Source organism: Chenopodium quinoa, unplaced genomic scaffold (genome assembly GCF_001683475.1).
Source record: "Chenopodium quinoa cultivar QQ74 unplaced genomic scaffold, ASM168347v1, whole genome shotgun sequence".
NCBI classification, from domain to species: Eukaryota; Viridiplantae; Streptophyta; class Magnoliopsida; order Caryophyllales; family Amaranthaceae; genus Chenopodium; species Chenopodium quinoa.
In genome coordinates, this window is record NW_018742418.1 from 8,131,262 (window position 1) to 8,275,440 (window position 144,179).

Below are 144,179 nucleotides of genomic sequence, written 5' to 3' on the forward strand. Positions count from 1 at the left end.
TCTTGTCTAAACTATATGTTTCACTTAATCATCCTTGACTTGAATTTCTGATTTGTGAAGCAGAAGTGTAGGCCTGTCAACCCTTTTACAACTTGGAATATGTAGTAAGCAACTTGAAGTCTTAGATCCATTTGGTCTGCCTAGGCTAGAGTCGTGTTGGGAGCCATTCATGTTTGGGAGCATTTACTGTAATGGCTTTTTTTTATATAACAGTAGAATGCACCCTCTGAACTCCAAATTTTAACCGAGAATGATATACATATACTTACTTCAAGACTCGAAAATTTTTGGTTTACAGGAAACGAGAAAGGAAAGAGGTGATTTCCTAGCCACTATGTATACCCTCCCTAAGAAAAGAAAAAAGAAGACATGATTTTATTTAAACCCTTTTCTCTTTTAGATGGAGTGAAGGCGGTCATGAAATGAAACTAGTGCATTTCTTTTTTTTTACATATGCTTTGTAGGTTTATCCTATATGCTTTGTATTTCTTAGTAGAGGTTCACAATAACAGCATCATGAAGATGTACATGCCTACAGGATTAAGGGTGTATGAGTGAATTAGTGAGCTTCACAGTTTTTGCTTTTATCTTTCTCACTTGCTTCTCATTTATGTAAATCAATGACAGCACAGATAGGCGAAAGATAAAACTTTTAATGTTCAGTATGCCTGGAGGTGAGAACATTAGAATTCTGTTTATTAAAAGTTAAACAAGTTTAGTATCATGAAGAGAAATGCCTAGGAAGCTTTATTAGGTGTTGTACGTAAAGGACGAGTCACATTTTACGTAGCTCCAATAGTCCAATCTCAAATTTTGCTGACCCATTCACAAGTTCACAGAAAAGTCCTCTGCTTGTGTTCCTATATAGTACTTTCCAACATACATTATTTGATTCGTAAGTGCCCCATTCCAAAGAGTAAGGACCCTAGTAAGTAGTAACCTTCTTGCTGACTTTTTCTAGGAACATAACCCTGTTTTGTGAAAATGATAGTTTTAGCCAATTTCATTATATTTGATGGTGCAAGGCTTCTCCAAGCCTTTTTCTATTACCTATAGCTCCTCTGTCTATATCCTGCCCCAATTCAATATCTACTTTCTATAGATATGCTTTGGGATTGGTAAAGGATTATCTTATACTTTCCCAGTTTCCTAATTCCTACTTCTTCTAGTCGCGTCATCTAATCATTACTGAGTCAGTTTACTGATGCTTTCCTAGACGTTGGAACTTGTGCAGATATCTTTTATACACCCAAAACCCTGTCTTCGAACACACTATGCTGTGTAGAGTGTAGACATCCTAATAGAAAGAGCTCGTACGTGATCAATACTGATATCCTTGCCTATACTATACACCCGCTTACAATGCTTGTTGTCGAATGAAACTATTGTGTGAAGCTTTGCATCTGTTTAAAGGTTTGTCCTTTATACAGAATTGATATATTCGTGTATTCCCCTAAGGCATCAAATTTACTATGGAACTAAATTGAAAATCTTACTGAAACATGCACCAATTTATCTTAATCAGGGTTAATGGGATGAAATAATGACAGTTGATATGACGTATTATTCCAACTACTAAAAAATAGAATGGGCTGATTGAGAAGTTAGGAGTTAGATGCTCTCTTGAGGATAGGTGTCAATTTTACTGGAACCATCAAAGATGCTTCAACCATTTGGCTGTGCATATGTCCAGAAAAGATGCAAAGCTTGTTGAAGAGCTCTGCTGGTCCTCTCATGTTAGCATCTTTTCCTGGTCCAATTTCTTGCACCGATTCTTCATAGAAAGGATGGAAATTTTAATATTTCTTACCTCCACTCCCCCCCAATCCCTCTCTCGATCATTAAGAACATGATCGTGGGAAATCTGATTTGAGAATTAGGAATTGGAGAAGAAATTAGGAAAAAATTTAACCTGACGTATTGACAGTCAGGACTATGCAAATGTCTTTGACACTGATGATCACAAACAAGTTGTCTTTCGATCAGAGAATTTAAGAAACAAATGGCATTGATTAGATTGCCGGAACACCAAAAGAAAGAATCAAATTTAAACCTTGAGAAGCTTCCTGATGCAAACAAAACTAAACTTCCAACAAAAAAGAATCAAGATGTATAAAAAAGCACTATATATTGTCCTTTGTGAGAGCCGATAACATCATAATAGCTGTACTCCTTGTTTTTTTTAATAAGATATCAACTGCAAAACAAGAGATATCATTTGCTCACTTCATGCATTGCCGCCGTCTGCTCTCTGGTTTGTGTTTCACTTGCTACAACTGTACATATTTTGCTGACAGAACCTCCAAAAAGACCAAAAATTCAACAATCAAGCCGCATAGAATCCCTTGAAGTGTTAATCACTCACCACAGACCTTTAACTTATCTCTGGTTTGCTTCATCTTGCTTTGTCTGTCTCTTTGAACTTGCTCAGCTCCTCCCTTCTAAGCCCTATTGTGGATGGGATCAGATCCTCTTCGAACCCTCCGTTCACTTGACTGAGTTGGATCATATTTCTTGTTTTTTGGAGTTGATCTTCTGCTAGCATTGAGTTCCTGCCTTGAGACTCCCTGCAGGACTCGATTGCTTGGCGCATGCTGTAAATCTCCTTTGTTCGGAGCCAGGATCATTTCTGCCCGCCTTAGACTACAGCCTCTCTCTGGTTTTAATGCTAATAAACTAATACACAATAGAAGAATGAATGTTTTATTAGCACTTAGGTTCATATTGCTCTACTAACACTGGAAAAGAACTGAGATCGGGAAGAATCCTAGTATTTCTCTAGAGAGTAATGAGAGAATGAGCAAAGTCTGAGATTGTATGTAATCCTTCTATTGTTGTGACACCATTCCTGTAGAAACAGGAGTGTAATATATCTGTTATAAGATTTAGAGAGTGCTTTAAAGCATAAAGCAGAGGGACCCAAAACTGGCAGAAGAAGTTTTAGATTGACCCTAAATTTAGACTAGTGTGAGATATGCAAATTTAAGGCTGTTATGGAAGAATCTAAATAGGATGAATAAAGGGGGTTGGAACAATACCCTAGGGAAGCCAAGTATCTTTTTCATTTGTATCCTACATCCCTATCATTTGCTTAGCTTTTTTTGTCTTGGTGACCAGACATAAAGTTCTCTTGGTGTCCCCCCCTGCCTTGTTGCCATTTCACCTGGCCATGCTTACTCGTTATTTGAATTTGAGACTGATGGATTATTTTTAGTTATTGGCCATTCTTAGCCTGAATTATCGTTAAATCGTAACTAAACTACGTCATCTATAAACAGTAGTGTCATATAGTACTAATTTTGGATGTCCGGAAAAACTGTCATTTATCTTAAATAGAAATTTGTTGCAATTGGTTTCCAAACAAATCTGCACCCCTGTGAAGTTGTAAGGAGAAGATGGAAAGGAGACCTATGTAGAGTGTATTTTAGTGAAATCATAGTAAACCATGAATTATGAAGGGTTAGGATGATGTAACGTGTGATTATTAATTCCAGATAGAGGGAGCCGCGCCTTGAACGGCTTGGAGAGGGTTACTTAGGTCACTTTGTGATTTCTTTGTTGTAAGAAAAGGAAATATATAAGTTAAGTGAGTGAGGGACATGCCATGAGCCACCCAGCAATATAACTAAACTGGTACAGTAGTCTGGCATATAAAGCATGAAATGGAAGGGAAAAGATTGGGGGAATGTAACAGCCCCCCCCCCCCCCCCCCCCCCCCCCCCCCCCCCCCCCCCCTAAAAAACACCAAACTGCTGCTTTATGCCACTAAGATCTGCTTCTTGTCACTTTAGAATTCCAAGCTCTTTTCTCTGTGCACCAAATATTATGGTTTCTTGTGCTAAATGTGTTTCTTTTATGCTTTTCTTCTTCTTTCTTTCTGTTTCCAAATCCTACATTCTTCATCTTATGTTTGACAGACCCACTTCCCGCTCTTTTTTCATTTATATTGATTTCCAATTATCATCCATTTAGATTGTAGACCAACTTTATCTTTTAAAATCCTATTTATCAGTTCAAATTGTTGAAGAAAATGATATACGCAGCCCTAAGGAGCAAGTTCTAACTACAAGAATCTATAACTGGAATACACTATTAAGTATTAGTCTAACATTTATAACCACGATCAATGCACGGTTTATTAAAGAATCCTAAAGTAATACAAGCACTAAAGGTAGCTCGCTCTTAGGGTTGCATATATCAATGCCGAAATCCTAATTACTAGTAAATGACATCTAATTTAAAAACATTCTAAAGTACAAGTTGTGATGCTTTATGAAAATGAGGTGATTATATTCTATTGTGCCGTAAAATTAAAGGGAGACTGGTCATAAACTCTTGCTGAGATGTAGTTATGATGTGCTGATTCTCTGCTTTTCTTTATCTACCAAATCAAAGTGAAAATAAAGAGGGCCATTGGATGGGATGCTTTGTTACATTGATTATTTCATGTAATCTTCAGCACAAACTTTTAAAAGCTTGGAGCACTTAAACATGCTTCTATCATTCTGGTTGGTGGTCCTCTTGTAACTAAGGTAACTGTTTGTTACCCAAGCATTGAACGATCACCTCAATTTCAACCCATAATTTTTGCATAAATACGAGAAATTCTTATGTCAAACTTTTCAAAAGAACTTGTGCATTGTGCCTAGATTGATATATTGAATTGGCCGTAAATAATGCCAACTTTATTTTCAATTTTGTTTTGAAAAAATTGATGCTAATAATCTCAAGTTTCACCCGTCTTGTTAGACTAATTTCAGGTTTTGACTATGGCCGTGAGAAATGCAAAAAATTACCTAATTTCATTAGACGAGATTTGCTCTAATTTGGATAGATAACCTCACAATAGTCACAGTTAAGCAATTTTCCTTGGTTATTCCCATTGAACAGATACTTAAAATGGGTGGTGTTTATGAGATTTTTGTACGGGCATTTAGTACTATTTTAAGGGTTGCATTAAGTACTTATTAGATACCCTTTTTGCTTTAATTAAAGTTTCTGTGTTCTTGGGATAAGAGTTACCCATCCATCAATCTCTGTACTTCATCAAAAATGAAAATTTTGGGTTAAGGAAATTATAAATTTTGGACTGTCTTTATCTTTTTTGATTCTCAAGATTGGTCTTAAAGGTTAGTTTTTTTGCTACTTTAGTTTGAATGTAAAGAGCTTCGTTTGCCAGCCGCCTTTGATGACAGGATGGACTCTCATAATCATTAACTTCATGGTAAATTTGTTGCATAAAAACCATATATTAACAAATGAATCAGTGTATAATGTTAAGAAGTTGCTTTTGTTACATATGAAAATAAATTGCGCAGTTTAGCTGTAACGATGTCCTCAAAGGATTAGATTAGTAAGTTAATCATGATGAAATGAACCTGATTCACAGCGGATTAGATTAGTAAGTTAATCGAGATGAAATGAACCTGATTCACGGCTTTTACAAAGGTTAATATCCACCACAATCATTTAGAATATATTCTTTACCTGCTTTAACTTTTTATTAGCATAATTGGATTAATCTTGGAAACACTACCCCTAAACCAAAAATATTAAACAATTCAGTTTTGAGGATTGTACTATAGTGAGATTTATGTGTACAATCTGAACAAAGTACAGAGTTATAACCTATTTCATCAATATGTAGCACAGCTCTATTATTTTTCAAGCTACTGAGTCCTAAACATTTCGGAAAATTACCAGAATTTGCAGCCACCGTAGTAGTTAGATTACAGACACTTTGGTTTAAAAAAGGATAAAAAAAAATGGTTTCTGGTGCAATTCTACATATTCCTAAATTACATATATTTGCCTGGAGAAAGCCAAGGACTAAACTGGGAAATGCCCACGATTTTTTTACCAACTCAAGATAAGACCTTATAGACAGCATCAAGCCGATGAACACAAATGCTTGCAAAGAATAGACGGCTTCTGGACTCTTAAGACTAACAGATAATCACAGACGATGGTGAAATTTAGGTTAGAGTAATAACAATTAAAAACAAATAGAACATGACTTGAATAGGGGTGATGTAGTCACCATTTTCCCCCACGGATGGCAGGTGTTGCTATTAACAGAGCACTAAACAGCTTCTTGAGCCACAGCTGAAGGAGAACGTGGAGCTATCATAAACTGCAAGCCCCTGTGTTGCCCTGATTGGAGCACAAAAGCAACTTGAGTTGCTGCCAACGCTGCAGCTTCCTGAATACAAAAAAACTTTTCTGGTCAAGCAAACCAAAGTAATAATTACAGCTCATTTACTATGCTGCCAGTCACTATATATGAAACAATAAAACAGGCTTTGTAGTTGATAACTAATAAGTATATCTTGCTCATATAAAGATATGAAATCATGTCTACCTTGGATGTCAAATTGTCAATATGGCTTGTAAGCAAGATAAGTTAGTTTTTTTAATGCTATTTAGGAAAGAGTTTGTGTCGTGCCTTTGGCCAAGCCTACATGTCTTGAGTCTGGCTAGCTCGGCCATCCCACTAGCTATCTGCTGACCCGAAATTTTCAAAAGGACGGACTAGGCATAACTAAGGCCTACATAACCTAAGCCAAATTTCACTTATGTTAGCGGGCTTTGTCATATCAGGTCGTATTGTGTCTTTCCTTGTGCTTTTCCAAAAAACAAAGTGGACCAGGCCCGACAGGCACAGTTTTGTGCCGTGTCATGCCTTTTTTTTTTTTTTTTTTTTTTTTTTTTACAATAAAGTAGACAAATCAATTAATACTATCTTTAAAATAAATTGCATATGTAGTTCCACTTGTAAGCAGTTGCACTACAGGGAATTCAGAACCAATGGGCCTTATTCTAGAACTAAACACCAAATCAAGGATACAACTATACAAGAGTACAAGACCATCCAACCAAAAATATTAACCACCAAAACAAAGAGGGATGTAATCTCATATAAGCCTTGAACCAAAAGATAAAAATGATTAATTAGTACTTCCTTTGTCCCTTAAAGATATCCCCATCCCAATGTTCACTGTATAAAGGGTTGTATTGAGTGGGTAGGTAGATTTGAATTTTAGTGTGGGGTAGTGAGAATAGCGGAGAGGAATTGTGGAGCAATGTATAAAAAAGCTCAAGGCGTGCTGAAGAGAAGGGTTATGCAGCGCCTAGGTGCGCCTCTTTGAAGTAAGGCGCATTATATAAACAGTTAAAAAAATTGGCAGAAATTTGCTTCAGGTGAGCCTGGTGCGCTTTTGGTGCGCCTAACCTGCGCCTAACCAAAAACACCTCGCTGAGATTAAGTTAAGCGCCTACCCGATATCGCCTTGCGCCTCAGCACCTAGGCGCGCTTTTTCAAACACTGTCGTGGACTATGTTACTTGGACTCGGGTACCCGTGTCTGGGTACATGTCCAAGTGTCCGACTCGGCTATTTTGTGAAAAAATTCCATGATTTTGTACTAAAAGTGAAGTGTCTGGGTGTCATACCCATGTCCGAGTATCGAGGGTCCGACACGGGTACGTGAGGTGAAATGAAGAGTCTGAGTAACATAGGTCGTGGAGACAAGGTAACTAAAATGGGAACGGAGCACTCTTTAAGGGACGGAGAGCGTATTGAATAAAGAGAAAGGGAACCTTATTGTCTGCCTACCTGTTGTTGTCTTCTACGCTGCAAGATACTGATGGCCCACGCCATAATGTAACAAGGCAAAAGAAATCCAGCAGCCCTAAGCAAGAAAAGCTGCAAAGGAAAACAGTGAACACAAAGTATTACAAGACTTTGCGCAGCTAAGTAATAATTATGGACAGAAAATAGTATCCAATCTACATCTTACTCACCGAGAAAAAGGCTGACATATCATCTTCACTATCAGCATCTGGTGAACTCCAAGCATGCCTTAAGAGCAGAAGAGCCATCAGCTGCCAGAAAAAATAAGAGTCAGCATGTTGTGAGCATGTTCAGTTTTAAACTGCTGACAAGAAACCTTAAAAATGTGCATAATGCCACGTTTTAGCATTTTTGTTATAGACACAGATGACAAGTATAGATATTGTTTATGGAGTCTGCATATATTTCTATATCTGATAGCTCTATTTCAGATTTTTCACACATTGGCTTTTGAAGCTTACAATGAGCGCAGCTGAACGACAAAATGCAGCTCCACTAGCACTAGTAGCAGCATAGTCATCATACTCAGCTTCCAGAAACTGTCGCTCTGCCTCAGCAATTGCCAGAAGACGAGGATCATGCAAATCCAAAGGAGTGCCAGATATTGTCCAGCCTCCACTGCAAATGACAATTACCAAGCAGCATTAGATGGTACATAGGAAATAAATAAATAAATAAAAGAGTTTGGTATGAATTATGAAATATAAAAAATGATGTAGTCGATGGACATATGAATATTGTACTGCTCTACTCAATAGAGTGGGAGCCACAACAAGAATTGCTCAAGAAAAACTACATACCCAATATCAATTGCAGTGTCTTCAGGATGGGGTGGTGGTGGTGGAGCAGTGTAATTGGGTTGGTAAGGCTGAAATTGTGCAGAAATCCATCATCAGAATAATAACATAAACAAATAAATACATTCATACAGACAGAAAGCAGTTAACTAGTGATCACAGATACATCAGTTGATCAGAGTCTCAGCTAAAACATTAAAAGAAAAAAGAGAGTGACAGACAATGGCCTATTCAATAACAAAAACTAACATGAGTAGCACAAAGATAGTAGGGTATCAGATGTAGGAGGTGATTAAGAAATTTGGCTTCTATCAGGTCCCAAGATTTAACATGCTAACCCTTTGAATTACCCCCAGTCTGTATTTGCAGCTTCCTTCATGGAAAACATGGGGTATAGCAACTTCTCAAGTACTATGGAGGAAACCAGTGCAACTTTGATTAAGCAGTTTAAGGGACCTGACATCAGTGCTTGGCTGCTCAGTCCCAGCTCTAAAATATTAACAAAATGGGAGAAAGTTCCCATATTTCATACCTCACAAGCAAAAACCTTCAAACAAATTCTCCTTCGTCTTAAAACAAGCTTTGTACTTCATATGGCAGAGTTTGAAATGAGAGAAGGGGGAAGGCATGAAAGATTACAAAAGAGATGGAAGCTATACATAATGGCACAGGACAAAAAGGAAAAGTGAGACCAATTCTTCATAAAGTACTTTAATAATCAAATAGCCTTTTCCCAGAAGTTAGATATTGTAAAATGCCACTCTGTCTCAGCTAGTAAACATTCTTTTATTTTCCAAAAGCTATCAGAACCTTGAATATGTGCTTTGAAGCATACACTCAGTCACATAGTGAACCACTGGACAATCTATGGACCACAACAAATAGCAAATTCCAGTGAGCTCTACACACCTCATGTAGTTTAGACCCTTGTAAGAAATTTAACTTTATAATCTTATTTCAGTATAACCTGATAATTCAAATGTTGAGACTATTCTCAAGAAACAAACAGTCAATAAACATACACCACAAAAGCAAACCACAAATTGAAAATCAAAATCCTATAACTGACATGGACGACCTAAAAACACATTCAAGAAATCGCACTTGACAATTAAAAGGGGCTATGCAAAATCTTGACATATTGATTATTACTTAATCCAAAAGATCTCCTAAACATAGTACTCTGTACTTTTACTCTTAAGGTTAAAGGTTATTGGAGCAATTACCACAGCCAAAACAATCAGCATGACTTACGGAATACTCCAATTCACAGCCATCTGTCAGATGAAATGTATAAAGAATACTTTTAGCATACCTGGTGGCATATCTCACATGTTATGTCCCCTTTCTCATTGCACCAGCGCTGAACACATTTTCTATGTGCATACTGTACATAAGAAACCAGGAAAGGTCAATTCTGTGTAGTGTAAGAATATAAGAAACTGAGAACTGAGAGCTGCTTAAAGATGAGCTAACAAGTCAACAACACTAATATCCAAATCTTAATATCTGATAGCAGAACAAAGAGACATACAAATAATAATTTATACACCTTCAATGAAATACTGTAGTTTCAAGCCAGAGTAGTAATCTGTCATTGACTGGCATCAACACAATAATACTATTTTTTTTTTTTTTCAGGCAAGTAATCAATTAAGACTACTGATACAACCAGCAAGCATGTCCAGCTTGCTTCTCTACATAGATTCTACTTCTTTCATACAACCTCATTCAAAAATGTATCCCACAATCATGAAGGATATCAAAACATTAAGTATCTGTCATCAGTCTACTTCCACATATCTCCTCCTTGTGACTAGCTCTTAACACTTTATTACAGTATCTAATTACATATCCTGGCATACCTTAACCAATATAACATATCACATATATAAGAATAACACAACAACCTAATACACAGCAAGCATCTGCCACTGAAGAAAAGTACAAAAATTAAAAACATCCTGCATAAGGCTTTACAAAACTTACATCTCTGGAGGGTGTTTTTTTCTTTTTTCCCCCTTTTGTTACATGTAATATTTGTTAATGACCATCTTTTGCATTCACGCAACCAAACAAATGATACTTACAAAACAGTGGGAAAAAACGCAGCCTATTCAAACAATATACAATCATTAATGATACCGATACATGGGGCAAGCGTGATATGGTAACAAACAATCTTGGCTAATAGACCAAATCTTATTGGGTCTTGATTTTTTTGTAACTTTATGCTATATTTGTTATAAAACCACAGTTAGTACTCCGTAGTATAGATGTTATGTTGTACATATTTGGGGGTGTAATTTTATGTTCAAATCAACATGATAATGTAACATAGCTACTGCGCTAGTTTCCAAACGTTTAATCAATGTTTATTCCGGAGTAAGAAGTATACTGTAAGGTCACCAACCAATGGCTTATAGTCTGATACCAAGTGTCTCTCCAAGCAAGTATAATCGCTCACATTGGATTAGAGTCATGAGATTAAGAAATAAATAATAAAATTTCACTTCCTTAGTTTGTTGATGGTAGTTAATAACAAAAAAGGTTTGACCAAACTTGTTAAAGCTTTATGTGAATTACTATGCAAAATAAAAGGTGTTTATCTTAAATGATTTGACTTCAATATAGTTTTGTGTTCCTGATGTTGCTAACGTGCTTAGAATCAAGGGCGCCTCCTAATTCCGGAATTCCCCTAAAGCAGCATAACTAAACCGTAAAACATAATTATCGATAATCTATTACCCACCAACATAATTAAAAACATTGAATACCAATTAGTATTCTCAAAATTCCCTAAAATTTTATTCTTTTTAGCGAATTTGTCAACTTCTAATTATTTGCATGATCAGGATTAGCCATTCAAACACATCAGAATCATGTCAAACCATATTACAAATTACCAATGACAAACCCAAAATTGAATGTTGGCCACCAATACTCATAAAAACTCTACAGAACCCCAAAAGTTAATTGCAAAAACCAAGCTTCGCCCAATCAATCAACGTCAATCAAGCTATAACAACATTCGTCGCAAATGGTGAATTACGGTTAGTTTATAATCTTTATAATGTATACAGGAAAAGGGGGGCTGAAAGAAAAAAGTTCATGATGGAATAGAATACCTTCAAGCTGCCACTACAACGACAGGGAACTTCCAAGCTAGCAATGCAATCTTCTTCCTGGCAAATACGACATTCGGCGAGCTGAATTAGGGGTTCATCTTCCCCTCCAGCTGAATCATCGTCAACCCTCTCCTCAATTTTCTCCTCCAACCCCGAATTCGACGAAGACGACGCCGCTGATGTCGACGCCCCCTCCGCCTCTGTAGGATTCACCAAGCGGTCCACATACAACACCAAATGCTCTCCCATTTATACAATTAATCTGATTATCCAAATCCCTAAAATTTACCCCAAATAGTGATAAATCAATCAATTCAACCCCAAAAAAGAATTAAATGCAATCACATCACCAACATTATAAAAAAAATTGAATTGAATCGAAAAATGGGGGGGGGGGTTTAAGGAAATCCAAGATCACGCTGAAGAAAAACCAGCGGATCGGAGGATTCCAAAATACAGGAAAATAAATTGGAAGAAAAAAATTAAAATTGGGGAAAAAATTGGAAGAATGCAGAGAATAAGAGAGAGAGAGAAAGGGGAGAGAGAAGATACCTGAATCACGGAGAAGTTGACAATGGCGAAAGAAAGAGAAAGGCTAAAAATGGAGGAGAGAGAAAATGGAGTACAATGAATTTACAGATACGAAGGAGAAAGAGAAAGAAAGTGTCTTGGATAACAGCAGATCACCGCGTTTTGGTGATAAATCTCATTACTATATCTACAACATCCTTTCGTTACTTATTACGGCTATTTTCCTTTTGTTTTTTGTCAAGTGTACGTTATTCAACATTTCAACTTGTAATTGATTTGTCATTTGTGTCATTTCATCAACGGTCTATTTTAATAGTCATGCACTCATGCTCATGCTAGCTACGTGCCCAGTCGTGTAGGTGGTAACCAAATTATGGGAGGGGGTGTCGTTTCGCGTGCTTGGATAGTCTTTGCTCATTGGTTAACTATTCGCGTTCATCATTTTCTTTAATATGTTGTGATTGCATATAATATTTCTTTGTTGTTTTTTATACTTTATATTCCTTGTTAGATCTTCTTGTCGGAAAAAAAAATATGGGAGGATATCATATGACGTTATTTAGAGCTATCATAATTTAATTATATTGTGGCAATGGATCGCCCCTGAACTTGCATTCGTCTGACCGTCCTGATATAACGAAAAATTGATTTAACTCTATTCGACAAAGATCCAAACCCAAACTAACACCTTACCCAATTGAAACTCGAAACTGATTATAACTCAACCCAACATGTTATTGACCTAACCCATGGTGACCCATTACTCGATTTTATTAGACTCATCATCGTTAATCCGACTCAAGCTATATTTTACCCAACTCGATTCAACCAAAAAATTAATATTAAATTGACTTAAACTAGACCCAAAAACAAGAAAGACACGACTTAGTCTGAAGATCACCCGACCCCGAATAACCCTAAACTTGACTATATACAACTATTCTAAACTCAAAATTAAATCTTACTTGAATTTGACTTTAATCGAACTTGCCTTGCATCAATCGATAAGAGTAAATAACTTGAATCAGACTTGACTTGATTCGATCTTGAATGCAATTTGGAGACTAGATTAACATTATCTAAGTTTAATATGCGACTTGATTTGACCTGACCCAAATCTGACCTAAATACCCAAATTGACATCTTTTATCAATATTCATGCTAATGCCAATTCGTTCTAATTATTTCGTTTTCTCCTTAACTTGTATGTAGTAAAAGAAATTCAGTGGCAAAATGGTCGTACTCTTTTGACTATTAGTGATGTCATGACGATATCAAGAAGCATGTTTCGCCAACATGAAAACCCTAGTAAAACAATAGTACAATACTATTTTATGACTAGAACAAATTAATTAGCATACAGATAAATAGTGCATATGATAATCCGACTAACTCATAATGACAAGATTGAACAACATTTTTGAAAACTGGAATGAAACTAACTTGAAACTTACCTATTGTCACCATCAAGATTTCAATAAGCAATCCACAAGTATGACCAATATTTCCATTGTTATCCCTCTATTGCTTAAGGATGTACGGGGTGTTTGGTATGAGGGATAGGAATAAGGAGGATAAAAGGGTGGGATAAGATTTGAGGATTAGTACGTGGGATAAGGATAAAAAAGAGGTTGTCCCTTATTTGGTAGGAATTGACAATTATATTGGGATAAGTAAGAAAGTTACTTAATTACTCTTACCCAAATTTTTCCTCTTTCATCGTTCTTTCTTTCATTAAGGGTAAAAATGTATTTTACCTCCTTTGTTTTGTCCCTAACCCTTATACCATCTCACCCTAGTTATTATTTTGGAGGGATAACTTGTATTTTTATCCTTATCCCCCTCTCCTATGTTATCCCTATCCCCATAAACAAACAAGAGAATATTTGAATCCCTTTCCTTTTATCCCTATCCACCTCTTTTTATCCCTCCAAACAAACACCTTCTTCAAGTATATACTACGGAGCATATATGAATTAGAGACGTAGCACGTGACTAAGCTATTTTTTTTCATAAGGTAAGGTTAATTGGGCTCCAACCATAATCCTATCACATGATACTTGTTGTGATTGCCTGTAAAGCTTGACCTCATATTTCAAGGATGCGAGACAACCTCTAACCACTGCACCACGAAGTGTTCCTCATCTATATATATATATATATATTTTTTTTTTCTAACGCCGACCACACAAATATGATTAATCATCCTAACCCAACTGCGAAAAGTTGGGTAGCCATTACCATTCTTGAATCATGATTAACCATACTAGTCCTTGATGGCATTCTGGGGACTACAGTCAGAAGTTTTCTATGCGAACGAATCCAAAAATGAAACTTTGATTTTGAAAAACACAAACAAAACCATCTTTTTTGCAAAACGTCGGCACTCAGAAATCACACCAGAAAATCAAGAGAGAGAGAGTGAGCGCGCGTTAACGCCGTGGGAAGGAAGAAACGCTGAGAAGACACACAAAAATCTTCTCGATTTTCCTCCTTCCCTCATTTTCAATTCTTAATCTTCTCTGCTCTTTTACACTAAAAAATCCCTAATTCATCTGCCTCTTTCGAAATTCCTGAAAAGGGGGGGAATTCCATGATTTTTTCAATTGATCATCATCTTCTTTGATGCGCCGACCTAATGCCCGATCTCCAAAGCCCAATTCCGAGATAAAATCCGACCCAGATCCTATAATGGAGCCCCTTTCTATCAAATCGTTTCAATTTAAGCAAAACCCTAATTCCAGATCCAGTTCCTTTTCTAGAATCCCAAAAGCACAACCTAAATTTAATTGGGTTACTGTTTTTTTCTTTCCTGTTGCATTTGTTATTGTTTTTTACTTATCATTTGTGTTTTTGGGGCAAAGAACCCCGGAAAATGGCCGGAAATTTGGGATTATTATTGATGGTGGTAGTACTGGGTCGCGCATTCATGTTTTTGAGTATAAGGTTGAAGGTGGGGTGCCAAGGTTTGATTTTGGGCCGGATGGGCATTCGTCGATGAGGGTTAATCCGGGGTTGTCAGCGTTTGAGGACAATCCGGAGCGAGCTGGCGAGTCGTTGCTGGAGCTGTTGGATTTTGGGAAGAGGATTGTGCCCAGGGAGTTGTGGGGAGATACTGAGGTTAGGTTAATGGCTACTGCTGGGCTTCGGTTACTTGATTTGGAAGTTCAAAATCGGATTCTGGAGTCTTGTCGCAGACTTATGAGGTCGTCGGGATTGAAGTTTCGTGATGATTGGGCGTCGGTGATTACAGGTATAAGTAATGTGAGCTGAGTTGCAATTATGATATTTATTTACTAGCTTTATATTTTGGTGGATTGATTAGCCTTGGCTTGTTTTCTCAATTATGGACTATCTATAATCATTTTGTTCACTGATGCAATTGTATATGTTGTAAGGTCAAGATTTAGAAGATGAACATGATAGAGGACCTTGGTAACCTTAAGAACAAAGGGGATGATGTAGCTGTAGTCTAATGTAGAATCTATAAATTTGATAAGGGAAATTATTGAGTATTATAGGGAGAGGAAAATGGATCTCCACATGAATTAGGACAAGGACCTTGTGGAGAGATGTGATTTGATGGGTAATGATTATGAGGAGTATCTCATAATTATATTGATTTTGATTCTATATCGAGACGTAAAAGCTAATGTTTGGACTTGTGGTGGCTAGATGGAATAACAAAAGATTTTCTTGTTATGATTAGACTACGACACTACACCAAGGTTTTACATTTAGTTCTTTCCTCTTTGTAGCAGCATAAGATGAACTAACAAGGTTTACTCATGATGAGATACTAGGGTGTATGTTGTAAATTATATTGGTTGACGAGACGAAAGTTTGGGTTGATGCTAAATTGGAGCAATGGAAGCAACCATTCAAATCTATAGGGTTTAGATTAATTTTAAGCAAAATTAAGTAGATGGAGTATTGTTTTAGAACTAGGAGAGAGTCAAGCAAGGATGTAATGACATTAAATGATAGAGTTGCCTAAGAGTGACTATTTTTACTTTTTAGCACCTTAGGTGTCCTTAGGTCAAATCCATAGAGGAATGGTGGAATTGACCAAGATGTTACCCAAGTATTCCTTTGAAGTTAAAAGTGAAAATTCTATTAAATGATTATTAGACAAGCATTGTTGTATGGGTTGGAATGTTCAGGTTTATGCTAATTTTGAGCAATGGAGGCCATTGTTAAGAGTCTAGTGGGTCTAGATTAAGTTGAAGCAAAATTGAGTATGTGGAATATTGGTTTATCACTAGAAGGGAGTCCAAGAGAGGATATAGTAGCATTATTTGATGAAGAGTTGCCTAAGAGTGAATATTTAACCATAGTTATCCTCATGTCTACTTCGTTGAGAAATTGACCAAGATGTTCCCCACATTGACAATATGACTGAGATAGAAAGAGTTAAGGTGTATATATCATTTGATAGAAGGGAGTGGAGAGAAGGGATCACTGATGAAGACCATTGGAAATTAAATCTAGCTTCATGCAAATGACTCCATCATTTAGACTATGCTTTGGACATTGTTGTTGGTATGTTACGAGATAGGTTGTATACAATATGGTATAATGTGAAATACATAGTAAACCTAGTGTAAACTGCTGTACCAACTATTGTCTTTTAATAGTGTATATTTGTGTTTTTTTTTTAATTATTATAAATTTTTTTCAATAGTAAACATTTTTTTTTAATTTTAGAATTACATAAACTGTAGCACTATTGCTGTATTTTCTTTCAATGAGTTGCAAGCCATATAGTTTCATACTGCATTGTTTGAACAAATTTTGGTTAAATTGGTGAGTTGTAAGTCAATTGATGTATAATTTTGAGTTTTGAGACTGAGTAGGTAGATGTTTTTCACTTAGCTAAAATTTGGCTTATATACCTAGCTTTCTAGCTGGTAGGTTTCTATAGATTTGGACTTTTGAGGAGGTTTCTTTATTTCAATTTATGAAGATGGGTGTATTGTGCTTTAATTCTGTTGGAGAGAGGAAATATCACATAATTGGGAGTGAGTGAAAGTGCAAAATTTTTAATGGGTAAGACATCTTGGAGGTTTATCTTGGGCCCATAATCCATGAGGAGTTAGCGCTGGTGATAATGTGTTGTTAGGAAGCATTATATATATATATTCAAGTGAGTCACGTTGAGGCTCTTTTAAGTTGCAAGGAACTCCGAATCACCTTGGTGCGCCTTTAGTTTTTTTTTCCTTCTAATTTTTTATGTTTATTTTTTTAATTTGATGATACATCAGTGGGAAATGTTTTTACTTATTGGCAATGATCACTAATTGATAATTGTTGCTATATTAGGCTCAGATGAAGGTTTGTATGCTTGGGTTGTGGCTAATTATGCCCTTGGTACTCTTGGAGGCGATCCTCACTTAACAACTGGTATCATTGAGCTTGGTGGGGCTTCTGCTCAGGTATGATAGTTGTTCTTTACCTTCCATAATTAATTCATTCAATGCTAATCAAATTTTAATTGTTTTTTTTTTCATTACTACTTTTTTTTTTTTTTTGGTTGGTGGGTTGGTGTGTGTGTGTGTTGTGTTTTTGTATTGTGTTCTAGTGAAGTATTTGTCATTAGTTGAAAGGAGATAAGGTTATAGTATCTTCATATATAATATGTTAATTCGCTATATGTTTGTAAAATAGGTGGTTGTTTGGTTGATGATCTAGTAAATTTGGATTATTTGGCAATTTACTCTATCAGAGTCTTTAAAAGGATCCTTTGGTGGGGTTTAATTATAACCATACTAGCTCTCTATGTATGTAATGCATGAGTAGAATTTCACACTTGTAACATCTTTTATGCAATGTTTGCGGTAATTATATATTTGTAAGGGTTTGTGTGGATTTTTCAAGTTTGCATTGATAAGTTGAAGTGATATTTTAGGAGAATAAAGGAAACATGATTAATTGTAAGAAGATATTGAGGGGGCTTTTGGTTGGGTGGGGGAATAGGGAAAGACATTAGGAAAGGGAATAAGAGAGGAAGGAAAGCAACGCCTTTATTTACCATTGGTTGTTTATTTTATCAAAAAAAGAAAGGGAATCAAGTCTACTCTTCCATCCACAACCACCACCATTAGTCTCCACCACCTCCATTGCAAGTGTCATTCTTATGCCTTCAACACTTCGCCCCTCCCTCCGCCCAAATCCCAACACTGTCGCTACTGTCGTCTCTCTTCTCTTTTTTGTTTCTTTTTATTTTTTTATTTTTTTTATTTTAGTGAACTTTTAGTAGATCTGGTTGCTTGGTTGTTTTAGAGTGTTAAGGGTTGATTTTTGGGTTTTGGGGGTTGTTTAAGGGGTGTTTATATAGATGGTTTGGGTTTTTTTGGGTGGTTTTCGTGGTGGGTATGGTTTTTTAGGGTAATGGTGACCGTGGTGGGTGGTGTTTTTTTTTTTTTTTTTGGTGAGTTTTGGTGGTTTTCGGTAGGAAAGGGTGGTTTGGGGGTGGGTGGGGTTTTCTGGGTGGATTTAGGGTGAATTTGGATGGGCGGAGGTTCTCATCGCGGCTGGGGAATGGATTCTGTGGGTGGTCGGTGTTGGTGTTTCTGGTGGCTAGGCGGTGGTTTCAGTGGCTGGCGGTAATTTGGGTGGTCGGTTGGTGTTTTCAAAGGTGGTTAAGGTAGTTATGAAAGTGGTCAAGGTAGTTGGGTGAAGAGGAGCTTGAGGGTTAGCGACTTATAGTGATTTCCTTGGGGGTGGGGGTGAGGAATGAGAGTAGAGGAAAGTGGGGTAATGGGAGGGGGGGTAAAGGGAATGATTGAAATTGTCTAACAAACATCATCAAAGGGATTAATGGTAGTTGATTGCCTTTCCATTTGTTGAATACCCCCAACCAAACGCACCTAAGATATTATTTACGTACTTTAGAAGCGTAGTGGGCCCCTGAACATGTTTATCCATACACACCTCTTTTATATGTACAATATGTTTTACTATCATAGCAGTAGCTTTTCAAATGACTGAGGCTAATTATTATCGTCAATTTTTTGGAATAAATTGGGTGCACACGTGCAATAGATCTGTGCCATTTTTCAGATCTTACCTTTCCGAAGGAACTGAATTTCCATCTCTACTGATAGTTATTTTCGTTTGGTAATATTTTTGATCATCTCTCACTGTATTTAGCTTTAAGTTGTTTTTTGTTTTCTTGTCTTCCTTGTAGAATAGCTGTTATATTTGTTAAACTCCTTTGAAACACCTCTGCTGACGGTTTGTCTCAGAGAATCCTAAATTGTCTTGTGGGGCTTAGAAACTCCTCAATATCTTTTAAAATCAATGAAGGTGAATGACATTAAGATATAACCTGAACCAACCTTTAGCATTGTTTTTAATATTGAGCCTTGGTAGTTCTGGAATATGTAATGGTCAACGAAATATTTGGGAACTTTATCTCGCTTACGTGTTTGGGGTAAGCTGTGTACTCTTGGACCTCCCCAGACCTATCCTTGGTATTGGGTGGTGGTGATAGTTGCAATGGTCAATGGCTTAGTGCTTATGGATGTTTAATTGCAGTGGCAGGACATATCTTTTGAGTTCATCTGTATACATAGATGTTACAGTTAATTCCGTGTCTTAGAAGCTTGTAATGTCTGTTACATGCTTACATGTGAATGGTTATTATATCATTGGTTTGATGTTCTGACTAATCTTCATGCCGATGCTCTTACTTAGGTCACTTTTGCCTCAAGAGAGTCAGTGCCTTCAGAGTTCTCTCGTTCGCTTAATTATGGAAATGTGACCTATCATCTCTACAGTAATAGCTTGCTTCACTTTGGTCAGGTATCTTTAACACCAATGGAGTTTGGTAATTGTGTTTGAATTATTCTTCCATATCGTTTTTATTGGTCTTCTAAATGAAAGTATTTAAGATAGAGCAAGATAACAAGATTTGTATCAATGCGAAGTCAGTGAACATCTCTTCCCTACAATGAGCGTCTATGCTGAGTTTTTGTCGTGCAACATCAGAACTTATTAATGTTGTTTTATGAGCTTAGTAATGGTTTCCCTTAGCTAAAGACCTAATAATTCTTGTGTTGGAGCTTTATTTGGTTTCACTGTTACATGTGAAGTAGTTAACTTCTAATAGTGGCCACTAGCTTGTATAGGTTTTCAATATGTATTTTTATTTTTAAATCTCTAACAATTTTGTAAAGAAAAATCTTTTGTTTTCTTAGTAAGTTTACGTTCTCTTTCGTAGAGACATCTCGCCCGTAACAGTAGATCTGGTAAAAAAGGCTACTTGAATTGTGAGAAACTCAGGATTGTGGCCAATCCCACCACCCGCGCAGGGGCGGGGGGGGGGGGATCCTCTCCTTTCACGGCAGAAAAACCCCTCATCCCTCCTGCTTCTGATTTGTCTCTTGATTTTTTCCTTTCAAAATATTTAATTATGCAGTAACAACCCTATATGCCCTTTTTATATATATATATATATATATATATATATATATATATATATATATATATATATATATATATATATATATATATATATATTTAATTCATTTATTACTTTTATTTTATTTTATTTTATTTTATTTTTTACCTTCTCTCTTTCTGGCCGCTGGCAGCGATTAAATTTGTGGATTCCTCTCTTGTTTTTGAGGACCTTAAAATTTTCAACATTATTTATTAGGAAGATTTTGTGTAAAAGGACCTTTTAAGTGAAAAGTTGTGAAAAAGAACCTTTTAAGGTGTATTATGTTGTGAGAGGGTACTAGGCTGGGTTTTCCGGATGGTCAACAATGGAGCTCTGGCGTTGACTCTCACGTGGGAGTTACGTGACTTCTAAAAAAAAGTTCACACGTTTTTTTCTCCCTTTCCCCCAAATTTCCCTCCTTTTCGAACTATCCCTTTCATTTTTCCCCCTTTCATACTTCTTAAAAAAAACGTGTGGGCTTTTTTTTTAAATTCACGTGACTCCCACGTGAGAGTCAACGCTAGAGCTAGCCGGAAAACTCAGCCTAGTACCCTCTCACAACATAATACAACTTAAAAGGTCCCTTTTTACAAATTTTCACTTAAAAGGTCCTTTTAAACAAAACCGACCACTGAAAAGGTCCTTTTACACAAATTTTCCTATTTATAACGAAACCAGAATATTCTTTGGAGGGATTGGAACAGTGAAATATTTTCCCTCATTTTAGGAAGGGGAAATCCTCTTTAGAGGTTGATTTTTTGTTAATTGTATGGCTCCTCTTAGGGATTTTTTTTTCCCCAACCTTGGACTTCGACTGTTACCAAGTTGCCATTGTGCTTTTAAATCCCTGTTCTATTGTTAGCTGAATTGTTTCTTAGGATCAACACTCCTTTGACCTTGATTAAAATGGCATTGTGCCACGTATTTGATGTGTGGAACTTAAGTGTCTGTTAGCTGCTCATCACTTAAATTTTCTACACATCTCTAAAAGCTCTAAGATAGTATGAATGTATTTGTAGCCATATGTTTAACATCCTTTGCTTTTTATATTTTATCTTTTTCAGAATGTAGCTTTTGATACACTGAAGGATTTACTTGTTTCAAGTGACATAACCTTGGGTAAGTGACTACATTCCTTACTATATAGATGCCCAAACATGGATACTAAAAAAGTTTAAAGGTCTCATTATAGCTGGTTTTAAATTGTATATTGTATGAACAAAGCTGTGAAGTGATTTGGACATTACGTTTGAAACAAACCCATGTTACAAAGTAAGGTCAGTGAAACTGATAGAGCACACTATTTTTACGCCTTTTCTTGGTGGTAAACAGTGTTGTGTTGGTACTATATGATGAGCTAAGTGATAAATGCCTTGTGCAACTTTTTGTGAATGGTGCTCTCCTGTGACTAAATATGTCAATTGAATATTGCGTTTGAATTCAGAGTAGGTTATTTATTAGCTGTTGGATTGATAATATATAACCCAGAGCTTCATTTATGTGATTTTTAGGAATTAGGATACAGAAGTGCATCTTATATGTACTTAATGCCGTTGTAAAAGGCCTTGCAGATTCATGGCTGTGGTTTGTTATTATGAATTTATGGTATTAATGTAATGTCAGAAGTTCTTTATAAATTTCCTTGTGCAGCTACTAAATCATCTGAAGAGGAACTAACTATGGACCCTTGTACTCCTAAGGGATATGCTGAGAGCATTAATTCATTTAATCTTGCTCCTGATTCTTCGGCCAAAAAATATTTATCCACTTTCCATGCAGCCGGGAACTTCTCAGAGTGCAGAGCTGCTGCCTTGAAGCTGTTACAGAGGGGCAAAGGTTGTCATTTGTTCCTTTCTGTCTGAAATGATACTACGTTTGATCTGTTCTGCATGCATTGACCATGATTTTCTTTATTTTTTTTTGCTTAGCGACTTTGACTACCTATTCTTATCAGTTATCACCTTTTACACTTTAAAATTATAAAGAAAAAGTTTAAAGGTAAGTTACTAAGTTCAATAAAATATTTTTTTTTTCCGAGGATGATTTTGAAAATTATAAAGAAAAACTAATTGACCGTGATTTTCTTTATATTTTCAATAAAATAATTTTGATATAGTTAAATGTTATACTTTTGGTAAGATTTTTAAATGTGTTTATCAATTTTGATAGGAAAATTTACCAATTACAACCGATAAAAGTACCCATTTTGCGGGTTACAATTATCAAAGTTTATTTTTGCAAATTACAACCAAAAAAGTCACCAAGCATTTTAAATTACAACCAAATTCCAATTTTCGGCCACTTTTACTGGAATATGATGTTAATCATTTATTGATATAAAAAATAACCCCCAACCTATGGAATCATTTAATGATATAATGACGTCATATTTTTGTGAAAGTGGTCGAAAATCGAATTTTGGTTGTAGTTTAAAATGTTGGGTGGCTTTTTTGGTTGTAATTTGCAAAAATAAACTTTTAAATTATAACCAATATCCAAATTTCGGCCACTTTTACTGGAATATGATGTTAATCATTTATTGATATAAAATATAACCCCCAAGCAATACTAGTTTGGAATCATCTAATGATATAATGACATCATATTTTTGTGAAAGTGGTCAAAAATCGAATTTTGGTTGTAGTTTAAAATGTTGGGTGACTTTTTTTGTTGTAATTTGCAAAAATAAATTTTGATGGTTGTAAGTTGTAACCCGCAAAATGGGTATTTTTGCTGGATGTAATTGTCAAAATTTTCCATTTTGATATGATTATACCTTTTTTTTTTATTTTTATTTTTAAATTTTAAATTTTTTATTTTATTTATTTTTGGTAATTAAACACTTACACCAAGTTTATTTTCTAGAGGGTTGTGCCTATGATCATTGCAGTTTGGGAGCCACATTTATGCCTAAGCTGCATGGCAGATTCTTGGCTACTGAGAATTTCTTTCATACATCACAGGTTTGTAATTCTTTCTTTTGATGGAGCTGTGGGAATATATGCTAAAAACTTGTTGCTCTCCATTTGAATGGATATTACATTCACAACGATTTCTTTTCAATTTCTGTTTAGTTCTTTGGCTTGGCTTCAAAGGCAGTTCTCTCTGATCTAATGGAAGCTGGTCAAGAATTTTGTGAAGAGAATTGGCCAAATATTCGAAAGAAATATTCTTCACTTGCTGAGGAAGATCTCTTACACTACTGCTTCTCATCTGCCTACATTGTGGCCCTTTTACATGACAGCCTTAACATTGCATTGGATGACACAAGGTAATTTTCTATATAACAATAGTTTATATTCTGGTTCTAACTAGCTTGTCAATACCCTGAACCCCTGCCCTAATCCTAATTTGAGGTTAAATTAGTGAAGTCTTGTTATTCTGGATCAAAATTTTGTATTCCTATTCTAAGCTGTTTCAGGCAGTCTTGCTCACTAATGATTGTTGGTTCCCCGCGTTCCAGTGACCTGATATCTTGAATGCTTTTCTTATAAGTCTATTTTATGATGACGTTTTATTTTTGAGTTGGATTAGTGAAGAAGGAAATGTTGTGATTTCTCATGTAGTTTAATCCATTTTTCCCTTGTTTTATTATGCTTTGGTTCCCCTATTCTGCTAATTGCTGATTGACGGAAATACTTATTTTACAGCATTGGATACACCAATCAGGTGGAGAATGTACCTCTCGATTGGGCATTAGGTGCTTTCATCTTACAGACTACAGCTATAAATGAAGCAAACTATGGGTGGATTTCTTTGATTAGTGACAACTTCCCTAACTCTTTCTTGATTATGGGTGCAACAATCTTGTTAACCTTTGCAGCCTGTTATGTTTCCCAATGGAGGAAACCATACTTCAAAACTATTTATGATTTGGAGAAAGGACGTTACATAATAACTCGAATCAATAGGTAAAGTTAACAATTCTTACCAACATAAAATCAAATACCTTGCCTGGTTGGCTGCTCAACAAAGGAATGGGTCTATGTTCCTTTTTGGTGCCCTATATAATTCTTTCGTAAAGGTATCTGGGATGCCTTAGAGTATTTTCTCATGAAGTTGATCAAGAGTACCATTTTTTAAAGGGGCAAATTGTTGGAGCCAGATTTTCCGCCATAGCATTCAGTACATCCACACGTTTTGTCTGTAAATCATTAGTCCTTTATGTAAAGTTGGGCGAGGTGAAGCCCTCGTCCTGGTGCAGATATAAAATACATACTGTCTAGTTGAGTTGTATGAAGTTCTGGCACTAAGTTTAGCTTTGGACTGTTAGGAATTATACTCATACAATCTACTGTAAGAAGCATGTTGTGTTAAGAGCTCAGTGATGCAATTCTTAACGAAGTTTTTAAATGCTTTCGATCTATATTCATTTTTTCCCCGTCTATTCTGTATTCAAATTGCATTTAATAGTAGGGATGGGACATGAGCTAAACGCTTTCAGTTTGAACGAAGGAGGGACTAATATGATAACAATATAAATTAGTCCGACATTAGGAACTGTGCGTGTGTCTGCATACACCTCGTGCAGGTGGTCATGTAGCACAAGGACACCCTTCATAGAGTCCTAGACTGACCTTTCGAAGCAGATATGACCTTCATTCAGAGACCTGCTTTCGAACAAAATGCATGCAAATACTTCTACTGGTTCTACAGTGAGTATTCAACCAACGATTATTGATCAGATGACAACTAAATTCACAATCGAGGAAGAGTTTCATGGTTAGCTAAGTTATATAACTATCTTATTCATGGTTAGCTTATTTTATTCATTCTCAATTTCTGAGTAACCTCACTGTAATGCTCGCTAAGATATAAAAATATCTTAAACTACGCTCATATTTCACAAGCCACAATGACAATGTATATTATATATAAACTCTCCTTAAATTGCTTAATCAAAGTAAACTGTTTTATATTTTTTTACTATTCACCTTTCAAAAAACATGTATAAAAGACATATAAGACTTTTATTTGGGAACGGAGGGATTACAAAAACACAGGTAACCTAACCTATCCACAACAATAAGAGGATTTTTAAAGTCATCTCGCACAATCATTTTAAACCCAACTTTTATTTAGGAAACTTTCATCTTGTACACCGTACATGTTAAACATTAACGGCACAAGAGCTTACAATAACATGAAACGATCATAACGATGAAAAGGCGACAAACATAGGTGATTAAGAGTTCAAAATTACCAATAAAATGAGTCATCAAGAGACAATAATCCTCTAATTACTTAGCATAAAATATAGTTTTTGACTTAATTGGGATCAGAAGTTGGAGAGTCATCAGAGTTAGCAGCATAATGTTTCAGAGCTATCTCCAAAAGACAGTAACAAAGCTGTTTTGGCATGCAGAACATGGGCATGTGATCTGCGTGTTTAAGCATCCTCACTTCTTTCACCTCATCATTCTTAATCACCCATGATTGGAACGCTGGTGGTATTGCTTCATCTTCGTCGCACATCACATAAACACGCCGAACTGATCCATATTTCTCCTCGGAAAGCTTACTCTCTGGCCTCGACAGATCCTCAAGGAACATCGATGATGGCCTTTTCAATGTCATAGCAAGCTCCTAATCCTTGTAACATTTCCACAAAATAATACTTAGTTAAGTATGTATGTCAATAAAATAATAAATTTAGAATTGCTTTAGACTATACTATTTAATATTTTTGTTAGTTATTATCATATAGGAGATAATGTAATACGGAGTAACTAATAACATTTTCATATAATTACATGTTGTCTTGCATACAATAATATGTATATGATTAAACATTTCGTACATTAACACGACTACATCTTAGTTTAATTTATATTGTGAATTTAATTAAAAATGGAGTAAGAAAACAAGTTACCTCAGGGGGGGACAACTTATAAAGCTTAGACATGAAACGAGGACCAAATAAAAACGATGTAATTGTGTCATTTGGGTCATCGGAGCTCTTGAATTCTGCGTCCAACCAATATTCTTCTGCTGATGGCATACTTGCCATAAACTTTTCCAACATAAAAATAAAAACAAAACATGAAGCATTTATTAATTATTTTGGATGATTTTATTGATTCAAAACAATATGACATCTACAATTGTTAAATAAATACCAATCAGAAAATTTCTCAAGAATAAATATGACTTCGTATAATGACTCATACATATGTTACTTAACAACTTTTAAAAAAAAAACATTTTCTTGAGGATGAACGAAGTTCATCTTGGGATTCTATATGAATCGAATCCATTTCTACTTGCATGCCCCCGTTAGAGCTATTATTAAAGGGTGCGTTTAATTCAAATGGTTTTTGGCGTTTTCGCTTATTTGAATTTACTCAAACTTAGAACTTAATTTAAATTAGCTAACCTTTAATAAACCTTGTTAAATTTATTACATAACCTTTTTTCCCTTGAAATAAGCGTAAAAGAAGTTGGACAAAACATGACTTAGCTATTTGGAAAAAAAAAAAAAAAGAGTATTCATACTAGATCAGAATGTATGGAGTTAGCTTTTAATTCAAAAAAGAATTTGAAAAAAAAAAAAGTATTTAGTTTAAAATATGTTTAAGAAAAGAGCATAATGAAACAATTATGTGTCTAATCATGGATGGTTAGGTATTTTTCCAGGGTAGTTTCAATGTTTCATATACTTTAATGTATTCTTTTGTTTAATTACAGTAACATTTAGCTAACCAAAACTTTCATTTATTCAATAAGCTACAAGGGCCAAAATTTGTATTATATTACTTAATTATTTGTAACAAAATTAAGACCTACTTTTTGCAGGTTAAAGAAATTAAAGTAACACCAATGTGCATTAGTGGAGGTTTATTATATCACGATCATATTAGAGTATACGGAATCAGTTTTTACAAAAATGAAAACTTAACGTTTTGGAGTATTGTAATTAAGTAAAGGACATTTCATTTTTTTTAAATTATAGAATTATTTTGACAGAAAGTAACATTAATTTTATATATTGTAAAGAAGAATTAGACTTTTTTAAATTTTTTTTTTAATTTCTGCAATTAATTTAGAAAATGACATTTTTATTAGGCCCTATTCACTTCAACTTAAAAAATAATATTAAGTAAAAATAATTTCATTTCAGTAAAATTAATTTCAGTCTAATAAAAATAATTTCATTTCAGTAAAATTAATTTCATACTAGATTAGAATGTATGGAGTTAGCTTTTAATTCAAAAAAGAATTTGAAAAAAAAAAGTATTTAATTTAAAATATGTTTAAGAAAAGAGCATAATGAAACAATTATGTGTCTAATCATGGATGGTTAGGTATTTTTCCAGGGTAGTTTCAATGTTTCAGATACTTTAATGTATTCTTTTGTTTAATTACAGTAACATTTAGCTAACCAAAACTTTCATTTATTCAATAAGCTACAAGGGCCAAAATTTGTATTATATTACTTAATTATTTGTAACAAAATTAAGACCTACTTTTTTGCAGGTTAAAGAAATTAAAGTAACACCAATGTGCATTAGTGGAGGTTAATTATATCACCATCATATTAGAGTATACGGAATCAGTTTTTACAAAAATGAGAACTTAACGTTTTGGAGTATTGTGATTAAGAAAAGGACATTTCATTTTTTTATATTATAGAATTATTTTGAGAAAATTACATTAATTTTATATATTGTAAAGAAGAATTAGACTTTTTTTAAATTTTTTTTTTATTTCTGTGATTAATTTAGAAAATGACATTTTTATTAGGCCCTATTCACTTCAACTTAAAAAATAATATTAAGTAAAAATAATTTCAGTTCAGTAAAATTAATTTCAGTCCAGTAAAAATAATTTCAGTTCAGTAAAATTCAGTAACTATAAAGAAGAAATATAATAGAAAATCAGTAAAAATAATTTTAGTTCAGCAAAAATAATTTCAATTCAGTAAAATTAATTTCAGTTCAGTAAAAATAATTAAAGTTCAGTAAAAATAATTTCAGTTCAATAAAAATAAGGTGAGGTGAACAGTAGTATATATGATGATTTTACAAAAAGTTACATTAAATAATATAATCAAGAAAAATTAGACTATTTTTATTTTATAGCGCATAATACTCCCTTATATATTTCCTTTAATGTGAAGATAATTATAACTTTTTTAACAAATTGAACGACTCCCCTTTTGTTAGTATTCTACTACATACATTCCATATCTTGAGTGTCACTCACAATTAATTTGATCTAGTAAATTTAACTAATACCTATAACCAAACTATATAAAGTTTATTTTTTTGAATATATAATTAAATTAAAATGTATCCAAAAATATTTTACATCATAACATGTACTCGTACAACAAATCGACATAACGAAGTAATTTAGTAATCAATAGGATATAAAAATTGAGAGACGTATGAAAACCTGATCAAAAATAAAAGAAGGGGTGTGACGAGAATCAGGCATAAAAGCAGTGAGAAAAACAGCAACATCAATTTTTTGAGGGAACATTTCCGTAACCAAAGCAATGCTAAGACCTCCAAGGCTATGCCCAACAAGAACAACTTTCTCATCATCAGGAATAGATGTCATCAACTGAATTAATGAATCGGTGTAATCGCGAAGAGAATGAAGTTCAAAGATCTTCGTCGGGTTAATCCCTGCGGCCGCCAAGTCGAGCACCGTTACACGTTGCCCGGCGTGCTCTATTAGAGGTTTAAGCTTGTACCAGCACCATGCACCATGACATGCACCATGTACAAAATGTTTTTTGCCAAAGTTAGTTTCTTCCATTTTTCTACTTTTTTATTCTTCTTTTGGGTGTGGGGGTAATCGAACATTTAAAGGAATGTGTGGGCTCATAAAGAATTTTAGATCTGTGTATTTTGAATGTGTGGCTCATATGTAAGGGAATGTGTGGCTCATATATATTGGATTTTTGGGCATGTAATTTTTTTTTGTTTTTGTTTTATTTTTCCTCTTTTAGGCAGTTAAAGCAGAGCAAGGCCTTAGGTGACCATTTTGGCCATCTAGTTATTTATTACTCCTTTCGTTTTTCTGTAACACTTTCTTTAAATCCACGGTTTTTTTTTTTAATGACACTCTCATTCTTAAGACTTTCTTTATCGGCCGTTTATGTTAAGTGTATTACTTCCGTTTGTTTTAAATGGATCATTTTTCTAAATCGGGTACTTAATTTATTTGATTGATTTTTACCGGATCAATTTTGCATAAAGAGAACAAATTTATGTGTGTATATATTAGATTACGTTTATTATATATCGAGATAACGGTTGATTATTCTAGCATAAGTTTACTTTTAATTTACAAATTTATGTGTATATATTAGATTACCTTTATTATACTCCGTATATCGAGATAACGGTTGATTATTCTAGCATAAGTTTACTTTTAATTTACGATATATAATGTATATATCCGATTAATTTATTTAAAGGTTTGTGTAATTTCTTTTCCACTTTATCCATCGATGACCAAAACTCATAACCAACCTCATTTTAATATCCCAAATCCCAATGGGTGTAACCTTAAAAACTTCGTATAATAAATGCAACGTCAATACCAATGAAGCAAGTAAGGCCATGAAAACATGAAGGTGTTGGCCGTTATATTTTGATAAGTCAGAGAAAATCAGAGAAAGACTTTTTTTGATTCTTGCCTTCGTTTGATTGAATTAAGAAGATATTAATACAACTTGTTAGGATCAATCTAGAATAATTTTCTAAACAAAAATATCCTAACAATCCTATAATCAAGGGATAAATATTCTCAATTATCTCCTTGAATATATTCCTCCTAAAATTAATCCACAAAATATTCTTAACATATTCCTAACACCCCCCCTCAAGTTGGAGCAGGTGGAGTAAACATGCCCAACTTGCTTAGTAAGTAGTCAAACTGAGGTTTTCAAGTGCCTTAGTAAAAATATCAGCAAGTTGTGTATGCGTTGAAACATATGCTGGATCAATGAGGCCTTCAGTAATTGCATCACGAACGAAATGACAGTCAACTTCAATGTGTTTCGTTCGCTCATAAAAACAGGGTTCTTGGCAATGTGTAAAGCAGATTGACTATCACAAAATAATTTGATAGCCTTAGGATGATGAACTCCCAAAGCTCAAAAGGAGACCTTTCAACCATTTTAATTCACAAGTAATGGCTGCCATTGAACGATACTCCGCCTCTGCCGAGCTACGAGAAACTGTGTTCTGCTTCTTAGTCTTCCATGAAATAGGAGAATGCCCTAGAAAAACGAGCCAACCTGTGAGAGAGCGGCGAGTGACCGAACATGCCGCCCAATCCGAATCACACCACCCTTGCAAACTTAATTCACTGTCTGATCTCAATAAAATTCCTTGACCCGGCGTCCCTTTCAAATATCGTACAACTCGCATGGTTGCATCCCAGTGCTCAGTCCTGGGTTCCTGCATGAACTGGGATAATACATGAACTGAATAGGCTAAATCTGGTCTAGTGACTGCTAAATAAATCAATCGTCCAACAAGACGCCTGTATTTTTCCGGATCAGAAAGATGTTCCCCAGTGGCCAACCCCAGGCGATGATTTTGTTCCATTGGAACACCAACAGGTTTAGAGCCTAACAAACCTGCTTCAGAAATTATATCAAGGGTATACTTTCTCTGACAAAGAAATAATCCAGACTTACTACGAGCAACTTCAATGCCTAAAAAATATTTCAATGGTCCTAGATCCTTCATATGAAAGCAGTCACTGAGATAGGCTTTAAAAGCCTGTAAAGTAGTAGAATTGTTCCCAGAAATAATGAGATCATCCACATAAACAAGGACATTAATTTGCATTGTCCCTTTGGTATAAGTGAATAAAGAATAATCAAAGTACGATTGAAGAAATCCATAGTTTTTCAATGCAGAAACAAGTTTAGCAAACCAACATCTAGGCGCTTGCTTCAAACCGTACAAAGATTTTCGAAGACGGCATACCTTGGTTGGATGAGATGATTCAAATCCGGGGGGAAGTTTCATGTAGACCTCTTCATCTAGATCGCCATGAAGGAAGGCGTTGTGAACATCCATTTGATGCAATTCCCAGTTTTTAGAAGCTGCAATAGCAAGGAATGCCCGAATAGTGACCATTTTAGCCACTGGAGCAAAAGTTTCTGTGTAGTCAATGCCTTCCTTTTGATGGTTACCAAACACAACCAATCTAGATTTTAGACGTTCAACACTGCTGTCAGATCTGTACTTGATTCTGTAGACCCATTGGCAACCTAGGGCCCGCTTACCAGGTGGAAGATCTTCCATTGTCCAGGTGCCATTGTTCTCAAGAGCCTGTATCTCATCTTTCATTGATTTTCTCCATCCTTCATCCTTCATGGCCTCCTTAAAAGACCTCGGTTCCTTGCCGGAAATGATAGTTGCAATAAAATTTTTGTATCGCAAAGAAAAACTGTTACAATTTATATAGTGTGCTATAGGATAAGGAGTACCTGAGGGATGCTTTATGGAAGATGTGTTAGAAGAGGAAGCAGATGGACTTTTAGCTACAACTGTATGAGTGACAGGATCAAGAACAAAATCCCGAAGCTTCACTGATGGTATTTTAGTCCTTAGACCACGACCCAATTCTGAATTTTGAGGCTCAATAGGTTGCTGATTTTGTGAGGTATTTGTAGGATTTGTGGTGGTATTTTGTGGAGTAGGTGGTGGCTGAGATGTTATTGGTGGCGGTTCAGCAATAGGCGGCGGCTGGGAGGTTATTGGTGGCGGTTCAGGGTGCTGGTGCTGCCCAGCGGGCGCTGGAAAACCAGCGGGCTGGGCAGAAGGCTGACTGGAATTGGCTGCGGCTAGGCCAGCGCCCGTTGCCTGGTTGTTGGTCTGGGCTGCTCGGTTTTGTGCAGTTTCAAGTGTACTCGGACTCTCATAAACACCACAATCTTCGTCAAAACACTCCGTAAAATCAAAATCCACATGATCATACATAGGAATAATAGTTTTTGGGTCTATATTTGTTGAAATTGGGTCATCAAAAGGGAAAATATCTTCAAAAAATTTAACATCACGGGACACAAAAAATTACTTTGAATCTAAATCAAACAACCTCCATCCTTTTTGACCAAAGGGGTAACCCACAAAAACACACTTTCGACTTTTAGTGGCAAATTTGTCACCTTTGCAATCTTTATTATGAGAAAAACAAAGACAACCAAAGGTACGAATTGTTTCATAAGAAGGTTTGGTATTGAACAAAATTTCATAGGGGGTTTTATTGTGAAGTAATGGAGAAGGTGTTCGATTTATAAGATGAGCAGCGGCTAATACACTCTCTCCCCAAAAGTATATAGAAAAATTGGCCTGAAATCTCAAAGCCCTCCCCACATTGAGAATGTGTTTTTGTTTTCTCTCTACCCGACCATTTTGTTGAGGTGTCCCAACACACGATTTTTGAAACAATATACTAGTAGCATTAAAAAAATCAAGCAAGCAATTAAACTCGGTGTCGTTGTCACTTTGAACTACTTTAATAGTCTGAGAAAACTGTCTATCAACCATAGCAACAAATGACATGAACATATGAAAAACTTCAGTTTTATCAAGCAACAAATAAATCCATACGGCAGAAGAAAAATCATCCACAATGGTTAAAAAATATCGAGCACCACAAGAGGATGGATGTCTATACGGTTCCCATAAATCACAATGTACTTTCTCAAAAATTGCCTTATTGTCACTTAAAGTAAATTTATTTCTAGGGTGTTTAGCACGAAAGCAAATCTCACATGGTTTATTTAAACTACCCTTACAATTGCCAACAGGAGGGAGAAGCTTTACTACTCTTTCCGAAGGATGCCCCATTCTTTTGTGCCATAAGGCCAAAGTTGAAGAGACCGCATTGACAGAGATATGTTGTACTGGACCCGCACCCTTGAAGTAGAAAAGTCCATCCCGCCTAACACTCGTCCCAATCAGCTCCCTCGATCGGTCCTGTATAGCACAAGAAGAGGAAGTAAATTGTACAGTACATTGCATATCATCAATTAATTGCGATACAGAAATTAAATTACAACTTAATTCCGGAACGAAGAGAACATTGTGAAGAATTAATTTTGGTGCTAATTTAATTTAACCCTGCTTCGTTGCTATCAATGAATTCCCATTTGGAAGGCCAACCGGACATGATACAGTATGTACATCCAATAGCCAGGAATCAATGCAGGTAACATGTCTAGACGCCCCTGTATCAATGATCCACGAGGTATGATCAAACTTACCATTCAATCTATCATCGGGAATTTTGGTATTACCAATAAAACCCGCAAGTGCCTTCCATTGTTCAGCCGAAAAGACAGAAGAGGAAACCGAAGAAGATGCTGCCGGTGTTGAACTGTTGTTGCTTGACCCACGGCTACCTGCTGCAGCCGCATTTGCTCGAGCAGGAGGCTTGCCTCTGCCTTGAGGGTGTGGTTTACCACGTCCTGATCCTCCTCCCTGCACCTTGGACGAACCAGGCCACCAATCAGGGTACCCAATAAGCTCGAAACACCCTGAAATCACGTGACCTCTTTTCTTGCAATGAGTACAAACAAGAAGAGATTTGTCTATTCTATCTTTTTGGCCATCCGAGGCTTCCTGTGTAGCTTTGTTTGAGGAGGAACGAACAGCAAAGCCCACTGCATCAAGAGGCTTGTCGTCTGGAACTCCCTTGGCGAGTCGAACACGTTCATCTTGAACAACCAACTGATATGCTCGATCAAGGGACGGTAAAGGATCTTGTGAAAGAATATTTGCACGGGTTTGAGCATGATAATCGGTATACAGGCCCATGAGAAATTGGTGAAGCCTGTTATTGTCACGCCTTTTCTCATGTTCTTGTCCAGCAGTACAATCTTTGCAACAAGAACATGTAATCAATGGTTCATAAGTATTAAGTTCTTCCCATAACGCTGTCAATTTGCCAAAATAGGTAGCAACTGACATCGTTTTTGTTTGCTCAAATTGGGAAATAGCTGACTTTATTTGTTGGATACGCGGACCATTAACCATAGCAAATCTGGATTTAAGAGTATCCCAAAGACGCTTAGCATCCTTGTATTTGGATAGAGTACTCTTGACCTCTGGATCAATCGTGTTCATAAGCCAAGAGATCAACATAGCGTGTAAGGTGTTCCAATCGTCTTGTGTGTAAGGCAAGACAGGAGAAGTGATTGTTCCATTTAAGAAACCAAATTTTCTTCTAGCTTTAAGAGCGGTTTGAATATCAGATGCCCACTCGTCATAATTGTCTCCCTTTAACATATTTGCACGAACAAATTAACAATACATCCATTGATACCCTCTTTGACTTCTCCCAACCATTTCCATGAAATCATGCATGGGGAAGCTTTTTCCAGGTGGCGTTTTCAGTTGGTCTTGTAACACATTGCCCAATAGCTTTACTATGTTGTTGGTATTAAACTTTAATTAATTTAATTATTATATATTTTTTGAATAGGTAAATCGATAAATTAATCAATTAACAAAAAGTCATACGACTATCTAAAAAAATAATCGAATTTATTATAAATTTAAAAATATTTTCTTATAGAAGAAAACCCTATTTTCCGAGAAAAACAATTCCTACTAAAAAGGAAGATATATTATACAGTAATAAACTTAAAAACATACGAAGTACAATATTAAAGAAAAAAGCACGCAAAAAAAAAAAAAAAAAAAGAATTAGGGCTTTCAACTCTTCTGAAATTCAACAATAAAGGTTAGAATTTTAGAAAAAGGAGATTAAAGATACGTAATTAATATTAATATAATAAGTTTAACACTTAAAAATATCTCAACGAATGATTTTTAAATTTTAAATAATTTTTTTTTTTGGTGCCATAAGAGGTTTAATCCCCTGAATGATGTCATTTAGAGTGACTGAGTCGTATTTGACGAGATCGGCTAAGATCAGATATATTTTAAATTTGAGTTCGGCTAAATTATTATATCCATGCAATCAAAACTTAAATTTAATCTTTTCTAGGCAGATCAAGTAAGTTGAGTATGCTCTTAGTAGTTATTGCCTTATTGGCCTATTGGGTCACGTAAAATGTCTGCAAACCAATTCATGATCTCATGTAACTTTATTTTTACCAACTCTTATTTTTGACGTGTGATATCATATGCGGTATCCATATCTTGGCAAACAAAAATTTTCTTCTTTTTCCTACTGTCGAGAAAAAGATTAAAAAAAATAAAAAAAACCTTCCTTCATCACCTTATATTAATTAACACATTTCTGTATATACATACTCCATATTTGCCAATGCGTAAATTAATACATCAATATATTTATTAATAGATACGGAGTATCAATTATAAAAAGGAGTACATAATTAAGAGAGAAAAAGAGAGAGACTGAGAGTTGAATTTAACGTCACTATTCTTTGTGTTACCCAAAAAAAAAAAAAAAAAAAAAAAAAAAAAAGAAGGTGTATTACTCACTTTGTCTCTAAGTATTAGCCCCATTAATCCATAGCTCCACACTATTTTTGGTTGTGGATACATAATTTTACCCTCACAACCATTACAATTATCCCCACCACTTTTCTAGTTTTCTCTATCCTCAACTCATTTCAACCAAAAATTTATGAAAAATTTATAGTAGTTGTTTGAAATATGACTACCATAATGTTTTAATGATTATATACTTCATAATTGACATATTTTTTCAAAGTAATTAATTATGTCACTTTATTAATGGTATTAAATAGTATTATCAACATTTTTTGGATTTATCAAATTTTTAGTTTCATTTATATTTTTTATTCTTATTTTATAGTTTCTCAAAAAATATTTATTTTAGGTTGGATTAAAATTTTCAAAATTTATATTTACATTGTAGATATTATAAGACTAATTGTGGCTATTTTATAACGTGAAAAAATTAACCGATCATATTGTATATCATTAAAATAATATGATAGTTATTTTTCAAATGACCGCTATAAAATCATTCAAAAATTTTAAAACTAATTTCACCTCTTTGAACACTAATAAAGAGGGATGGAAGGAATACTTTGACTGTAACAAAGAGGGATGGAAGGAATACTTTGAGTGGAATATGTGCCAACACAACTTTGGTTAACAAATCTTTAATAATGTTTTATTAGTTTAACTTGTAAAATGTTGATATTCCTTATTACGAAAATATGCATTGCAACTCATCGAACAAAAGTTTATTCCCTCCGTGTTTTAATTTTTAAGTGTTCCACTTTGATTTTTAATTGCACTATTTACGTACCACTTTGACCAATTTATACTCTATGCATACATAAAATCAAACATAGTCATATAAGTAGTTGTTAGAATCATCTTAATATACGGAGTATTAAAAAAAAAAAAAGAACTAGGTGATCGGGTAAACTTTTCAAGATTTAATGTTGAATACTCCCTCCGTGTTTAAACAAATGAAATGTTTTGACTTTCACGGAGTTTTAGGAAGTTAGTTGAATTTATTAAAATAATAGAAAGTGGAGTATAATAAGATTGAGGAGAAAGAACAGAAAAGAAAGTAAGAGGTTTTGTGAGAACCATAAATTAGTAGACTATTAGTAATATAAAAAATAGGAGAGAGCCCAGGTTGCTGTTGGTGATAAATTTCTTTGTTAATCTCATTGGCATTTATGTTAATATATGCAAAACTATTATGCCACATAAGAACATTTACAAGCTTGTACGGTTGATGGAGTTCAAACGGAACAACCCATCTTCTTCTTCCTCCTGCTAATCACCATTGAAAGTGACCACCATCTCATTCTTCCTCCTGCGAACTATACCCCACCATCTTCATCTTCATCTTCCTCCTTTTTACACTAACACCAACACCGATATTAATGGCGGCTCTGCTGCCAAATCAAACTAAAACCCTACGAAAAATAGAGAAATTTAGGGTAGGATTAACCCCAAAGGGTAATTGATATTTCCCTTCTCCATTGATTCACCATTGAAGATGAGCTTTCAATCTAGTCAAGCAAGAGCTGTATGATGTCATTGCCGTTGCCGTTTACCAGAATGCATTCCCAAATGTTTACATAATTTAAGAGTAAATTGATGAATTTCTAAATGCACCCCTATTTTAACTGTAAAATGACGGATATACCTTGTGATAAACTTCCCAAGTTTCTCATCGAGAGAAACTATTGGATTTACCTAAAAAAATTGAGAGAATATTATAAAAAAAATAGAGAGAAATTACTAAAAAAGAAAACATTTTATTTATTTAAACACGGTCGGAAAAGAGAAGTGTTTCATTTATTTAAACACGAAGGGAGTGTATTGATAAGATGTCTGTAATACTCCGTATTTTTAAGACTTATTTTTCAATTAATTAATAATTAGTATTTTATAAAAAGGGTATTTAAGTAATTTATTTTACTATTTGAATTTTGGAGCTAAAATGATATTTGAATTTTGGCTCCAACAACATTTTCAAAACTCAATGATTATTTTGGATTTTGGATAAAATTTATTATCCATTTATTTTAATAAAAACCGAATTATATATATATATTTCGGATATTTTAATTAACAAAAATTATATTTCCTATTTATAAATTAAAGGGTTGAAATTCCTAAATTAATTAATGAGATTTTCGGATTGTCTAAGTGTAGAAAATTTGATTTTTATTAGTTAATTAAGTTAGTTTTAAGTTAATATTTTCTAATTAATTATTTTCTACAAAATATATTATTTACACAATCATTTTTAATCCTTAAAATCTAGCAAATATTTTCCTAAAACTAGTAGTGGAGGTCCGAAAATATGAGCATGGATATGCTCAATATTTTCGGTCACCCTATGTGAATTTTGGGTTAATTATTTTGTTAGTTTAGTATTTTAATTATCTTCCTTAAATTCCATTTCCTTAATTCCTATCTCCATCTCACAAAGATTTTATCATACAATTTATTTGCCTTAAATCATTCTTGATTATTCCCTAAGCAAAGCCGTTTACCATTTAAAATTTCATGACTACATACTTACCTTATTTCTTCATTTCTTAATCACCATAAACTAGACTTTCCTAAATTCTTTAACTCTCTTTTCCAAGTAATTCCTTAAACTAAATTTATCATAATTCTTCCTACAAAATCTTATCTTAATTATTTCATTCATGAGCCTATACTTACCCCCTATTACCTCTCATATTCTTCACACCAAAAACTCAATTCACTTCTTCTCTCTTACTCTTCTTTTCCCTCAATCTTTTCCTTTTTTTCTTCTCCTCTTTTCTAAAAGAAAATCAGTTTGTATATCTTTAGAGCCAATTTTCGGAAGCTTCTGGTTAGTTTTAGGGTTTTTCTATTTCACAAAAAATTGTTCCTCTCAAAAAATTCTTGAGGTTAATATCAAGAATCACCCAATTTGAAGTTATATTGAAGAAGTTATATCCTCTACAAGTTCTGCTTATTCTTTCCAACGCAAATTCAATTCTCTTTAATCCTATTCCTTTTATTTTCTTCATAGTTAGTTTTTTAAAATATAAATACTTATTTCAAAGCTATAATTTTATATTAAAATATTATTTTTAAAAGATTTTTAATAGTCTATGCACATTAGATTTGGGTTTATGTCTAAAGATGTTGTGATAACCGTATGGTTATGTTAATTGCAATGTGTATTTGTGATTGAACTTTGAAAGTGCGAAGTGTTGATTGAGATTCGGAATTAAGGTACGTTTAGGTGGCTGGATACCTTCGAAATTGTTAAATAAATAAGCATGTTTGTGTGATTTTAATTAAATTGTTTTGAATTATGATTTATAAATTAACCTTGAGAATTCATGTTTTAATAAATATGTTTGAGAATGGATTTCTATCTTGTTTTGAATGATTAGAAATTATTTATTATGTTTAAAGGAATTTGGTTTTTAAAAGTATGTTGGATTGATTTACAAAGTTTTTAAAAAGGTTTGATTTTAAAGCTTGTTGAATTAAATATAAAAGGAGTTTTGAGTTTTTTATTATAAAGATTGAATTGATTAAAAGAGGATTTATTGAATTCTTGTTTAAGCCTCACAAGCATGATTATCCCACTATGCGGATTTGGTTGATAAGAGTTTGGACTTTATATGACCGAGTCTTTCCTCAAGGATAGCCTTTCAATACAAAGACACTAACTTGAGGGGTGTGCATATTTGGGTGAGGAATTGGTTTTCAAAAGAGGAATTGGTTTTATAAATCGATTTATTGAATTATTGGAATTGGTTTTGAATCATGAGTTTTGGAAGTATTGGATTAATTATTGAAACTGGTTTTAAAAGTATGTTTGCTAATAAATTGAGTTTACTTATCTTGCACTTATCGTACTTAACATATTTTGCTAATCCGTATTTTCTACTTGTTTTGGTTCGCCCTGTTTACCTTATTAGTAAGAAGTGTTGACTATTTTTCAGGTGGAGTCATGATGAGCATGTGGGAGTCCCGAGATTTGCTTCACCTAGTTTAGGAATGTTGGTTTTGTCTTTATTTTGAGTACTCATAATAATGTTACTATTTTTATAAGCATTTATAGAATAAAGTTGAGTTTTCCGCTGCAAGTTTTGTTATTGAGTTAAGTATTTTGAGTAGTCTTGCGTAATCACACGGTGGTAACATGCCTAAGTCTATCTCTACAGTATAATTATATGTATTATACTGGTATTTCCATAGAGGGAGATTTGGGGGTGTTACAATGCCACTGACAAAAATTTTCTTAGAAAATTCATAATTATCCTCAAATTGAAGTGGAAATTTGATGTGAGAATTTATTGATCTTAATGGTGAGAGTATGAAAGTTAGATAAGTTAAAACCCATTGTTCTTGGAGATAGTGTACCTAAGACTCGAGGTTAAAAATAGTTCTTTGAAATGATTTCAAGTTTTGAGTACCACTTATTTAATACTTTAATCAATTAAGTTAGTTAATTATCCATTTCTTTGCATTTTTTAACTCAGTTGAGTTAAACGAAATGCTTTTCAACTTTTTTTATTTGGGGGAAAGATCCAATTCATTTAAAATGAACATATTCAAATGTTAAAGATATAGGGAACAAATTTTATTGGACATATGGGCCACTCATGCATATGGGCAAATTGGGCCAGAGAGAAAGTTCTTTTAAAGGGCTTAAAGCTCTTCTGGCTAAACTAAAGGGCCTAAGTATCCTAATCTCCAACTAAAAATTAGATACCCACATTTTCATTGCGATTTTAAGTTTAATAACGTGAAGATTTCAACTTTTGTTCTTTAGGAATTTCGAATCACATGGTTATTATTATTGTTACTTTCTATGGGCAATCAAACAAAAACTAAGGGGGTGTTTGGTTTATCAAATTGGTATAGATTGGTATGGTATCTCATACCAGAGAGGTATGGATTCTAAAACCCATACTAGTTTAAAATTGTTTGGTTTTATTATTAGAATGTATTTATATTTCATTAATAGAATGAATTGTGAATCTTAGGAGAAGAGGTGGGTATGGAATTCCACAGGTATGAGATTTAGAACCCTTGAGTATGAGATTCCATTATTGAAAAATTCAACTAAACAAAAAATTAGATGGAATGGATTCTAACTCCACCATTCCAATCCATTCCAAATTATCCAACCAAACGATCCCTAAATACTTTATTTCAAAAAAGTTAAAGAAAACCGAAGTACTTCGTATCAAACTTCGTATTGTTTAGATAAACTTGCTCAATTGTTATTACTTATTTGTACTGAGACCCTTTTCTCTTCACTTTTGTTTATGAATTCGAATTATTTTGGTTGAACTTAATTAAGTTAATTTTACAAAAATAAAATTATTTTTACTAATTAAACCTTATTTTTTTATTAATTTTTTATTATATTTGTTTTTACATTTACTGATTTTTATTGATTTAAAATTAATCTTTATTAAATTGAACTTATATTTATTAAGCTAAATGTATTTTAATTAAATATTATTATTTCAAGGTAAAAAGAGGGGCCTTAGGAGTTTTAGGTAACAACTTACATCATAATTAAAGCCAAAATTTTGCCGGTTTGTTAGACAGAGGGAATTTGGATTGAAATAAAGGAGTGACTTTTCCATAATATTCTTATTGCTCATCTTATTTCCGGGATTCTAATTGTCTTTTGCTTCCAAAAGACCATAATTTTTCCAAATCTGTTCTCAATCTTTTCTAATTTATTTCCATATGTACATTATACTTTTCAATTTGATTTTGAATACAAATACTTATATAGCTAATTGTCATTTTCCAATTGAATAGACTAGTTTTTCTAAAACATAACTACTACAAGTACATTTTTAAGCTACATCTAGATATGTATTAGTCCAATTGTAGATAATTAGTAGTCATGTCATCATTTGATTGATCCGATTTGAAAAAGGTACATGTCCTAAATTTCGAAAAAAACAAAACCGAAAAAACTTCAACCAAAAGCGGCTAATAGTAGAAGTACAAGTAGTTAAGCAACACAATAATCCGAAACAAGTGAGAAAACGATCACGTAGTTCAGACTAAAATCCAAAAAAAAATCCAAAAAAAAAAAAAAAAAAAAAAAAAACCACTGTCTTGTATGTTTATTGCTGACTTTGTCTATAGATCAAAAATTTTAAATTTGACAATCATTTGAGCTTCAATTTTCATACATTACACAAATTAAATGCAACAGATTGCATTAGTGTATATGTACAACACGTCAACACATGTATTGATTTTAATACAAAGCAAGGTCCCCCATAATATAATGTGAACATATTGACCTTTCATAAACCTAATAATATGAACATTTGTTTTTTTTTTTTTTTTTTTTGCATAGATAGCATATTCAGATTATCAACCAACGGATATTCTTCCTTATTTGTAATTATAATTATCTTCCTACCACAGTCACTTTGTCTATATATATAAACTTAAGATAGTTATACATTATTCACTACCATACAAATAAAGTTATTACTTTGACGGAACTCGATTTGCAATAATAATCCTCCTGCCCAAGAACAAAACAGAGAAACATGAAAGCCTTTTACTACATTTTAGCAGTTCAATTTCTGTTTGTAGTCTCAGCATATTCTCAGGATTTTGATTTCTTTTACTTTGTTCAACAGGTTTGCTAGATTTTTTAATTTATTAATTTGATTTTTGGTTGATTTTGATGAACAAAAAATATAGGGATTAATTTGTATTGATGATGGTTTTGTAGTGGCCTGGATCATACTGTGATACGGAGAAGAGTTGCTGCTATCCAAGTACAGGAAAACCAGAAGCAGATTTTGGAATTCATGGACTTTGGCCTAATTATAATGATGGTTCTTACCCTTCTAGCTGTGATCCTAGCAGCCAGTTCGATCAATCTCAGGTACGTACGGTTTATTGAATTGTGTTCGATTTGTAAATCGAGTGAAGGTTGTGTATGAGTTACACGAGTAGTCGTGTTACTTTAAATATAACAAATTCCTTAATTTGTTAGCGGGGTGGGTTTGTGGGTGGTTACAACTTGTTACACCACGGCCTTCCCTATGAATGATGATAATTTCTTTAACGAATAAATTTAGTTTTAAATAGTAAACGATGCATAACAAAAACACAAGTGAAGATTAATTTTGTCGTAAGTATCACTGATGAAACGGCGATAAGTTAATTGAAGCTATGGTTTTAAAAACAGACATCAAGTCTATTGAAGAGAATGAGAACAGAATGGCCGACATTGGCATGTCCAAGTGGTGATGGATTGAAGTTTTGGTCACATGAATGGGAAAAGCATGGGACTTGTTCAGCCCTTGGACAACATGACTACTTCCAAACTGCTCTTGACCTCAAAAATCAAGCTAATCTTCTCCAATCACTTACAAGTGCAGGTAACTTTTTACTAGTAACTTTAGCTATGTTACAATATTTGTTGCTTTTTCTTACATTTAAGGCCTTTATTTCACTTTTTTGGGAGTAATAAATGATGACAAATTATTAATGATACGACTATACTTGTATTATAAACAAGCTGTACGCGAATATTTTTTGACTTACACCAACTAACACCAAGTGGTCACATTACATAATTTCATAACTTATTAAGAAAAATTGAAAAACTAATCCTAATACTACTAGTATTAACTAATTAAAAAAAAAATCTTTTGATAAACCTTTTAATGTTCATGTCCTATTATAATAAAATTTGATGCATTTACTTAATTTTGAAGAAAAATCTCGAATAATTTTTCTCCAAAAAAAATCTCATGAATAATTATTCCTACAATTATTAAGATCTGATAATTAATGAGGATTATTTTCTTTGGCTTTTTTTTTTTTTTTTTGGCAATCATATGAGATAGTTTATGATTGATTAAACAATAATTACTCAATTGAAGATTCCCACAATCAATCAGATATAGTATAAAATCAACCTAATTTAAAGGCTATCATCAAGAAGATAATATCTCTTTCGTAATTAACATATTGAAAATCTTGAGACTTTATCTTCAACACTTAAGCACAATAATACTTCCTTTGTTTTTATTAATCATTACATTTTTAACTTCAGATATAATTATGTCATCATCTGTCTAACTTATAATTCAAAACAGAACAACTTAAAAATAGAAATACTACGTAACATAATTTTTTTTTTTCTTTTTTCTCTTAATAATGCTTTTTTCTATATGCCATGTAGGAATTGAGCCAAATGGAAACTCGTACACATTAGAAAGCATAAAGGATGCAATTAAACAAAGTGTTGGATTTACACCTTTTGTGGAGTGCAATGATGATACATCTGGCAATAGTCAACTCTACCAGATTTACCTTTGCGTTGACAATTCTGCATCTAACCTTATTGAGTGTCCTACTTTCCCTCATGGCAAATGTGGTTCTCAAATTGAATTTCCATCCTTTTGATTTTGTAATCAAGTTAATCATTTAGGTCATCAAAAGACCTTTGTTGTTTGTCACAAATATTTGTACTATCATTTTTCGAATAAGAATTCTTAATTTCTTATACTCGTATTTTGTTTATAATGATAATATTTAATATCTTATTGTGCATTTGTGCGATTTTACATTTTTAAATGAATAATTAGTGTGTGTCTCGGGCGATGCCCCGCATTACTAGTTTGTACTTCTTTAATTTGATAATTATGTTCAACTGTTTGTATAGCTAGTGTGTGATCCGGGCGTTACCTCGGATATTACCGTTTTTTTTTTTTTTTTTTATACCTCATATGTATTTATTTTCTAATCTTGTGAAGAATAAATAAATTAAATAACCTCTAATTTGAAAGAAATATATAATGTTAATTATGTGAAATTTAAAACACTAATAAATGTTGGTTGAGATGATAAGAGTATAACCTTTATTTGTTAGAGGTTGCGGATTCGTATCTAGATCAAACTATAATTTATTTATTTTGTTAAATGAAATTGCAAGTTTACGTGTCGCATATACTTTGAATAGCGACGTGGCATTGTGACATGGTGTCATATATATTGAACAATGTCATGTGACATCGTTTCTTTAGAAAAAATGTCTTTTAATATATAGTATAGATGAATCTAATCACCAGTTATGACCCATACTCGAATTGTAAGCGGAAACAATTATGGATCTAAGACTACACATAAATAAAATAATAAATGATGGATCCTACACGTGAGCCACATTACCATTTGGTTTGATCCTCTTGTTTGATGCATTAATCTTAATACATTCTCCCTTCAATTCACTAGTTTGAATCATTAATCTTAAATTCTTAATACGTACTCCTTTCGTTCTCTAATATTAGGCCATGTTCACTTCATTTTATTTTTACTGAACTGAAATTATTTTTACCGAATTGAAATTATTTTTGCTGAACTGAAATTATTTTTACTGAACTTAAATTAATTTTACTGAATTAAAATTATTTTTGTTGAACTAAAATTATTTTTACTGATTTTCTATTATAGTTCTTCTTTAAAGATACTGAATTTTACTGAACTGAACTTATGTTTACTGAATTGAAATTATTTTTACTGAACATAACTTATTTTTACTGATCTGAAATTATTTTTACTTAATATTGTTTTTTTTTAAGGTGAAATAAACAGGGCCTTAGTTCTATTTGACTTTCAAGTTTTCACTACTTATCTTTTAGTAATGTTACCTCTAATTAATTAGTTAGGTATAATTTGAAATCCAACAAAAATAATATTATTGGACACATATTATTTTATAAAGTGAGGTTCTAAAAACAAATTGACACATATTATTTGTTCTAAAAATAATAATATTGGTCCCTATATTGACAGAATTTATTTTTTATAAAAACAGATTGACAAATAAAATTTAATCGTATATTATTGAATAAAATATTATACATAATATTTAATTAATTACATTTAGGATTTAATTGTATGATGTTTTATTTGTCAATTAATTATCTAATAATATTAAATTGACCAATATTATTTAATAATATTTCATCATGTAATATTCTAAAAACAAATTGACAAATAAAATGCAAGAGGAATTATGACCATTAATAAATTTAATCGTACATTACTGACATTTCGTATTTTGAAAAGACAAATTAAAATGAGTTGTCTAATAAAACCTTGCATAACAAATTAAATTCCCTCTTAATAGGAGTATAATATGTAGTAATACGTTATACGGAAATATAAATACAGTCCACATATACTAGGGGGGGGGGGGGAATAACCGATATGTGCCATAAACACACTAATGGTCTAGTGGAACAAGATAAATTGGTCATGAAAGACAAAAAGAGTCCACAAGAGACGTAATCTAATAAGCATGAATGACGTACAAGAGCCAACTAGCCAAGTGGTCAACTATATGTTAAAATTGATACAACTAACTCAACTAAAAAATGACTTTTTTGAGGGAATTTTTTTCCAAACTAAGCTTTGTTGGCAAAATATTGTGCAAAGTGGATGCGTGACAAAATTATTTACCAAACTAAGTTTTTGGGGCAAAACGCTATTTTGGACAGCGTTTTATACCCTGATTTTTCTTAAAAAAAAATTTAAAGTATAAAACGCTTTCTCAGACAGCGTTTTTACTTATTCACTTTTTTTTTTTTTTTTTTTTTTTTTTTTTTTTTTGCGATTTTCTTAATTTCTGGTTTTAAGAAATAAAAAAAATAATTCAAATTCAAATACACATAAGGCGCTGTCCGAGATAGCGTTTTATGTACAATTTTTTTTTGTACATAAAACGCTGTCCCAAACATCGTTTCATGCGGGTATACTATGCCAGCTTCTGCTCTCTGCCAATTTCCCTCAATTGCATTCCTTCACTCAATCTCTCTCTAACACAAAGCAAGAACGTGTCCTTCAGGCCGCCACCCCCACCGCCGTCTCCCTCCAACCACCGCCTGCCAACGATCGGCCGCCGACAGCCTCGACGAAGTAGCCTCACATCACCCCGATTTTGGTACTTGCCCTCTCTCTCTTTGGTTTTTAAAATCTAGGGTTTTTTTATTGATTTTTTTGTTTTTGGAATTGTGGTTAAAATCTTGATAATGTTGAATTGTTAGTGTTGATAATTGTTGGTAATGTTGAATTGTTAGTGTAGAAAATTGTTGGAAATGTTGAATTGTTAATGTAGATAATTGTTGATAATGGTTAGTTTTTGAGTGATTGCGATAACCTACATTGTTATTTATTAATGTTGATTTAGTGCTTCTAAGTTGTGTTAATTTGAAAAGTATGTACATTGTTGTTTAATTATGGCGATTTAGGGATGATTTAGTGCCTTTAAGTGTAATGTGTTTTGGTTGTTATGTAGAATATGGTTGCACAAAATGTTGTGTTGTTATGCCGGCGAGGAGGTGAAATTCTGTTCGATGGACCCCGTGTCGATTATAGTGGAGGAAATATGGAACCACTAACACTTGAACCGAACATGACTTTCAATAATTTGATGAACGAGGTTCATAGTAGTATTGGTTCAAACCCAAGGAATGTTGAACTAAACATTAAAATGAGGTTTGAGACTGGCAATGGGGTTCAAGTGTTACCTGTTTGTACGAATAAACATTTGCAGCTTTGAGGAGCGTTGTTGCAATGAAGGGTGTTCCCATTGAGATATATGTAGAAATGGCGCCTATATGTACCTAACAAAGTACTCGGCCAGAACAACAATCTACATATATTTCCGGTTACAACACATAGTCCTTCCAAGTGCCCTCACACGACATTCCATCAAATGAATATGAGATGGGATCTTTCAGTAGAATGCTGCACGACGATCAATTTAACATGCCATTTAGTTTTCATATAGCTTCACCTGTACATGGGGGGGCATATCTGACAATGTTCGGCCAACCTGTCCTTCGACATCTAACAGTGTCACACCTTCAACGATACAATTGCGAAGTTTTTTGCCTATGCAAGATGATGTTCAAGCATCACCGTCTCAACCTGTGCCAAATCATCTTGACACTATTGTGAATAAGGAATTGTCTGTGTATGATGTGTATGCGGAAACAAATGATGAGGCCGAGAGCGGAGAGGAGGAAGATGGACTTCAGAACATCGATTTTGAACCTGCACAAGTGGAAGTTGGCGAGCCCATGGTTTGAACTCCCGTACCTTGGTTTAGTCAGATAAACGAGAATTATGAAGTTGATTAGTATTGGGCCGAATCGGGTTGCCATACATCGTTTGTTCCCGGGGGAGAATTTGAGAAGGGCATGTATTTTGAAAGTAAGAAAATGCTTCAAGAAATGGTGAAGATGTATTCTTTACAGAGGTACCAATTCTACACCACAGTGACCTCGAATGAGAGTGTCCTTCATCTGTAGTGCAAGAAGAAATGTGGTTGGTCGCTACGGGGTACCAAATCAAGTGAGCACTCGCGTGGCTTTACCCTAATCACGTACAAAGGCCCGTACCGGGAGAACTGTGTCACTGAAGTAATATCTACTGATCACCCATACTTGGATTCGTCCATAATATCAGAGTATATGAAGTCCTTTGTGCAGAAAGATTCGTCCTTGAAAGTTGAATTCATACAGGAACTCATCTCCAAGCAATTTCATTTCGAAGTTCCATATCGAAGAGCATGGTATGCCAAGGAGAAAACTATAGCTGAAATATTTGGGGATTGGGAGAGTTCTTACGGCAGACTTCCGCACTTCATGCAAGCACTCCAACAGTCAAACCCGGTAACCGTTGTTGTATGGAAACACAAAGCTCTGGTGGATGGTATTTACTCTAGCAACATGGAAGTGTTTGAACGAGTGTTTGGGCCTTCGGTCCTTGTATCGACGGTTTTAAATATTGTATGCCTGTTATCTGTATCGATGGGACGCATTTGTACGGGAAGTATAAAGGAACAATGTTGGTTGCTACAAGTGTGGATGCAAGCTTCCAAGTATTTCCGCTAGTATTTGTGTTGGTTGAAGGGGAAAACATTTCCAGTTGATCTTGGTTTCTGGGTTGCATTCGGGTTCATGTCACGCAACGATATGGCCTCTGTGTTATATCTGATCGACATCCTGGGATTATTGCAGCAATGAATGATCCTAACGTTGGATTCACCGAGCCGCGAGCCTATCACAGGTTTTGTGTTCGCCACATAGCTTCTAACCTGAAGACTCACGTGCGAAGTAACGACATAAGAGATATGTTCAAGGTTGCTGCGTACCAAAGGCAAGAAAGAAAACTTCAAGATGATCTGTGTTTCATCGGTGAGGCATGTACCAAGGCCATGGAGTATATTGTTCAAGTCCCGTTTCCTATGTGGTCTCTCTTTCACGACGCTGATCGCAGATATGGGATATGTACTACAAACTTCTCTGAAACATTTAACAATGTGTTGAAGGGAAGGAGCTCGATTTCTACCGATCATGTCCCTTATCGAGTTAACTTTCCATAGAGTTAACAGGTATTTCACTTTAAGAAGAGAGTCTTCTGAGGCTAGGTCTGAACAGGGACTTGCATACCCCCCCAAGGTCACTGCCATTCTGGTGAAGAACACCGCAAAAGCTAGATGTCACAGAGTGGATGCGTATAACCGCCGATTGCATATTTGCCAAGTTACAACAGAAAAGGGAGAGTGACTTGGTAGAAAAGGAGGCCATAAACATACTGTTAACTTTGAGTTGAGAACTTGTACATGCAACAAACCACGGGTATTTCATCTCCCGTGTTCTCATGTCTAGCAGTCTGTGCGACGTACTCACTATCAGAGCGGTCGTGGGTGGACCCTGTGCTGCAATCGGAGGCCTATACGAACACCTATGCACCACAATTCTGGCTTATCCCCTGTGAGACGACCTGGACACAGTACATCGGCCCTAAACTCATTCCGAACGGCAGCATGGTACGAGGAAAAGGTCGGCCAAAGTCAAAGAGCATACGCAATGAAATGGATGAGACTAACCGACCCCCGAGTAAATGCAGCCGTTGTCACCAGCAGGGTCACAACCGGAAAACGTGTCCATCTAGACCGACCGGGACCTAAGTTTGTTTCTGTAATTTGATGTCGTAGAATAGTAGATTTATTTTGTATCTGCTTCTGTAACGTTTGTAACATTTGTAACATTTGGATCATTTTTATTTTGAATGTTGTCATTTGAAATTTTTCGTCGATGCCTTTAACTCGTCCAGCTCATGTTTAATTGATGATCTAATAATTGTGTTGCTAATTGGTGTATAACGTTGTTAATGAACATATTTCATGGACGGACAAGATAGGACACCCGGACCTGTTGACCCTTCTGTTCTGATACTACAGGACAAACATCGGAGCGTTGACATATGGGACCACTCGGTAATATTTCATCCGTCAGTTCATGTACTTATGCATGTTAAATTAATATACTATCTCATATAAATTACGTTCGTACGATTTTTTATCAGGCTGATCCAGCGAGGCAGCTGGTTTGCAGGCACTACACTACTAGGGTTATAACGGACTGGGTTGTCGATCAACGCGTTATTGCGTACGTCGAGTTGGCTGGCTTGGGTGGTATTCATCGGATGGCGTTCAGGGAGATCGATCGAGCGCTTGTCACTGTGCTCGCAGAGAGGTGGAGACAAGAGACGCACTCTTTCCACCTACCTGTTGGGGAGGCGACCTTTACGTTGCGGGACGTCGTGATACTCACGCGCCTTCCTATACATGGGACTGCGGTGACAGGACATGCGTTGTCGATCCCGTTGGTTTGGTAGCTCGGGTTCTCGGGGTTCAGCCAGGTCCCGATGAGATCGGTCCGGGTTGAGGACTGGCTGGATACGCGAGACTTTTCGTGTACTTCCTCTGGACGCTGATGACGCCACGGTTTAGAGACACGCTCGTGCATACTTATTCCCGCTCATCTCGGGTGTGTTGTTCGAGAAGAAGAGCGGGAGCCATTTGCAGCTTATTTACCTACAGCTGTTAGACCACGACTGGGATCATATCCGTGGCTACAGCTGGGGTAGTGCCTGTTTGGCGACGTTGTATCGCCACCTGTGTAGAGCATCCCACCGTGGTTCTGGCGAGATCGGAGGTCCCTTGATTGTGCTTCAGGTAACTCACCTAATTATCAAAAACCTATTTTGTCTGCTACTTACCTAGTTTATACTTAACCTAGTTTTGTATTTTTGTGTTACAGTTATGGGCTTGGGAGCATATCCATATAGGCAGACCAGGTAGGCTTGCTGTACATCGTCAGGGATAGCAGGACCGGGACGAGCAGTACCAGGTGTACGATGCTCCACCGCTCCCTACACGTGATGAGGCGTACGGTTGCAAGTTTGTTACAATTGTCATTACTTGAAACTTCATACAGTTTTATTATGCTAGTTGACAAACTGAAACAATTTTTGGTATTAGGTGGGTGATCCCCAAACTGAAACTTGCGCATGTGGTGAGGGGTCGTCCATAATACCGAGACGCCCTTGACCGACTCACCGAGGATCAGGTGCTAACTTAAAAGGAATTTGTAAACATTTATTTAATATGATTCTTATCAGTGCACTAACCTATTTAAGGTATTACTTTTGATGTGTTTTTGCAGGTGACATGGGATCCATATGTAGCTTACTTGGTTGATGCCATGCCTGCTCATCTACTCGATCATCAGGTAGAGTGGCGTGCCAGGACCCCCATGATATGTTTCGAGGTTGTGGAGAGTCACCTACCCGACCGAGTCATGAGACAGTTTGGACTACGCCAGCTTGTCCCTATGGAGTGTGAAACTAGTCTCCGCCTGCACGGCATTGACCGTTGGGGAAAGGGGGAGACAAACTGGTCAGTGGAGCATAGGCTTTACATTGACCTATGGCAGCGACGGTTGGAGTTCGTCGTTGGAGGTGATCCGATGTAGGGCGTTACGGATCCTCACGACCTGTACATGGTCTGGTACAAGCGTATTACATCGTCCGTTTCATCAACCCTAGCTACACACCACCATCCACACATTACCATCCAGCATATGACGTCATTAGCGGATATGTGAGTTTATTTTATTCTACTTATTTTCATCAATTTTTAAATCTATATCATACAATTGACTGATCGATGATTACTGTAGGCGGCGGATATGGTGGCAATGGTTGATGCATTATCAGTCACCCTTGCAGATGGACCCACCAGAGCCCAGGTCGAGCGGGTGCGAGATATGGGCGTGGCTACCTTACAAAGATATGGTCATGGCTATCTCGTCCACCAGCGGGACGGTCATGATGGGCCACTCCGTCCGTTCACAGTTCGAGCTCGTCCAGAGTAGCGGTGGAGGTGATCCTACGTCACCCAAAGACGCAGAGGATTACACCATCCACAGTTCTACGCCCACCCCTACCTAGGAGGACCCTTCGTCCAGCCAGCAGACTCCCCCACCGCCCCGAGACCCATTCACCACCATTACGCATTACAGGCGGCGTCGTATCAGACGGAGGGCCGACAGACAGGATAGAGAACCATTATCACGAATCAATGAGTCGAGATAGTATTATCTGATTTATTTGCTGTAGTCGGATTTTCTAGAATCATGTATATAACACTTACATTATTAATATAATAAATGTTTTTTGAATGAATCTGTGTGTGGTTTGAAGTTTAATTTCCTTATTTGTCGAAATCTGACTTATATCAGTCAAAATAGATCCTTTTAGGCCGATATATATCAAACACAAGACATTTGGGCTCCATAATGAGAAACGGGGTAGAAGCGATGGCCCGTGGTGGTTAATGTGGTGGCTCATGGTGGTTGTAGTGTTGTTGGGGGTGTTCGGAGTGTTCTAAAGTGCTTAAGGGTGGGCGAAAGTCCCAGGAGGTGGTGGTTGGTGGTGGTTGATGGTGGTGGTAAGGTTGGGGTTGGTGGTGGGGGTGGTTGTAGTGTTGTTGGGGGTGGTTGGAGTGTTTTGAAGTGCATAAGGGTGGTCGAAAGTGACGGGAGGTGGTGGTTGGTGGTGGTCGATGGTGGTGGGACGGTAGGGGTTGGTGGTGGTGGTGGTGTTTGAGGATGGTGGCTGATTGAAGGCTGGGGGTGGTGTGTTGAGGGCAGAATTTGGAGTGGGGAGGCTGCTAGCTGCTAGTACTGCAGTCCAGTAGAAAAACACTGTCTGGGACAATGCCTATGTACAAAAAAATTGTACATAAAATGCTGTCTCGGACAACGTCTTATGTGTATTTGAATTTTTTATTTTTTTTATTTTTAAAAACCAGAAATTAAGAAAATCACAAAAAGAAGTCAAGAAGTAAAAATGCTGTCCGAGACAGCGTTTTATACTTACATATTTTTTTTAAAAAAAAACTAGGGTATAAAACGCTGTCCGAGATAGCGTTTTACCCCAAAAGGTTAGTTTGGTAAATAGTTTTGCCACACATCCACTTTGCAAAATATTTTGCCAAGAAGGCTTAGTTTGAAAAAAAAAAAAAAAAAAAAAAATCCCTTTTTAAGCCTCAAATTGTGGACCAACTTTGAACAATTTCGATTCATCAGAATATCAAAATAAATGATGTTGAAATTATAAATTGCATAACAATACGTAGATTTTGTTGCTGAAATGGAATTACATACTAGTACAATGTTATTATTGTTAGTTTAGCTAGCAATCTTGGCTTTGTTATTACTTATTATATATCACGCATTCTGTCCATACAGAAATGACTTTCAAGCATCAATAATACTTTCCCATAACTTGCTTTTTTCCTTGCTAAATTCTCTACGTTTACACCACCATGCCCACGTAGATTTAGTATCACTAATTTCTCCCTTACCTTGGCTGTTTATACTTATCTTGGAAGTACGTAGTCCTAGTATTATATAAGAAAAGTATGTGCACAAATTACATAAAGAAATATATTACTCAATGACATTTACATTTAGCTGTCGCATAAGTAGTGGCAATTAATTTTGAATGGAAAGAGAATACGGATGGACGTTATAAATTTGATACGGAATATATCATGAAAGACAGATCTAATGACACTTGTGTTTGACTAATTTTCATTGAGGAATGTTTTGTTGGACATTTTATATTAGAGATCATTACGTCAATATTGGCTTCTAGTTTACTAATACTAGGTTGCTAGGTATATATTCAATGTCCAACTTAACCAAAAACAAAAGGTTAAGCTAATGGTTGAAATCTCACAGTATTTATTTTATGTATGTTATCATGTTTTACAATGTAAGAGTTATTTGGGATTGAAATGTGGATACAACATTAGATTTCTTAGGGCAGGATGAGGCTGGGAATGAGATTTGAATTGTGAGCTTATTGTCACAATGACTCTATTGTCGGAGTATATTATATACTACGTAGTACGCTGCATGTTGCATTTAATCAGTGATCAGCAGTGATATAGAATTTTGTTAATCAAAATACCAGCATATAACATCCTTCACTAATCAGATGAGTTTAATTTACAAATTAAACTCATAGTCTCTTAAAGTAGTGTAATTATGAAGAGATAAAATGAAATATAAGCACCATCCGTTAAGCCAGAAGTTGCATGTTGACTATCGAGTTTTTAATTAACAATCTAATCACACAACCCTGATCACATAATCCCGATTTAATCGGACCTTGATGAGTATGAAACTTCATGAACGTGCCTAGTAATGACACAATTCTTTACTTAGCAAAATCATCTGCTAATCGATCGTATTTATAATTAATCAAGCACGACCACACCTCATCCTCGTACCCTTAATTTAATATTACCAAACAATAATTTTGGTGACAAAATTATAATTATAAACTTAGGAACGAAGTATGAACACGCAAGAGTAGGTTGTAATTACATTAAAATTCGTTAACTTGGCATGATAACGTGCAATTGGCTCATGGGATATGCCAAGCTATTTCATGTTGGATATTCCGTTACGTAAACTCTATATAAAAATTAAGTTACTAGAATTTATTTATATAAATACCTGTTAAACTCTATGAACTCATTAAAAGCCATCACGTTTCATTTGTAACACATAAAAAACATAGAAAGAAAATATGGGGAAAGTTTCAATGATGATCAAGCTTTTGGTTGTTTTATGTTTAGTTGGTGATGCTTTGTGTAAGAGCAAAAAACCTCACCACCCTGACCACCCTACAAGTTCTACTTTTGATTTTTTCTACTTTGTGCAACAGGTAAATTTCACAATATTAATATAACCCCTCCCCTTCTATAATCTCCGTCTTTGAAAAAAGATGCAAATATTTTTCTATGTTTTCACTTTTATTGACCTGATTTACTGTTTTATCCTTATTGTGAAATATGAATTATTTCACACACAAACAATACAATTGTTCTCCAACTCACATCATATGATGTACAGTAAAATATGGTAAATTAAGACGTTAGAAGGTGGTAAATGGTGAATAATCGACGACTAGAGTAAAAATGGGATAGATGATTACTCATTTTGAAAATTTGTCATTTAGAAAAGAAAATAATTAAATTGACCTATTAAAAGGTGTTTTTTTATTTCTTCCTTTAATGCTGTTTTAATATTGCACATAAAGTATATCTATATATGCATATTATTAGGATGGATGATGAAATGGTGATGATATTTAATTTGAGCATGATTAATTGATGAAAAGACTAATTAATTGAATTATATGTGATAATAATGCAGTGGCCAGGAGCATATTGTGATGCAAAAGGGAAAAAATGTTGTTTTCCTGGAAGTGGGAAGCCAACAACAGATTTCTCAATTCATGGCCTTTGGCCTAATTACAATGATGGTGGTTATCCCTCCAACTGTGATAACACAAAGCCTTTTGATGAATCTGAGGTATACTCTATACATAGTTTTTATTTGTAACGCGTTAGCTACTACATGTTGCACATTTAAAAAACAAAGGAAGTAACTAAATGGAAAATTTCTATGGAAAATGTAAATGACTATGTATGTATGACGAGCAACATCTATCCTATAAATTTTGAAAAATGGCTATGATCATGTAAATTACTTATAAAGGGATGAAATTCTTTCACTTTTTTTTCTTCAAAAAAAAAAAAAAAAAAAAAGAAAAAAAAATCACTTTTGAGTTCCAAATAAAAAAGGTGGGGAGGGGAATTTTGTGTTTGAGATAGTATTAAAGACAGAATTGTTGGTTAAAATCTTAATAATGTACAAAATTATTGTTTATATTTGAAAATGACTTGAAAGTTAATGCGTGATGTTTTCATCTGAAGAAAACAAAAGTATACAACTACGTTAGTAGTTAATTAAATCTTAAATGTTTCTTAGGTGCTAATCAAGTGCCAGATTGGCGCTAGTGCAAGACTTTCCTGGGTAATAAGTCCTAACAACAAAGTAAACGAACAAGCATGATACGCGCATTAAAAAAAATAATGAAATTATTTCTCCAATTCATCTATTATTGCCTCCTGCGTCTCTACTTGTTTGCTCTATTTTCGCTTTTAAAGTCAAAGTTCATCAAATTTGAACATGAATTTCCACTAATATATAGTACTACTTCGTAAGTGATAACCGTCATAAACCTCAAAAGGCAAAGAGGCAAATGGTAAGGGATACCAATAAAGAAAGTGTTTTAATTTGACTTTTTAAACAAATATAGACCAATTAATTATCTGCACTACGCCAATAACAAAGTTTATTTTTGTCACCTAAGCAAATCATAATTACTACATGTACAATTTATGTAGAAAAGATAATATTTTGTGCTATGTTATTGGATTAGTTACAATATATAGTTTTTTCAAATGTCTCAAAATTTATAACTTTTACAAAAACAATAAATAAAAATATTAACAATCAAGTTTATGCATTATTAGCTGATGATCAAAATATTGCGATAACAATTATTCTCCCTCTCCCTAGCTCATCAATCACCAGAACTTAACTTTCTCTACCCTTATAACTATGCAGATAGAAGAACTCGAGAGCAGGCTCGAAACGGAGTGGCCATCACTAGCGTGCCCTAACGTAGGAACAAAGTTTTGGGCACATGAATGGAACAAACATGGTACATGCTCATCATTCTCTAGCCAACAAGAGTACTTCCAAGCTGGTCTAGACCTTAAGGACAAAACCAACCTTCTACAAGCCCTTAAGGATGCCAATATCGAACCCAACGATGAGTTCTACAACGTCGAGGACATGAAGGAGGCCATCAAGGAGAAGATCGGATTTTATCCTTGGATCGAGTGTAACCGTGATTCCGAAGGAAATAGCCAGCTTTACCAAGTGTATATCTGTGTAGATGCTAATGGAAAGGACCTTATCAAATGTCCTGTGCTTCCTAGTGGAAATTGTGCCTCTAGAGTACAGTTTCCTAACTTTTAAGGTAGCCAAATTGTAATTAAGTGATTTTAATTACTTGAATTTGGTTAATCATATTCTTCACCATTCTCACAATTCAGACAATTATAACTTCACATTATTGATTGTATGAACGATTTAAACTTTATTACTGAATAACACTTTATTAGGTTTCTTTTCAATCTTGTTGGAAACTTCACATGGAGTTCATATTAATTTAGGGAAATTCACAAGTAGTGGAGAGCCTAAAATTATTTGTACTAGTTTCAATATATTTGACTGATAATATTAGTTTCTAAAAGTCTAACGAATAACTGGGGTCAATAGTGGTGGGCCAGGACAACCCAGTAATATTAAGAAGCTCGTGGGTCTACCCAACCCAGTCCTCGAGGCCCATGGGTCCATGCCGTATTTGGGCCTTACTTTTCAAAATTTGAACTCCGCCCAGCTAACTCATTCGTGTTGGGCTAGGACGTCAGGACGTGGGCTGTTACCAGTCAACCTGGAAGCCCGTGGGCTTGACTCGGCCCAACCTTGCCCAAAGCCACCTTGACTATAGATTTTAACATACATACATCAGTTTGATTTTCTTGGAATAATTAAAGTTTGAGGGTGACCGACACTTAAAATAAAGAATTCTGGAGTCCCAGACAGGAGTCCATGCTTGGAATTATTGCTGCACGTGGTGCGATTTGACTGCCTTTTCTCCATTATCCGTGATACGGTAATTTTTATTTACTATTTGACATTCGTTTTAAATTATTAATAACGATTTAATAAAAAATAAAAGTAAAAAATATTTAATCGCTACAATTAATTTAAAATGGAACTATAATGGTAGATTATTATTATTTTTTCTATTTTGCAACAACACCAACTACGTGTAAAATGTCTTATTTTTGACAAAGCAACTAAAATAAGAATTAGCTAGTAAAGAAGTTAAATTTCTCCTACAATCATTAGCAAGATCATGAGCTCATATTACTTGATCTATGCTCACTTTCCAAACAATGTAGGTCTTCATTAAGGTACCCACAACATTTTCCCCCTGCCGGTATCAAGAGCAGGTTAAATCTTTTTCACCTTAAATTTATCATGGTATCAAGAGCAGGTTAAATCTTAGAACCGTTGACAACATTTTCCCCCTGTCAGTGGGTTAGAAAATTAAATCCACCGATGGGATAAAACTTTAGCCAAAAATATATATTTCTTTTTTAATATTTCCGCAAGTACGTGAATGCACTTCAAGCATCTGTGGGTGATGATGACTTAATGTAATTACATCAACATGCGTGGCTTTTGTCACGTACTCTTTGAGGATAGGGTGATTTTTTTATGACATTGTGTTGTTGACAAGGTGAAAACAAAGGGTAACCTTTGAGTTTTATTTTTTTTTTAAAAAAGAAAAAAAAAAGTTTTTTCGGCTCTCCTTGTGTCGTGAGACAGGAAATATATTGAATTGGTTCTCCTTGTACCGTGAGACAATGTTAATAAGATGGTTCTCCTTGTGCCGTGAGACAGGGATTGGTTACCTTATACCTTGAAACGACAGGATTTTGTACCTTGAAATGACAGGACAAGCATATTATTTTCCTTGTACCTTTGAGACGATAGGACATTATACCTTGAGACGACAGGGTATGCATATGAAGATAAGAATGGACGTGGTTGCAGAAAGCCACGGACAGTAGCAAGAAGACCACTGACACCAGCAAAGGGACGTGGCAGAAGACCACGGACACCAGCAAAGGGACGTGGCTGCAAAAGTTTGTCTTTTTTTAAAAAAAAAAAAGTAAAGGCGAGATCAACAGAGTAGTGCAATTCGATCGACTTTAACAAAGTGAAGAATTTTCAATCGCAACGTTCGTGTTATTGCCGTTACGATTGCGGGAGGGTGTTAGAGATGAGATATCGGAAAATATAGATATATTTTCTGTAAATATCATTAAGAGAATAATATGTTTAGGTTTATTTTAGGTTAAGATATTATTTAGAGAATATATCTTTAAGATTTATGATTAGGCTAGTATATTTTTTAAGAAAATTGTTTCCTATCTTATAAGCTTAAATTTTATATAAATACTCTACCTAATGATTGATAATAAAAAAGCCATTCAATTCTCTCTTCACCTCCATTCTCTCTTTTACCCTAATTTGTCACTATCTAACTTCACGATCTCACAAACAGTCCAGTAAAGCATCATCCCCCTTCCTTTACATAAATTCTTTCTCATTATATATATATAACCATTTTTTATTTATTTAATAGAGTAGAAAGTGTCCCAAAGATAGTTGATGAGTACCACTCATGTAAACTAAAAACAATTAAACTTTTGACATCCAAACCACTTAACATCTGATATTCTGATCCCTTTCATTAAACCTTAATTAAATACATTTATTTCAGTTAACCTATTGCATTAACCTAGATTTTTTAGTCATTTGACTTTAAATGTATGCATATAACTACTCACTAAAGTAATTTTGTACTCATCCGATTGTATTCACCTCAACTCACTTAGTTGATGTTTCTAGTATATAGAATCATTCCAAGTAAATACTTAATTATATTAATAATATCATCTTTTACAATAATTTGTCATTTTTTAAGAATATTTTGAAAAGAAAAATGTACGGATAGAACACATGATCCAAAATATTTTGGGATTCATACATTCATGGTAGATTAAATTAGAGAAGTGAATTAATAAAAATTGAATGAGAAAAATTGGTTGGTGGTGAACTGCTGACTTAAATGTCAGTTACCATACCAATAATATCGTCTTATAGTAAATGATCTGCAATCAGATCACATGAAAAAATAGACGTAATAGTCAGAAATTAATTAGGATAAATGAAATATATGGTGCGTATGTAGAAGCCAAAGGGAGACACTGCATACCTTTCTGGTTATCGATAAGTCGATAACATGTGCAACCATTGAACTTTAGGCTCTTTCATGTGGGGATGGGCCCGTTAAGTGACCTCCCATGTTATACTATAAATTCGTCTACACCCTTATCTATACCAAATAAATGAATAATACCCTCCTTATTAATTATTAATAAGTGCTTAGTGTTAGGAATTGGTGGGGGGGGGGATAAGGAGGAGAGAAAAGCCTATATATAAACCCAAGCGATGTTTAATTTCAAAATATACGACAATAAAAGGAGTAGGTCACTTAGGTTATAAACTAGTGGTTTTTTATTTAATTTTTCTATGTGGGACAACAACTCACATTTGCAACCTAACACTTAGTTCAACTAGTAAAAGGGTTGTTGTATCTTAATCAAAATTTTAGATTTAATACTTACAACAATACTTGTTGAGAGAGCGCTCGACTCAAATCTGGATTAATCTCTACATTACTACATGCATGTAATATATAATAGACTTGCAATTGTATTTACATTGTTATTGAATACTTGCGACACTAACTTGGACTTACATAAAAATCTCAAATTAGTAAGGATTAATGTAGTAATACATAAAAATGAATATTAGATTATTAGGTGTGCACTTATTGAAAACGGACATATTTCCCATCAAATAAAATGAGACTAGATTGACGAGGCAATTGGGTCATTTAAATCGAGTTAGAATCAGATCACTTTGGGTTGGAACTTTTTCAAATAAGAATCATTCGGAGTTCAGTTTAGGTCAGGTCATTTTTAGTTTTATTGCCTATATATTTACTTTGATAAAACTATCACTATCAGAAACATTGTATCACGTCAAATTGGTTCAAGCGACTTCTGGTAGAGTTTGAATTTCAAATAGGAGACTTCACGTCTAGTAATCGGGTATGAGTCAGTTCTGCCATCTCTAAATAAGACTTATGTAGTAATACGACTGTATATAGATCCATCTCCCGTCCCCTCCCCCTTCAGGGGAAGAGGGTCTTATCAAGTCGCTCAGCTCGTGTGGTAAAATATTGATGCGGCCTGTTGGTGGTCGGATAATGGAACTCACCATACGACGATACAATATGTGTAGTATGGGTGTATGACTATACAAAGTTGGATTAATAGCTTGCCACGCATCAATAATGGTAATAATACATACGTGTACATGTTAGTAGCTATAATTGCTTGATATTATTATGTTCATTAATAGGAAAGGCTTCTCATTAACTGTTAAGGCACATATTAAAGTGACCATGTGCGGATGTGTTTAGTATATTTTCCTTTTTGTAGTTTCATTCCAAGCATAAGTATATATTACTACTTCGTATTATTATAAACTACCTACTATACTTAAAGTAACGTGAAAAACATTATTAGTATATAAGAAAACTTGTTTAAGAAAAAATAACAAATTCAAGTTCAACTCAACATAAAGAATTACTATTCAATAAAAAAAAAATTAAAAAAAAAATTAAAAAAAAAATTATTTATCAATATTACGGAGTAACTTGTTTTAACTTTCAAGACTAATGCAGTCTATAATCCAATACAACTTCTAATACTCCGTACTGTATTACATATTATTGTTGTAAAGTTGTCTACAAATAATCAAATTCAAACCTTGTCTTCCTATAAAACATTACACTTAATTAACCGGTTAATGGATCCTCACAATTATAGTTTTATATTATGACAACTAAAGAAAATTTCCATCCCACTCCACGAATATGATGAAAAATTTATTTCTTAAAGAAATTAAAACGGAGTAGTTATTATAAGCTTAAAAGAATACATTCAATTTACTTGATTTTCACTAATGTAAGCAATATGTTATCAAGGTTTACCTAAATTGCTTGAACTTATTTGAATTTATTAGATTATTTTTTTAATTATAAATTAAACTTGCGTAATCTTATAAACTTTCAGAATATGGATAAGGAATATATTATCTTAAAACAAATAATGTAACATCCCTCTGAAATACGAATGCACACATAAATACGGAGTATATTTGTTGCAACTACATCACTCCATGTGAAAGTTTCCCAAATTATTTGCGTGATTTAAGTGAAAAAAATATCATTCAGAATAAAAGCAGAAAAAGTTAGAAAAATAGCAGTGTCTTTTTCCCTCTTCACATCCACATACTACTATTATCATTATTCTTATTACTATTATTATAATAAGTACTAGTACTTTAACAATGGACCAACTATTATAAATAAGGCCTTCAACCCATTTACTATCTTCATAATATATCAACTCTCCCAACTAACACAAGATCCAATTTGATCGAGTAAGTGAGTGAGAATGGGAAAATGGGGAAGTTCTATGTTAATCAAACTTAGTTTAATGCTAAGTTTATCTGTTGTAGCTCTTGCTAACAATGGTGATTTTCATTTGTTCTACTTTGTGCAACAGGTAATAATTTCTTTGTTATTTCACTATCTAGCGAAGCTACTCATTCTGTCCGGATTTAGTTGTTACGTTGTTACATTTTTACTAGCTAGTTCGAAGTACACTATTAATGTGACTATTATTGTGCAGTGGTTAGGATCGTACTGCGACCAACACGGGGAAAGATGTTGTTTCCCAGATTCAGGAAAACCAGCAGCAGAGTTTTCAATTTATGGGCTTTGGCCTTACTACAATGACGGCAGTTTTCCCTACAATTGTGGTGGCGGCAACTTTAATGAAGCTCTGGTATTTTTCTCCTCCTTTTTTTTTCTTGATCTATTTTTTTTACATGTGCAAATTCATATGAAAAATTATACTAGTATAAATTCGGTAGCTTAATGTAAAAAATTAATATGAAACGAAGCGACTATGTCGACTGTCAAGAATCAAAATCACACATTTATTAAGGAGAAACTAACCAAAAACAGAGATGTTTAATTATTTCTAATTTAATAAAGTGTTCTCTAAAGCCGTAATTAAATTTGTTTGAAACTATCGTCATAATCTAAACTTGTCTGAACTCATTCGGAGTACTAACCCGGCTTTAAAATTGTAATAGTCCCAAACACAAGACCATGTTCAACGCCAAGGCCGTGGGTTGGATGAACCTTGACTCATAGTCCGATGAACCCGGGACGATAGTCAATACAAATAATATTTCACATTTAAATAAACTATCTCCTTAATCTTCTGATTTTTAAGGACCCAACAGTTAAATATAATTAGATGTAATGTTTCTACGTAACATCAAAGGTACGGAGCATTAATGAATTATAACAACAGAAAACAACTCGGTACTACTCCTTCCGTCCCATAATACATTAGATGTTTGGACTTTTTTTTCACTGTTAAGTTTGACCATAATTTTTTTACTAACATAATAAAAATATATTTTATCGTAAAATATGTTTTTAGATAGGTTTTAATATAAAGTTTGGGACAGAAGGAGTAAAAGCTAACATAATGTCTTCTGTTGCAGTAACATACAGTAGTTAAATTAATTTGGTGTTAGATTATTGAAATAAATAGGAAATGTCAGATCACCGTTTTCTTGTAACATGTATGATGTGAAGTTGTGGATTTTAGGCGGATTACAAAGAGGGATTTGAGCAATTTGGGAGCTTGTGAGATAGCGTGATAGTGACTTTCCAATGAGGACTTTGCAAAACTGGCTCGTACTCTACCAAATCTAGACCATATCTAAAATTGATCTTAGAAATTAAACTCGATTTTGACGCCATTTAAATTTGATTAGAATTGAAGTTGATTGATATTGGTTGAGTTATCATAATAAACTAATTGGCAATAAACCCAATTGAATCGACTTGATAGTAATCTAGATCTAATTTAATGATAATTGCTCGATTATAACCCGAATTGAATGACTTGTAGCTCATAGGTAATAAGTGGTTTTGTTTCATACTATTGATCCTAGCTAGGGAGGCAATGTAGGTGATTGTAAACTTGTTCCTAAATTTCCCATATTCCTTTATTGTTCTTTGATTGCTAACTAAGATCTTTAATTTATGTAGCTTAAACCTATGCAAGACAACCTAAGGAAGGAGTGGCCATCATTTACATGCCCACAAATCGGTAGAAAGTTTTGGGTTCATGAATGGAACAAACACGGTACATGCTCGAAATCAGTCCTAGGTGAAGTCGCCTACTTCAAAGCGGCTTTGGCCCTTAAGAACAGGGTGAATATCCTCCAAGCCCTTACAAGAGCCGGGATTCGACCAAACAACCAGATGTACCCTCTCAAGGCCGTGAAGAAGGCGATTGCTCGGGCAACAGGATTTCATCCTTGGGTTGTTTGTAACAGCAATTCTCAAGGGGTTAGCCAGATTTGGCAAGTTTCAATGTGTGTTGATAGAACTGGCACTAGACTTATCAACTGCCCCTTCGTTCCTAAGGGGCAGGGTGATTGTGGGTCTCAAATTAAGTTTCCTTCTTACTAATTACAGACAGGCCTAGCTAATGAATGTGGTTTGTGCAAGAAAATTTCATGTAGCGTGCCATTTTTAGTGCTCGCTTATGCTATATACTTATGCTATAGGCTTGTAGCTTCTTTTGACTAAGAGACTATCTAAAAGTGCCTATTACGTATTGACCTGTTCCCTATTGTACTATCGGTCGCGATTTAATGGAAAATTGACCATATAAAATATCTTATGACTTCGATATTCTTACATGAGTTTCATGTACTTGTATTACTCACACACTCAAGGCTAATGCCGCATGCTCATATAGCTCATTTCCAGTCCCTTAAAAGAGCAAAATATGCAAGTCAAGGTTACTTAAATGTACAACAGATAAAAAGAACCAAGGATTTACAAACTTTAACATTCAAGTTTACACCCACAATCAAACTACAGTTGACAACCAAAAATGTAGAAATCCAAAAACAAAATTATTATTTGCATTGATTTAAACTTTTAAAGTCGTTGCATCAGATGTCAAATTTAACGATCATAAATTAGGTTGAGACAAAATTGATTAGAGATAACAATGATAGTTAAGAAGATAAGAGAAAGTAGAAAATATACAAGTGAAAGCAACACGCTACTCACGATTCACGAATTGCAAAGTTGAGGTCAAATGCACAAAGCCCAACGAAATAACAGCAGACCCAATAGTGAAACGGAAACATAGCATAGAAGGCCTGGTCCATTCACGCTTACCGACATCAAATGTTGCTATACGAGACCGTGCGAGAGCTTCGTGCTTCTCTCTAGGCTCGATCTACCCACGCTCAAAAGTCAAAACATCTTTGGAGTTTGTACTCTATATTGAATATATACAATAATATACCTAGGTTGTACAAGGGTAGTTTTAGGGATGACAAACGGCCGGAATGGTACCAAGCAAACTTGCCGGAGTTGGTGGGGAACTCACCTTGTGATTTTGAGGTCCCAAGTTCGAGCCCCACCAACTACAAAATGCTTAAAAGTAGGTGGATTCCCTTACCTCCCCCTCCACTCTCAAGCATCGACCTGCGGGGTTGGTTGACTAAACCTGTGAGAAGTGTCGATTCATTAAGGTCTTTCATCTTACCTTAAAAAAAAAAAAAACGGGTGGAATGGTACGAATCGTAGAATACTTTATACGTATCATTTGCTTATTCCCGTAGAGTCTCATCCCCATTTTGATTGCTGTATGATTTTACATGTTTTGTACGGTATATCACTTTAATTATTACTCCCTCTATTTCTGAATAATTGACATGTTTGACTTTTTTTTTTTCCTCTATTTACATTGGATTTTGCTTTGGTGGTTTCCTCTAGGTGGGCATTCGTTGTGCTCTGCCTTTTTCGATCTTTTTCTTCTTGGCATGGGCTTCCTCATTCATTGGGCTTGGGTCAAGGCATGAGTAGGCAGTGGGCTTCTACTGGCTTGATGTGTATGGGCTTGTCATGCAGAAACATAATTGTCAAGAAACATAAGGGAAGCACCAGGCAAGAAACTAATACTGATGCAAATCTAAAAGAACTACTAAAATTCTCTTAATATGCATCAAATTAACTAAGATGAAGGAGAATAGCAAGGAGAGTAGCCTAATAGAGAGATCTAAATGTGTGCAAAATCATGAGAATTATCATAAGTTATTGTACAAGTGGGTTACCGGCTTAGACACTTGGATCCCACACTTGGTATCGCTTGTTTAAGATTTACACAACTTATGCATTAAACTTACTTTGCACTATATGTTACATATCATTCTTCGCTTTTTAAAATTGATACAAACGTATACGTGTATTAATTATTAAATTTTAGACGACCATTGCACATAAAAACTACTTGTAGTAATTAAGTCTATTTCATTATATTTTTTTATTTCCTAATTGTTGTTAATATAAGGAAATTTTGTCCAAAACTATCCTATAAAAGGTCTATTTAGTGAACAAACTACCGGAAAAAAATTATTTGTAAACAACTACCCACAAATGCAAAAACTTTGTCTAGCACTGCCCTTTAACAGATTCCGTCTACTTTTGCCATTTGTGGGGTCCATATTTTCGTTTTCTTTCCCAATTTACTTCAATCCAACTACCTGATTTCTCCCTTATTCAATTTTCCTCCATTTTCTTTCACCTTTCACCATTGGATGACTTTCCTAATTGTTGTTAATATAAGGAAATTTTGTCCAAAACTATCCTATAAAAGGTCTATTTAGTGAACAAACTACCCGAAAAAAATTATTTGTAAACAACTACCCACAAATGCAAAAACTTTGTCTAGCACTGTCCTTTAACAGATTCCGTCTACTTTTGCCATTTGTGGGGTTCATATCGTTTTCTTTCCCAATTTACTTCAATCCAACTACCTGATTTCTCCCTTATTCAATTTTCCTCCATTTTCTTTCACCTTTCACCATTGGATGACTTTCCTAATTGTTGTTAATATAAGGAAATTTTGTCCAAAACTATCCTATAAAAGGTCTATTTAGTGAACAAACTACCCGAAAAAATTATTTGTAAACAACTACCCACAAATGCAAAAACTTTGTCTAGCACTGCCCTTTAACGGATTCCGTCTACTTTTGCCATTTGTGGGGTCCATATTTTCGATTTCTTTCCCAATTTACTTCAATCCAACTACCTGATTTCTCCCTTATTCAATTTTCCTCCATTTTCTTTCACCTTTCACCATTGGATGACTTTACAGTAGTCTTTTGAAAAACGACAACCATAACTCTAATTACATGGAAAATTCTTATTGATTGGTTGTAATTTTTAAGTCATCTTTTCTTTATGAATTATTTTAAATGCCTAAATTAATTAAAAATCATATTTTATTAAAAAAATCATTTTTAATTTCGAAACATAAAAATTTTATTAATTAATGAATTAAATTATTATTGAAATTATAAACTAAATCATAGTTTGTAAATCTGGGTTGTAAATCCCCCAAATCAATTTTCTCACCTTTCTCAATTTTAGGGTTCATCCCAAAATCCAATCAAATCAACCAAATCATGGCGTCAAATTCATCTAAACCTTCAGACGAAGAACTAACCGATCAATTGCAACAAGTCTGAACACAATTAAACAAAAAGCAAACGATCGGCAATATCATCAATTAAATCCCTCCTCCTTCAATCTTACTCCACCTCTTCTTCGTCAACCCAGAAACTCTTCTCCGACGTCGTTAGCCGCGTTGCCATCGTAATCCACACTCGAAATTGCAACCCAGATTTCAAATCTAATTTTCGACCAAATTGATCGGAATCATGAAGAAATTGCATCGTTCTAATAGATGATAGTGTAGATGACGATTTGGTGATCAATCATAACCACGAATTACAAATTTTCGGCAGTTTATTATGATTCATGGATGAACGAACAAAATTTTAATTTTAATAAACAGATTTTAGTTTCTAATTTCAATAAGAACTAATTTAATTATTTTGTAAAATAAAAAATGAATTTTAAAAATAAAAAATTTTAATTTTCAAAAATTTAAAATGATTATTTAAAATAAAAAAAATGTTTTTTTTTAATTAATTAGGGGTTTAAAAATAATTCAAATATTAGCCAATAAGAATGCGCCATGTGTCAAAGTTATGGTTGTCATTTTTCAAAACCATAAAATTATCCTTCACCATTTTGTTCTAATCTTAGCAAATCATACTAATCAAACTTTCTTCCCTTTTTGAGTAATTAAACACCAAAATTGATTTTAACAATACGTACCATTCCAATATTCTTCATCAACCCATTCTACATCGATCCCTTTAACCAGATGGAACATCATAAAATTTACAACAAAAAAAAAAGTAACCATTGAATTAGACATTCTACATATGAAAATTATATTGGAGCAAATTTTTTTTTAAAAATAAAATCATTGAATTGAAACACTAAAGCCTCGAAATGCAAAATCCGTAATTTAATTGAAACCCTAAACCTTAGAAATGCAAAACCCCTAATTCAATTGAAACTTTAAACCCTAAAAAAGCAAAATCCCTAATTCAATTGAAACCCTAACACATAATTGAATCCATAATTATGATAATTTAAGAAAATTCAAAGCCCTAAACCCATTATATAGTTAAAAATGCGTACTTGGTATATTTTTTAAATCCAAGTGTTTGAGTGGCCACAATAAAATTACATGCATCTTGTTAGAATTTAATCAGTATTGTCTTCAACAACTTCGAAATTTAGGGTTCATGATTATACACTGTGGTTGAAGGAAAAGAAATGAATGAATGAAAATGTGGGTCTCACAAACGACAAAGTGGACGGAATCTATTAAAGGGTAGTGCTATACAAAGTTTCTACATTTATAGGGTAGTTGTTTTTTTAAAAAAAAAGGTAGTTTACAAAACTGGCCATTTATAGGATAGTTTTGGACAAAATTTCCTAACAATAAAAAGGAAACTCTCGAATTGTTTAGTGTATTTTTTTTAATCCATGATCTATTTTTAAATTGACTTTTTAAAAGTCTTAGATAGTTATATAGTTATAAATGCGTACTTGGTATATTTTTTAAATCCAAGTGTTCTTTTCTTTTAGGTTGTTTTTTTTAATCTAGTGTTCTTAAAAAAGTCTTAGATATTAATATTATTATTTGAACACTCAATTAAAAAGTCTTAGATGTAATTTGCCTGTGTCACCATTTATTATTACAAAGTTCAAAAATTATTTTCCAAGTCGTAAAACATTATTGGAATTTGCAAGCATAATAGTATTCAATCATTTAAAAGTCAAAATTAATAAGGTCGAATTGCAAGTTACTACAAATATTCAACACTAACCAGCTCTATTAAACGATTAACAAGTTTATTTTTCTTTTTGCACCGAAAATAAAGGCTACTTTCAGATCACTCAACATGTCTAATTGCTACTAATTAACAAGCCTTCATCACATGGAAATATGAAATCATCAATCACTCAACCTGTCACAATGTCACCCCTACATTATGTGCCCAATAATTATTAAATCATGTAGGTTCGATGTGTTACAACTCTTAAATACGTATTGCAAGTTTTGATTCTTACCCATTAAAATATTATTTGATCCAATTTGTAGGTTTTGATTGCTTTTGTAAATGTTGTATGAAATTTATATTAATATATAAATTTAATTCATATAAAAAAAAAGGTGAGAATATTAACAATTTTTTTGTTTGCTTTTTATTTTTTTTGAACGGTGTTACTGTCTAGACTAAAACTTTCAAGATGTCATGTCAATACGTAGAAATAATAGACAAAAAACAGTCCAGTTTATGTGTTATCAATTGTCGATCATACCTAAATGTTAATGTATTGTTTTCTCCCAATCGAATTAGTGAAAAACGACAATTTACATAATATATTTTGGACCATGTAGTGAGATATGAAAAGATAAAAGTGAGAATTTTCACTACTAAAAAATAAATAAAGTAAAAGTAGGAAGATGAAAAGAAAGCGAACGAAGTAACTGACATTCATATAATTTTTTTTTTGGATGAAATATCATTCCAAATAAGAGAAGGTATTGGGTGTGGACTGCCGTACACAAATTATGCGTACGACAGACTTGGTTGATATGTTTCATTTGTCGACTGATATGTTTCATTTGTTGGCTGATATGTTTTTTGTGTTGGCTGATATAATCCTTTTGTTAGCTTATATATTTTTGTTAATGTTTAATATGTTTATTTTGTTGGCTACTATCAAACATCAGTTGACTGATATGTTTATTTAGTTGGCTGATATCTTTATTTTGTTGCCTGATATGTATATTTTAATTGTTAGCTTATATGTTTCATTTTGTTGGATGATGTGTTTATTTTGTTGGCGTACCTGTTGCTTTTGTTTGCTGATTTCATCCTTTTGTTGGTTGATATGCTTCATTTGTTGGCTGATATGTTTCTTATGTTGGCTGATATGCATATTTTGTTGGCTCATTTGTTCCATTTGTTGGCTGATATGTTGCATTTATTGACTGATATTTTCCTTGTGTTGACTGATACGTTTTTATTAATGTCTGATATGTCCCTAATGTTGACTGATATCAGACATGAATTGGCTGATGTGTTCATTTTAATGGCTGATATGCGTCATTTGTTGGCTAATATGATTAACAACATACAATATATTTTTATTTCCTTCTCTCTCCTTTTTTCCCCCTCTTCCTCTCTTTCTTTCTCTCTGTTTGAGAATGGGGTTTCTCATAACAACAAACAAAAAAAAAATCTTCATGCCACCACAAATCCTCATGCCACCACCATAACCATCGTCACAACTGCAACACACTCCCCTGCCATCACTGTCCAACCAACAACATCAGCACCCAGCCACCAGCGAACCGCCACCAGCAGAGAACATCCTACAGCGAAAACAACCAGCCCACTCTCGAAAAACCCATCCTGCCCTGAAAACAACCAGCCTACTCCCGAAAACAACCCCCTGCCCACCCGAAAATAACCTTACCCACCTAAAACAACCTTAATTAACCACCAACATCAACATAAAACAACCAAATTCGAACACCTCAAACAACCCTAACCACCCAAAAAAACGCACAAAACATCCACAGAACGAGAATAAAACGGCCACAAACACATGAAAATTAAAAAAAATTGAAGAAATTGGTAGCCTTAGATTTAATCGAACCACCAATCGCACCACCAATTTCGCCTCGTTGCTTCACATCTTCCGACGAGGAAAGAGAAATGAACATGCAATGGAGTTTTTCAGGTGGAAGAAAGAAGAAAGAGGAGAGAGAGATTCTGCAATTTTCAGAGAGAAAAACAGTGAAGAATAACGGAGAAAGGAGGAAACATAATACCTGTTGCACGAAACATTGGGTGCGAAGTGTCGCACCCAATAGTTTGTACCGTGTTCAAATAATGTTGACTTTTGGGTATTATTAACTTCATCATTATATTTTCCATGTAGCCTATTGATAAATCTACTTTAATGTATTTCCAAATTAATGTAGACTAACAAAGATTGATTTTTTATTATATAATCTTTTTTTTTTTTTTTTTTTTTGGGGGTGGGGGGTATCCTCTTTGATATGCTCTATATAATGGTGATACGTACGGATTCTTTTCATAAATATATAAGCATAGCCACATTTTATAAACCTAGTCATTACGAAAGAAAGAGATCAATAATGGCGAAATTGGGGAGCTTAATATTCATCTCTAAGCTTGTGCTTCTCCTCAATTTTGCAGTGACAACTCTTGCAAATGATCCTAATGATTTTCAAGCATTCTACTATATACAACAGGTAGGTGAATTTTTATTATTTTCCTCACACAAAATTTTAATTTCTATTATGCATTTGAATTGTAGCATTTTTTTGTAAAAAAAATTATAATTTCTCATACATAATTATTTTGTATGTAGTGGTTACCATCGTACTGCAACCAAAAAGGAACACCATGTTGTTACCCACCAACAGGAAAACCTAAAGCGAATTTTGCAATATATGGGCTATGGCCTTACACAAGTGATGGTAGTTCCATTCAAAATTGCGACGGTTCTAGTTTTGATGTTGGTCCGGTAAGTAATACGAGTTAGTTATGATTTTGATTGTAACAATTATGTTAATTTCTCTAAATTTGTGGTTTATTAGTCGAAAAATACGAGCACTAGTTACGTGTGAATAATTATTTGCTTCCATTGCGTGTATTTGACGACCAAGCTAAGGTTATTGGAAGGATTAGATCTTTTACGATATATGGAAAGAGCCAAACTTGGTACAAAATAGGTTATTGTTATGCGATTTGCAAGATTGCCTCACACTAGACCTTTTGTCAGATTGTCTCACCCAACACTTTTTTTATATCGTTTGTTATTTAAAATTCAAAAATAAAATTAGATTGGTAGAAATGATTTTTATTTGCTCTAAGAATCACCAATAATTGGTTATCGTAACATTAAATGGTTTATATATAAACTTAATAGGTAAATAAAGATTTTTCTGAAAAATAATAATAAGGGTCTACCTTTAGAATGATATTCGAATTAAATGTGACGATTTAACTTTTATACGGAGTACTATTTATCACTTGTTTTACTTCGACCGTATCATAATTTTTATTTTCAATAATACTCGGTAACATACAAAGACAAATGTGTGTATATGAGGTATTTTTAGATTTATCTTACGGTACATTTTCAACATCATATCTACTTTTTATTACGGAGTAATAGATAATTAAATATATTAATTATTATATTTGTGCATTAGCAAGTTTGAAAAGTGTGTTGGTCAAATTGTTGAAAATACTTAGAGACAAATATTCATATATATGTGACCATTTATGATATTTCATTTACTTGGTACAATTTCCTTCCATTATTTTCTTTACTTTATTTTCTCCGATGCAAATTGATGAACAAATCCATTAATTGAATGCAGCTTAAACCTATAGAGAAAATGCTACAAACTGAATGGCCCTCTTTTACATGCCCTCAAATTGGGAGGAAATTTTGGCTCCATGAATGGAACAAGCACGGAACATGCTCAAAATCCGTCCTAGACGAGACGTCATACTTTCACACAGCTCTAAACCTCAAGAACAAGATCAACATCTTCCAAGCCCTCGCGAAAGCCAAGATACAGCCCAACAACCAATTTTACTCTCTAGAGAGCATAAACACGGCCATCACTCGAGCCACCGGATTTCGCCCTTCAATTTTCTGTAACCATGATGCTCAAGGAAACAGTCAGATTTGGCAAGTTATACATTGTGTGGATAAAAGTGGTGTGAAACTTACCAATTGCTCTAGCACTCCTAAGAATCAAGGAGGTTGTTCTTCTACCATTAAGTTTCCGTCTTATAATTAACTAGTCCTTGTACTTTTAATGTCTACATTAATAAACCAAGATTCTTAGTAACCACAATACAACATTTTCAATGTCTACATTGACTTTCATTCTTGCCAAATTGCAAAATTACGTGCTCTGCAGAATATGTAATCCTCCCCCTGTCCCTTATTTACATGCCTTTTTCTAACATTTATTACTAACATAATAAAGAGAAGGACTTTTTGTGAAGAACTACCTTATAGATTACAAATTTTGTAAAATACTACCTTATTAAAAAATTGTTGTAAGAAACTACCTTATAAACACTAGGTGTTGTAAGAAACTAGCTTATAAAACAACTAAATGTTGTAAGAAGCTACCTTTTGCCGGATTAATGCATTGAATAAGGGACGTTTATTGATCCATTTTCAATCTTTTTTTCTCCTTTTCCCACCCAATTTCTCCATAGTCCCCTTATAACCCCTAATTCTCCTTCTCTTTCATTGTTAAATCAAACAAATGGTAGCAACTTACAACATTTAGATTTTATAAGGTAGTTTCTTACAACAATTTTTTTATAAGGCATTTTTTCACAAAATTTGATATATATAAAGTAGTTTTTCACAAAACGTCCTAAAGAGAAATAGGCATGTAAATAAGGGAAGGAGGGAATACATTAAGAAAGTCTTTTTTTCCCTTCTATACAGTTCTTTGTGACTACTAAAAAAAGCTAAAATTGGTATAATAACTAGAGGTTTTAATTTACAACATGTTTGATAAGTGGTCAGAAATTGTGATTTTGTATGCTAGGAAATCAATATTATGTTCGGCTGTTCGCTACCATATCAATGGAACTCTTTCCTCCAAACATGTGCATTTCTTCAAAAATTTTATTTATAGATGTTACCATCGTTTAAATGGTAATGAATGGTTATGAAAATTTGTGAAATACTTGAGCTAAAGGGTATTACCTATTAGCATTGAATTTTTTCACAAACTTACATATAAAATCAATACGTTTACCACTATATATTTATTAACAATTTCCAAATTTATAGGGGGAAATTCCCTATTTCTCATAGTGGAAAACGAAATTTGTTTCTCATGGGGGCATTTTCGTGAATAAATCAACAACTTTTTCATTATTGTGGGCTCCACAATTGAATAAAGTTGAATAAAATTGTTGGTTTATTTACAAAAATGCTATGTGAGAAACAAATTTTGTTTCTCACTATGAGAAATTGGGGCTCCCTCATTTATAGGCCAGGCTGTGAGTTGTAAATAAAGATGGTTGTGAGTTGTGACAAGTCGGGCCTCATATTGAGTCCATATCATATGGGGTTATCAAGGCCCAACCCGGCCACAAGCTGTGTGTCAAACCGAAATTTTCAAAAGGTTGACCCAAGCGAGCCCACGTGCCACCGTGTCGATTCGAGCTGGGCTTGCATATGTACCTATGCTAAGTCTCACTAAATTTAGTGTGCTTTGTTGTGTTGGGTTGAGGCAGGTTGTACCTTGTCATGCCTCTCCTTAAAAAAGAGGTAGCCACAGCTCGGCATGCAGAATAATGTACTGGGCGTGTCATGTCATGTTTCTTTCATGTTAGGTCGTGTCGTGTCCCTGGTCGTCTTGACCTAATGTTTTCTTTAGTTTAAATGAGAAGATATCAATGGTATTGAATACTTCGTAATAATTATAATGTCCTAGAAAACACATAGAAATGTAAAAGAAAAATAAGTCACCACTTATTTTTATACATGAAACCACGAAATAATTTTCAGTCCATCAATTCGCTATATATGATGACCTTATCTGCTCGAATTGTTATTACTAGAGGTGGCCAGTGGGCCGGGTTGGACCCAGCCCACCCTAACTCGCACGGCTGGTGGGTCACGTGGGTCCGACCCGGTTTCAATCCGGCACAGCTCGGATTTAATCCGGGTTGTGTCGTGGGTCCAAAATTTTCGACACAACCCATTTCAACCCAGCTCAGTTTAACCCGTTTGATTCGACCCAAATCGCACAACCCGTTTTGACTCATTTAATTCGACACACCTAGCCCGTGAACCCACCTAACCCGACCCACCTGGCACAACCCAGCCCGCACGGCCCACCCGCACGAATGACCCACCCAACCCGCACGAGCCAACCCACCTAACCCGCACGCATGACCCACCCAACCCGCACGCATGACCCACCCAACCCGCACGGCCGGCACAACCCGCACGGCCCGCACAACCCGCACAATTCGCACGACCCGCACGGCCTAACATCCATTTTAAAAAAAAAACGGCTAGTTTTTTGTATCTAACGGCTAGTTTTTTGTATCTAACGGCTAGTTTTTTAAGTGTATGATCATCCATTCTATTTTTCCTATAAATACCAATTCCATTTCACTCAAATTTCCACACAAATTCAAGCTTTCTTTCTCTCTTACTTAAAAATTCTTATTGTTCTCAAATTCTCAAGTGTTATATAGAGTTATATTTTTGTTAAAAAAAAATCTCCTTAATATTATTATTAGTATTCTTAAGATTCTAAAAAAAAAAAGTTCTTCTCCATATTATAATTAGTAATCATACAAAAAAAAAATGAGCTCAAGAGGAGGAATGGGAAGGAGTCAAAGTGGTGGTCGAAGTGGTAGCCAAAGGAGTGGTGGTGCAAATTTTTCGTATGAAATTAATACGGAAAATTTAAACCAATTTGTCAATGAATATGGAGATTATGGTTTAGGAGATAGGCAAAATATTCAAACGTCTCCACCACAACATTTCTCCCACGAGTCCCACCAATCATCAAGTTCAACTATGCCACCTCCATCGCAACCAACATCTCAACCTTCATCTCAAGGTAATTTCTAATTAAATTTTTATTGTTATGAATATTTAAAAAAACTATTATTAATGATTATAAAGTTAGTTTAGTTTCCAATTTTCTATGATTTACAATTAGTTAATTACCATGAAAAATGCGTTTAAATAAGTATAATTAAAATATTTAAAATTTAAAAGCTTATTTTCATGAATAGCATTTAAAAATTAATTTTAATAATTTGATTTATGAAAGGTGGTGGCGGTGAAAGTAGAGGTCGAGCACATTTTTCTTGGGTGTGGAAACATTTTGAACGAGTTGAGGTCACACCCCCGGGATGGCAACCTGGTCAACCAAAGAGGTTCACGTGTACATGCCTAGTTTGCAAGGCGCAAGGTGCAAATGTCAAGTCATATAATTGGAAAACGGGAGATGGAACCGGAACCTTGAGTCGGCATTTGCAAAATAAACACGACTTGTTCGAAAATGGCCCCCGTCCTTCGGGGGGTGGCGTCCAAACACAATTGGGTGGATACATGAACCAACCCGGCGGAGGTACACCTTTCATTTATAATAAAGATAGAATGATTGATGAAATGAGTACTTTAGTTATTGCTAATGAATACCCTTTTAGTTACGGTGAAAATGCAAACGTTGAGCATTTTAATAAAGTTGCATTACAACCTGCATTTACTCGTGTCCCCCGAAATACCCTAAGACGTTATACACAAACTTCTTATTATAAGTATAGGAGTGGTTTGATTGAATTATTTCGTACTTTTGATGGTCGTGTTAGTTTTACAAGTGATACATGGACTTCTAGTTTTGGCGAACCTTTTCTTTGCATTACTGCTCATTGGGTGGATGATGATTGGTTTATTCAAAAACGTATACTATGTTTTCAAGCTATGGAAGAAAGGCATACCGGTTTTAACATCAAAGTTCGTATTTTGGATTGTTTAAAAGAATTTCACTTGAATAATAAAGTTTTTTCTTTGTCTCTTGATAATGCAACTGCAAACACAAAGTGTATTGACTATTTGAAAAATGACTCCGAGTTGAATTTGTTGTTGGGTGGTAGTCTCTTGCATGTTAGATGTTGTGCTCATATTTTGAATTTGTCTGTTCAAGAGGGTCTCGCTGAGTTGCAACCATTGCTAAACCCAATTAGAACAGTTATAAAATGGATTAGGATTACTCAGTCAGTTAGAAGAAAGTACATAGCTATGTGTAAAGAGAGAGGTCTTAAGAAAAGACAATGGTCTATTGATACCCCTACCCGTTGGAATTCTACTTTCAAGTTGTTGAGTGATGCTATAAAGTATCGTGATATTTTGACCCAACTTTAGAATGAGACTCGTGTTGATCCTACTGAGTTAATAACCGAAAGTCATTGGACTAATGCTTCTTTTGTTCGTGATGTTTTAAATGCTTTTGATAGTGCAACTCATATTTTCTCTTATATTTATGAGCCTAACGTTCATTTAGTCATAATTGAGTGTGTTAAAGTTGTTCACACCATCGAAGAGCATATGAAGATTGATGGACTTCGTCCCGTTCTTGATAGCATGAAACGTAAGTGGCATACTTATTTTAGTGAATTTCCAATCATTTATGGAATTGCTGCTATTCTTGACCCCGGTGTCAAAGCTGAAGGTTTGGAAAATCTTTTAGAATTTTATTATACAAGTTTAAGTATCGATTATGATGTTAGTGAATATATTAACAAATGCAAATCTGTTTTGGGAGACCTTTATGATCATTATGCATCTATTTATGGTTTTGATTTGGCAACACCAACTACTACTAGCACTTCCGATTCTAGATTTGGTTTTCTTGATAAAGTTATGAAAAAAAAACACAAAGCATCTACATCATTCTCATCATCATCTTCTTCAACACTTGCTATTAATGATTATTTGTCATATCAACATGAGACCAACAACAACTTTCAAATTATAAAATGGTGGCAAGAACATAAAAAAAGTTTTCCTATATTGGCGAGAATTGCAAAAGATATACTTGCAGTTCCCGCTTCATCTGTTGCTTCCGAGTCTGCTTTTAGTGCAGGTAGAAGAGTGTTAGATGAAAAAAGATCTCGCTTAACTCCGGAAAGCATTCAAATTTGTGTTTGTAAGAAAGATTGGGATCAAGCTGAAAGAAGAACTCAAGGTTTAAAGGAAGACGAAGACGATGAAGATGATCCTGTGATGATATTGGAGTCGTCAACGGATGATGCAGCTTCCGGGGATGATGATGCAACAAACATGGGTGGCTAGAAAAGTCTAAATCAGGTACGCTAAGAACTACGTGGGCTTTGATTCTTTCGGGATACGTAGGCAACTTATTTTTCGAAAATTACAATTTAATTGCAAAATTAAATTTTAGTTTTCTAAAGATAGGTCCAAGCCCCCCCCCCCCAAATTTCAAAAGAAGTACAATATAAGAACTACGCTGGATTTGATTCCTTATTTTATAATATAAGGATACGTAGGCATCTTAATTAAGAGCAAGCCATCAAATTGTTAATTTTGTAAAAATTAAAACACCACACAACCCACCCGACCCTAACCCACGAACCCACCCGACCCTAACCCACAAACCCACCCGACCCTAACCCACCTAACCCACAAACCCACCCGACCCTAACCCACTAACCCACCCGACCCTAACCCACCTAACCCACAAACCCACCCGACCCTAACCCACTAACCCACCCTTCGACCCACCCTAACTCACTAACCCACCTTGACCCGTCTAACCCACGAACCTAGCTCGACCCACGCATGACCCGTCTAACCCACAAACCCAGCTCGACCCACCCACGATCCGTCTAACCCACAAACCCAGCTCGACCCACCCACGACTCGTCTAACCCACGAACCTAACCCTGGTGTGTCCAACTTCTCCGACCCAACCCACGACCCGGCCCACCCTACCCTACGTGTGTCGTGTCGTGTGTCATGAAACCCCAACCCGCGACCCACCTAACCCTAACCCAGCTCGCACGACTCGCACGGTGGACACCTCTAGTTATTACTATGTACAAGACGTCGTCATCAACATAACATACAGAAGATCTTGCAAGATGACATTTCATAAGAAAGAAAGCAATAGAGTATGAACGACTTGTGGACGATATTATTCTTTTCACCATTTCTTTGTTCTTTACATCCCGTGACATATTAATTGATTGGGACAAGGGTTGCTTCTAAAAATCTCAATAATCATCATCTAATTTCAACAATTTAAATATATACTTCCCTTATAATAAGCTCCATTATCCACCTATTCAAGGATTTCTTATACAATAAGAATTGTAAGGGGTGGGCTGAGATAAATAAGCTTGTAAAAATCAATCTTCCTTAAAAAAAAAATGACGAAATGGGGGTGCTTAATATTCATCTCTAAGCTTGTGCTGCTCAATTTCGCCGTCATAGCTCTAGGTGAAGAGCCAACTTCTTCTGATTTCCGCGCTTTCTATTTCATCCAACAGGTGATTTTATATAAATGAGCTCTCATACATAAGCTTAATGTTTTTACTAATGCAGCCTAATGTTTGTGAATTTGAATAAAATTTTATCTTGAATTCTTGAAATGCAGTGGTTACCATCGTACTGTAACCAACAAGGGACAATATGTTGCGACCCACCAGTAGGAAAGCCTACACCAAATTTTACGATCTATGGACTTTGGCCTTACAGTGATGATGGTACTGCCCTCGAAAATTGTCCTGGAGAACGTTTCGATGTAGCTCCGGTATGTATTAGGAGTGCGCAGTTTTGTGTCCGCACATTAGTACTCTTTGAACTGAAAATCTTGCTTGCTCGGATTAGAATGAATTTTCGGTATCCTATACTAGTTTTTAGATTTAACAAATTCAAAGTCTTTCATATATCCTTCCAACCTTAACTTTCATTGTTATTTGTTTGGAGTTACCTCAACACATATTCTTAATCAATGGTAAGAGTTACATATTTTTTCCGTAGATCGAGTTGGCTATATATATATCTTTGGTTCCATAAACTTTAGCCTATGATTTTCATATCTCATCAATTTGTTATACTCTCTACATACAGTTAGTTAATTATATGCCCTCTGTCCAACTAAATCGAATAGCCCCATATTCCTCTTTTGAATGACTCATTATGTTAGCTACATACCATAAATGGCCTTGAGGGACAACAACTTTACTCTCAGAACATACACGAACACATACACTGATAGACTGCAGTTGGTCCCACCATTTAAGAAGTTGGTGGTTTTATCTTAATGTATGCTACAATGAGCATTTTTTTCTTAATATGTATAAATAGTCAAAATTATGCATTTGCTAGCGTTATGTATCCAATCAATATGATGCAAGTGAAATATGAACATTGTCGGTAGGACCCTTAGGTAATTAAGCATTAGTCCATAAGTCCATTACTTCTTTGACTCTTTGAGGAAACATAACCAATAATGTCATGCGTTATTCCCTGCAGCTTAAAGCCATAGAGAGCATGCTACAAAAGGAGTGGCCATCTTTTACATGCCCAGAGATTGGAAGGAAATTCTGGCTCCACGAGTATAACAAACGCGGTACATGCTCAAAATCCGTCCTAGATGAGATGTCCTATTTTCATGCTGCACTAAACCTAAAGAACAAGATCGATATCTTCCAAGCCCTTGCAATTGCCGGTATCCAACCAAATGATCAATTTTACCCTCTTGAGCGCATAAGCGCGGCCATCTCTCAAGCCACTGGATTTCGCCCTTTTATTTTTTGTAACCGTGATGCTCAAGGATATGATCAACTTTGGCAAGTTCTACATTGTGTCGATCAAAGTGGGACGACACTTATCAACTGCTCTAGCAGTTCTCCTGAGTGGCAAAAGGATTGTGCTTCTACCATCAAGTTTCCATCCTACTAATTCTAGTGCTGTTGTATGTATTTGTTTAATTACAGTAAACAAAGGTGGATCAAAAAAAAAGAAAACCTACTTTATCAGATGGATGATCTAGAGCTGAGCATTGGTCCAAGTAGCGTCAATTTAAGCTGTGGCTCAAATAAGATTAGTGGATATATGACAATGTATCCAAACCCTGATTGATCCGTTTCTATTTTTAATCTTATTATTGCTTTGGGTCTAGATGTCCAAGGTCGGGTTTGGATTCGAGTCGAATCTAGATCCAACATTCAAACCCACGGGACCGAACATTATTTTTTGGGGTTGTTAAACGTCGTTCACATTTTACTAGGTGACGTTCACATTTTTTACATAAATTTCCTAAATTGCCCTCCGTATATAAATACTCGATAAAGTAAGTTAGGGCTTTACGAGACATTTCCCATCTCACAAAATCACTCTTTGACACTTTCTCTCTGTAAAACCTTCCAAAAAATCTGAAATTTTGGAAAAAAAAAATGAGAAATTTTTTTTAAAAAAAAAACCCAAAAAGAATCTGAAATCTTGCAATCAAACGTTGAATCCGACAATGGCAGACCGACGGAGAATTAGGCTGACGTTTGGTGGTCGTGGTGGCGGCGTTAGCCGGTGAGTTTTTTGTTTTTGTATTAAATTTTTGAATTTTGAAAAAAAAAAAAATCTGGACAAGGGGACTTCCGCCCAGAAATTCCGGAAGTCCAGGGGAACTTCCAGAAATTACAGGCGGAAGTGGGGTTTCCGCCTGAAATTTCCGGAAGTTCCCCTGGACTCCCGGAATTTCTTGGCGGAAGTCCAGTTTCCAGGTTTTTTTATATTTTTTTTTTCTTTTTCTGTTATTCCTTTTTTTTTTTCCTGTTTTTCCCTTCTTTTTTTTTTGGTTTTTGTGTTTTTCTGTTTCCCCCCCCCCTTTTTTTTTTTTTTCTGTTTTCCCTTTGTTTTTTAATTTATGTTTTTCTAATTTTTTTTTGTCCTCGATTTTGTTGATTTGGTTCATGTTTTAATTTGAAAATATTTGTGTCCTTCATTTTCTTTTTTTTTATTTATTTTTTGTTTTATTTTTTGAAGTAATTTGTGTCCTTCATTAAAATAATTTTTTTCTTGATTTAGTTTTGCAATAGTTATTGATATGTAATTTTTGTTGATTTAGTTTTACAATAATTATAGTTTAGCAATAATTCTTGATTTTATTTTAATAAGTTTGTTGTTGCTATGTATTGTTATTGTCATGTAAATTTGGTTTGGTTTGTATTGGTTTTTGCTGCTGTTGTTGTTATGTATTATGGTTGTTTACTTAAATTGTTGTTATTGTTATTGTAATTGTTTTTTTTATTGGGTTGTCGTTGTTGCGTTTAAATTTAGGCAGTTTTGTGGTTAATTATAGTTTTGATTTGGTCTGTTATTGCGTTGAAATTATTTGTAGTGTGTTAGTGTGTTGTTATTGTTAGTAGTGTATTAGTATTGTAAGAATAATATTATTGTTATTATTTGTAATGTTGTTATTATTGTTTATTTGATTTGATTTATTATAGTTTTGATTTGATTTTTTTTACTATGAATTATTATTGAAATATGATTCTGTACTTATTTTTTTAATGCAGATTGAGGGTTCTGGTCCTCGTCATGCAAGATCAAGACGTTTGAATGCGTCTGTTAGGAGGGAGTTAGGTGGTGCAGGACCTTCACATGCACCGTTTCAGCATGAGCAGCAGTATGGGACTGCTGGTGCTTGGTCGGGGGAGCACCAGTCACAGGGGAGCGCCCCCATGTATTCGTCTACTGGAGTGCCTTCATCAGATCAGGAGGAGGATGAAGATCGAGGAAGTCAATCTGCTGGAGATGCACAGTACGACCCTCAGGATTACCGTACTGTGTATAGGGGTGACCATGGGAGATATGTTAGCAGTAGTGAACCAGGTCAAGCTTCTACCAGCTCGTCAGAGTCATGGGTGGTGCAGGAGCCGATGCCAGGTGGGCCTGAGGATGGTACCGTTATTCCGAGTTTTGGGGGTCACGTGTCTGCCTACATATGGGGTGGGCAGGAGCGAAACGTGCTGCGGTGTTTGAGCAGGACACAGTTGTGTTCTGAATTGGGTAATTGGCGCGCTCGTCTTACGCCGGAGCACCTGGAACCGATTGATGGCACTGGTCTATCTCATTTACCCGGGATCATGTTCCGGTGATTTGACTGGCCCTTAATTTCAGCTTTTGTTGAGAGATGGCAGCCAGACACGAACACGTTTCACATGCCTTTTGGGGAGATCACGATCATGTTGCATGATGTGTATCATATTCTAGGGCTTCGTGTCGACGGTTCCATGGTTTCCACTACTCCTAGCACGGACGTTTTACGGGACGCGTGCTCGGTTACCTTGGATATGACTGAGGAAGAGCTGAATGAGAAGTTGATGGGCGTGCGAGCGGTCGTAAATTCCACACTCAATCAAACACATTTATTAACAAACACCTTACAAACCAAGCATAATGACAAGTAAGAGTTCGGTCCACAAGGAACAGGATATGATTGCCAAAGATCTTTACACTTAAGCTAGCTCGAAGTCAATTGGTGAATAGGGGTTCGTCAAGAAGACAAACAAACTATGGTGCTAAATCAATGAATTAAAGATACTAGATAATGAGATCCGCTCAACCAAGGCAAATAGGCAAACGGGGAGTAAAATAGACAAGATATAGCAAGGACTATATGTAAAATCAACCTCATGCAATTAGAAAACAACTCACACTACTAAACTTAGATTCCTCATTAGTTTAGCAATAGATGATACATAATCAAATTACAATAAGTAATGACGTACTCAATTTACACTTCCATGTCAAATTAGGCATATCATACTATCAAGCTCCTTAGTCAAGTGTAGCTAAACCTATCATGAGGAACTAACAAGCAATCTCATATAATCAATTTAATTGCAATACAAACATCAATGCTTCTCCCACATTTGCATAGTTAACCCAAAAAGGTCGAGCTTCACCCAACCCCTAGCAAGAAAACTACTCACAACTCATGTTTATCAACATGCAATCAAGAATTAGGGTTCTAAATACTTCAATAATTGGGGAAAAGTGGTTAACAATTGAAATAACTATCATCCAATAACAAATTACCAAGAACTAAGAAGATTTAAATAACATGCAAATACCAAATGAAATCTGAAATTAAAAGGAAGAAGGTTGGAGAAATTACTAATTGAAGCTTCAAATGTTGAATACAAATTGCCCAACTTTGAGAATAATTCTTGAATTTCACTAATACAATGATTTGATTTGATGAAAACTAAGCTAAATTAATCCTAAGGAATGTTTCAAACTAAGGGAGGTTTCTGAAAACTCAGCTACTGTCCTGCTTCTCCCGTCTTCTTTTAAACGACCTCAAAAGGACCTTAAATGGTCCGTACAAAATCGGCTGAGATCGGGAAAAGGTCCGACCGAACTATGGGTAAGTTCGGTCGAACCATGTGTAGGTTTGGTCGAACCTCCCTGATCCTTGTTTGGTCGAACTTTTGAGGTTCGACCTCTCCTGCAAAATTGCTGAAAACAGGTTTGACACTGCCTTCACTGCACCCTGGAGGTTCGGTCGAACTTTTGAAAAGTTTGACCACACCAAGGTTCGACCGGACCTTTCAGAGGTTCGGCCACAACTCCTCTTGCACTTCCTTTTCTTGCTTCCTCTCCTTCCCTTTTGCCCCTCTTTCCTTTGTCCATGGCTTCCATGCTTGGCCAAGGGGCCTCCCACCGTGCATAGGACTGTCACGGAACCTGCAGAAGATACCAAAGTTCACGAGAGCATGGGGATGATAAAATAATGCATAAAGATTATCAAAATAAGCATTACTTTTCATCAACACAAAAAGAAGCCATAAGAGGATAATGAGGTGGAAAAACCTAAGAAAAATAAGAGGAAAAAGACCTAAATACTACCCCTAAGAGTGACATAAATGTCACTCATCAAACTCCCCCACGCTAAGCCTTTGCTCGCCCTCGAGCAAAGCAAAGGAAAAAGAACAAGGGAGAAAGAATTAGTTATTCAAACATGCAAGGAACAAAAGAAAAACCAAAATTGATTTTAGCAAAAGCAACAAGCCATTTAAACCCCAAGGTCGCCGATGAGGACGAGTTGTGATCTCGTGAGGGTTTCCAGAGAGCATACCCCACAACTCTTACAAAATTGCGTTCAAGACAAACCAAAAACAAGGGAAAAAGAAACAACAAATCCAACACAAATCATAGCCAAATCGAGCTTTTGGAGATAACAAACATGAATGAGTGTCAAACTTTCTGAGTAGTAGAAGTGAGCATGCAAGGGGATGCCGAAAGTTGATTGAAGGATAAGCTATGCTAAGCATAGAGAACTCAAACATGCACCACTCCCCCTGCATTCCATACAATCTTACCGCGTTCCCTCATCTAGATTCAAATCCGCCCTTGGAGATAGCATCAAGTGACTCCTCGAAGGAGCCGGAACAAAGATAAAACACTGCAAAATAGGGGAACCCGACATCTCACCAAGTCATGCCTTCTCCATATGCTTGAGTTCCAGCTCCCTCCACCGATAAGTGACTCAACCAACCTAGGTCAACAGGGCATTGAAAGGGTTATAACGATGGCTAGGGGGGTAAGGGTGTGGAGGAATTTGGAAATTGGTGCTTAGCCTAACCGTGAAGCAAAGGGTGATCAAGCCTCTTTTTCAAAATCAATCATCAACCAATTTTCAAACTACGTTGCCACAATCTTGAACTATAATGCCAAACACTTTTGAGCTTTCGCTTTCCTCTTACATCTTCATTCATCAACCCTTCGTTTGTCACATTCTCTCTTTTTTTTTTTTTTTTTTTTTTTTTTTTTTTTTTTTTTTTTAGCTTCAAAGGCTTTTTCTAGGATTTACATTTGCTTTTCTTGAACATATATTCACAAAAACACTGCTTCACTTTCCAAGTAGAACCATTCCCTTCCAAATTTCAAATCAAAACTACAATAAACCCTCATGGCTTGAGCTTCACGATTCTAAGGGTGAAAGTAAAACAAAAGGGCCATGGGCTTGCAATGTGCTATAATCAAGGAGGGGAAGATTCAACATGGTAAGGGCAAATGCAACCCAAAAATACAAAAGAAAAAAAAAAAACTAATACTAGAAAACAAAAATAGTCACCGAATAAAGAATGCCTTTGTCATTCGTAGGTTAGTTCGGTCTCGATCTCGGGAGCCAGACGCCAAGTTCTAGATCTAAGCATGCCTTGGTGAGGATCCTACGCCGCTCATACAAGTAATGTTGGAGGCTTGAACAATAAAGCTCACATCGGGTTACAAAAACCATCTCTAGGGCTTCAAATCCCCTAATGAGAGCAACACCTTCTTACCACAAACAAGTGAATTTGGGTTCGATGGGCCTAACGAGTTCTAGAACAACTACCTTAGCGTGAACATGTCCCAGAGTCAACCAATGGCAATCCCGAAGCATGCAAACTTATAACACTCAAGAAGCAAAGCATTCAAACACACGAGTCAACATTATTATGCTCGAAATGAAAATGAAACAACTAAGCTTTTCGTGGTTTGCCATGAATAAAAAGGAAAATATTTTTCACCCCCTTTTTTTCTCTTTTTTTTTTTTTTTTTTTGATGCAAGGAGTACAAGAGAGATAAGAGGCTAGTAAACATATAATTCTCAATCGACAAACAAAGATCGTTCGGCATCAATACCAACGATCACCAGATTCCGAGGAATCAAATGCAAACAACCTCGAACAATCAAATCCATTCTAGTCTAAGCTAACTATGCACACAAGGAAAAAAATAAAGGAAAATAGGGAAAGATCTCACCAAATGCTGCTTGAAATAGAACACAAGGCAAAATTGCGATCTCACCAAGGTTTCCGGAGCTTGAGTTGCTCCTTATCCCATCATTTTGTGCTTCCGTTTTCAAGCTACAAGGAAAGTGAGCCAAAAGAAAAGAAACACTACAACTATACAAAGAAAAGTTAGTGAACAAAAGGAAAAGACTAGAATTATAAACAAAAGAAAAAGATTGACAAAAAGCTATCTACAAAATTTGGATTTTGGGATTTGGATTTTGGGATCAAGAGAGAAGAGGGAAAAACAACTTCAAATTTTTTTTTTTTTTTTTTTTTTTTTTTTTTTTTTTTTTAATCATAAGAATATTACCAACCAAAAATCATCTCTAACTACAATAAATTCATTATCCGTGATGGTTCTCCATATGCACAAGCTACCATCCTACCACACTACCCTCCTATGTACACTTCAACCAGAAGGAACATCCTCCCCCACGCTAGTCTTTTGCACGTCTCGAGCAAAAGGAATAGGCATGAAAGTCCGGGGGGGGGGGGAAATGGAGGGAGAGAACCCTCATTGGGGGTTTCTATCCTCCCGTTCCTGAGGGGGGTTCATGAAATCAAACCCCGGGCGATCCATGGATGGATGGAAAGGTTGGTTAAAGTGCTCATAGGGCCACCCTTGGGTACCCCAACCACCATCAAAAGGATTCGGGGTTGATGGACTTGCCGGATCATAGGCGTAGTCGCACCCACCCGGCCGATAAGGGTTGTATGGTGGGGTACCAACACGTTGGGATGGGTCGATAGGACCTTCCCAATAAGCATAGGTGTTGGGGGAGGGGTTGTTAGGGTCATAGGTGTCCCAATGTGGAACTGGGCCCTCTTGAGGCGGGTGGTAGGGATAGTTAACATAGGGCGTTTGAACGCCCGCTTGCACAAGACTATCATAGTTCATCCTTGCGTAGTAACCCCCATTGTTCAATAGAAGCCTGATTATCAAAACGAATACCATCGAGGGTACTACGCAGGGCACTCATATCAAAAGGAGAAGAGGAAGAAGAAGAAGATGTCTCACCTCCTTCTCAAGCCATTCAAGAGCTCTTCCTATCAAAGAAAAAGGAAACAACTTTAGTCTCACAAACTCTTGAGTTACCCCATTTACCTTGATCGTGTTACAATATTTTTCGAACTCGTTCAAGTGTGCAAGAGGGCTCTCATGTTTTGCTCCACTATATTGCCTCCTTTCAATCAAATTAATCATTGCGGGCCGAATCTCGAAGTCATTGGCTTGAGTAACGGGTGGAGCAATGCCGCTTGAAGCTCTATAAGCTCCCGGAGTTCCCAACTCCTTTAAAGGTCTTTGAGGTGGTGGTTCCGCGTCACCCATTTGATCTCGATCCTCCTCGAAATTGGTCTCTCTAGCTGGGGGAGTAGTAAACGGCCTAGAACCGGCTCTTTTTCTCCTTCTATAAGTTTGCTCAATCTCGGGATCGTAAGGTACCAAGATCCTGTTATGAGTTCTGCGCATACACTCTCAACAAACGCAATTAGTACCAAGGCTACAAGTGTAGCCAAAAAGAGACAATCTTTTTGAAAATTTTTTTATGGTGAACTAGACTCAAGTAATCAATTAGCTATCAACAACACCGTTCCCCGGCAACGGCGCCATTTTGATGGGCGTGCGAACGGTCGTACATTCCACACTCAATCAAACACATTTATTAACAAACACCTTACAAACCAAGCATAATGACAAGTAAGAGTTCGGTCCACAAGGAACAGGATATGATTGCCAAAGATCTTTACACTTAAGCTAGCTCGAAGTCAATTGGTGAATAGGGGTTCGTCAAGAAGACAAACAAACTATGGTGCTAAATCAATGAATTAAAGATACTAGGGAATGAGATCCGCTCAACCAAGGCAAATAGGCAAACGGGGAGTAAAATAGACAAGATATAGCAAGGACTATATGTAAAATCAACCTTATGCAATTAGAAAACAACTCACACTACTAAACTTAGATTCCTCATTAGTTTAGCAATAGATGATACATAATCAAATTACAATAAGTAATGACGTACTCAATTTACACTTCCATGTCAAATTAGGCATATCATACTATCAAGCTCCTTAGTCAAGGGTAGCTAAACCTATCATGAGGAACTAACAAGAAATCTCATATAATCAATTTAATTGCAATACAAACATCAATGCTTCTCCCACATTTGCATAGTTAACCCAAAAAGGTCGAGCTTCACCCAACCCCTAGCAAGAAAACTACTCACAACTCATGTTTATCAACATGCAATCAAGAATTAGGGTTCTAAATACTTCAATAATTGGGGAAAAGTGGTTAACAATTGAAATAACTATCATCCAATAACAAATTACCAAGAACTAAGAAGATTTAAATAACATGCAAATACCAAATGAAATCTGAAATTAAAAGGAAGAAGGTTGGAGAAATTACTAATTGAAGCTTCAAATGTTGAATACAAATTGCCCAACTTTGAGAATAATTCTTGAATTTCACTAATACAATGATTTGATTTGATGAAAACTAAGCTAAATTAATCCTAAGGAATGTTTCAAACTAAGGGAGGTTTCTGAAAACTCAGCTACTGTCCTGCTTCTCCCGTCTTCTTTTAAACGACCTCAAAAGGACCTTAAATAGTCCGTACAAAATCGACTGAGATCGGGAAAAGGTCCGACCGAACTATGGGTAAGTTCCGTCGAACCATGTGTAGGTTCGGTCGAACCTCCCTGATCCTTGTTTGGTTGAACTTTTGAGGTTCGACCTCTCCTGCAAAATTGCTGATAACAGGTTTGACACTGCCTTCACTGCACCCTGGAGGTTCGGTCGAACTTTTGAAAAGTTTGACCACACCAAGGTTCGACCGGACCTTTCAGAGGTTCGGCCACACCTCCTCTTGCACTTCCTTTTCTTGCTTCCTCTCCTTCCCTTTTGCCCCTCTTTCCTTTGTCCATGGCTTCCATGCTTGGCCAAGGGGCCTCCCACCGTGCATAGGACTGTCACGGAACCTGCAGAAGATACCAAAGTTCACGAGAGCATGGGGATGATAAAATAATGCATAAAGATTATCAAAATAAGCATTACTTTTCATCAACACAAAAAGAAGCCATAAGAGGATAATGAGGTGGAAAAACCTAAGAAAAATAAGAGGAAAAAGACCTAAATACTACCCCTAAGAGTGACATAAATGTCACTCATCAAACTGCCCCACGCTAAGCCTTTGCTCGCCCTCGAGCAAAGCAAAGGAAAAAGAACAAGGGAGAAAGAATTAGTTATTCAAACATGCAAGGAACAAAAGAAAAACCGAAATTGCTTTTAGCAAAAGCAACAAGCCATTTAAACCCCAAGGTCGCCGATGAGGACGAGTTGTGATCTCGTGAGGGTTTCCAGAGAGCATACCCCACAACTCTTAAAAAATTGCGTTCAAGACAAACCAAAAACAAGGGAAAAAGAAACAACAAATCCAACACAAATCATAGCCAAATCGAGCTTTTGGAGATAACAAACATGAATGAGTGTCAAACTTTCTGAGTAGTAGAAGTGAGCATGCAAGGGGATGCCGAAAGTTGATTGAAGGATAAGCTATGCTAAGCATAGAGAACTCAAACATGCACCACTCCCCCCGCATTCCATACAATCTTACCGCGTTCCCTCATCTAGATTCAAATCCGCCCTTGGAGATAGCATCAAGTGACTCCTCGAAGGAGCCGGAACAAAGATAAAACACTGCAAAATAGGGGAACCCGACATCTCACCAAGTCATGCCTTCTCCATATGCTTGAGTTCCAGCTCCCTCCACCGATAAGTGACTCAACCAACCTAGGTCAACAGGGCATTGAAAGGGTTATAACGATGGCTAGGGGGGTAAGGGTGTGGACGAATTTGGAAATTGGTGCTTAGCCTAACCGTGAAGCAAAGGGTGATCAAGCCTCTTTTTCAAAATCAATCATCAACCAATTTTCAAACTACGTTGCCACAATCTTGAACTATAATGCCAAACACTTTTGAGCTTTCGCTTTCCTCTTACATCTTCATTCATCAACCCTTCGTTTGTCACATTCTCTCTCTTTTTTTTTTTATTTTTTTTTTTTTAGCTTCAAAGGCTTTTTCTAGGATTTACATTTGCTTTTCTTGAACATATATTCACAAAAACACTGCTTCACTTTCCAAGTAGAACCATTCCCTTCCAAATTTCAAATCAAAACTACAATAAACCCTCATGGCTTGAGCTTCACGATTCTAAGGGTGAAAGTAAAACAAAAGGGCCATGGGCTTGCAATGTGCTATAATCAAGGAGGGGAAGATTCAACATGGTAAGGGCAAATGCAACCCAAAAATACAAAAGAAAAAAAAAAACTAATACTAGAAAACAAAAATAGTCACCGAATGAAGAATGCCTTTGTCATTCGTAGGTTAGTTCGGTCTCGATCTCGGGAGCCAGACGCCAAGTTCTAGATCTAAGCATGCCTTGGTGAGGATCCTACGCCGCTCATACAAGTAATGTTGGAGGCTTGAACAATAAAGCTCACATCGGGTTACAAAAACCATCTCTAGGGCTTCAAATCCCCTAATGAGAGCAACACCTTCTTACCACAAACAAGTGAATTTGGGTTCGATGGGCCTAACGAGTTCTAGAACAACTACCTTAGCATGAACATGTCCCAGAGTCAACCAATGGCAATCCCGAAGCATGCAAACTTATAACACTCAAGAAGCAAAGCATTCAAACACACGAGTCAACATTATTATGCTCGAAATGAAAATGAAACAACTAAGCTTTTCGTGGTTTGCCATGAATAAAAAGGAAAATCTTTTTCACCCCCTTTTTTTCTCTTTTTTTTTTTTTTTTTTTTTTTTTTTTGATGCAAGGAGTACAAGAGAGATAAGAGGCTAGTAAACATATAATTCTCAATCGACAAACAAAGATCGTTCGACATCAATACCAACGATCACCAGATTCCGAGGAATCAAATGCAAACAACCTCGAACAATCAAATCCATTCTAGTCTAAGCTAACTATGCACACAAGGAAAAAAAATAAAGGAAAATAGGGAAAGATCTCACCAAATGCTGCTTGAAATAGAACACAAGGCAAAATTGCGATCTCACCAAGGCTAAGAGACCGACGAACTTGAAGATGTATCGGGTTGACTTTCCGCCAGAGATGACATCTGTGATGTGGACTCGGTTTGTCCCTGGTATGTCTTTTAGTGTCGTGGTAGGTGCCCTCAGCAGACTTGGTGGTGGTGCTCCTACAGTCGGTCCTGGTTACATGCAGTGGTTGTACCGATTTTCTTATCCACGTGTTTCTCCAGTTGCGTCATCACATGAGAGTCGCACACTGCCAGAAAGAACTAACACGGATTACGTAAGTAGTTGTATTTTTTGGTATAATTTAATAAGTTGCTATTTTAATATGTTGTTTATAATATGTTGTTTATAATATGTTGTTTTTTTAATATGTTGTTTTTAATATGTTGTTTTTTTTTAAAAAAAACTTGTGATTTATTTAATATGTTGTTTTTTTAATTGAAGTGGATGGGTCGGTCTATGGAGGTCATCAACAGGACCCTGGAGGAGTATCCGAGCCTATCGCGTGATATAAGAGCAATGGCTGAGGTGCTACGAGCTGATTGGAGGGCGATGATGGGGTTGTGAACTTCCTGTTTGTTTTTTTATTTCCCTTGTACGCATTTCGTTTATGTACTATTTATTCGTCACGTACTTTAAGTATTGAACAACTGTTTTGGTGGTTTTCTAAATATTTTGTTTAATTAAGTTCAATTCGTTGCAAATTACATAACGACAACTGTTTAACATAAATGAAAGTACAACAACATGTTCACTATCTAATTAAGGCATCCCACATGTTCCTTCTAGCTTCGTAACGCTGATCCCAACCGTCAACACTTGGGTCGTGGTGCTCGGTCCACCAACCTGCAACCGGGGGAAGTGGCGAATCAGGTGCAAGTTCAATACAAATAAAATGTAAGGCCCCAACTGTAGTGATGACAAACTCTCGCTTCGGTGATGTGACCCCCCTTCTTGCCCGCAACGGCAATATCGTGAGGCATGGGTAGTAGCAAGTTGGTGTTTGGCCTACACCAAGAATAATAACCGTTGCGTTGAACCAAGTCGCAATAGGAAATAAATCTTGTATTGCAACCATCCAATGACGGGAATCAACCGCCCCACCGTCCCATCGAATACGCTGCACATTGATCTCAAGTCTTCCAAGCCCATAAATCCTCTCATATAGGGCTTGATAACCGAGGACCTCATTCGCTATTGTCTCTCGAGCGTCATACCATCGGCCTTGATCACCGAAGAAGAACTCGGCCACACAATGAAACCCACAGTTCCCATCGCCAATGACATCCTTCCATCCTGTGATGTAAGGCAACATCGGCCCTGGAAGCATGTGTCGATAACGGCTTTGGCTAATGTCGTTTACATCTCCTGCACAAATGTAGGTTTCAGTTAATAGTTTAGTGAACGCTGATTTATGTGAAAAACACAACACTCAATCGTACCTGTTTGTCGTGCGCCGCGTATAGTGTGTTGGCGGTTTACATGTTCAAAATAAGAACGATCACGTCTTGTATCATTGTGTCTTGGTCGACCACGAACCCGGTGGTTTACAGCAGGCTCTCTGAGATCGAAATGATCCGGATGCAACTCCTCTTCAATGATGCGAGACACGTTTCGAAGAACAGCAGGATCACTATCAAACACCTCCTCCATCAGAGAACGAAAATGTGCGGCATCCTCGGTCGAGTCATTGTCAGGCACCGTCCGACCATCTCCAGAACCAATAACCAAGGTCCTCCAAAACGGGTGAATTTGCCTTATGTACAATCCTGTCCCAGCAGCTAGCGAAGCATGTATCTGGCATGCACAGGGAAACCCGTGGGTCACACGCATTGCACATCCACATCGTTCGTGCACTTGATAACTCAGCTCCCTCATCCTCCTTGTCTCCTCATCAAGAACCTTCAAACAATGCTGAGACACCTTCCCGTTTATACGTGATAGTGGCAACTGTCGGTACTTTTGACCTATCTTCGACCTAGAAGACTCCAAACCATTACGAATTGCGATGATTTGATTACCAATGTGGCTATGAACTCGAGCCCATACAGTATCCAAAGAACCTGCACATTACAAAGAAAATCAGTTATGATTTGTAACTGAAATTCCTAAATAAAAGTACGTACATGAAGTACAATAAGCAAACACCAAACCTGTCGAGGAATCAAATCACATCTTCACGGTCGAATGTTGGCTCTCAACTCTGCAAGTGCTGGTGTTTCCATAATGTAGAACTTGGTTTGTCCAAAATGTCACGAACTTCGTTTTATGACAAAGCCATGTGTTCTCTACATATTGTATCACTGCTGGAAAACTTGCCCACTTATCCTTCATGTTTTCTACAGCGGCCTCATAATCTTCCTCAGCTGCAGCGTCCATGATACGTTTCCATTTTCCGTTTTTGAAAGACGCACCGATTTTCTTGCTTTTGAACATAGCAGTGACCCGAGCCTCCACATCTTTGTTAATGTGCCATCGACAAAGTAAGTGCGAGGTTCCTGGAAACACTTCCCTCAATGCAGCACATAGCCCAAGCTCACGGTCTGTCAAGAAAACCGACGACTCCTTATTATACCTAATCACGTCTCTCAACCTCTGCAAAACCCATCGATAGCTTGTCGTGCTCTCGTTGCGCATGAACACGTAAGCGACGAGAAAATTCTGGTTTGTCGGTGTCACGCTAACTATCTCAAAGAACGGCATCCCGTATCGGTTAGTCTTGTAAGTGGAATCGATATCGATCACATAGGGGTACAGACGTAGGATGTCTACCATGACTGGATGCGCCATAAAGGCGTGCTGTAAAACGCCATCATCATCGGACATGACCCAGTAAACATACTGACTCTGCCTCGCCAAATGTAGAAATTGCTGAACAACTCCTCTCCCATCAGACATCTCCTCTCTGAAGTCATTCCGGCAGTTGTAGATGTGTCTGATGTTTGGATGATCAACAGGAAATTGCTCCGCAATAGTCGCCATGATGTTACGCGGTGCAACCTTAGACTTCGTCATGTCACGCACAACCTGCTTCGCATTCGGGCTCAACCCACTAATTTTACAATGACCCTCTGGATACGCAACCATTGGATGGTTGTGGGTCCCAGTTACATCATCTTTCTCCCGGATAAACCAAGTATTGGTGACGAACTCGTAAAATATCTTGATGTAGAAAGGACAACCAACGCCCTTGGTTTTAGTGTCCTTCCGAATTGCGTTCTCAAGATCTCTCGGCTTACTCCTGCGTCCCCGGTCACATCTTAAATATCGAACTGGTCGACCATCCCTCTGTTTGTTGATAGACGATTTCACCAAAATAAATCCCAGATTAATTGCAACAGCATCCGCCCATGTAACTGCATCGTCAAACGTTAGAAAAACCGTGTCTGTCACAAAATGTGCACTGTAATTCACAACGTCACCGTCGTCTTCAACCTCCGAATCCTATCAAAATAACAACACAAACAAATAAAACACGCAAGGATTAGTATTTTAAATTTAACAATAATAATAACAATAATAATAAAAATAATCATAATAATAATAAAAATAACAATAATAATAATAATAATAATAATAATAACAATAACAATAACAATAACAATAACAATAACAATAACAATAATAATACTAATGATAATAATAATAACAATAATAATACTAATGATAATAATAATAACAATAACAATAATAATACTAATAATAACATTAACATATAATAACTAATATAATAATAATAACAACAATAGTAATAATAATAGTAGTAATAATATTAATAATAATCATAATCATAACAAAAATTTACAAAATTAACAAAACTAATATTAATAACCATAATAATAATAATAATAACAATAACAATTACGTAAAAAAAACAAAAATAATAGGGACATCCGCCTTTTTTTTTCCGGAAACCTGGGGTACATCCGCCCAAAATTTCCGGATGTCCCCACATACATCCGGAAATTTCAGGCAGATGTACCCATCCGGATGAAATTTCCGGATGTTTCTCTCAACATCTGGAAATTTTGGGCAGATCTCCCTCAGGTTTCCGGTAATAAAAGGCGGATGTCCATTTACAAAAAAAAAAAAAAAAATTTCCGAAATACTTACAGATTCTTCCGTCGAATCCTCCGGCGTGTGAACGTTGTCGTCGTCCATCGTAAAACACCACTTCGTACACTTTTCTTTTCTGCCCCGGGATTTTTAAATTCCTCGGGATTACCGTACAATGGTGGAATTGGGATTTTTTAATGCTCGGGATTTTTTTAACACAAGTGGTGGGCTCGGTAATGTTTAATGTTGTCGGTAACTAAATTTACCTATGGTGGACCTTTAAATAGATAAAATACCCACAAGGGCAAAAAAGTCATTTCAATTAAAAATGTGAACGTCACCCAGTAATTTGCGAACGACGAATAGCGATTCAGTATTTTTTTTAGGGAAATTTGAGCCATTGACAACCCTACTCCAAATATTAATATGTAAGGAAATTGGGCTAAACATTTACAAATTATCCAGAAAAATGGGTTGGGCCAAACTTTACTGATCAAATCTATCCAAGATATTTTACAAACGGTTAGTTATTGGCAAATAATTTTCCAAGTGTTTTTAGTAGTCGGTAAAATCACGTTTTCTTTGTAGTAAAGTTTTTGGACTTGTTTGATAATGTTGGGTGTTTATAGGTTTATTAAAAACCCATTATCAATATTATTATTCTTTATCCTGGTTTAAAAAGATTTAAGAAATTCTTTTATTTATAACTTTTCAAAAATTAACCATGATTAAATATATTTGCCCCTGTTTAATTTGAAAAATAATTATTCTTTCCTAAGATGTATATTTTGTAAAAACTTAATTTAATTTATAGAATACTTTAACAATAAGAGGTATTACAATGTATATATATATATGCAAAGTTAACATAAAAGTCACAATAATTGTTTCGTATAGGGGGGTGTACCATGCGCGGAAGAACATTACCGTATGAATAAAATAACATTACCTATAAATAAAAGAACATTAGCTATAAATAAAAGAGCTGTACATATAAATAAAAGAACATTACCTATAAATAAGAAAATCATAGTTATAATAATTTATTGTACATTATAAACGAACATAGAGTACATCAAAAAGAACGTTACATATAAAATAAAGAATATTACATATAATAAAAGAACATAACTTGTAAATAAAAGAACATTACATATAAATAAAAGAACATTATGTTTCCTAAAAAAGAACATTACATATAAAATAAGAAGACGATGAACAACAACAATGCTTCTACCCAAACCCATGGAAGAAGATGATGAACTACAATGATAGTGCCAAAAATTCAAACAATCATGTAATTTCATGATAATAAAGCTTCATATGTGCAACAAACATTATCACAAAACACAAAATATAGGTAAAAATAACAAGCAAAGAGGGGTTTTATATTCATGAAGTAGAACAAAGAAAGAGAAATCATACCTCAAATGAGTAGAAAACCCTTGCTTGTAAAGTAAATTAATAGTGGAAATCAAGCAAGTAGAACACTCAATTGCAAGTTCTTTAGCCAAAACAAAAATACCCAAAATTCTCAAATCGAAAAATCCGAAAATTTGGTTGTAAAATTTGGATTTTATAGTGTAAAATCTAGTAAAAATGTGTTTGTGAATGATGAATTAAGCACATAAAAGCTATAAAAATCAAAAATAAAATGAAAGAAGAAGTTAGAGGGAGAGGAAAGAGAGTATCAAAGAGAGAGAAAATGAAAGGGTGAAATGAACATTATATACAAAATAAAAAACATTACATATAAATTTTTTCAAAAAAAAAAAAAAAAAAAAAAACAGAACATTACATAAAAATAAAAGAACATTAAATTTGTCTCAATGTTCTTTTATTTATATCTTATGTACTTTCAGGTGTACTATGCACAAGGTACACCCCCCTCTACCATACTATATTCGAACTTTCACAAAAGTTGTAAATGACTTATTCAAATTTCAAAAATTGAAAATAGGGTACTCAAACAAGTTGCAACCTGCTCTAACCGGTTAACAAAAAAAAAAAGGTACTAAACTTTAACTAAATATACAGTGTAATGATTTTTTTTTTTTTAAATGCTAAATATGTAATCCAGTATTAGAAGAGATATTTTTGGGTTATAGGTTTTTTTTTTTTCGTGGATAGAATAGTGATGTATTAATTTTTATTACCAAAAAAAAAAGAAAAAAAGAAATTCTTATTCTCAAAGATTAATACGGAAAATGTAACCTCCAGGCACCTAGCCAGTTCATATTTGCAACATTTGTAAGTTGAGTGAATGATTTGGAATTTTTGTGAAAGTTCGAAGTATGTGTATGTGATTTTGGTTAAGGTGCTAAGTATGTGATACATTAAATTATGCATAGTGTACCTATAACCCTACTATCTAAGCATATATATAGTTGTAAATGACGGTAAGTATCTGATACATTAAATTATGCATAGTGTACCTATAGCTTCTCTTGTGTGTATCACCAATGAAATGACCAACTCTATATATATAGTTGTAAATGACGGTGGATTAAAAAGAATGTAAAGAATTCCATATTATCACATGCCGCATTTTGCAATAAAGAAATTTGTGAATTGATAAACGTCGCTCCTAATTTACCAGGTCTCGCTCTCATTTTGAGATGAAATGATCATTTTACCCTTTTCTAAATTTGGGCTAATATAAGGCTCCGATCCACCACTTAGGTACAAAAATTCCCAAGGATTTTAATATTATTCCCGAGCACTTTGACCCATCACTTGCTTTAAAAAATTCCCGAGCCCACCACCAAAAATGTAATTTTTTTTTTTAAAAAAATTATTAAGCATTACCGACGGATTTTGGACAATGAACGAGGACATTAATCGTACACCGGAGGCATCGTCGGAAGAATCTGTAAGTCGTAGAATTTTTATTATTTTTTTTTTCTGAAAAGGAGACTTCCGCCCAGAAAATCCTAATCCTCCATGGATCCGGATTTTCTGGGCGGAAGTCCATTTTTTAGGAATTTTTTTTTTATTTGATTGATTATTAGTATTATTATTATTCTTATTATTAGTGTTATTATTATTATTATTGTTATTGTTATTGTTATTATTATTATTATTATTATTATTGTTGTTGTTGTTGTTGTTTTGTATTATTATTATTATTATTATTATTATTATTATTATTATTATTATTATTGTTGTTGTTGTTGTTGTTGTTGTTTTGTATTATTATTATTATTATTATTATTATTATTATTATTATTATTATTATTGTTGTTGTTGTTGTTGTTGTTGTTGTTGTTAATTAGTATGTTGCGCAAAATATGTGGTTTGTAATTGTTATTATTATTTTTATTGTTATTGTTATTGTTATTATTAGTTATTTTTTTTAATATTAGTTTATGTTAATGTTAGTTAATATTAGTTAATGTTGTGATAGTAGTTAATGTTAGTGTTAGTTAATTTTAGTTATTATTGTGATATTAGTTAATGTTAGTGCTAGTTGATGTTAATTAATATTAGTTAATATTAGTTAATATTATGATATTGGTTAATGTTGTGATATTATTATTATTATTATTATTATTATTATTATTATTATAATAATAATAATTATTATTATTATTATTATTATTATTATTATTATTATTGTTTAATAAATATTATTATTAATATTATAATTAAAATAATAATATTGAGTATTTTGTGTGTTTTCTTTTATTTTTTATAGGATTCGGAGTTTGAAGACGGCGGTGACGGTGTGAATTATAGTACGAATTTTGTCACGGACACGTTTTTTCCAACGTTTAATGGTGCAGTTAAATGGGCGGATGTTGTTGCCGTAAATCTAGGAGTTATTTTGGTTAAATCGTCTTACAACAAAATCAGAGATGGTCGACCATATCAATATTTGAGATGTGATCAGGGACGAAAGAGCAAGCCGAGAGATCTTGAGAACGCAATTCGGAAGGACACAAAAACCAAAGCTAATGGTTGTCCTTTCTACATCAAGATCAGATATATTATGAGTTTATCACAGACAGTTGGAAGATCCGGGCAAAAAATGATGCAACTGGGACCCATAACCATCCAATGATTGTGTATCAGGAGGGTCATCGTAAAATCAGTGGCTTGAGCCCGGATGCAAAGAAGGTTGTGTGTGACATGAGAAAGTCCAAGGTTGCACCGCGTAACATCATGGAAACTATTGCAAAGAAATTTCCTGATGATCATCCAAACATCAGACACATTTACAACTGCCGGAATGACTTAAGAACGGAGATGTCTGATGGTAGAGGAGTTGTTCAACAATTTCTTCATTTGGCGAGACAGAATTGTATATTTACTAGGTCATGGCCGATGACCTCGGCGTTCTACAACATACATTTATGGTGCACCCAGTCACGGTAAACATACTACGCACGTACCCACATGTGATCGGTATGGATTCGACATACAAGACCAACCGATACGGGATGCCGTTCTTTGAGAAAGTAGGTGTGACACTGACAAATCAGAATTTCCTCGTCAGTTATGTGTTCATGCGCAACGAGTGCACGACAAGCTATCGGGGGATGTTGTAGAGATTAAGGGAGTTGATTGGGTATGATAGAGAACCGTCGATATTTTTGACAGACTAAGAGCTTGGCCTCTGTGCGGCATTGAGAGAAGTGTTTCCAGGGAAGTCGCATTTACTGTTTCGATGGCACATCAACAAAGATGTGGAGGCTAGGGTGATTTATATGTTCAAAAACAAGAGGATCGGTGCGAGTTTCAAAAATGGCAAATGGAAACGTATCATGGATGCTGCAACCGAGGCGGATTATAAAGTTGTTGTAGATACAATGAAATCTCGGTGGGCAAGTTATCCGACAGTGATTAGTTACGTTGAGAGAACATGGCTTTGTCATAAAACCAAAATTGTGACATTTTGGACGAACCAAGTTCTTCACTTGGGTAACACGAGTACTTGCAGAGTTGAGAGCCAACATTCAGCTGTAAAGGCGTGGTTTGAATCATCGACAGGTTCGTTGTTATAATGTTATACTTGTTGTATTTACTTCGTCTTTGTTGTTTTAATTATAAATCGTAACGTTTTTTTATAATTTGAATCAACGGCAGGTTCTTTGGATACCGTATGGGCTCGAGTACATTGCCATATTGGTAATCAGATCATTGCAATTCGTAATGGTTTGGAGGCATCAAGGTCGAATATTGGTGAGAAGTATAGACAATTGCCACTGTTACGTATAAACGGCAAGGTCTCTCAGCATTGTTTGAAAGTTCTCGATGATGAGACGAGAAGGATAAGGGAGTTGAGTTACCAGGTGTACGAGCGTTGTGGATGTGCAATGCGTGTGACCCACGGTTTGCCATGTGCTTGCCAGATACATGATTCGCTAGTTGCATAGTCAGGCTTGTATATCAGACAAATTCATCCATTCTGGAAGACCTTGGTTATTGGTGATGGTGTTAATGAATCGGTGTTCGTTAACGACTCGACCGAGGAAGCTGCACATTTTCGTTCCCTAGTTGATGAGGTCATTGGTAGTGATCCTGCTGTACTTCGAAATGTATCTCGCATCATTGAGGAGGAGCTGCATCCGGATCATTCAAACCTTGAAGAACCGCAAGTAAACCACAACGTTTGAGGTCGACGAAGGAACAATGATACAAGACGTGATCCTTGTTATTTCGAACATGTCAACCGTCGAAACACTCAACGTGGTACCCAACAAACAGGAGCGACCTCAGGTAAGTCAGTATATTTGCACTTGTGAATTACACGTATTCAGCTTGTGGCGTACTAATAAATGAACATTTATATCGTGCAGAAGATCAATGTGACATCAGTCAATGCAGGTATGTGCACTTGCTTCCAGGACCGATGTTGCCTTACTTCACGACATAGAAGGATGTCATTGGTAATGGAAACTGTGGCTTTCGTTGTGTGGCTGACTTCTTCTTCGGTGATCAAGGGCAATGATTTCACGCTCGGGAAACAATAGCAAACCAGGTCGCCGCTCACCCAGCATTGTATGAAAGGATTTACGGGATTGGAAGGGTTTGGATGAATGTAGAACGTATTCGATAGGATGGTAGGGCGATTGATTCATGGCATTGGATGGTTGCAATTTAGGATTTATTTCCTATTGCTACTTGGTTCAATGCACGGGTCATTATTCTCAGTGTAGGCACCGTATCGACCTGCTACTACCCATGCCTCACGGTGTTACCGTTGCGGGCACGAAACACGGTTAGGGCACCCGCTCGAGAGTTCGTGATCAGTACAGTTGGTGGGTCATATTTCATCCGTCTTGATCTTGCACAAGATTCACCACTTCCCACGATTGCAGGTTGGTGGATCGAGCACCACGAGCCCAGTATTGGTGGATGAGATCAACAGTATGAAGTTAGAAGGAACATGTGGGATGCATTAATTAGGTAGTGAACTCATCTATGTACTTTCACTGATGTTGTACAATTGTAACTATGTAATATAAAATAATAAAAGAGATTAAACAAAGTTCCAACAAAACCAAATATGAAAGTTATCAGTTCTTATATTACATGCCGAATACAAAGTAATATAAAACAAATGAGGACAAGTAATATAAAACTGAAAGACAAGTAATTCACAACCCCATCATCGCCTTCTAGTCATCTCGGAGCTGCTCAACCATTGCCCTTGTTCCACGCGACATGTTGAGATACTCCTCTAGTGCTCTGTTGATAAACTCCATGGACCGACCCATCCACTGCAAATAAGAAAACAACATTTATAGAAATTACAATTTTTGGAAGTCGTATTAATAGTATACTAAAACACAATTACTTACGTAATCCGTGTTAGTCCTCTCAGGTAGACTGCTACTCTAAGCTGATGACCCCTCAGGAGATAGATGAGGATGAGAAAATCTGTACAACCATTGCATGTAATCAGGAGCAACCGTAGGAGCTCGACCACCAAGTCTAGTGAGGGCACCTAAAACAACACTGGAAGATGAACCAGGGACAAACCGAGTCCACATCACATATGTCATCTGGTCGGAAAGTCTACCCGATACATCTTCAAGTTCGTCGGTCTCTTGGCCTTCTCAAGCCTGATAATGGTCCTTGGAATATCCTGGACGAATTCAAGTTGTCGAACCACTCGATTAGGCATGTATGGCTCAATGATGCTACGGTACTAGATGCAGCCAATAAATAGAGTGGGTGGCATGTGTCGTGCAGGATCAACTCCGTACAGGAGCCAGTTAACCTCAAGGTCCGTCAGCTGATCCAATCTAGCACGAAAACCGAGGAGGCGCTCCATGCTCTTGTTAGGGCACCCCGGTCCAACATCCCACGCAGCCGCACAAGGAATACTAAGCTCCCTCATCAAGGTACCCTACTGAGGCCGAAAACATGGAAAGTACTCGTAGATCCACGCTTGCAGAAGCGTGAGACAACCAGCGATCGAATCAGCATCTTTTCGCGATGCCGTACCCAATTGCCAATACAGATAGACTAGAGTAGCTGAACCCCAAGAGTACTCATTGATCGGGAGATCATCAACAACAAGCTCGTGGAGGAAGGAAGGATGAGTGCGGTTACCACTCTTGTCCAAAAACAGTGCTCCGCCTAGTACTAACCACATGTAGGCACTATAAAGGACACTGAAGGGCCTCTGCACCTCCAAAGTCGTATCCAAAATCCTCTCGGTCAACACCCCACTATCCTGCCAAATGGTTTTAGTACCGCACTTCTCATTCAACTCTTCCGCAGTCATATCCATGGTAACCGAGCACGCGTCCCGTATGACGTCCGTGCTAGGAATAGTGGAAACCATGGAACCATCAACCCGAAGCCCAAGAATATGGTACACATCTTGCAGCATGACCGTGATCTCTCCAAATGGCATATGGAACGTGTTCGTATCTGGCTGCCATCTCTCAACAAAAGCAGAAATCAACGGCCAGTCAAAACACCTAAACTTGATCCCAGGTAAGTGAGACAGACCACTGCCATCAATCCAAGTGCTCCTGTGCAAGACGACCTCGCCAGTTCACCAATTCAGAACACAAATGTGTCCTGCTCAAACAGCGCAAAACATTACGCTCCTGCCCGCCCCATATATATGATGCCACGTGACCACTGAAACTAGGGATGACAGTACCATCCTCAAGACCACCTGGCATCGGCTGCTGGACTAACCATGTCTCTGCTGAGCTGGTAGAAGGTTGACTCGCTTGACTACTACTAGAAAATCTTCCATGCTGACCCTTATATACCGCATGATAATCTTTGAGGGTCATACTCTTCATCTCGATCAGCATGACTTGCCCGCTCTTCGTCCTCATCGTCAGATTTAGGCACTCCACCCGACGAGTACATGGGGAGGCTCCCTTGTGACTGATGCTCTCTCGACCAAGTATCATGAGACCCATATTGGTGCTCATGATGTAACGGTGCCCCCATAGCTACCGAACGACCCGACTCTCTCCTAACAGACGCATTCAAACGTCTTGATATAGCATGACGAGCACCCGAACCCTCAATCTACATTAAATAAGTACAAAATCAAATATCAATAATAATTACTATTATAATAATAATAATAATAATAATAATAATAATAATAATAATAATAATAATAATAATAATAACAACTAACAACAATAATAATAATAACAACAACAATAATAATAACAACAACTAACAACAATAATAATAATAACAACTACCAATAATAATAATAATAATAATAATAATAATAATAATAATAATAATAATAATAATGTTAGCAACAACAACAACAACAACAACAACAACAACAACAACAACAACAACAACAACAACAACAACAACAATAATAACAACAACAATAACAATAACAATAACAATAACAATAACAATAATAATACTAATAATAATACTAATAACAATAACAATAATAATAATGATAATAATACTAATAACAATAACAATGATAATAATAACAACAACAATTATAATAATAATAGTAATACTAATAACAATAACAATAATAATAATGATAATTATACTAATAACAATAACAACATAATAATAACAACAATGATAATAATAATAGTAATACTAATAATAATAACATTAATAATAATAATAATAATAATAATAATAATAATAATAATAATATTTCCGGAAAAAAAAAAAAAACTGGATAATTGGTATATCCGCCTAGAATTTCTGGATGTACCAAGGAGGATCCGAAAATTTCAGGCGGATCCTCCTAGGTACATGCGGAAAATTTAGACGGATGAAACAAGGAGGATCCGCCTGAAATTTCCAGATCCCCCATGAGACATCCGGAAATTTCAGGCGGATGTACCAAAATTCCGAAACTTTTTTTTTGTCCAATTTAAACTTTTTAATTTGTGTAATTACCTGTTCGCCGACTCCACTGCCACCGCCACGACCACCGTAAGTCACCCTGATTCGCCGCGAGTCCGCCATCGTCGGATTTCTTCTACCCTCCTTGGATTGGTGGTGGGTTGTGGGTGTTTGTGTTTTGAATTTTCTTTTTTTTTTTTTTTTTTGATTTTCAGATTTTTTTTTCAAATTTCTGATTTTTAGAATTTAGGAGTGATTTTTAGAGAGAGAAAGCATGAGCGTGAAATGTGTTGTAAGTATCGTGAGTATTTATATACGAGGGGTAAATACGAAATTTCATGGAAAAAATGCGAGTGACGCCTAGTAAAATGCGAGCGACATTTAACAACATCCAGAAATTTCTAGATTTCTTTAGGTGGATTTACCAGAGAAATTGTGTTATTGCACCGTCAATCTGTCATACAGTCATACTTAACATTAATCTCTTCTAAAATGAACGTAATTAATCTTGATCAAGACCAATCATGATTTGGGCTAAATAAATTTGGACCACACCCAACAGGTGCTAACATTTTTTGTGAGAAAACAATGTGAACTAATATGTGCACATGACACGACATAACACCGTGTCGCGCTTAGCCAATAAGTGTTTTGGAATAGTTAATGATGGGAAAGTACCACATAGATTTTGAGGCAAACTTTGTTTTGATGATTGAGCTATTAATACTGTAATAGGATCAAATTTAAAATTTGCTCTTAGCTAAAGTAGATTGAGGGGCTTTGGGCTCAGTATGTCTCATACATTAAAAAGTCTAACAAGAACGTAAAGCAATCGTATATGAGGATTAACTAACGTAAATGCCCAATTAAAGCTTAAATTCAGATTGAGTTCAAAAATAATTTTAAAAATAAATCTCCCGGAATCCAGGAGTCTAGGTCCACCAGGATTATGACATATTGTCATTGTATAATTACCTTTTTTATATCATTAATTATCGTTATTATTTTCAGTACCATTTATTATTTATTTCGAATAGCAATTAGAAACCCACGCAAACATGTTGACTATAGAGGACCGAAAGTCCGAAACATGGTCATTTTTAATGCCCAAAGTCTTTCCTCATTGAATACGACATAGGACCGTTACATCGTCTTTGGTCATTGTTTTCTTTTTAAAAATAAGTTCGCTAAATTATTTAAAGGAGTCTTTCTCAATTGTTTCAAGTATTACGGAGTACAAATTACAAATTAAACAAAACTACAACTTCTTAACATGAACTTGTCAATTTGGAAATTCAAGCATTTGCCTATGAACATGCTTTAGGCAATGCTAAATTTTACCTTTTCCATTGAATTTAAATTTGGAAACGAACGGATGGATAAAAAACATACTACCTCCATTTCATATTTTTTGCAATTTTGGAATATTTTATATCTCATAAATAATACCCCAAATTGCAAAAAACTTGAATGAAGGTAGTATAATTTTTGGCATACATATTAATGAGTTGAAAAAGACACAAGAGCTTTTATTAAGACCCATAGAAGAAATCAATTAAACAAAATTAAAAGTACAAAACAATAATCATCAATTCATCATCATCCCCATAGAGTGAAAGCTACTAATAAAAGAAAAGAGCGTACAACCAATCCCCATTGATTGCAAATCCTTATATGATCGCCTTTTCAATTTGTATCGTAAGTTGACTAATAGTTAGATCAGAGTAGGATATGTTGAGATTTGAACTCATAACATCATTGTCACCCCTGACTCTAATATCATGTTAATGGACTAACTTCCTCAAAAGGTCTAAAAACTTATTGTTGGTGGTTGTTATAGTCATATGATTGGTAATTACACTTTATCATATACTTCGTGTCATATACATCTTTATTGATTGGTATAAGCATATAATCACATACACCCACCACTTTAAGACAATCAAAACTAATTATTCAAACACATTAACTAAATTGATTGACACACATATTTAAGGAGATTGTTAAGCATCGATTTCATATTGGATGATACTAGATGAATCATTAATACAATTAAGTAGCATATAAAGAAGTTACACAAGTGTTAATCATATACAAGTTCAACCGACTTTTATCTCAAAATCACTCACATATTAATGTAAAGACAAACTTACATGCATGTGATTTTATTCTTAAAAAACCTCATCCCATCTAAACAGCTTGCATTAAAATCGGATCTTACAATCTATATGTAGGATCACAGTCACAATTAATACACCATGTTATATAAAATTTTCACTGATTTATTCACTTGAATCAAGCACTCATAATTAAGTTTAAGATTCGTAAGATATTATAAGATATTACATGCAACAAAAAATTAACATAATTCTAATTAACCGGTAAAGGGATACTATATAATGTAACTATATCTACTGATGTTTTTCCAACCACAACCATCTCAACTCGATCTTTAAGAGAGACAAAATGGGCGAAAGAGGAAGTTCATTGTTGGCGAAACTCATCTTGATCCTTAGTTTTGTAGTTGTAGCTCTTGGAAGTAATACCGTCACTAATCTAAAAGCCTTCTATTTGGTGCAGCAGGTACTTCAACTTAGATCTTTTGTTTTTTTTTGAAAGAAGGTACTTTAACTTAGATTGTTTTCATTTCGATTTCTACTACTTGTATAGTTTTTAAATAGGGTTCGGTCTAGTAGGGTAATTCATCGAACCTAAAAGTAATAAATGTAGTAGCCATATGAATTTGGTTTATTTTTTGCAGTGGTTGGGATCATACTGTAATCAAGCGGGAACAAAATGTTGCTACCCTCCATCAGGGAAACCTAGTCCGGATTTTACTATTGATGGACTATGGCCTTACTCTGGTGATGGAAATTTCGCCTACAATTGTGGCAACGACAACTATGACGTTGGTCGGGTATGAACACATATTCAGTGTATTTTGAATCAAATTTTTTGTAATTTTCATTATTAAAACATTGCTTCAACCATCATCAATAACGTTTTATACGTTAAATAATTATAGTCACATGAGATCGATCTTATTAGATTTATCTTGATACATACTAATAAATTAATAAATTATAATACTATAATCAAGTACTATATATATTTTTTATAAAAAGATAACTAAATACGGAGTATATTAATGATATAGAATGTGTAATCGTAATCGTAAAACTCTAGATTTTACAATATTAGAAATGGACAAAAGGAAATATTTATAGTACACAACCTTTTGTTAGACCATGCTATGTGATAAGATTGGTTTTGATATATCGCTACAATTTCAGCTTAACTTTGTATTGACTTTAAGTAATTACTAAGTACTCATTTTAATCTTTTATGTTTAATCACTAGTGTTGTAGATTTACTATTTGAAACTAAATATTTCATCAGTGTAGATCCATTGTATAAATGTGACATTTATATAAGTTGAAGAGACCAAGACCTTAATCCATGTCACTAATACAGTACTCCATATATGCAGATAAAATTCTTGCAGGATGAGCTACGAAAATCGTGGCCATCCTTCACATGCCCACAAATCGGAAGGAAGTTTTGGGTGCATGAATGGAACAAGCACGGAACATGCACTAAATCAATCCTAGGTGAGATCCCTTACTTGCAAGCCGCTTTGAACCTCAAGAACAAGGCCAACATCTACCAAGCCCTAGCGAAAGCCGGTATTACACCAGGCAACAAGTTTTACTCTCTAGATGTTATTAAGAAGGTTCTAGCTCGATCTATCGGGTTTAATCCATGGGTTAGGTGTAACAAAAATGCTCAAGGACATGACCAGATTTGGCAAGTCACATTTTGCGCTGATATAACTGGGAAAAACCTCGTCGAATGCCCTTACATTCCTTCCGGAGTTGACGATTGTGAATCTCAAATCCAGTACCCTATATATTACCAATAGTTTAGTACTAAGCTAGAATATTTATTGAGCTCCTTTACTTGTATTTTTAACTTTATGATTACGTTTTTCCTTGCACCTTTTAAATAAACATCTATTATCATATTTGCTGATCTTTATTGTACTCAATCTAGTATTGTGAATAGTTTAATCTGGTCAATGTAGTGAGTTAGTGATATCGAATCATCTTAGCTAGTTAATTTGTGTGATCCAATCCTTTTAATTATGTTTACTTTATTCTTAGATTGTTGATTGGTTGGAACATAAGGAATATGAGAGTCAATTGGAAATAAAATTGAAACGATCAGTTTTATAAAATGGATTTTATTTTATCTTATTTTTGGTTTGGTTAAAATTATAACAAGATATTTTTTTGTAAAATACAATTTTTAGAATTTTTCTTTTTAACAAAATAAATATCTTTTCTGAATTGACAAGTGAGTCTCCTCTTCTCTCCCCCTCTCTTCTAGGGTTTCTCCAAAATCTTGGTCGTTTAGGCCAAAAATAGTCTAATTTCTTCGGAAATTAGACTATTTCGGACCCTTTTCCCTTAATTTTATTTAGTTTTGCGATTTAGGTTTCAATAAATCTACACAAAACTATAAATATTCGTCCGTCTCCCTATGGTGGAGTCGTGAGTTTTTGTTAGTTTAGTTATTTGCTTATGTTTAGGGTTTGTTTGTGTGTTAGGGTTTATCAAAAAGGTAATCATCTTTTGCCCAATTGTCAGATCTTTGGTAAAGATTTGTTCGGGATAGCAACGGTTGTTAGGTTTTCAAATGTGTTCAAGCGAATCAGATGAGAATCATCTTTACGATTACAACAAATCGTTAGAGCGTCTCTCCGAAAAGGCTGCATATTCCAGCGATGTGTGCGAGAGATGTACCACAGTGCAAGATCTTTTCAACGACCGTAACTTTGATGAAGGAAATCCTAATTTGATTCAATTTTATGTATTTGTTAATTTAGATTTCATTTGTAGATGTCAGATGGCTTTTTATTAATGAATTGACTTGTTTAAAAAAAATAAAAAAATAAATATCTTTTATGTAAAAAGATTTTAATTGATTCCTTTAATTACTCTCCAAGAAAAAGAATTATTCAAACTCTCTACCCACGTTCTATGAACGACTCTTCCTGACTTCTCTCTGTTGCTTGAGTTAGTTCCTAATTTTTAGGAACACCACCTCAAGTAGTGGAGAATGTGGGGAAGGTGGTTGGGATGTTGAATCAGTATAAAAAGGGAGTTGAGTTTCAGTTTTAAGGCACCTGACAATCGTACAATATTTGAGTAACAAAAATATATTTGTATCAGTGAGAGTATTCCTTTGTTCCAACTAGTAAGATTATCTAAACACGTAGAGTTCAAATTACTGAGTTGTAATTTGGGAAAGGGTTGAGTGATCCTTGTAAAGGCTTAGTGATAAGTCTTGGGTGTAGGCTTCAGAGTAGAAGCTAGAGTGAGCATTTGGGGTTGGCTTAGGTTCTTATTGGAACTTAAGTTTTGTCGAGTTTCTTATAAGTTGTAACGGAGTAGTTGCCCTATTTAGTGAAGTCGTGTTCGAAAATCCCAAGTAGTCGTGGTTTTTCTCCTTGTTGGGCACAAAGAGTTTCTAAGTAAAAATCACTTTACATCTCTTTATTTCGTTCTACGTTTTTAATTTCCACAAAATTTAGGAACATTAGTACCTACACAATTCACCCCCCTCTTGTGTGTTCCATTTGAGTTAACATAGATCATATAGTAGTCAATGATAAATACTTGTCGATTTCCCCTTAAAAGCGGGGGCTAAAAATGTCAATCATGATAATAACTTTGCACATTCAAAAATTGGTCCCATAATTAATTGAAAAAATAACGAATGATGCGCTTAATCCTCAATGTCGCGTGCAGGGTCCAAAGCCGCGCAAGCCTTAGGGTTGGGAGCGTAGAGTACCTCTTTTCAAGCACTACCTCGTTTTTTACGTTTAGGTTTGCGCCCATGCTAATGCTCTGCATGTAAGGATTTATTTGATTATGTGGTCGCTGAACTCGGCCATTTAACATTATAAATGACAACACCTACATTTTAATGATTTAAAGACCATATGATGAGAAGAGAGATTGTGAAAAATGATGTAGAGCAATTCAAGATTAAATTAGTTCCATATTTAAACAAGCAAGCATACCAAAAACACATATATCCAGTCCTTACTTTCATTCATCCACAATTGTAATCATGATAAAGTAATTACCTTCTCATTTTTTGTGGCAAGTTGACCAATGCCAATGATCCTTTCCCAACTCACACTCGATCTCATGTGTTTAAAAGGTATCCATGACGCCATTCCTATGTCTGTTGACTCAAAAATGGTAACATATACTTCAGAGTCATAATTAAGGAACTTCAAAGGGTAAGGTAGGGTTGACAATTTTGCAGTAATCTTAAAATTCTAGACAGTGTTTACATTTAATAGAACTCCAAATATCTTTTTGTGCCCTTTTTTTTTTATTTATTTATGATTGTATTTATAAAATTAAATAATTATATGTTTCTGAAAGTTCAACTCTCTTGAGTTTTAATTTGCGCAATCTTCAATATATATATTTAACTACATGTATAAGTGAAAATTATAAACAAAAAATCAATTAAAATAAAAATAAAAAAGAAGAAGTTTAATATATTGAGATGAACCTAATAAGATCCTTATGCTCAATTTATTTTCTTTTATATTGATATTAAAAGAGGTACAATTCAACCAATATTATTTCATTGGGAGTACATATTTCATTCGTTTTTATTGGTTAGAATCGCCTATTTCCACCAATGTTAAGTTTTAAGTTGAAATCAATTAATCAAACGCATTAACTAAACTAGTAGACACGCAATATGAATCCTAATAGCCGGATCTTGATATTAGTATCAAGATGGTTGAGCATCCATCTCAAATTGCTTAGCTTGTACAAGTACTAGATAACTAATAACATATATTTTAGCTCATACTTGTATAAGTGTTTAATCATATACAAAATCAACCGACTTTTATTTAAATAAATTATTCACATATTAATGATAAGAAAGACAAACTTACATGTGAGTTTATTCTTAATAATTAACATCCTCCCTTCTAAACAACTTGCTTGCATTAAAATCGGATCTTGCTATTCATTTGTATAATACGCCCAGATCACAGTTACACTAAATACTCCCATGTTATAATATCGTAACTGATTTACACTTTTCAATCAAGCAATCATAATAAGCTTTATATTCATAAGATATTATAAGATAGTTAATGCAACACAAAAATAAACATATTTTTAAACGCGTAACAAAATAACTATATAATGGAACTATATCTACTGATGTATTTCTAACCATTAGAATCCCAACCTTGTAAGAGATCAAAAGAGAACAATGGGCGAAAGAGGAAGCTCATTGTTGGCAAAACTCGTCTTGATCCTTAGTTTTGCGGTTGTAGCTCTTGGAAGTAATACCGTTACTAATCTAAAAGCCTTCTATTTGGTGCAGCAGGTACTATTTCTTGTTTTCATTTCGATTTTCACAAATGCTAGGTCATTCGTCGAACCTAAACGTTATATAGTACAACAAGTCTTATGTGTGACTAGTCACATAGTGCATGTGACAACATTTGTTAATAAAAGTAATATTTATTCATTTATATAAGTAGCCCCATTTATTCATTATGATAACCTTATTTTATTTATACTAGTAACCCAAATTCATTATCCATGTAACATCAATTAATTTCAAAAATAGTAGGAGTGACCCCATTTGTACATTTGACTATTTGAGTAACCCTTTTTTCTTGTTTTAATCATTAAAAGAATAACTGCACTTGTTTATAATAATAATCACTTTTTTCCATTAGAGTAACCCTCATCTATCCAGATAACCCTATTTATTCATCGCTTAAACCCCCATTACACAATTAATTACCCTAGGTTAACTATATATATAAAGTGACTACATCATGTGGCTGGCCACATAAAAATGTAAGAGTTTGTGAAAGTCATAAATGTAGTAACAATATGATTTTGGTCTCTTACAGTGGCTAGGATCGTACTGTAATCAAGCGGATACAAAATGCTGCTACCCTCCATCAGGGAAACCAAGTCCTGATTTTACTATTGATGGGCTATGGCCTTACTCTGGTGATGGAAACTTCGCCTACAATTGTGGTGACGACAACTATGATGTTGGTCGGGTATGATCTCATGTTTACTTCGTTCTTTTTTAATTGCAAAAGTTTAAATTTTTTTACTATTAACACATTCCTTTGACCATGTTTATTGACCATTTATACTATAGGAAAAATGTGTTCGATCATGAGAGATCTTGTTAGATTCAGTTCGATATATACTTACAAAATAATATCTTATTTTAATAACTAGTGTTGTATTGTTTGAACCTAATAGTGTTCAATTATTGTGATCGTCCATTATATATTTGATACTTATTTCAATAAGTTGAAGAGATCAAGGCCTTAATTAATCTGCATCATCAATTAATACAATATTGCTATGTAGATAAAATTCTTGCAGGACGAGCTACGAAAATCGTGGCCATCCTTCACATGCCCACAAATCGGGAGGAAGTTTTGGGTGCATGAATGGAACAAGCACGGAACATGCACTAAATCAATTTTAGGAGAGATCCCTTACTTGGAAGCCGCTTTGAACCTCAAGAAGCAAGCCAACATCTACCAAGCCCTTGCAAAAGCCGGTATTACACCGGGCAACAAGTTTTACTCTCTTAAGGACATCAAGAGGGCTCTAGCTCGATCCATCGGGTTTCACCCATGGGTTAGGTGTAATCACAATGCTCAAGGACATAGCCAAATTTGGCAAGTCTCATTTTGTGCAGACAAAACCGGGACGCACCTTATTGAATGCCCTTTCATTCCTGCGGGACGTAACGATTGTGCATCTCATATCCAGTTACCCCCCTACTATTAATTGTACAATACGTACCAAGCTAAGCTAGGATATTTATTGTGCTCACTTACTTGCATTAGAGCTCTTTGATTATTATGTTTTTCCATGCACCTTTCAAATAAACTTCAATTATCATAATTTGTTGATCATTGTACTCAATCCGGTATTGTGAATAATTCAATCCGGTCAATTTATGTGATATTGTCTTTGCTAGTCAATTTAATCATGTGACGGTCTTTGTTAGTCCGTTTAATTATGTGATATGGAGTAATTTATATACTCCCTTCATTTTTAAATACTTGTTCTATTTCTTCATGCACGGAGTTTTAGGAGAAATTAGATAAAGTAATAAAATATAGAGGTAATGGGGTTAGTGGAAGAATAAAAAATGGTAAAAAACAAAACTAGTTGAGATAATTGGAGGAGAGAGAATATGAAATTAATAAAATATGGTTGATGTTAGGTCCACTAGATGAGAAAAATGAATTAAATATTGTAAAAACTTTTCAAATAAGGAAATGAAACAAGTATTTAAAAACGACCGGAAATAAAAAGTGAAACAAGTATTTAAAAACAGATGGAGAAATTGATATTGTCTTCGCTAGTCAATTTTATGTGATTCAAATGGTCATTTAGTTTTATTTTATTGTTAGTTCTTATTATAACAGTCCATTACCCAATGCCTTTCCCATAAACTAACGGCAACACCTACTTTAAATGAACGTAGTGTGATGAAAAGAGAGATCGAGAAAAATGATGTAAATGCTCACGTGATAATATGAGATAGTACTTGCAATTAATAGAAACGTTGATTAAAAAAAATTTGTGTGCACTTGTTAAAAAATTAATTTTAATGTGCATGCACTTGGTGCACACTTACAGACGTACTTAGCTAACATATGCCAAATGGGCTGGACTTTGATACGGATCAGACTGTGGACTGGCATTGATGGGCTTCTTTGGATAGGCCCAAATGGCTAAGCTATTTCTGCACACAAACTAAGCCAATATATATACGAAGTATGTACTCATCTTCGACGTTCTATAAACACAAAAAAGTATGTTACAAGTTCATGTAACCTTGACTACACATGTATGAGAGAAAATAGGAACTCTAAAAAGACCTTCACAGAATCACATATTCGCAGGTCAACAACCAACAAATACTCTAAGATCATGAAGTAAAGATTGCCACTATTTAATCTCAACTTTCGATTTTTAGAAAAAGAATCTTAGATGATAGTAACTCATTTGTGATGCCAAGACATCCATGAAATCATGAATTCTAAACAAACTAGAATACGGAAAATACATTAAGTCAAATGCTGAAACATTACTGAAGACTTCGCAGCACAGGATACCCGACCGTGTAATTATAACCAACATGGTCGTGTGCTAAACACCGCGTCTCACCCTTATACTACACGGTTCTATGTAGCTTGGGACTTTGGGTATATAGCCTTGTTGGTCTCTACTCCACTTTTCAGCCATTTATCTTTTCCTTTATTTAGATTGTAGCTTGGCTTCTCCATAAATCCAAACGTAACTCGAACCCACGTGGCATGTGTTCCAACCCTACTATCGGGTTGGGCATATTGGGGTCGTAACTAATTACACAACCATAGTTTTTCAAGGTTGTTTCGATTCACGATTATTTGATAGTGAATGAAACACTAAACGTGTACAAATGTACAATTACAACTTCTACTTAAGGTAAAAAACAAATTTCTATAATTTCATATATGGACAAGTTATATAATCTCAGGAGATCATGAAGTAATTAATGCTAAGTGGTTTTCAAAAAAAAAAAAAAAAGTAATTAATGCTAAGTACCCAAAATGGATTTGCTTTTATTAATGGAAGATCTTTTTTAATGTTGAACACTTCTACGACTACATATATATAGTGGTTACCTACCCAATATTTCGTTCATTTTAAGCTTAATTTGTTTCATAAATAAATTATCATTACTCTAAGAAATTATCAATGGCGAAACGCGGGGACTTACTAATAATGATCAAGCTTGTGCTAAGTTTAGCAGTTCTAGCTCTTGGTGATCACACTAGCAATGATTTTAGTGAATTCTACTTTATTCAACAGGTGAATATTTATTTATACGAAGTTTTTTTTTTGTCTTTCATACAACTCGTATGGACCTAGTCCGCATAAATTTGTTTATAAAGCTATATATGGTCTCAACATTTACAAATTTTTTTATAAAATTGGTTCTTAATCAAACAAAAAAAGAAGATCTAACAAATACAGAGTTTAAGGGGATAGGGAATAAAATGTCATAGTGATTACAATCAAAGATAACGTGATGATCAACCAAAAGTATAAACCGATAATAATTATATGAGTGCACATCAAACTTGTCGTAAACAAGTTTGACAGAAGGCTAATCGTTTTCTTTATTTCTTCCGCAAAAGATTTTTAATTATGGATTGTAAATCAATCGAATTTTAGACTTGTGAAACTTTTTTCTCCATTAAAAAACAGTGGTTACCATCATACTGTAACCAAAAAGGAACAAGTTGTTGCTACCCACCAACAGAAGTGCATGTAACAGATTTTACAATTGGTGGGCTTTGGCCTTGTCAAAATGACGGAAGCGCCCTTGAAAACTGCCCTGGTGCAACTTTTGACGAGACTGTGGTACGTATTAGTGTAACCAATTTCACATTCTTTATTTTGTATTTGTGTGTGTAGTTATAGTTTTTTGTATTGATTTTGCTAAGAATTTAAAACCAACATTCCCAATAAAAATTAAATTATAGATAAACTCAAGAAAATAAACCATAATAGTAATGATACTATGTTAAATTACTAATTAAGTGCTGATCATTTTTTGTCATCATTTTTTTTTCATTAGTTGATACGAGTATATGAAAGCATCAATTTTATATAATCGGTCATTCTTTGAAGTTATCCTCTATATAGTAATAATGATGCTCATACTTCACTATCTTTTGATTACATTGTGAGGGATGTTTGATAATAAATACTCTGTAGCAGACAAAGATTGAGAGATAATATAAAATAAAATTCATGTGATTAACAGAGAGATAGATTGAGAATCAACTCAGTCAAATATAATAATGTTATAAGTATAAACTCAATACATTTTGCTTAGTAAATTAAACGTAAAACTAAATAATTTTGCCATTAAATGCAGATTAAACCCGTAGAGGATATGCTACGAAAGGAATGGCCACCATTTACATGCCCACAAATTGGAAAGAAATATTGGCAACATGAATGGAACAAGCATGGAACTTGCGCAAAATCTGTCCTAGACGAAATGGCATATTTTCATGTCACTCTAAACCTCAATAACAAGATCAACATCATCCAAGCTCTCGCGAAAGCAGGGATCCAACCCAATAACCAAAACTATTCGCTTGAAAGTATAAACGCGGCCATCTCTCAAGCCACCGGATTTCACCCTATGGTTTTCTGTAACCATGATGCTCAAGGGAATAATCAGATTTGGCAAGTTGTTCATTGTGTTGATAAAACTGGGACAAATATTATCAACTGCTCCAACACTCTTAAGGGGCTAGGAAATTGTTACTCTACCATTAAATTTCCTTCTGCTTAATTAATTCTTATGTTCGTTACTATCTTATATGAATAAATCACTTAAGGGTCATTTGGTTGGATCATTTCAAATGGGTTGGAATGGAATTAGAATCCATCCATCTAGTTTTTTGTTTGGTTGAGGATTTTAGTAATGGAATCTCATACCTAATTGGTTCTAACTCTCCTCCATACCCATGGAATCCCATACCCACCCCTCCCTAAGATTCACAATCCATTCTTTTAATGAAGGATAGAATTCATTCCAACTATAAAACCAAACAACTTTGGACTAATATGGGTTTCAGAATCCATACCTCTATAGTATGAGATTGCATACCAATCCATTCCAACTTGATGAACCAAACACCCCCTTAATGAATATTTCAAATAATGTAGAATATGAGGTCTTGTGCCTAATCAATGTGTTTGTTTTTTTGAGCTAGATGAATGCATGATCCATCAGTGGCTAAGCTACTTTAATTTAACCAAAAATTAAAATACTTTAGGAATTGAATATTAATTTCATATTTTTCCTAACTAATGTAGATGATTTTGATTCAATTCCTTTTAAATTACCCTCAAAAGGTTTTTTTCCAGAAACACGTGAAGGGAAACTGGTATAAATACATTCTTCTTACAAATGTGTATGTGATGGACTACATATATGAGGATGTTATTTATTTGGATCAATTTAATTTGGAAGGATTTTATACTTAGAAAACCAAAGGGATGAACATGAGGAATGAGAAAAGTACGCGTTCAGTGCACAAGGAGCATATATATATAACTCTATAACAGTGCTATAACAACGTAAAAGACTTTACAAAGGATGATGTAATTTTTTTATCGTAGTATATTTGAGTGTCAAGTTAAGGCATTCATGTATGGTGAGGCACGCACTATAATGATCGGTCATATGAAGTATATACTATGTAGATAGTTACTATTTTCAATTGGTCAAAACCGAAACTTTTCAAGCATGTGTACAATATTCAAATCAGATCTTCTTGTTTTTTGGATACCAACTAGACCTAGCCATCTAATAATCGATTACATTGATTCAAGGACGCTAAACTAATGAACATAACAACAACTGATACTAAAGTTTATGTGAGGAATTACATTCTTTTTAGCTTCCTGAAACATCTTATCCGAATTGAATAAGTAAACAAACCCAAGCAAGTTTTCTAGGATTCAAATTGATTCAAGGAAAACAATGAAAAAGTAATGAAAATTAAACCTTACTAATTGAATTGACAAAGCAAATCTAAGCGCTCAACAACGATTTCGTGGTATGCAAATGTGACCACTGACATGCCAAGTTTCACCTTCATCATCATGCACATGATTTTTCAATCCGTAATTATTTCTTGTGAAGAATGTATGTGCTCCACACTTGACTAAAGACGTGACTTGAGAAATTTGTCCAAATAGCTGTGGAATTTTCATAAGCCGTTACCTAGTGTGTGTTATGCACTTAAAATGATCGACCTTTTCATTTGTATGTATGTCATGACGCTCTATCTAAAAAAAAAAAAAAGAGAGCGTCAAATCTATTTGTAGAAACTAAGAAAGAAATCGAAAGGGTTTCACATTTAAAATTGAACTTTTCATCATTTATAAAGTACTGTATAATTATTAGTGATATAAACTAAAAATAGCAAGTTATTAGTGAAGAAAATGTGACTTTCAGCAAAATATTTGTATTATTCAAATGATTCAAATCATGACGAACTTCATATTATATATTCAATGAAATTGAGTGATCAGAAGGTCCGGCTAGTGAGAAATATTAACAATTTGCCTTGCATTTCTCTTAGTTGAACCTATTGTGAGTTTGTGACGCATAACACAAAATTGAATTAACATGCGAATTGGGTATAAAGCCTAAATATGTAATTTAGGAATTGATTAGAACATAACGTTGAAAATTGGGCTTATTTTTGACCTATCAAACAAACCAGGTTTGGGTAGACTTTTAAGGCCTAAATTTTGGGCCCGTCCAAGCCCGAATTTTTATAAGATAAAACAGCTTGGAGCAGCCCGAAAAATCAATTACTGAATCTCGATATCGAAGTATTACTCTGTATCCAATTCGTAATGTTTTTTATATCCGTAAAATCGGATATAACGGATATTTGAATTTGAATAATTGTTTTCAAATTTAGTTTCAGATATTTGATATCGAAAATTTTCGGACCAAAGATACCGGGTATTCGATATCCGAAATTCTATATAATTAGTTTTATAACATTAGTTTTTGTTATTATTTTTAAAGTAAAATACAACTAATACCCAATTTTTTTGGATATTTAGATCTTATGTCAGAAAATCTGAAAATTTATATAATAGGTATTTGAAATCCAAACTTTTTGGATCAGATTTTTGATCCGAAATTAAAATTTGTATCTAATATCCTAAATTGCTGGATCAAAAGTGAATCAAATCTATTTATTGAATAATACTAAAACAAAAAAGTGTTGACATCATCCTATCCTCCAAACTATATATGAGTTGTTTTCTCATAAAAGAATTTCAAATGCACTTATGATGTCATATATATATAAAGCTTGTCTTGCAGCCAGACCACGAGACAACGACACTTGACATTCCAGTTTTTCGCCAAGTGCCGAGCCACGTAGGCGAAAAATAGGTATTACTAGATGGAAGCCCGTGCAATGCACGATTTTTTCATCTAAGATTTTTAATTATTTGATTTATTGTATTTATTTTTTTCAGACAAAATTACAGAAGTTTAATAATTTTTTTTACTATAATTTATATGAATATATTAAATATAAATAAATTGTAAATATGATATTTTTTCCGTTATATAAAATCTTTAATGTGAAATGGTAAATTTTTAATAATTTAAATCCTAAATCATTATTCATTGTTTTACCATATCTTTTATTTTGATGGAATCACCAACCTCGTCCACAACTAACCTACTACATTAATGGATAAATTGAACCGTGAAATGTTAGCCAAACTGAAATTGATATAAATTAAATCTTTACATTTATATAAAATAAATCAATATATTTACCAATAAATGAAAAATTGTTGTGATATAAAATCAAATCTATGCATTGGAATTTTTTCATCACTCCAAAAATAACCAATGTCATCCATATATTAAGTATACAACATCTAATCGTATTCCATTACATAAACAAATAATCGTTAAGTATCCTAAATAAATACAACGTTACTAATAATTACAAATATAAATTTAAACATAAGATTTTAAAAATTACCCGGACATTGATGACCTAAAACTAACACAAAATTCGATTGATGGGGTTTTGTATTGATACGAAATTTTATTTGTGTCGTATGATGTGTTAGATCTGCATGTAAAAAAACATTTAGTAAATAAAACATAACATATAATCGTTGAGTATCCCAAATTAATACAATGTAAGTAATAATTAGAAATACTAATTAAACATAGGATTTTAAAAATTAAGCTAAAAATTACCCGGCCATTGATGACCAAAAATTAACACAAAATTCTCTTGATGGGGTTTTTAATTGATACGAAATTTTGTTTGTGTCGTATGATGTGTTAGATCTGCATGTAAAAAAACATGTAGTAAATAAAACATAAACATATAACCGTTGGGTATCCCAAATTAATACAACGTAAGTAATAATTAGAAATACTAATTTAAACATAGGATTTTAAAAATTACCCGGCCGTTGATGACCAAAATTAACACAAAATTACTAACACAAAATTCGCTTGATGGAGTTTTTTTATTAATACGAAATTTTGTTTATGTCGTATGATGTGTCAATTTATAATGGTAGGTATCACAAATTTTAATTTAATTAAAATTTCACGAATAATTTGTATTTCTTATTATATATACGTACTATCAAAATTTATCTTATAATGATAGGTATCAAACTTTATTATAAGCGTTTATCATTTAAATATTTCTTAGTATATTTTTTTTTTTGATTTCTTATACTCGTAGTATTGAATTAATAAATTTATCTTTTCCTATATTTTTACTTTATTTTTTTCATTAAAATAATTTAATTCGTGGATTATAATCTACGTGGCATAAAAATTTTAGATATATCAAATCTAATTCGTTACTTTAATCTAGGTGGCGACATAATTTTTTAATTCAAAAATAAAATACAAATCTTTCTTCTTATTGGTCGAAATAAGTATATTTCTTACGTGGCGCTCCAAATACTCTCCAAAAATGCCTACTTTATTTATATATATATTAGATTGTGACACATAGGATGCTAAGTAAGAAAATTTTGGATAGATTTTTGTAAGATAAATATATTGTATAATGTTTTATTATCGATATATTTATAATATATCATATATACAAAATTAAATGTAAATTTTAATAAATATCTTATAACTCAGTACTATTTCCATCATAAAATTCGTTTTAAAAAGTTCTTCAAAATGAGTTCCATTTATAATATATCACTAATATATAAAGCCGGTCTCGTAGCCAGGGCACGAGACAGCAACACTTGGCATTTCAGTTTTTCGCCAAGTGTCGCGTCATGTAGGCGACAAATAGGCATTATTGTGACACATATGATGATAAAGTTAGCAGTTTTAGATATATTTTTTAAGATAAAAATGTTGTATAGAGTTTTATTATCACTATACTTCTAATATTATATGTACAAAATTAATAATAACTTTTAATAAATATCATATAACTCGGTTATATTTCTATCATAAAATTTGTTTCAAAAAGTTCTATAAAATTAGATCCATTTATAACATATTTAATTTAGTTAAAAAAATAATAGAGAATCAGTAAAAATAATTTTGGTTTGGTAAAAATAATTCCATTTCAATAAAAATAATTTAAGTTCAATAACAATAATTTCAAGTCAATAACAACATAGATATCTATTTACAAACAAAACTACAAAAAGTACACTCTTCTATAAAAACAAACATTTACAAAACTCGGATGTACAATAAAATATTGCACATCCGCAATAAAGTTATTTAAAAATTATCAAAAGTTACCCTTAAATGAATGAAGGTTACCTAGTATACATAAGCTACCTTGATATAAATAAAAAAAATTATGCTGTATTGATAAAATTATCCCAAAAAAGTCTAAATGTTACCCTAAATTCAATGAAAGTTACCTCGATGTACATTAATATTATTACTGTACATCAGAAGTATACAAAAGTTTTTGCTCTATAAATAAGCGATAGGATATCGTATGTCTTAATATCCTGCATTATCAATAGTCAAAAAGTTTATCCTAAAATTTTATCAATAATCCGGGCATCGCTCGGGCCAAAACTAGGTTTTATTTCCATCATAAAATTCATTTCAAAAATTTCGTTAAAATAAGATTCATTTATAATATATTTAATTTAGTTAGAAAAAAATTGATATTCAGTGAAAATAAGTTTCAATCAGTAAAAATAATTTTGGTTTGGTAAAAATACTTTCAGTGCAGTAAAAATAATTTAAGTTCAATAAAAATAATTTCAAGTCAATAATAACACATATATCTATTTACAAACAAAACTACATAAAGTACACTACTATATATAAGCGATAGGATATTGTATGTCTAAATATATGCATTATCAAAAGGGATTATATGACCGTTTTAATGAATATTCAAGCCAAAAAATTTATTCTAAAATTTTATCATCCATCTGGGTATTACCCTGGCACAAAACTAGTCACTAATATATAAAGCTGGTCTCGCAGCCAAGCCACGAAACATCGACGCTTGGCATTCTAGTTTTTCGCCAAGTGTCGTGCCATGTAGGCAATAAATAGATATTATTGTGACACGTATGATGCTAAGTAAGCGATTTTTGGATAGCTTTTTTAAGATAAAATTGTTGTATAGAGTTTTATTATCGATAGAATTCTAATATTTCATATATACAAAATTAATCATAACTTTTTATAAATATCTTATAACTCAGTTCTATTTCCATCATCAAATTCGTTTTAAAAATTTCCTTAAAATAAGATCCATTTATAATATATTTAATCACAAACTTTTATATGTAGATGGTCAAACCGTGTCACCAACTATTATAAGAGTTACTTCGTGAGTGCTGTTTCGGGGTTTTCCGATGTCCTGCGGGAGAGTTACAATTCCGAGACTGGAACCGGACGCCTGTACCTCCAAAACAAACGGATGCTCCGGATGATTGGAGATCCGCCTCCGACGGTCAAGTTAGTATTTGATTAAGGAGTAATTAATGCGGAAATTAAAGTGATTGGGTCTCTCTAGGTGAGAGTGTTTAATGTGTGTAATCTGCGTTTTTTGCGTAATCTCCCTTAATGAGGATTAAGGGAGGTATTTATAACCTCGGGAAACGTGCCAATCTAGGTTTAGGTTAACCTTGGGCTGATTGGGCTTCCCTCGGAAGTTGGGCCTAGGTGACCGGTTATCCCAGGTGTCATGGGAAGGACACGTGTCGTGTCGTAATTGGTCCATAGTGGACGGATCATTGCTTGACACGTGGCAGGCTCCTATTGGCCCATGTGACGGACACATGGCGGAACCTGATTGGTCCACTTGTCAGATGGTGATTGGTGGGGAAAAATCCCCTAATCATTTGCCCCTCACAGGTGGCACGTGACTGGTCACGTGTTACCTGTGACAGGTATCGCCCTATAACAGGCGACGGCCTGCTATAGGTGTCACTCGGCGAGAGGCCGAGAGATTCTCCCGCCAAAATTTTGAATTCTGGAAGTGACCCTTCGCCTTCTCACTTCGCCTGTATAAAGGAGTGTTAACTTCGTTCATTTTGACACTTGAAAACTTTGTGAGAGAACATTCGGACCCCTGAACTTGCTCTGACATTTTGGACCCTTTCTGCCTACCGCCTGCTCTGACAAGCCGACTGCAAAGGATTTTCAGAACTTCATCAATCGTCACTCGTTCAGGTAACTGTCGGTTCTCTTACTCTTAATTTTCTCTTTACTTTATTCTGTTTTGAAATGGCACCACGGAAGCACACGACACGACCTAGGTTAGTGATTAGCCGGTCACTGGGGACGGCTGAATCTAAGACTAGGAGTGCCGCCTGCCCTTTTCTGGACCCATCTTTGCCCTTTATACAAAGTCCGATTGTATCTGTGTCTACGCAGAGCATGATGGCCAGAACAAAAAAGACTGCCAGGATCTCAAACTCAGACGGCTCCTCCCACAGGGTGCCGATTAGTGAAACATCTGACCAGGCGCCAGATGTGGAAGTGAAACAAAGCGGCTTGAAAGCCGGCAGTTCTGAGGGAGGAGTCAAAGTGACCCCTTCCCATTTTACAGTTGACAATTCTACATTCTCTCCTGCTCCTTTTAAAGGAGAGGAGGCGGGCCCCTCCGGGAGAGGGGAGGAGTCGTCCTCTTCGGACTCTTCAGAGGACGATTCCGAGTCTAGCTCTTCTGGCCATGCTTCCCTAGACACAGAAGAGAAAAACAGTCGCCTACAAGAGGCGAGGCTTTCTCACGCAGTTGAGATGGGGGACGATTGGGCGGAGCCATCCGCCTCTCACCGAGAGCAAAATACCCCCTACTACTGCACGGTACCTCGGGGCCGGATCACGGCCATGCAAGAGAAAGTGGAGAGCTTTATCGCAAACCACACAATGGGCCCCGACATTTTAGTGTTCGTGCCGGATCCAGAAGACACAGTCGTATGGCCGGCTGGTACCAGTTATGACGGCGCCTGCTTTGGCTGCTACGAGGCGGCCATCAAGGCTGGGTTGCGCTTCCCACTACATCCGGCTGTTCAGCGGATCTTGGATGGGTATGAGTTGAGGTTATGGCAGTTAGCCCCGAACTCCTGGGTCAACGTACTCGGCTATGTGGCCGGGTGCGAACTGCACGGGGTGGAGCCGAGCTTCGAGGCTTTCGCCCACATGAACTACCTCAGCCGGACCCCTAAGGCAGGCGGTACAGGCTGGTATCAATTGACGAGCCACAGGGGCTACCTCATGACGAGAGGTAAAGCAAACAAATGGAAGGACTGGCGGAGCACCTTCCTCATCATTGAGAGTTCAGACACAGAGCTGAACAAGCGCTTCAACAGGTGGAACAGGAATCTGCCCCTTCTTGCAGGCGGCCGCAACATGCCACCTGTTCCCCCCAAGGCTAAGAAAGAGATCCTAGATAAAGGATTCTTCAAAGTAGAGTCGAAGGTGAACTCTACTTCAGGGGTACGAGAGCAAGTACCCCTTCACTACGTCCCGAGCTTCAAATGGCTCTACGACGAGTACTTTTTGGCCGCCTGTGGCCTCAGCAGTCGGTGCTCAAGAGGTAGCCGGCCTGTCGAATACTCTGCTGTTCCATGCATTTCTTGTTATGACTTATTAACTTTGCTATTTGTTTTTGCAGCGGACGCCATGAGCAAAATTACCGCCTCCAAGACTGCGGCGGCCATGTTGCGGGCCTCCATCATGCAACAGTCTTCAACCGACTCCCCCAACAAGGGGGCACCCTTGGTGGGCTTCGAACCTTTCACCCTCTTTTTGGAGTTGTGTTTATGCATATACTAACTCTTTTCTTCTTTTTTTTTTAGACGGGCGCTCCAAGAGCTTCTTCTTCCCAACAGCCGGACCCCAAGGCCCGGAGGACGACTGTTGCGAGCTCTCCTGGTTCTGCCAGGAAACATGCGGCGGCTGAGAAACAGCCGGCCACTTCTTCTAAAACTCCAGCTGGGCCACCTAGAAGTATGAAATTGTCCTTGTAAATTTTAGACTTGCTCCCTTCTTTATTAGGTCTAATCCATTTGTTTATGCTTGATGCAGCCGGCCCTCAGGAGCCTGACTTGGTCGAGGTGTCCAAGTCTATGATCAAGGGCGTTCCTCCAGCTGAAAGGGAGGCGGTCAGGGGTGTCGGCACCCTTGACCTAGACGGGATTGCAGGGGTCCTTGCTGAGGTATACTTAGCATATTTTTGAGTATTTGAATTCCAGGACGCCTGTTTTCTTTTTGTTTGGAAACTGACGCATGTTCCCCTTTTTACTTAGGCCCTGCTCCGAGTGAACGGCCTTCGCAAGCCGCTTGACCGGAAGAACAAAGAGGTAAAGGCTGCAAAAGCTATGGCCGCCTCTGACTGTGATAAGGCAATGTTTCAAATTGCCCAAAATGAAGTTCTGACCATTGATATTCTTTATTATCAGGCGCAGGCTACCACCGCTATCCGGGCTCAGTTAGAGGCGGCCCAGAAGAGGAATAGCGAGCTGGAGGCGACCATCAACAACCTCAAGGCCGAGCTGAGACCTCTTCGCCAAAAGATGTCCTCGTACGAAACCTTGGAGAAATCCTTGGCGAGCGTAAAGGAACGCCTGGTGACCCAGGAGAAGAGTCTTACTCAGGAGCTCTCGGAAAAGGCCGAGCAAGAAAAGAAAGAGTTGGTCCGGGAGATGATGGAAGACTCTGCTCAAATCCAGCGCATGACTTGGGGCCGCCTCTTCCCCAATGCCGACTTTGCCTCATGGGAAAAAACGTACTGCCAGTGTTCTGATAGATATAATCAAGAGATCCTGGCGGCTGCTGAGGAAGAGGCGTTGGAGGAGGAGGAGCAGCCGGTAGTGGCGCTTGTGGCGCTTAGGGGTAATGCATCGAAGAAGGATGCAGCTGAAGCCGAGTCCAGCAAGAAGAGTGCTGACCAGGCGGCAGCTGCTAATATTGAAGATCTGCCCCCTTCTTAAGCTTTATGTCTTCTTTCCACGGCCTACGTGCCGTTTGTTTGTATTTACCAGGCCAGGGGGCCGGTGCTCTGAATATTTTGCCGGTCTTTAATGACCGGCTTCTTTTTAATGAATATTTTTGTTTTGCTTCAAATTTGTTTAAGTATTGAATATTCTGATATCCAATCGTACACTATACCGACTGTTTTATATGGCCGATAGTTGCAGACAGGTACGGATAGTTAGTCACGCCGCCTATGCCCCTGGACGACTGGTTGTCTGTTTCCAGGCTAGATGATCAGTCGGCCATTTATCCAATCGGTATTCGAACCATTTTAAAGACAGGATCCCCTTTAGGCAGGCGGTTCTGTCATATAAAATTAACCAAGTAGGAAAGTGGTTTCCTACTTGTCATGTTTTTAGGCTAGAGACTTTTGGCCGTCTAGGCCGACTGTTCCCCGCCATATTTAATCTAGTGTGAACAGGTGCTGTATGAACACCTTTTTAGTTTCATACTAAATTTTTAAGGAGTGACCAAGTAAACATGATTGTTACCTAGTCGCCAAGTAACTGAGTAGTAGAGGTATCAAGCGGTGGGTACCGGTTGTTCCCCTTTATTCGCCAATGTTTGTTGGCTTTTAACTCATAGGTTGTTAACCTAGCAGGAGTAGTGGTTGAGAGCCCCTGTTTGCTAAAAACAGGCGGACGACTCATACCTTTTAGGCTCCATACTAAGTTTGAGAGAGTGACTATGAGTTAACTTTGGTGTTACTCAGTCGTCGTCACTCCTGCTTGAGTAGTAAAGGTACCAGGCGGCGGAGGCCGGCTGAACCTTTTGATTCGCCAATGTTTGTTGGCTATTAACTCAAGAGGTACCCCCCTGCATTTATCCCAAGTAATACAGGCGGTCATCTGACTCAGATGTCAACTGCTACCACTGGTTTGGTTAGTGATAGAGTTATCCTTGTCTCAAAAACGGCTACGTGGTTGCCCTTGGGGACAGTCGTATAGGTGCCGTGTAATTAGTTTATAGAGCAATGTTCCACCCAAAAGGGAGCTGCTCTCTGCGACGAATTTCATCCGGAGGGATGCCGCCGGACGCCTGCTATGATGTTGGGACAAGTCGTATTAGTTTTGAAGATTGGATCAGTTGGCTTTGCGCCTGGTCTGATCATTCGGCCTGTGGCCTTGGTTAGTTCTTGGTGAACGTAGGTGCTAAGTAAAAGGAGGGTAGCCGCCTGTTTAGGCACAGGGTCGGCCAGGCCCTGATCATTTTCAGTTAAGTATAAGGGGGGTGGCTGTGTGTTTGGAACCAGTCGGCCCTCTTCTTTGGAGAGTATTCGACTATATGTCCAGACGGCATGCCCCTATGGTGATAAAGTAAAATATTCAATGGAGAGTAGCCGACTGTAAAGGTACAGGCGGCATGCCCCTCTAAAGATAGAGTAAAATACTCAATGGAGAGTAGCCGACTGTAAAGGTACAGACGGCATGCCCCTCTGAAGATAGAGTAAAATACTCAATGGAGAGTAGCCGACTGTAATTGTATAGGCGGCCTGCCCCTCTTAAGTAAGAATAAAATTTAAACATGGAGAGTAGCCGACTGTTTGTAACCAGGCATGCCCCTCTTAAGTAAGAATAAAAACTTAGTATGGAGAGTAGCCGACTGTTTGTTAGTAGGCGTTCCCCTCTTAGTACAAAATTGAATATGAAGTATGCAAACTTTTATTAAGTAGCCCTTGACTATTTACATCATTCAAAAGAAATATTTCTTAAGATTATCTACATTCCAAGTTCGAGGCAACGGTTGTCCGTCTGGTGTTTCCAGACGGTAGGTACCGTCCCTGACCTCTTCACAGATTCGGTAGGGTCCTTCCCAGTTGGGAGTTAGTTTGCCAGACTCATTAGCCCTACCAACTGCTTCCATTTTTCTAAGTACAAAGTCCCCCACTTTGAGTGGACGCCTGTGTACTTTTTTGTTGTATGATCTAGTCATTCTCAGGCGGTAAATTTCATGGCGCAAGACAACATTGCCCCTCCTTTCAGGAAGTGAGTCTAATGCCAGGCGCATGGCTTCCCAGTTTGCCTCTTCGTCATATAGCATTACTCGAAGAGTCGGCTCGTAGTGTTCTATTGGAAGAACAGCTTCCGCACCATAAGTTAGGAGGAATGGAGTTTCTCCAGTCGCCCCTTTTTCAGTCGTCCTAATGGCCCAGAGAACATGTGGTAATTCATCCGCTCATAGGCCGCCTGCTCGTTCAATTTTTTTCTTGAGACCGTCTGAGATGATTTTATTAAAGGCTTCTACCTGGCCGTTTGCTTGTGGACGGCCGACAGATGCAAAGTAGTGTGCAATTCCTTGGTCACCCAACCAGCTTTTGAGAACAGGCGTCTCAAATTGGGGACCATTATCAAAAACCATAGACATGGGAACCCCGAACCGAGTGATGACATTTTTCCAGATGAATGAAATTACATCCTTCGTCTTGATTCCCTTTACAGCCTCCGCCTCTACCCATTTAGTGAAGTAGTCGACGGCAACAAGTATGTACCTCCTTCCGCCTGTAGCAGGCGTATATGGACCCAGAATATCCATGCCCCACTTAGCAAACGGTTGTGGGCTATGAATGGTAGTGAGGTCAGTAGCCGGACGGTGAATTAGTTTGCCAAACCTTTGGCACTTGTCACATTTTTTCACCATCTCCATCGCATCTGCTTCTAAAGTAGGCCAAAAGTAGCCCTGCCGCCTTGCCCGTTGAGCAAGCGTCCTACCGCCTATATGGGAAGCACAGTAACCAGAGTGAAGATCGTCCAGTATCTCTCGCCCCTTTTCTGGAGTAACACACTTTAAGAAGGGTTGAAGGTACCCCCTTTTGTGAAGTTCTCCCTTTATTATTTCAAAACTGGTTGCTCGTTTTTTCAGTACTGCCGCCTGTTGATGATCATCCGGCAGGGTACCATTTGTAAGATATGCCCTGATTAGATCCATCCAGGTTGAGCTTCTGTCTATGATTCCAATAGGTTCTTCCTCAATGCTTCTCCTCTCCATTACTTCCCAAAAAACAGTTCGAGGAGCATCACAAGAGGCGGATGATGCTAATTTTGAAAGTGCATCCGCCTAGTTGTTTTCTGATCTCGGCACTTGGGTCAGATGGAAATCCTCAAGGGAGCCGACTGCTTGTCGGACCGCCTGTAAATACTTGATCATGGCCGGATGGGTTGCTTCGTATTCGCCATTGTACTGACTCACTATCAATTGTGAATCGGAACAGGCGTCTATTTTTCTTGCCCCTGCCGCCTTGCACATGCGAATTCCGGCTAGTAAAGCTTCATATTCTGCCTCATTGTTTGAGGCCTGAAAACTGAAGCGTAGAGCATACTCGTACCTGTCGCCCTCTGGCGACTGACATATGACGCCTGCTCCACAACCATTTGAAGTATAGCTTCCATCCACATATACCTTCCAGACTTGGTCTGGAACTTGAGAGTCAGGAGGACGAGTCATCTCAACAATAAAGTCAGCAAAGGCTTGCCCCTTCACTGCTTTTCTAGGCTCGAAAGTAACTTCGAGGCTCTATATTTCTATGGCCCATTTGATCATTCGGCCTGACGACTCCATGATGGTCAGTGGCCGCTTGATAGGTTGGTCTGTATACACGACGACTGCATGTGCCAAAAAGTAGGGCTTCAATTTTTTAACAGCCATGAAGAGTGCAAGACCAAATTTCTCCACTAAGGGATACCTCAAATCGGCATCTTTCAGTACGTGACTGACAAAGTAGACCGGGAGCTGACAGCCGTCTCTTTCAGCAAGGAGAACAGCGCTTAACGCATGATCAGAGACGGCCAGGTACATGTAGAGTACTTCTTTGGGCAAAGGGCTGACCAACCTCGGCAAGGAATGCAAGTGAACTTTCAATTTCTGGAAGGTTGCCTCAGCATCCGGCCCCCATTCAAACCTTGCCTTTTTCTTAATTTCCTGGAAAAAGTATAGGCATTTGTCGCCTGATCGGCTTAGAAATCTTCCCAAGGCCGCCAGACAACCTGTTAACTTCTGAACCTCTCGGATGGTACGAGGCGACTGCATGTCGATGACCGCCTGCACCTTCTCAGGGTTCGCCTCTATTCCTCTCTGATTGATAAGGAATCCGAGAAATTTCCCGGACTCAACTCCAAAGACACATTTCTTGGGATTGAGCATGACATGGTGCCACCTGAGTGTGGCGAAAGTTTCTCGGAGGTCCGACAGATGATCTTTCTGAAGTTTAGACTTGACAAATATCATCAATATATGCCTCGACATTTCTCCCAATCTGATCAAAGAACACAGTGTTTATCATTCGCTGGAAAGTGGCCGGGGCATTCTTAAGACCAAACGGCATGACCGTGTAACATTATAACCCCTGATCAGTGACGAAGGCCGTCTTTTTTTGATCTTTCTTCCATAAAGGAATTTGATGGAAACCAGAGTAGGCGTCCATAAAGCTCATCAAAGCATAGCCGGCTGTTGAGTCGACCAGGTTATCAATTTTAGGCAGAGGGTAACTGTCTTTGGGGCACGCCTTGTTTAAGTCTGTGTAGTCTACACACATTCGCCAGGTGCCATTCGGCTTTTTAACAAGCACCACATTTGCAACCCAGTCTGGGAAGTAACATTGCCGAATGAACCCTGCATCAAGTAATTTTTTAACTTCGGCGGCTGCCGCCTGACTTCTTTCTTCGCCATGGTTCCGCTTCTTCTGCCGTACCGTCTTCTTTTTCGGATCCACGGCCAGTTTATGTACCGCCAGATCAGGACTAATTCCTGGCATTTCATGGACTTCGAATGCAAAGATGTCTTTGTATTCTTTCAATAGTTTGTGAAAGTCGTCACCCAGGTCCCTTAGAGCAGTCGTCCCAACCTTGATTGTTCTGTCAGGACGCGAGTCATCTAACATCAGGTCCGTATGCTCACCAGCTGGCTGAGGGCGGAATTCATCCGACCGCTCCTCTGCCAATGATTGCTATTTTCTGTCTTTGCTTGCGGCCCCTGTCTGGGATGCCTTTCTCTTCTTGCCGCCTGCTTCTTGAACAGGCGCACTCTCCTTGACATTGTCAAGGTCTATTTTTCCACCGCTCGACATAGTGGCCATAACAGTGGGCTTGACATCCGAGAGATAGCACTCTCGGGCCATCCTCTGATCTCCTCTTAGGGACCCGACTGTTCCATTATCCCTCTCAAACTTGAGCAACATAAGAGATGGGATTATAACAGCCTTGGAATTATTCAGGGTTGGTCGTCCCAGAATCATGTTGTAGGCCGAGAGTTCTTCTACTACCAGGAACCGGACTACCATGTGTCGTCCTTCCCCTTTTTCACCCAGGCGGATGGGTAAATCCACTCGTCCTACTGGGTGGACGACTCCTCCTCCAAACCCTACTAAAGGGTGGGATGCCGGATGTATGCAATCAGTATGATATTTCAGTTTCGACAGACATTTGCTACTGATGAGATCTGAGGAGCTTCCGGTATCTATGAGGATTCGGCCAACTCTCTGGTTGGCCACTTTACATTCAATAACGATAGGGTCGTCATGCGGCCCTCTTACCCCTCCTAGATCTTCTTCAGTGATGACAATCTCAGGAAATGAATATTTGGAGGGCCGTTCTTGGTGAACGGAATTTACATCTAACTGTCTGATATTGTCTTTGTTGCCCCTAATAGTGGGGCCGCCTCCTGAGAAGCCGCCTGCAATGGTGTAGACGACTGCATCATTTGTATCGGAGCTGTCGGCCTGTTGATTCTTTTTGGTCGACTGCTTTTTCGAGGAAGTGTTCCCCGTAGATTTCTTGACATAAGTGTCAAGGTCACCTTGCTCAGCCAGGCGGTCCAGATACCGCATGAGAGTGATGCATTCATTGGTGTGATGACCAACATCTTCATGATAATCACAGAATTTTTCTTGGTTCCGATTGTTTGCAGAACCCTTCATGGGGACCGGCTTCTCAATTGAGATCCGTCCCTTAATTTCCTTTAGGATAAATTGGCTATCCTTGTTAAACACATACTTTGGGGAGTATGGTTTGAATTCTTTTTTCTTTTTTTGGGCCGGCTGTTTAGAGGAATCAGCCGCCCAGACCTCTTTTCTCTTCTTGTCTTTGTTTGACAACTGTTTCTGTCGTCCTTCTCTTTTGTCGGACCTTCTCCTGTCTGACTGTTTTACCGTACTACAAAGATCAGTCGCCTGTATATAAGCTTCCGCTTCAATCAGGGCCTCTTGAAGAGTCGCCACCCTCTTTCGGACCAAATCAAATTTGAAGGTCGACCCGTCTTTGAGACCTCTGAAAAATTCAGTATAGGCTACTTCATCCGGTAACCCTTGAATCTGTATTCTCATCAGGTTAAACCGCCTGACGTAAGAACGAAGCCCCTCCTTCTCGCCCTGCTGAATTGTTCCTAAATCAAGGGTCGTCTTCTTCGCAGGGATGTTCATGGCGAAGTTGGAGGTGAATAAGTAAGCAAGCGTCTTGAAATTATTTACACAACCAGTCGGCAGGTTGCCGAACCATTGTTGTGCGATTCCTTTGAGAGTCGCTGGGAAACACTTGCACCAAGTGGGATCATCCAACCCTTGAAGGTACATCAGGTTGGTGAATGCCATCAGATGGTCTTCTGGGTTAGTAGTGCCGTCATAGGCGCCTACTAATACATTTTTCACTCTGGCCGGCTGAGCGGCTTCAGTAATTTCCTTGGAGAAGGCCGACGGTTGTTCACCAAGTCTAAGCAACCGTAGCTGCAAGTCCATAGGTTGGACATTTTTTGCTGCATGTCCACCAAACGGAGGTGGCTGTAAAAAATATTGTTGTTGCGGTACAAACGGTAAGTTTGGTACCGCCTGGTTGCTATGAAAGCCGGATTGACGGGAGGTGCCGCCTGACTGACTCTCATGATACGACTGAGTATGCCTCATCGAGGTATTTCGCAAACTGTCTTGGAAATTTGAAGTAGAGGCCGACTCTGACAATCGGTCACTCTTCTTCTGCTCTAGCAGTAGTCGAGCGTCTGTGTATGTTTTCCTCGACCCGTCCGCCTGAATATGACGAACAGGTTTCCTATTTCCTAGAGTAGGAAAACAGTATTTTGTGAAATCAAGGGCAGGTGGCTCCCACTTCCTAGATTTAGGATGAGGGGTCGCCGCTCGCCCTTGAACTGGCTTCCTCTTCCGTGAAGTGGAGGGTTTCTTAGCCGACTGCTCCTTGTCCAGAGCAGGCGGCTTCTTGTTGATCAACTCTTGAATTTCTCCCTTGAAGTCCCTCATGAAGGTCATGAGTTCGTTCCTTGTGATGGGAGCAGACCCATCAGTCGGCTGCTGCCGAACAGGCGGTGCGCCTGCTGGCTCGCTTCCAGTTTGAAGATGTTCCCGTTCCCTCCTTTCGGTATGACGGGTACGTCGGGCCCTTAGGGTCCCGTCTGAAGCTGTGTGAGCTTCAAATTCAAATTCATTCTCAGTATCGTGGTCCGACTGAACTAGAGGGTCGTCCAGGGGACGTCTCTCTTCAGGAGCCGGTACAAACGTGGATGCCATCTCAGAAGTACTCTCCCCACAGACGGCGCCAAAATGTTTCGGGGTTTTCTGATGTCCTGCGGAAGAGTTACAATTCCGAGACTGGAACCGGACGCCTGTACCTGCAAAACAAACGGATGTTCCGGATGATTGGAGATCTGCCTCCGACGGTTAAGTTAGTACTTGATTAAGGAGTAATTAATGCGGAAATTAAAGTGATTGGGTCTCTCTAGGTGAGAGTGTTTAATGTGTGTAATCTGCGTTTTTTGCGTAATCTCCCTTAATGAGGATTAAGGGAGGTATTTATAACCTCGGGAAACGTGCCAATCTAGGTTTAGGTTAACCTTGGGCTGATTGGGCTTCCCTCGGAAGTTGGGCCTAGGTGACCGGTTATCCCAGGTGTCATGGGAAGGACACGTGTCGTGTCGTAATTGGTCCATAGTGGACGGATCATTGCTTGACACGTGGCAGGCTCCTATTGGCCCATGTGACGGACACATGGCGGAACCTGATTGGTCCACTTGTCAGATGGTGATTGGTGGGGAAAAATCCCCTAATCAAATGCTATAGGTGTTACTTGGTCAGTGTTATAGTGGTTGCTCAATTAGTATTATAGATAGGGGTTACTTAGTTAGTGTTAGAGGTTAATTTGTTAGTATTACAAGGGTTACTCGGTCAGTTTAATAGGGGTTACTTTGTCCGGCCAGATGGTGTGGCTAGCCGCATACAAAATGCATTGTTATTTAATTTATTTAAAAAAAATAATAGAGAATCAGTAAAAATAAGTTTTAATTTGTAAAAATAAGTTTTAATCTGTAAAAATAATTTTATTTGGTAAAAATACTTTAAGTTCAGTGAAAATAATTTAAGCTCAATAAAATAATTTAAGTCATTAATAACATATAGATATCTATTTATAAACAAAATTACAAAAAGTACACTATTATATAAATATAAGCCATATGATATAGTATGTCTAAATATCCTACATTATCAAAACGGATTATTTGACTGTATTAAATATTCAAGTAAAAATGTTATCTTAAAATTTTATCAACCATCTAGGCATCGTCCGGGCACAAGGGTGATTATTGTGAGAAGCGTGAGAATCTTAGGTACATTAGACTACCATTATAGGTACATTAGCTTTAAATTAGAAATACATTAGACTACCACTATAGGTACATCAAATGGAGATACATCAGGCTACACTATAGGTACTTCAAATTTGACTTAGAGATACATCAATCATGCATTGTAGATACATTAAGGAAATTATGGTAAATATATAAAATAAATTTTATAAATACATCAAGAAATAAATAAAGATACATCTAACTAAGACTTAAGGTACATCAACAATTAAAAACAAATAGCAAAAACATTATAATTAGAAAACAAATGATGAGTTGCTGACATAGTTATAACAGGAGATAATCTAATTCTACATGATTGGGGAAGAACGAAGAATCAAATACCATACGTTCCATTCTTTTTTTCTTTAATTAAAAAGAACTTAACTAGCAACAAATCCGATGGGCTTCGTCGGAGTTTTTCGGCAACAAATTGGCTTAATACCAATGACCTCCGACGAAGTTTGAGCGAAATCATAAATTAGCGCATCCACAAAAATAATTAAAGCTTATTGTTATACATGAATGTGTATTTGCGGTTTATTCTTCAATTGATTATGAGATTCATATTTTTTGCAAAAGATATAAGAAAATATGAATCTTGTAAGAAAGGAGAATATATTGATCAAGTAAGGTGGCGAGGAATTTGATTTCCTGGTGGTCAAAGAAGAAAGGGATGAAGGAGTATGGAGGCAGTTTGATTGTCGTTGGTTTATCAGTAGGATATTGAAGAACAATTTTTGTTTTTACATGTGCAATGAACGTTGGTGAAAATTACCAATAATGTCATTATGTGGGTTGAATATCAGTCTCTAGATATTCTAAATCTAAGGGTTGTAATTGCTTCTCACACTTCTCACCTTAAGAACACTTCTCACATGATCATATATATGTATATATATATATATGTATATATATATATATATATATATATATATATGTATATATGTATGTATATATGTATATATATATATATATATATATATATTTTTTTTTTTTTGAGGAATTGGTTATTATTATTTTTAATCATTTTCATTTCAATCTTTTGACTATGTCAATAAATTAAATAAATATTAGTATTTACGGGAAAATTAATAATAGAAATAAGCTATTTCATTCCAATATCCAATGATCTTTGTAATCTGTGCATCGCACGGGTCTAATCTAGTATTAGAATATTTTAGAGGTGATAAAAAAAATCGGGCCAGGCCTTAACATTATATTGTAGAGTTATGAGAAAAAGAAAATTGAAAAGCTTAAACTATACTTCCTCCGTTTCTTTTAGTTGACACGTTTCTTTAGTCACGTTTGCCAATGCACAACTTCAACCATTAATATCTTTAATTACCGATAAACAAAAATTATAAAAGTTGATATTTTGAAAATATATATCATGACGAATGTAACAAGATCCCACATGACTATATTTTTCATTAGGTATAAAGCACAAAACACGGTCAAAGGGAGTGAGTGAATAGTGCTAAACTCAAAACGTATCAACTAAAAAAAACGGAGGTAGTATTGAAGAGTATACAAAAGTATTTATAGTACATAAGTAAGCATTAGACTATGACTAGATACATTAGACAATAGTTAGGGAAATCTTTAATAATGAACCTAATTGTGTAAATCAAGGAGTAAATCAAGGGATAATGATATTGATTACATCATTATCCTTTACACGCCCCCGCAAGACGAACTTTCGGAACGAGAGTCCGATCTTAGATATAGCATTCAAATCTTGATCAATGTATGAATTGAAGTGGTGGTGAGAAGAGTTGTATTGCATTGCATTGTATTGTGATTCTCCGAGAGGGTTTGGAGAAAGTGGAGCATTAGAAGGTTTTTTTTTTTTTTCTTCTCAAATGACATGAGAAGATAGTGTATAATGGGTGTTTTTCACGGTTGTTGTGACACGTGAACCATTGATTACAAAAATTAAAAGAATAAATTGCTAGCGTGTTCTTGCAACATATTGGGAGAAAAAAAATAGGGGTTCCTTCACCACCATTGAAGGCAAGTTACAAAAAAAAATGTAATGGTGGTGATGGTGGTTTAGAACGGAATGTTATGTTTCTCCATAAAGGTTTTGGGGAGAGAATTTCATGTTTGGCAACACTTGGTAGGTAAACTACGGAATGCCGAAAAGGGATTGTTTCTCCGTAAAGGGGTTTAGAGAAAAAAATTTATAAATGGCATCTCTTAGTGTATAAAATACAGGGTGCCGAAAGAGGGATTGTCTCTCCATAAGGGGTTTAGTGAAGAAAAAAAAAGTGATAAATGACACCTTTTGGTATATGAAATACGGGGTGCCAAAAGAGTCAAGCGAAAAGTGTGATTTTGGTTTGAAGCTTTTCGAGAAGGAAGTTTGATATGGTCACTATCATTTTTCGGCGTCGGCAAAGGGTTTTGATAATGTAGCCATAGAATAAGAGGTTGTAGTAGCGGAAGCGAGAAAAAAATAGGTCGATAGCTCATGATACCATGATAGAGTTATGAGAAAGAGAATGTTGGAAAGCTTGATTATATTGAAAAGTATATGATAACTTGTTATTTTGTATGATTTTAAAGTGATTTTGAGCCTTAGAATCTTGGGAAATCAATGCTTAGTTCACTAATTACTCTATTTTTATGCATTTTTTGTGTATCATATGCTTCACGGGTTTGCTAGTGTTTTGGTGCATATTTAGGTATAAATATGGCACTTTGAAGCTTTTAGACAAAGAAGAAAAGAAGTTGGAGACAAGAAGAGGAAATAAGGGAGCTATGGAAGAATGAAAGAAGCAAGGAAAAGTGTACAAGAGTGAAATAAGAGCATTTGGAAGGGTTTTGGAAGGATTTTTTCACTAAGGTCAACTTCAAATGACTATAACTTTTTTTCTACTCAAGTTTTTGAAGTGATTCAAATTGGAGATTAAAGTTCATCTCAAGAGCTATCCAACGACTGCTTACATGCCTTATTCCAATGAGTAATGAAGAAGTTATGACCTTTCGAAATGAAGTTGTTTCGCCAGAAAAAGCTGCACGACCGTGCCAATTGATGCACGTCCGTGCCAATTCATGCACGTCCGTGCCAATTCATGCACGTCTGTGCAAGGTGAGGCAGTAGCTATTGTTCTCATTTTAACAGGTCTGCACGTCCGTGCAACCTTTGGCACGTCCGTGCCGACCTGTAGATGGGCCGATTCTTGGTTTCTCCGTCCTTTTACTTGGGGGTTATATAATATCCCTTTAGCTTCATTTGTAAGGGGGGGATCTTCTTAGTTTATTTTTAGCTTAGGTTAGGGTTTTTAGAGAGAGAAACTCTCATTTTCTAGAGAGAGAAAGTGAGAAAATCTTGTTGAAAGCTTGGAATATGAAGAATTGAAGGAAGGAGACTTGAAGATTTGGATACTCCTTGCAATATCAATGAGAATTTCTTACTCTCTCTCCTATTTTGTTATTCTATTTACTTATTTTTGTATCTTTTCATCCTTAATTACTTGTTTATGCTAGATTAGTGTTTGTTTCATGTTCTTAGTTGTTAATTCCTTTAGTTTTGCAATTTATTATGATTTGTGAGTAGTTCTTTTACTTGGGATTGTTGAAATCATTGATGAATTCACAAATACTTGTTTGTATGTGTTGATTTAGCTAATGTGGGATGTTAATTAGTTGAGCTTAAGTGGTTTCATTGTTAGTTCTTGTAAGTGGCCATTGCTAGAACTATTTATCTAAGCTTTCTCAACGAAGGATCGAGAGATGAACTTGAGTTAGCTCCCTTATGCTTGATTGACCCGAAATGCCATGAGAATAGGAATTTCCGATCAAGGGAATGTTTATGTCATCGTGATTATGCTTTAACACTTGTTTTATGCTTTGTAACCACGAGAGTAGGTTGTATTCATGATTCAAGTAATCCCTCTAGCTTGAGAGAGTAGTTGGGTGCCTTAGATGACTTCCCCTAATTTATCCCCAAATTGCTATGTCTTGTATGTTAAATTGTAGTTTGTAAATGACTAAATTGGTGGATACCTTCCCGAGATCCTCTTTATTATTGTTTGTAGTTTTTCTTCATAACTCATAACCCAAAAAGACTTGACTTAGCTTATCAAAAATCGATATTTGTTAGTGCTCCCCTTAGTCCTTGTGGGATCGACCCTTACTTACCCTTTCTACCCATTAGAGAGACCAAGTTAGGTTTTTATCTTTGGTAGGCTCGACGACAGCTTACCAGTATACAAAAGTATTAATAGTACATAAGTAAGCATTAGACTATGACTAGATATATTAGAGTATATGTCTAGGTACATTAGACAATAATTAAGGAAATTTTTAACAATGAACCTAATGTGTAAATCAAACAGTAAATCAAGGATAATGATATTATTGATATCATAATCCTTTACACGCACATATCTCGTGCCCAACCCGCAAAAGGTAGCGGGCTTGTCGTGCCAAAGCAGGTTTTTTGGGCTTTTTATGGGCCGAGTTCGGGCTTTTAATTAAAATTGTGTTTTTAGGCTTACCCAAACCCTCCCTATTTTCGGTCGATATTGATCACCTCTAGAATATTTCAATATTTTTGCTCAACCTTAGTTGAAATTATGCCAACTCATACCCAAAATAATAAATAATCCAACTTTCCTAAATAAGAAGTGACCTAAATCAATCCAATTCAACTTGAAATTACCCAAATAGGCGCACATCTACTATCCTAACGCGTAGTGACCCAATCCATTCATAATCGATCCAAAGCTAAATCACATATCTGATTTAGGTCTTGTTTGCTAAAGAGCTTTTTGAAAAGCTTTTATCTTATTAAAAACTATTGGAGGTTTGATCATTTTAAAAAGTTAATTTTGGTGTTTGGTAAATAGCTTATTTAAAGAGCTTTTTGGGGTTAAAAAGCTCTTTTAGAAAAAGCTCTTTGTAAGAACTTTTTGAAATTAGCTTATTGAACAATTAAATTTTTTAGTATTAAATACACTAAAACAGCTAACAATAAACAACTATTTACTAAACACTTTTACACAATCAACTATTTACAACCAGCTAGTCAAATCATCTAATATAACCAACTAATCAAACCATTTACTATAATCAACTATATCAATTAGCTAACAACTAATTATCAAACAAGACCTTAATAACACTTTAAAATCGATATGAAAAATTAAAGTTAAAGACAGTGTGAAAGGTTTGACTTAAACGGATATGGCAACGGCTTTCCCGTAGTACATCATAATTCACGATCCGTAGTGTACGGCCTATTGCAAAGGACCATACAGTGGTTTATTAATTAAGCATAGGAAATTTATCAATGCACCGCTCTTAACGCGTAGGACCATTAATCATGCGGCTGATTGCAATTTTTGTTCTCTAAATTATTAATAACTTTGTTAAGCAAAACTGACAATATAAAAGTTGACAATAATATTATTTTAGGACTGCAAAATGTTAATTAATAAAATTATTTAGTAATGTTTTCATACATTAATCCACGTCAACCATATTATTAAGCAACTTCATGAAATTTTCTTCAATACAAAAAAAATAAAAACAGCAACTTCATGAAATAGCGTTGTATAATATACGGTTTTATGTTAAACAAATTAAAAGGACATTTTCCGAATCGTAAACATGCGTATTATTCTTTAGGTGAAGAGTCAACCATAAGTTATAAATGGTGAGGTGATGCATGTGAGACTACGACCCGTAAAGTACGTGCCCATGTTAATAAGTTCTTTCATATGCCTCCGACACTACTACTTCCCCCAATATAACAATGAAATGAAAAGGAAAAAGGATACAAAAATAAAATGAGGCACAAGAAAAATCTATGTGAAAAGACGAGAAAGCATCGATTATTTTGCTGTTTTCGTGAATATGTCGGCTTTAGTATTTACAGATAATATCAAGAATTCAACAAATTAAATGTGAACGTCATTAAATTAATTGATTAAAGTAATTAAATTTTTTATCAAATTTCATCTACACTACTCATGCCGCCCATATGTTGTTGTTCGGCTGTCCCGACACAAAATTTGTTAAAAAAAAAATACACTTCAACTGTTCAATTTACAGTTTATATTACCTCCTTTATTTAGAGTTAATGATTCAATATTATTTAAAATATTGAAATTTAAAAAGGTAATTGATAGCTTTGTTTGTATTTGGCGTCCAAATTACCGACGGAGTAAAATGGAGTGAAAGAAATAGTGTGATAAATTTCTAACTATAATTTTATGCTAGTTATATTAAGTACTTTCTCCAATTTTTAATACGGAGTACTTCTTGACAAAATATTACTCAGAAAAGGCAAATTATATATAAATATTTTCCATTTTCACACATATGTAGGAAGTTGAATAAAACAAGAACACAGTTATGTTTGGTTGATCAGAGCTGGATAAAAAATAATAAATGAGCTCCTAGTTCAATTTATTATCTGTGTATAGAACTGAAAAATTGGCCTTGTTTTAGGATATAAATAGTTTGAACATGCAGCCTCAAATTTTTATGATAACCAAAGACTTATCCTATATTACATGATTTGCATGCATGTTGGTTTATAAAAAAAAATATGGAGTAAAATATTTGAAGTACATGATTTGCTGAGTAATTTAAAATGAAAATTAAGTGTTTGTTTGCTTGGCTGTATTGGAAATTAAATTTCCATGCTAATTTATACGGAGTATTTTATAGAAAATAATTTTTATTATGTGTTTCCTAATATAGTTCTAATTATCTTTAATTTGCCATGGTTATATTATTTAATGTACATCATTGCTGATTGTTTGGGCCAAGTCCATTGTCCATAGCCCAGTAATCTAAAATGACAAAAATACTCTTCCATGATTCAGCCCATCCATAGTCATGGCACCTCTACTCTTTCCACTCAAGTACAACTTTGCCATTTGAAAAGCACATCTATAAATAGCTCATCATTCATTAGTGATGGGACTTTTTCCTAATTCTCTCTCTACTTTCTCTCTCTAAGTACACACACTCTCTCTACTTTCTCTCTCTGAAAAGTATACTTGCTGACTTAAGCATCGGAGGGGCTTTCCCGGGTCACACCCTCGGGGAAGCTAACCTTCTCTGTTTTGCAGGCCTAGCTCTCGGACATACCTGTACTAATTCTCTCTCTACTTTCTCTTTCTAAGTACACACACTCTCTCTACTTTCTCTCTCTAGAAAGTACACTTGCTGACTTAAGCATCGGAGGGGCTTCCCGGGTCACACCCCCGGGGAAGCTAACCTTCTCTGTTTTGCAGGCCTAGCTCTCGGACATACCTGTGTCAGGCGGAGCCCTCAGACATACCTTTGCTAGACGGAGCCGAGGGACATTTGGACAATACTTGGACTTAGTCTCTAGGATATCTTGATACCCTACCCTAACAGGTATGTCCGAGAGCTAGGCCATTTGGACAATACTTGGACTTAGTCTCTAGGACATTTGGACATCTTGATACCCTATTCTGTTTCCAAAAACAGGTGGCGCCGTCTGTGGGGATAACAAACTAAAAGCCATGGTGAACGTTAGGCGTCCTCGAAAGTCTCAAGATGCTACTAGACAACCTCCAATTCTCTCGGCTCGACATGCTCATATAGTCGAAGAGATTGTACTCCAAGCTCGGAGTGAGCCCGTAGGAGAAGTGACTAGCCCCCATGTAGTCACCCGTCGGGATTTGGAGTAGCTTGCAGCCCAAATCAACCAAAACCTTGAAGAGAGCCTAAGGGCACTTGTCAACCAGGTCGGAGGACAAGGTAGGTTGGGGGACGCTCCTTAGCTTAACCCTTAGCCTCACTTGTCCCTACTTAATCAAGGATCCTCTCGGCCTCAACACCAAGAGTCCCATCGCTTGCGACCACGTCCATCTCCTGTAGCCCGGCGGGAGTCAGGACAGCCAAGCCGACCAAGAGTTGCTAGAGATATAATCAATAACCGAAGGCTGAGGGAAGGAACTTTGGATGTACGTGACATAATCAACTC

General features: G+C 35.8%; 12 protein-coding genes and 1 pseudogene across 15 annotated transcripts; 9 read left to right on the forward strand and 4 right to left on the reverse strand.

Annotated features, from left to right (window-relative positions):
• Positions 1 to 5,539: 5,539 nt before the first annotated feature.
• Positions 5,540 to 12,303, reverse strand: LOC110712552. Of its 2 annotated transcripts, XM_021891028.1 has the most exons (9): positions 12,110 to 12,303; positions 11,558 to 11,835; positions 9,745 to 9,816; positions 8,433 to 8,500; positions 8,094 to 8,250; positions 7,803 to 7,883; positions 7,615 to 7,704; positions 6,041 to 6,202; positions 5,540 to 5,945 (listed from the first exon to the last, which is right to left on the reverse strand). In XM_021891028.1, exons 2-8 carry the CDS (start codon positions 11,804 to 11,806, stop codon positions 6,083 to 6,085), a joined length of 837 nt encoding a protein of 278 aa, XP_021746720.1. In that variant the 5' UTR covers positions 11,807 to 11,835; positions 12,110 to 12,303; the 3' UTR covers positions 5,540 to 5,945; positions 6,041 to 6,082. The 2 variants fall into 2 exon arrangements, with proteins under 2 accessions (XP_021746720.1, XP_021746714.1); XM_021891022.1 differs by having other exon boundaries at positions 5,540 to 6,202.
• Positions 12,304 to 14,279: 1,976 nt separating this feature from the next.
• On the forward strand, positions 14,280 to 24,919 carry LOC110712568 (probable apyrase 6). 3 transcript variants are annotated; one of them, XM_021891038.1, is made up of 8 exons: positions 14,280 to 15,341; positions 17,411 to 17,523; positions 19,787 to 19,894; positions 21,599 to 21,653; positions 22,161 to 22,370; positions 23,400 to 23,497; positions 23,609 to 23,805; positions 24,185 to 24,919. In XM_021891038.1, the coding sequence occupies exons 1-8, from the start codon at positions 14,714 to 14,716 to the stop codon at positions 24,447 to 24,449; spliced, it is 1,674 nt and encodes a 557-aa protein (XP_021746730.1). In that variant the 5' UTR covers positions 14,280 to 14,713; the 3' UTR covers positions 24,450 to 24,919. The 3 variants fall into 3 exon arrangements, with proteins under 3 accessions (XP_021746730.1, XP_021746738.1, XP_021746745.1); XM_021891046.1 differs by having other exon boundaries at positions 14,281 to 15,341; positions 22,185 to 22,370; XM_021891053.1 differs by having other exon boundaries at positions 14,281 to 15,341; positions 22,314 to 22,370.
• Positions 24,920 to 25,580: 661 nt separating this feature from the next.
• On the reverse strand, positions 25,581 to 29,422 carry LOC110712589 (annotated as a pseudogene).
• Positions 29,423 to 33,099: 3,677 nt separating this feature from the next.
• LOC110707371 lies at positions 33,100 to 35,004 on the reverse strand. The gene is made up of 2 exons (XM_021885402.1): positions 33,778 to 35,004; positions 33,100 to 33,490 (listed from the first exon to the last, which is right to left on the reverse strand). Exons 1-2 carry the CDS (start codon positions 34,799 to 34,801, stop codon positions 33,456 to 33,458), a joined length of 1,059 nt encoding a protein of 352 aa, XP_021741094.1. The 5' UTR covers positions 34,802 to 35,004; the 3' UTR covers positions 33,100 to 33,455.
• A 7,336-nt stretch (positions 35,005 to 42,340) lies between these two features.
• On the forward strand, positions 42,341 to 44,577 carry LOC110712596 (ribonuclease 1-like). Its single transcript, XM_021891068.1, has 4 exons — positions 42,341 to 42,624; positions 42,720 to 42,875; positions 43,182 to 43,374; positions 44,184 to 44,577. The coding sequence occupies exons 1-4, from the start codon at positions 42,532 to 42,534 to the stop codon at positions 44,405 to 44,407; spliced, it is 666 nt and encodes a 221-aa protein (XP_021746760.1). The 5' UTR covers positions 42,341 to 42,531; the 3' UTR covers positions 44,408 to 44,577.
• Positions 44,578 to 54,907: 10,330 nt separating this feature from the next.
• Positions 54,908 to 57,425, forward strand: LOC110712604 (ribonuclease 1-like). Its single transcript, XM_021891079.1, has 3 exons — positions 54,908 to 55,099; positions 55,591 to 55,749; positions 56,851 to 57,425. The coding sequence occupies exons 1-3, from the start codon at positions 54,962 to 54,964 to the stop codon at positions 57,265 to 57,267; spliced, it is 714 nt and encodes a 237-aa protein (XP_021746771.1). The 5' UTR covers positions 54,908 to 54,961; the 3' UTR covers positions 57,268 to 57,425.
• A 4,922-nt stretch (positions 57,426 to 62,347) lies between these two features.
• On the forward strand, positions 62,348 to 64,789 carry LOC110712613 (ribonuclease 1-like). The gene is made up of 3 exons (XM_021891091.1): positions 62,348 to 62,570; positions 62,697 to 62,852; positions 64,139 to 64,789. The coding sequence occupies exons 1-3, from the start codon at positions 62,460 to 62,462 to the stop codon at positions 64,562 to 64,564; spliced, it is 693 nt and encodes a 230-aa protein (XP_021746783.1). The 5' UTR covers positions 62,348 to 62,459; the 3' UTR covers positions 64,565 to 64,789.
• A 6,925-nt stretch (positions 64,790 to 71,714) lies between these two features.
• LOC110714440 (ribonuclease 1-like) lies at positions 71,715 to 73,397 on the forward strand. Its single transcript, XM_021892954.1, has 3 exons — positions 71,715 to 71,831; positions 71,951 to 72,106; positions 72,969 to 73,397. The coding sequence occupies exons 1-3, from the start codon at positions 71,715 to 71,717 to the stop codon at positions 73,395 to 73,397; spliced, it is 702 nt and encodes a 233-aa protein (XP_021748646.1).
• A 5,868-nt stretch (positions 73,398 to 79,265) lies between these two features.
• LOC110707377 (ribonuclease 1-like) lies at positions 79,266 to 81,124 on the forward strand. The gene is made up of 3 exons (XM_021885410.1): positions 79,266 to 79,665; positions 79,773 to 79,928; positions 80,654 to 81,124. The coding sequence occupies exons 1-3, from the start codon at positions 79,546 to 79,548 to the stop codon at positions 81,080 to 81,082; spliced, it is 705 nt and encodes a 234-aa protein (XP_021741102.1). The 5' UTR covers positions 79,266 to 79,545; the 3' UTR covers positions 81,083 to 81,124.
• Positions 81,125 to 92,786: 11,662 nt separating this feature from the next.
• On the reverse strand, positions 92,787 to 96,193 carry LOC110714449. Its single transcript, XM_021892966.1, has 4 exons — positions 96,146 to 96,193; positions 94,348 to 95,476; positions 93,475 to 94,095; positions 92,787 to 93,400 (listed from the first exon to the last, which is right to left on the reverse strand). Exons 1-4 carry the CDS (start codon positions 96,191 to 96,193, stop codon positions 92,787 to 92,789), a joined length of 2,412 nt encoding a protein of 803 aa, XP_021748658.1.
• Positions 96,194 to 107,728: 11,535 nt separating this feature from the next.
• LOC110707386 (ribonuclease 1-like) lies at positions 107,729 to 109,647 on the forward strand. The gene is made up of 3 exons (XM_021885422.1): positions 107,729 to 107,992; positions 108,171 to 108,326; positions 108,900 to 109,647. The coding sequence occupies exons 1-3, from the start codon at positions 107,876 to 107,878 to the stop codon at positions 109,329 to 109,331; spliced, it is 705 nt and encodes a 234-aa protein (XP_021741114.1). The 5' UTR covers positions 107,729 to 107,875; the 3' UTR covers positions 109,332 to 109,647.
• Positions 109,648 to 112,625: 2,978 nt separating this feature from the next.
• LOC110707396 (ribonuclease 1-like) lies at positions 112,626 to 114,523 on the forward strand. The gene is made up of 3 exons (XM_021885431.1): positions 112,626 to 112,843; positions 113,382 to 113,537; positions 113,860 to 114,523. Exons 1-3 carry the CDS (start codon positions 112,727 to 112,729, stop codon positions 114,286 to 114,288), a joined length of 702 nt encoding a protein of 233 aa, XP_021741123.1. The 5' UTR covers positions 112,626 to 112,726; the 3' UTR covers positions 114,289 to 114,523.
• Positions 114,524 to 116,253: 1,730 nt separating this feature from the next.
• On the forward strand, positions 116,254 to 117,868 carry LOC110714460 (ribonuclease 1-like). The gene is made up of 3 exons (XM_021892976.1): positions 116,254 to 116,367; positions 116,767 to 116,922; positions 117,443 to 117,868. Exons 1-3 carry the CDS (start codon positions 116,254 to 116,256, stop codon positions 117,866 to 117,868), a joined length of 696 nt encoding a protein of 231 aa, XP_021748668.1.
• Positions 117,869 to 144,179: the final 26,311 nt, after the last annotated feature.

Bases quoted from the DNA above. Each gene is read 5' to 3' on its own strand.
- LOC110712552 (XM_021891028.1), bottom strand. From the start codon at position 11,806: ATGGGAGAGCATTTGGTGTTGTATGTGGACCGCTTGGTGAATCCTACA. The intron at 8,501-9,744 runs GTATGCTAAAAG...GCACAATTTCAG, and splicing joins CATGTGAGATATGCCACCAG to CCTTACCAACCCAATTACAC. The intron at 8,251-8,432 runs GTATGTAGTTTT...TGTCATTTGCAG, and splicing joins GACACTGCAATTGATATTGG to TGGAGGCTGGACAATATCTG.
- LOC110712568 (XM_021891038.1), top strand. From the start codon at position 14,714: ATGCGCCGACCTAATGCCCGATCTCCAAAGCCCAATTCCGAGATAAAA. The intron at 23,498-23,608 runs GTTTGTAATTCT...ATTTCTGTTTAG, and splicing joins ATTTCTTTCATACATCACAG to TTCTTTGGCTTGGCTTCAAA. The intron at 23,806-24,184 runs GTAATTTTCTAT...CTTATTTTACAG, and splicing joins ATTGCATTGGATGACACAAG to CATTGGATACACCAATCAGG.
- LOC110707371 (XM_021885402.1), bottom strand. From the start codon at position 34,801: ATGTTAAAGGGAGACAATTATGACGAGTGGGCATCTGATATTCAAACC. The intron at 33,491-33,777 runs GTAAGTTTGATC...TGTGCTATACAG, and splicing joins TCCCGATGATAGATTGAATG to GACCGATCGAGGGAGCTGAT.
- LOC110712596 (XM_021891068.1), top strand. From the start codon at position 42,532: ATGAAAGCCTTTTACTACATTTTAGCAGTTCAATTTCTGTTTGTAGTC. The intron at 42,625-42,719 runs GTTTGCTAGATT...ATGGTTTTGTAG, and splicing joins TCTTTTACTTTGTTCAACAG to TGGCCTGGATCATACTGTGA. The intron at 43,375-44,183 runs GTAACTTTTTAC...TATGCCATGTAG, and splicing joins CCAATCACTTACAAGTGCAG to GAATTGAGCCAAATGGAAAC.
- LOC110712604 (XM_021891079.1), top strand. From the start codon at position 54,962: ATGGGGAAAGTTTCAATGATGATCAAGCTTTTGGTTGTTTTATGTTTA. The intron at 55,100-55,590 runs GTAAATTTCACA...ATAATAATGCAG, and splicing joins TTTTCTACTTTGTGCAACAG to TGGCCAGGAGCATATTGTGA. The intron at 55,750-56,850 runs GTATACTCTATA...ATAACTATGCAG, and splicing joins AGCCTTTTGATGAATCTGAG to ATAGAAGAACTCGAGAGCAG.
- LOC110712613 (XM_021891091.1), top strand. From the start codon at position 62,460: ATGGGAAAATGGGGAAGTTCTATGTTAATCAAACTTAGTTTAATGCTA. The intron at 62,571-62,696 runs GTAATAATTTCT...ATTATTGTGCAG, and splicing joins TGTTCTACTTTGTGCAACAG to TGGTTAGGATCGTACTGCGA. The intron at 62,853-64,138 runs GTATTTTTCTCC...TAATTTATGTAG, and splicing joins GCAACTTTAATGAAGCTCTG to CTTAAACCTATGCAAGACAA.
- LOC110714440 (XM_021892954.1), top strand. From the start codon at position 71,715: ATGGCGAAATTGGGGAGCTTAATATTCATCTCTAAGCTTGTGCTTCTC. The intron at 71,832-71,950 runs GTAGGTGAATTT...TTTTGTATGTAG, and splicing joins CATTCTACTATATACAACAG to TGGTTACCATCGTACTGCAA. The intron at 72,107-72,968 runs GTAAGTAATACG...AATTGAATGCAG, and splicing joins CTAGTTTTGATGTTGGTCCG to CTTAAACCTATAGAGAAAAT.
- LOC110707377 (XM_021885410.1), top strand. From the start codon at position 79,546: ATGACGAAATGGGGGTGCTTAATATTCATCTCTAAGCTTGTGCTGCTC. The intron at 79,666-79,772 runs GTGATTTTATAT...CTTGAAATGCAG, and splicing joins CTTTCTATTTCATCCAACAG to TGGTTACCATCGTACTGTAA. The intron at 79,929-80,653 runs GTATGTATTAGG...TATTCCCTGCAG, and splicing joins AACGTTTCGATGTAGCTCCG to CTTAAAGCCATAGAGAGCAT.
- LOC110714449 (XM_021892966.1), bottom strand. From the start codon at position 96,193: ATGGACGACGACAACGTTCACACGCCGGAGGATTCGACGGAAGAATCT. The intron at 95,477-96,145 runs GTAAGTATTTCG...TTATTTTGATAG, and splicing joins AGGATTCGACGGAAGAATCT to GATTCGGAGGTTGAAGACGA. The intron at 94,096-94,347 runs GTTTTCCAGCAG...TGTAATGTGCAG, and splicing joins CATGAAGGATAAGTGGGCAA to GTTCTTTGGATACTGTATGG.
- LOC110707386 (XM_021885422.1), top strand. From the start codon at position 107,876: ATGGGCGAAAGAGGAAGTTCATTGTTGGCGAAACTCATCTTGATCCTT. The intron at 107,993-108,170 runs GTACTTCAACTT...TATTTTTTGCAG, and splicing joins CCTTCTATTTGGTGCAGCAG to TGGTTGGGATCATACTGTAA. The intron at 108,327-108,899 runs GTATGAACACAT...CCATATATGCAG, and splicing joins ACAACTATGACGTTGGTCGG to ATAAAATTCTTGCAGGATGA.
- LOC110707396 (XM_021885431.1), top strand. From the start codon at position 112,727: ATGGGCGAAAGAGGAAGCTCATTGTTGGCAAAACTCGTCTTGATCCTT. The intron at 112,844-113,381 runs GTACTATTTCTT...GGTCTCTTACAG, and splicing joins CCTTCTATTTGGTGCAGCAG to TGGCTAGGATCGTACTGTAA. The intron at 113,538-113,859 runs GTATGATCTCAT...ATTGCTATGTAG, and splicing joins ACAACTATGATGTTGGTCGG to ATAAAATTCTTGCAGGACGA.
- LOC110714460 (XM_021892976.1), top strand. From the start codon at position 116,254: ATGGCGAAACGCGGGGACTTACTAATAATGATCAAGCTTGTGCTAAGT. The intron at 116,368-116,766 runs GTGAATATTTAT...ATTAAAAAACAG, and splicing joins AATTCTACTTTATTCAACAG to TGGTTACCATCATACTGTAA. The intron at 116,923-117,442 runs GTACGTATTAGT...CATTAAATGCAG, and splicing joins CAACTTTTGACGAGACTGTG to ATTAAACCCGTAGAGGATAT.